The sequence below is a fragment of the Argiope bruennichi genome, chromosome 6 (genome assembly GCF_947563725.1).
Source record: "Argiope bruennichi chromosome 6, qqArgBrue1.1, whole genome shotgun sequence".
Classification (NCBI taxonomy): domain Eukaryota; kingdom Metazoa; phylum Arthropoda; class Arachnida; order Araneae; family Araneidae; genus Argiope; species Argiope bruennichi.
Genome location: NC_079156.1, coordinates 98,057,249 through 98,179,144, shown reverse-complemented (window position 1 = coordinate 98,179,144; position 121,896 = coordinate 98,057,249). Strand labels below are relative to the sequence as shown.

At 28.1% G+C, this 121,896-nt stretch overlaps 4 protein-coding genes across 4 annotated transcripts; 2 read left to right on the top strand and 2 right to left on the bottom strand.

Annotated features, from left to right (window-relative positions):
* The first annotated feature begins 17,211 nt into the window (after positions 1 to 17,211).
* Positions 17,212 to 39,834, top strand: LOC129972836 (T-box transcription factor TBX3-like). Its single transcript, XM_056087127.1, has 6 exons — positions 17,212 to 17,419; positions 30,813 to 31,164; positions 32,982 to 33,249; positions 34,650 to 34,796; positions 35,594 to 35,670; positions 36,826 to 39,834. Exons 2-6 carry the CDS (start codon positions 30,833 to 30,835, stop codon positions 37,460 to 37,462), a joined length of 1,461 nt encoding a protein of 486 aa, XP_055943102.1. The 5' UTR covers positions 17,212 to 17,419; positions 30,813 to 30,832; the 3' UTR covers positions 37,463 to 39,834.
* An 833-nt stretch (positions 39,835 to 40,667) lies between these two features.
* LOC129971346 (BCAS3 microtubule associated cell migration factor-like) lies at positions 40,668 to 75,135 on the bottom strand. The gene is made up of 23 exons (XM_056085019.1): positions 74,973 to 75,135; positions 74,533 to 74,587; positions 73,742 to 73,802; positions 72,824 to 72,924; positions 71,700 to 71,781; positions 71,384 to 71,447; positions 71,044 to 71,151; positions 69,754 to 69,830; positions 69,229 to 69,305; positions 69,025 to 69,108; positions 68,157 to 68,321; positions 67,001 to 67,231; positions 64,899 to 64,992; positions 61,978 to 62,124; positions 60,598 to 60,903; positions 58,792 to 58,945; positions 58,567 to 58,670; positions 57,776 to 57,840; positions 56,567 to 56,763; positions 53,262 to 53,353; positions 52,237 to 52,410; positions 51,005 to 51,172; positions 40,668 to 47,837 (listed from the first exon to the last, which is right to left on the bottom strand). The coding sequence occupies exons 1-22, from the start codon at positions 75,038 to 75,040 to the stop codon at positions 51,024 to 51,026; spliced, it is 2,655 nt and encodes an 884-aa protein (XP_055940994.1). The 5' UTR covers positions 75,041 to 75,135; the 3' UTR covers positions 40,668 to 47,837; positions 51,005 to 51,023.
* A 9,733-nt stretch (positions 75,136 to 84,868) lies between these two features.
* LOC129971867 (uncharacterized) lies at positions 84,869 to 91,122 on the bottom strand. Its single transcript, XM_056085844.1, has 2 exons — positions 91,010 to 91,122; positions 84,869 to 86,413 (listed from the first exon to the last, which is right to left on the bottom strand). Exons 1-2 carry the CDS (start codon positions 91,019 to 91,021, stop codon positions 84,869 to 84,871), a joined length of 1,557 nt encoding a protein of 518 aa, XP_055941819.1. The 5' UTR covers positions 91,022 to 91,122.
* Positions 91,123 to 102,798: 11,676 nt separating this feature from the next.
* On the top strand, positions 102,799 to 106,579 carry LOC129971866 (adult-specific rigid cuticular protein 15.7-like). Its single transcript, XM_056085843.1, has 3 exons — positions 102,799 to 102,825; positions 103,701 to 103,802; positions 106,163 to 106,579. The coding sequence occupies exons 1-3, from the start codon at positions 102,814 to 102,816 to the stop codon at positions 106,577 to 106,579; spliced, it is 531 nt and encodes a 176-aa protein (XP_055941818.1). The 5' UTR covers positions 102,799 to 102,813.
* The last annotated feature ends 15,317 nt before the right edge of the window (positions 106,580 to 121,896 follow it).

Genomic DNA, 121,896 nt, shown 5'->3' with positions numbered 1-121,896 from the left:
AAGAAAAACTACTGTAAGTAGCAAGCAATACTAGTTATGGCGAGTGCAATATTTTTGAAACCAGATTTCTGATTATTTCTTTTAGTTTTATTTAAATGCAAATTATTATGATTATTTAAAAGGCGTTAGGAGTGAAGTATTCAAAATATTAAATGAAGTAGGCTCATATTAAGAATAGAATAGTTACATTAAAATGCCTTTTTAAAGATATATGATATATGTTTTGAAATGAATCTCAAGTTGTCCTCTTCCTTCGACCACAGTATTCATGTTAAGAACGATATTTGAGTCAACCTACATATTCCCAAATTTAATTTCACCAAATTATCTATTCATTTAGCAAATATATGACTGGTCATTTTTTCAACAACTGGAACCAGAACTGGTAGTTAATATAATGAATGTGTCATCATTCATTCATTTGCACTTCAATCTTATATAAATCAAATATCACAACAAATATTTAGAAGTATTGTGACTGAGTGATTTAAGAATGACAGATGCCGGCTAGCTGAAATAAAATTACATTTAAGATCTAATGAGTCACAGTCACAAACACTTAGATACAACAAAATTAACACATAAAACAATTAGCACAAATCCTAATGGCACTGCAATTCCGACAACCAGTGGTTGACGACCTGTTTCTTTCTATCGCCGCTAGAGGGCTATCCTTCTGTTTGTTACAGCATTATTTTCCAAAGTCAATTATTTTGAGATCTTGTGGAAAATTCTCTAATAGTTACACAAAAGAATTCTATAACTAACCTTGTATTCAGCATGTTAAGATTTCAAAATTTGAATTCATAAATCATTTTTCTTCTTCTAATGAATTTAAAGAGCGTTTGTTATCATACACAATATGTCTTTTTATTATTTTTATTTCAACGATTCTAAAAACAGTGGATCGCATCTCCAAGTGGAGTCACGTTGGAAATTTTCATAAAAGCGAAAACCCTCACAGAACCTTATTCTTTCAGTTTTTCGTTTATAAGAATAAATTTAACGATCTCTTAATTTAAAATATTCCATTAAAGCTAATCAAACTACTTTCAATTATATTTTCGTTTATTTATTATTATTAATCTACAAGAGGAGAATTTGTCTAAAATTTTTGCGGTTAAATAACATTTTCTAAAAATAAATGCAAAGGACAGACAGGACAAAAATTAAATCACAATGCAAAGGAATTGTTCAGAGTGGATGCCATGTGAGCAAATATGAATTATTTGCTTAGTTAATGATGATATGATTTCTTCCACGCAGAATCTTTACTATAGTCATTATATGTCAAAGATTATTTGTACTGCAAGATATTTTCTCACCAAATAGGTAGGATTTCTACATTGGGCATAACAGATTGGACATAACATTGGTGACGTAATAGATTTTTATTAAATCAGTTACATGGAGATCAGCGGTCAGTTATATTTGGAAAATTTGTTTTAAACAATATTTATCTTACTAAATGTCTGGTACACTAAGATCAAAGAATGGCTGCGGTAGTAATCAACAACCAACCAAATTTTTCCTGTTAATTAATTAATGTATTATCAGGTAACTATTAAAGAACAACAATGGCCTACAATTACTTCTAATAAATCTATCCTGAAACATAAACCTAAAGAGAGTACATTCCAATGGATTAGTTTAAAACGTTGCATTATTTAACTTTTAAATACACCAGGTTATGATAAGCACTTTAAAAAATACACTTAGTCAAGAGATTATAATGGTTTTTCCCCCATCATTTTTTACCAGAATTACTTACTTTACTCTTTTCTAACTTTTAGTTCAAATCTTTCCTTTTCGGGAATTTTAATTGATTTGCCATTTAATAATGTTGAATTGTAATACTTCTCTTTTTGATTTGCAATTTGGCATTTATAATTACTAGTTTTAAGTAATATATGGGCTTTATTTTATTATTTTTAATTGCAATTGTTAATGTTTTAGAATTTTAACACTTCACTGGCACCTACTTATACATCATCTTATCTTTGGCGCTATCATAGTCATATTTGATTTTTGCGCCAATAAACTCCGATATCCAGTATAATCCAGTTACTTAGCAGCCAAGAACAATGTATTTCCTTTTAGTTATCCTTGCTTTAATATTTTGTTTTATTACTTCCTTCTTCAATATTAAGGAAGCTGCAATATTATTATTTTTTTTGACGGAAATAAAATTGGAGAAAAATTCTATTTTCAAAAATAAAAAATTAAAAACTTAAGAAACGTTGCTGTATTAGAGTATTTTTGAATTATGATTCCTTTAAAAAAAGAGAAATTCAACATTAAATTTATAGTAATGATTTTGAGTACGAAAAAAATTCATTCATATTAGACGTTTCTTTAACAATTAAGAGGATGACTACATATACTTCCTTCTATTCATCATTAAAATTCTGTTGATGAAACCTCTCTGAAATGCGGACCTAACTTAGACCACCTTTCTTACACAACAGGACGCATCATCCAGGCTGACAATTGCCAACCGAACACGAAAGCGTAATGCAAGAAGTCAACAAACCACACCTCTCAACTCCTTATAAACAAGCTCTGGAAAAGGAGGGGAGAAGGCACACACTTTCATATTGGCGCACCTCATCTCATTCACCAGAAAGTCAAACAAAACCCCCTCCGAGCACAAGAAAACTCCCTCCAGGGTTTAGCCTTCCCCTCCTTACTATAACCTAGTCTTTTACAAATTCTGCTGACGACGACTAGAATACTAATCAAAACACATTCGCTCCATGAATGAAAAACTATTTCGAAAGGACCGTCCATCATCTACCAGGCCAGACCTGACGTTTAGGGAATGTCCATCTCTTCAGTCTGCAGTTCGTTCTTTCATTTTTTTTTTATTTCGTTCCATTCCCCCTCCTTTTCCTCCGTTCCATTCTATAAATTGTAGACATCGAATGAAGCAGCACCCTCAAACCTCCATCGACCCATACCCAGTTATTATGATGCCTCCAAATGATGCGTTTGCTGGTCTGTGTGTTATGTCTATGGTGTCAAACTCTGGTCTGACTACTTTTCTTCTTTCGTAACCATCCGTTTGCCTGAGTATGTGTTGATGGATGTGCAAGAACTTCAACGTATTAATGCTTTCTTTTGTTATTTATTTAGTTGTGTGTGCTTAAGTGATTGTTTTCATGACGAGTGTTGGAAAAAGAGGGAGGAGACAGGACTCGAACGAAATCGAACATTTCGGAGAAAATACGAATTGAAAGTTAAAGAGCAGTTAGAAATCGTATCTTTTTTTTCTTCTGCTTTTTCATCCCCTCCCGTCCGTCCCCCTGTCCTTCTGAAACGAGTCATTTTGTCGTGAGGAATTTATAAGATGTGGTCGTTTTCTTATCTTCTTTTCCTCTATCATCCTTGGATACTTTTTATTTTTTATCTTTGTGGTAAACGCACATGAAATTCGTGCAATCACATTTCTAAGGATAGTTCTTTTCCCTTTATCTCAGATTCGTAAAAATGTGCTTATTATTTTCTTCCTAATGTTACACTAAATTATGTAATTTGACTTATAAAATTTACATAATTTCTCTTCAGAAAGAAGAAACGTGGTTAAACAGCAAACAACAATGGCCCTTTTGTAGACCATGGTTGCAGTTGTAACAAATGTAAATAATTATATAATGTATCAGAAAAAAAGTCATAAAATGCCGCAGAATGCGTTCTTGAAATACTCGAATGCAGTCATATCGAATATATTCCTCAGAATGGCTTATGCCTATTCAAGATTTCTTAATTAAGTAATATCAAGTAAAGTCGCTACGTCAACTATTGGGAAAAATGCCATGGAATGTATACTAGCTATCGGTAAAAAAGCTATATAGTTCTGTAGAGTTTATTCTTGAAATACTCGAATATAGACAAACTGAATGCATGTTGCTGTCAAAAAAAATGCCATGCAGTGTCGTGGAGTATATTCTGGGAATACTCGAATGCAGTGATACTAAATGCATGTTGCTACACTAACTGTCAAGAGAAATACTATTGAATATGTTCTTGGAATATTCGAATACCGTCATATCGAATATATCACTGCATTAGTTATCTAGAAAAATGCCATGGAGTGCATTCTTCAAACCCTCGAGGGCACTTACAGTAAACATATACACTCCCTATTTGCACAACATATTGTACTACAATATCATGAAGATATCGCGATATTACTTGTGACATTTTGTGTTATTAGAGCAGTCTTTTGAGAGCAGTATTTATATAAATAATTTTGAAAAAATTGTATTTATTTTAGTGATGATAAACTGGGCAACTGTTCAACAGAAAGATTTGTTGAACCTTCTTCTTCATATAGATAGTAATAATGGCTGGAGTTTATAAAATGATTTTAAAAATGGTGTAGTCGTTTTCATGTCATGCCCAAGTGCTTTTTTTTAATTTTTATTTTTGTGGCTAATAGGGCTAGAATTTCACGTAAATAGCGTTCCTAAAAATAATTTTCGGACTAGCGAAAATATGCATTTCAGTGTTTAATTACTCTTATATTAAGTTTTATAATTCATATTATAAGATTTTAATAATTTTTTATGGCAATGAAGGACATATAATTAAAGAATATTTTGATAAACGTTGAAGTGCCATATGAGGCATTATTGGAGTATTCGGATGCAATTGCAACGAATATATATTGTCGCGCAAGCCATCAGAAGAAATATCTTAACATGATACGGAGTGTGGGTATGTGTGTTCTTTCCATATTCAGATGCAATTGCAGCATATATATACTGCTAATATGCAGCATATATATATATAGTCCATCATGGGAAATCATCACTGATTCTCCGACCCTCCCGAAGGCACAAGGATAAATAATACTGAATAACCGGTCAGCCGCAACAGCAACATAGGCGAGAACTGTGGTTGAGTCCTAAGGGCCAACACCGGCCACGGTACAACCCTTCCCGAAGGAAGTACGTCCCATTATCGATGAGAGGAACCAGATCCCCCACCTTTTTTTTTTGTACCCTCCAGGGCCGCGAGATCTAACCACCATATCGGAAGCATTTCATCCTCATTTCGAAGTGCCCCTCCCCGAGGATCGCGCATCATAGGAAATGAGTGCACAATTAAACCATACTTATCTACTTGATAATAAAGACAACTTTTAGATAGAAACATTAACTAATCTTTCTTCTTCATACAAATTATTTATTAATTATTACAATAATTAATAAATAGCAGTCACAATAAAGTATGCCCAATTTCATAAAGCTATGAAATAAAATGAAACTAGCAGTGTGCTCCTTTCTCCAACGTGCAAAATTAACAGGAAACTCATTATGTTGTAGAGGAATTTTATTATTGCAACAACACACACACAGAGAAAAAAAAAATCTAGGAATAGCAATTAATCTGTTTAAATAAACTCATTAAGCAGAATCAAATGATTCATAAAATTGCTAATAGTTTGTCATTAGCATTAAACCTTGACAATGATATGTAATCTAATATTTCATAACATTTTACGCTTTCTAGCATTCATGATAATATTTTTATTTCTTATCTCCTAGCTTTGGTAATGATGTGCGGGCTAGTATTTCATAACACAGCCTTCTCTTTATATTGTGAATAGCAATATTGTGATATCTTGTCTATCATTTAACTTTGAGATTAATGCATTGACTAAAATTTCGGAATGATTCAAATGAAAGATTTTTTTTTTCTTAAGTAGAAGTTTCATTTACTTTACAAACACGGCATAGTTTTTAAGACTATTTCCAAACATGGATTCAAGTTGTGGTTTTATTTTTATTTATTTTTTTATTTTTTTCCCTTTATGAAAGATAAAGTAATTTTTTTTGTCAGACAAAATTAATTTTTAATATTCTAATATGTATATAAAAAGTTTGAAGAATTCTTTGACATGATTTCCTTTACATCAAAACCTTCATTTTGATTAATTCTTTTGTTCCCCGGTGGTCAGTAAAAACCATTATTTAATTATTTAAGAAAAGAGTATTAATTATATTGATCCGAAAATAATTTAATCACGCTTTAAATCAAGTGAGATTTTTAATTAACATCTAAAATTCGACTGAGATGCTTTCTGACTTTAAAAATTGCAAAATATTTGGGAAAAAAAGTCTTAAAAAGGCTTGGTATAAGCATTCACATTTAATCGTATGAAGGAAATAGGACACTTTTTTTTAAAAGATTCAGTTTAGAGGCTTATCTCAAGAACTCATGTTTTCTTTATAGTATGCTGATGCTTGTAAATTCTTTGTACAGTAGACTCCCGATTATCCGCGGGCGGGTTATCCGCGCCTGCCGCACAAAGTATTTTTGGAAAAGCGTAAAGCAAAGAAAATAAAAATGTTCACAAAACTGAGCGAAACGTTAAATTTGCTAACATCGTGCTTATTTATGGGACGCGGAGTTGGCCGAGAAACTTATGCTACGAAAAATGCAATCTCGGATCAAGAGAAAATGCTTCCAAAGCAAGAAGCAAACACAAATGACTGATTTCTTCAAAAAGGTGTATTTTTACAGTTATGCTTTTGTAATTACATAATACATTACAGTATTAAAACAGTACATATGTATTCATTTTTCTGTGCATCCTTGACGCTTCTCGTAAGTACAAAGCACTTTTCTGTTTTCATTAACAAAATGCTTTTTAGGTTAGTTTTGAGTGATATACTAAAATATTAAGCGTTACTTAGACATTGCCTGCTGTTTATTTTACGTTTTATTGTACATAAAACGATGTTTCAAAGTTGGAACGACTGTTTTCTCTTTTGCTATACCCGTTTTTAGCTTTTTTTCGGATTATCCGCGATTTTTGTTATCCGCCCAATTCCGCGGATAATCGGGAGTGTACTGTAATTTCAAAAATAGAAAGAACATTATATATCTCTAATTTTTTTTTCTTTATATATCTTTTTTAAAGGCTGAAGATAGCTATCTTTATTTCAGTTTTCAACAGAATTAAAAAGAGACATTTTCGAATATTTTATGTTTTTAAATATATCCAATTCTAATGATAGTTATAATTTTTTTTAAAAATTGCAACAGCTGCGAGTGGCAACACAAAGATAATTGGTGCTCCCCTCGTCATATATGACTTTTAAAACCTAAATCAAAGTCACAAACATGTTGCCTTTACTATGCTTCTTAGAACTAAGATATGCATTTTTTACTTATGTTTTCACATGAAATTGTAACTACAGTTTTGTTGCAAACATTACAAGGATATTAATGGCGAATAATATGCCTTTTCCCGCTATCTCGTCATGTTTACTTTTAAAAATATGAATCAAACTCTCAAATATATTGCCTTCGAAATGCTTCTCAGAAATGAAGTATAAATTTTTATAAATAATCTCATACTTAATTAACTTTACAATTTTACTAGTTGCAATTGTTATCATTGTCATTCTTAGAGTAAATGGCGACAGATTGGTAATATCTTTTTCCCCGTTCTAATCTTCATCATATTTAGATTTAATATTGAGAAACAATTAAAAATATCTTATCTTTGCATCATCGATGGTGTTAATAACTGAGAGCATCTATGTCTCCTTTTCACACCGTCAGGATACCACTTTCTGTTATTTACATTTTATTAATATATATATATATATATATATATATATATATAGTGTGTGTGCTGAGAAATGAGTATATTGTATGAAATGTATTTTTTTTTAAAGAAACGTGTTAATACAAGATGATCATAAAGTCTTTTGATGATAAAAGAAGATTATTACAAAATTGCCTATATATATAAAACGGTAACGATTTCACTATGCAATAGTCGTGTTCTAAACTTTTTTAATTTGAGTAAATATAAAGAATTAGTGATTTTTGGATTCAATTATTATCAAAATGGCATCAACGGAAAAAGAAGTTTAATGTACTCTTGAATTCTTGTTGCTGTCGTGTGACTATTTTAAACCAAATTGTTGCTCTGTAGCTTCTGACGGTAAAGATCCCTGAGCACTCGAGGGCAGAAGTCTGACTTCTAGCTCATATGAAGATAGCACACACACACTCGTTTGCACAACCCCTTTTTACAGGGGGGTTCATTCACACACCTCACAGATAGGACACAGGGCAGAGAACAACCATGCTCAAACCAGGACTCGAACCCGAGACGCCTAGATCACGGGGAAGACGAATGCCTTGAATTAAAGACCACAAATGAATGAATCGATCATAATTGTTCAATATCAATTTTGGAATTACACAAAGGACAGAGTATTTTACAATGCCAGTTGAAGATACTGATACACTCAAAGTTAGGATCACATATGCTATGTCTAATGTGACATCCGAAATGCAAGACAATACTTGGCCAAAAAAAAACCAATATCTCTTTGTTATTTTTTGGGCTACCAAGTGTGTTCACATTGAAATTTACTGACGTCAGTGATTTTATTAAAACTCTTATAAACAACTTAACAATATATCTAAACAAGCATATGCCAATTTACAATATTTGGACAATAATATTTTGTAATTAGGGTAAAGATTTGTGATCGATCTGTTTAAAGCATTTAATATCTTATATAATGCTTAATTTGTCGCGTTTAATCTTTATAACTTAAAATACTCTCTAAAAATAAAATTCTTAGCATTTAATTTTTTTTTTCCATCCGAAATAAACTTTTGTTAACTTTAATTTTGTTTTTTCTTTTCAGTCTTTATATAGCATGCGAGAAATGAATATTCAAATTAAGTTTTAAATATATATATATTCATTAATCTTGCTGATTATCAAGGTGTTGACAAGATTAATAAATATTCAAGTTCCTTGTCTTATCACCTAGTCTAGTATCAACTTCCCAAGTGAAATGGATCGATGTTTGTAAGGAAAGAGACAAAGAAAAAAAAAAAACCCTATTTTTTACGCCGGGAAAATTTCTTTGATCATCAGATACATTTCATTTTCATTTGAAAAAGGAGAGTTAGGGAGATATGGAACTCAGTTAGGAAGTTCCATATCTCACACGCCTGATCTTCAACATCCTGATTCTGTGATAAAATGTCTTTTTCACTTAGTATCTATAAAACTTTCCCATTTCTTACAAATTACTGCGTAATGAGGTTGTCTTGGCAGGTTGAAAACAAGTATAACCAATAAATTAGGATGAAAAAAATTTAGTAATCTGATACAACTCCGAATCGTGACAGAATTGTATGCATTATATAAACAGATTGGTATAAAATATCACTGTCGTTTTTTAAATATCAGTAATCAGAATACGATAATATCCGAGCTTTGTCGTCTAGAATCTTCTAGAATAAAAGCAAAATGCGTGTTTTTTAAAAATACAAATTTTGGTCATGCCTTCATACTATAGTGTTGTGACCTTGTACGGTTTAAGTAATGGATTTCTATAAAAAAAGATTAGAAATTTCTTCGTATTCGCCCGTAGATTAGGAAACATATTTTCCCCTCTCATGCATGTAATGTAAAATCTCCCACAATATATAAATTGTCGTTGGTGAGTTTAATATATTGGCTGAGTTTAATTTAAATTAAATATTTTATACGTAACTGTATGCTCATAATTCCTTTCTTTAAAAAGAATGTTGAAGCTTTTAATTGTGGGTTATTTTAATAGATTTATACCTATTATTTTCATTGTGTGCTTGAATCTTCTTAATGGAATCGAGTTCCATGACGTCATCAGAGTCCATAAAATTTAAATGTCTGGGTGATCTGTTTGAAATTGTACATCGTGGTTTGCTGCACTGCATTTTCCTTTCCTTACATAAATTAAGCGAATAAAAAGCAGAATTTTCTTCTTTAATTTTTAACAAAGGGAGTAAATTGATTAAATGTTCGACGAAACAATGAAAATGGTGAGAATTTCTTTGCGACAACAAAATTTATTATTGAAAATTATACAAAAAAAAAAAATAATAAGTCATAATTCGAGAAAATATTACATGGCAATTAATTTATTATCAATAAAATGATAATTTTTTTAAAGTTTAAAATAGTGTAAAAAAATCAGTCATGAATTTCTTAATGAAATCGAGTTCCATGACGTCATCACAACCCTTAAAATTTAAATGTTTGGATAACTTGAGATTGCACATCGTGGTTTGTTGCATCGCATTTTCATTTTCTGGCACCTCATTAAATATCTTACGAAACAATAAAAACGGTTTGAAATTCTTTGTCACAATGAAATATATTACTGAAAATTATGCAAAAATAATATCAAATGCCAAAATCGAGGAAAATATTACATAACATTTTAAATGTTATCAATAAAATAAGGATTTTTTTTAAAAAAAATTTAAAATGGTGTTAAAAATCAGTTTGGGGTAAAAAAAAAATTTAGAAATTATCATGAAAAATCGAAAGATTTCGAGTAATTTTTAATAATCAGCATTCAAATTAAAATTTCAAAAAGATCGCTCTATGGTACGCTTTTCCACCCTTCAAAGTATATAATGCTGAATTTGATAGTTTTGTGTATAACATTGTACCCATTACAGTACTAACACGCAAACTTTCTCCTCTATTATTTGTAGAGACTGAATGGCTTTAATTCGAATCGTTCTGCGTGAAACATTATATCCTATAGCACTGTAACACGCAAAAATTCTCCATTTTTATTTGTAGAGACTTAATGGTCTTAATTCGAAGCGTAGTTTCATGGTTGAGTTCTAATGATCTTGTTAATCAAATACATCTGTCAAAACTTTCCTTTAAATTAGAATTACAGTTGCTTTATTTTGATGGTTAATTAATTTGTTATAATGTTTTCATAAATAATAATAGATTAATCAACTGTTATAATTATACCTACTCGGTAAATATAATCCCCGTTTCATAATGAAATAATCATGTGATCGTAATAATAGATTATAATTTTCATGAATAATAATAGATTAATCTACTGTCATAATTACACTACTAGGTAAATATAATCTTCGTTTCATAGTGGAATAACATGCTATCTAATCAAATATTAAATTCACAGGATAGTTTTATAGTTTGGTATTAATTTTATCCTCCTTGTTAAGGAACACTGCAGTTGCAGAAATGTACAATCTGAGGGCCAGGAAGGGAGAGGGTATGGACGCTCAAGAGTCCAGTCTTAGGGAACGTCAAGGAGACGAAACGTAGCATGCACATGTGATTTTTTTTAAGGATTTGATGAAATGGTGAAAAAATATTATCATGCTTCGGGCACAGTTTACACCGAGAAAGACAGTGATGGTGACTAGGGGCGAAAAATCATATTATATCCCAAGCGTCACTTACCTCTGATTACTTTATAATTGGGGTTGAATATTTAAATTGCCTGCAGGAATGATTTGTATTAGACATTCAAGGTGTTTTGAGAAAAGATAATGATACTTCCAGAAAGATGAAGTACCTCTGCGTTACTGTCATAAGGTCTACTCTACTGTCATAAGGTCTACTCTGATAGAATTCTGATGAACTAATAAGCCGAATATAACGGCACTGAATTCTCCTACACACTCACTCACAATATCTTTGTCTGATGAGTTATTTTTGTGGGAATATAATAATTATTTGTAATTCTAAATTTTTTACAGTAAAATAGTTGAGGGCATTTATTGAAAGAGAATGTGCCAAATGCCATTCTTAGCCTTCTTTTTAATTACAAAGATGAGTTTCATAAATAGCTCTTGGGCAATAACAGTGAATAATTAAGATTTTAACTTTATAACTTATAAAACTTTTATATAAAAGATATTTAATCTGTGTATATTTTTGAAACGCCTTGTAGTGTCGCCACATATGTAATGACTTTCTAGCGAAAGTAGTGGTGGCACCATAGATTATCCAAAAAGGCTAACAAATATTTTTTTTTTTTTACGAATTGATTTGGAAATGGAAGAGAAATGTTTCATTTTCTTTCAAAATGCGTAAATTTCAGATAAGAATGCGAGTATATTTCAGCAAGAATAAGAGTATATTTCAGATTTTGTCTTTTAATGATTTTATAAATATTAAGGGAAACAAAAAAGAATTCGAAAAAAATGATCTGATTTAACAAGCTATTTCATTTTTTTAATAAATTTTAACTAACGTAATTAATAATCTAGCTGCACTAATATAAATATTTATCTACTTTATATTCTTGAAATAGTGAATAAAATTATCTGGGAAAAAATAAAATGTGATTGGTATGTAAAACTTTAAAAACGATGAATTAATATATATTGCATACAAAGACGCTGTTTTTGGAAAGAATTTAAAGCAAAAATTCTTAAAGAGAAAGCATCCAGTTTAATCACAAAAATATCGTTACCAGCCTATGGATATGTACAGATGGCCCCCTCTACTCCCGCACGGACACGCAAGCAAACACAAAATATATCTATTAAAGAATTAATTAAAGGACGTCGAAAAATTAATCTGGTTTAATTACTTAATAAATTTCTATGAAAGGATTAATTTTGTTGAAATTTTGAATTATTAGGACTTCTTATCGTCGATGCTAACAAGAACGATAACATTAGAAATATCATAAGAACATTAGAAACATGAAGACTTCCTTTGGGATTCAGAATCATATAAGGAGCTCTGATCTAAATTACATCATTAACAAGATCTAATAAAAATTTACAATTTCAACATTTAGAAAAGATCAGGCACTGAAATTATTTATTTTATATCAAACGTAAAAAAATAACAATCTTTGTTGTTGGTTGGTTTTTAGGCACACTTATTTTATCCCTGTGGAAAAATCAAGCAATTCGAAAGGTATTTCCTATTGCATTTATCACGAATAATTCATGTTGAAAAGAAAGCTTTAACGCTCTTTAACTCATGATAATAAATAATAATAATGATGTTCAAAGAAAAAAAATAGTTAGAAATATTTTTGTTTTGTTTCATTTCATTCTAATTAATTATTAAAATTTTTCATTCATCATTCATTGTATTGGATTATGCTGCCACCTTCAAATAGGGGATTATCAGTTTAAATGGCGACATCTGTTGATCATTAATAACAGAATTTTCATTAGATACCAAATGAGATTTAGATACCATCCCTGTTATCATCATTAGATACCATCATTAAATACCACCCCTGATGCCATCATTAGATACCATCCCTGATACTATCATTAAATACCACCCCTGATGCCATCATTAGATACCATCCCTGATACTATCATTAAATACCACCCCTGATGCCATCATTAGATACCATCCCTGAACCATCATTAGATATCATCCTACGTGAAAAAAAGATACCGTCCTAGGTACAAACATAAGTAGTATTGATTCGATTTCATGTGTGTTTTACATGTGTGATTCAATGTGTGTTTTACAAGAAAGTTCATGACTTTTAGAAATATCACCAAAAGTCTTTTGCACCCCCACTACCATGTCAACATGTTCCCACGTCAGCTTTCCCTTTTTGAGAGAAATCTCAAAACTACTATTTCGCTGTATATTCTCTCTCTGTATGTGTATGTTGGGGAGGGAGATTTACGACAGAATTGCACAACCATAACTACTGCACCTATTTCGCCAATTTCTATTTCTCACGAAAGCTTATGGTGCTTAAATGTATCATCAGTGATAGCCCACTGCTAATCGGATTCTATTTTCAAGAGAAATCGAAAAGAAAAAAATTATCTCTATATTCTACATCACTATACATCCTCTGGGAAGTGGGTATCACGGCATCCCCCAGCCGCAACTATTGCTCTAATTTTGCCAGTTTTTATATCGTTTGTAAGCTCATGACGTTCAGATACATTATAAATGATCATCTGTCCAACAACCTTCCAATTTTGTGAAATATCGTAAAATAAAACTTTTATACAGTCCCTAACCTGAATAATGGACCGATTCCGCCTTCTAATTTCGCTACTTTGTGTGCATAATTAACAAATAATAATCATAATCATCATGATTTATTGAGCAAACATAATTTTAAATACCACGTACATTTCGAAGAGGGAGGGAGATGTTCGTTAAATTTCCTCTACATTATTAAATTAATACTATTAATATGATTGCTGAATAACAAGTAATCGAAAGCAACTAGTAACCATTTAAAATATCTCGTTTGAATTCATAGTCATCGTTTTGTCATTTGATTATTTGCCATCAGATATCTTATATCAAGGAATAGTTTTATAACTACTTTATATCTCATTTGTTACCACAATCACGTGCCACAATCCCGTGAAGGTTGAAGGGGAGGAAGTTTGATAAAAACTGAGAATTTCTGCGAGAACAGAGTTTTAGGCCAAAATGACATAACCTTAATCTAAGACATAGATAAGGCTTTATGAAATTAGACAATTTCTTTTTGAAATCTGAGTTTTATTATAAAGAATATCCATGAAACATATTTAAAGTGTTAAATAAATGCAAATATATTCACTTTATGGTTCATCCTCTTCCCATCACTGATATCCAGAGAATCTTTATTTCTATTGCTTAACAATCCCTGTTATTCATATTGCTATGCTACTGCTGCAGTTATTTAATGTAGTGCACTATTTCACTTATGTTCCACTTTTGCATTGAATTATGGTATTTTTATGCTTTCAAGCTAAAATATTTTCATAAGCGTTAAAATCTGATATAAAAATAACAATTAATCATTTAACTTTTCCAAAATAAGATGAATCAATATTATAGTACATTCATATGGCGGAAAGCTTGATTTAATCAAAAAAAAAAAAAAGTAAGAAGGTAAATTCTAAAAAGTGTTTGCATTAATTGTGGCTCAAAAATTATTTTTTAGCTCTAAGAATTAGACAAATATTTCTAATAAATAAATTATTTAAATGAAGTAAATAATTGTTTTTATAACGTTTGAGTCAATAAATTTGCCGCTAAAAAACCATTACGGTCCACATTTTTATGAAGGCTCCTGATCTATTAATTATATTTACTAACATATATTTCACATGTTAATATCTTCTTATAAAGCCTTGAATTTCATTATTTTGAACCAATCAACGACCTCCTCGGGCCAAGTACAGTTGGTTAATTGACCTATCTTCCTCATTTGAAACACAGCTATTGAAATGGTTTTAACGCTATGAATCTTGAAAACCCCCGAACGTCTTCAACAAAACTACAGAAGACGCCCAAAACATCAATGTGAAACTTCATTCCGCTTTCTTTAAGTTTAATTGATTAAATATCAGAGCCGCGTAAGTTGTTCGTGAGATGCTTTTCTAAATGGAGTTGAGGACAGACAGATTTCTAAGATTTATTAAAGAATGCCAAAGAAAATATTTTCTTAACCCTTTAAAGGGCCATTTTTTTCTAGTCATATTATATTAAAATATTTTAGGCTTGAAATTAGAATAAGAAAAGGGATTCATTTAGCTTATTAGATAAATTTAATTTGATTAATTAATTAATTTGGTTAATTAATAATGAAGTAACAAATCAAGACGCATCATTTTGTCTGAGATAAAGAACTGAAGCATCTAAATTTCTGACTTACTAAAAAAAATTGTCAGAACTTACGCCAGCCTACATAAATTCATACAAAGATTGATAAATTTGGTGGGAAGCATACTTCCCACGGCCCTAGAAAGGGTTAATATCCATCAGGGGTATTCTGTTTTATATCAACTCCTTAAAAATAGGGGCTGTTATTGCGGGGTTTTTTTTAGAGGAATAGAAATTTTTCTTATCATCGTGAGAAAAAAAAAAAAAAAACTTTTGGTGTCTTAGCATTCTGAATTCTCAGAACAAATATGCTCTTAAGAAAGCGAGAAGGTTAAACGTCCTAAATTAGTAATATTCAAGGTTTTATAACTAGGTCCAGAGACGGATTAAGACATTTGCGTACCTATGTAGTGCACATCATGTGATCCCCCCCCCTTGATAAATTACTTTCGTTCCTTTTTATTTTGTTAACTTTGTGAAAATATTTACTTATCTTTATCTTCTTACTTATCTATTTATTAAGTCAGAAAGGCATTATTCATTTGTACGCAATATTAACTAAACAGAAGCATGGTATTTATAACACTGCGATAACTAAATGAACGTAATAAAAAGATAAGAATATGATCATTTATACTCAATAAAGTATTGATAAATACTATTATTTTAATAAAGTTTGTATTTTTTACAGATTTAGTTATTTATAAACTAAACTAATAATACCTTGATAATGAATCTTTTAGAGACCCCTTTTGAGCGACCTAAGGCAGCTGTCTTATTTGCCTAGTCTGAAATCTGCCTCGGAATGGATGGGTTTCAATCGCAAAAAAGTGGTAATTTTTTATTTAAAATGTCAACGTATCAAGAATATTTCATTAGGTATAATTAATAGGATCATGGAAATTGTTAAAAATTTAGACTTCGTAATTTATGAGAGCATATTTATTAACTCAAACAACATAAAATATAATCCTATACAACATCTAATTTTTCTTATTGGCTGCGCTTGCCTTTCTTTAACTTTTAGGCCACGATTAGAGATCCTATATAGTTAATGTTGTTTAAATGAAATTTTAGAAAACCACTAATCATTTGGTCAATACAGCTGTAGACAAGGTCAAGATAAAAAAGAATATAAATTTGATTTTAATTGTTTTCATGGCTATTCGAATGAAACAGAAGTAATTTAATTCTGTTTCTGTATGCGACGCATCGAAAATTTGTCGTTCTATAGAACAATAAATCATGAAAATTGTATCAAATTACAGGGAAGAGACATGTCGTAGCTTCATAAAAAAGATAATGCCTTTCGATAATTTTAATAGATAAAATATAACCACAACAACAAAAATGGTGAGAATGGATTTTGTGAACCGAACCATTTCATTTCGCAGAGTCACATTCTGAGCATTTGTCATTGTTCCAACAATCATTCCTTATCGTTTGGCCGTTGAACGCGCAGCAATCGTTGAAACAAGATCGCGAAACCGCATTTCATTCATTAATCATTCACGCCTCATTCAGCAGTCGCCAAGAACGCCAAGCACGCACGCCAAGAGACAAACTTTCCAACATTTCACAACAATTCCCACGAAATTTTCCACTCTGCCGACAGATGTCGCTAGCTAACGAAGATAAGTTCCCATAAACTCCTCCTAGCGAGACATCGGCTTCTGATTGGTGGAGAAGCTGCGAAAGAACACGATTGTCGGCGCCAGCTCATCTATGGCTAGGCGCCTTGCGAATGCTGTGAAGGGGTGTATGAAAAGGGGGGGGGGGACGCCTCCCTTTTCATTGTGCTTCGAATCACGAGATCCCTCCCCTGTGGTTTGGCCAAAATCGTCGTTTCCAGTGTTTACAGTCGATGCATCAGCGTCGTTGCTTCTGCATAGTGATATGTCAGCATCATCTGTGACGAAGTCTTTAGACAGCTTGTAAGAGGTGAAAAAAACTCGCGTCGTCTCATAGAACAGATTCGCTGCAGTGCAGTTTACGCTCTAGATTCACGTAAGTAGACAAATCTATCTGTCTTATTTACCTCGGTTTGACTTCGGAGTCAAGAGTAAGCGTTATCGGGCCTTTTGTGTGGAATGTTAGCGTTTTGATAAAGACGCGGGGGGTGGTCATAATATCCAGGATCATGCATTCGAGTTGTTGATTTATATATTTTTGTTATAGATAATGCTTGATTTTACAAATCGTATGACATAAATGTATTTGTTTATTTATTTTTGGAATTGGCGAAGTAACAAGGGTTGCCAAACGGAGCAACAAGGATAATATTTCAGTATGTCTATATTCCTAGTAAACCTATTCGTTTTCTAGATTTATAATGAAGTCTTTATAACTGTATTAAAAGGAATTTTTGTTGTGGATATAAATATGTAAAATAATCTGCATTTTCTTATTTTGTACATTTGTTGATTAATATGGTGTGTAAATAAGTATATTTAAAATATTTTTTTGTTTTATTTGTATAGTTAAGCAATAAATAAGCGAATATGAATCTTAATGAATTCTATTAAATGTTTAAAATTGTTAATATTTCATTTAAGAGTTTTTATTTTTATTAATAGTTGCAATTAATTTCATAAAATAATAAAAGTTTTTAAAAAATGAAAAAAAAAAAACTAGTTATATTTAATAAACTTTTTACAAAAATGGAAGTTTTGTGTGCAAAATAAAAAAAATAACGATATTTATTATAAATATTCTTTTTATCAGAATTAATGAATTAAAATGGCAACACGTATAGTAATTGAAGTATATTCTCAGAAAGCAAAGCATTTTTATATATGTGCTACAAATGAGAATTTTGCGATTGGTAATTTTTATTGTTACATATTATTAATAAGTTTAACTTATAGTAGTAATAGCTTTTATCAATATTTTATTGAAACTATTCCTATATTTCTGATTATAACTTCCAATGCTTTTAATTTAATTTATCTATGTAATTTTTTAATTTATCTATATGATTATTACTGTGGATTGTTTTTATTCATTTCTATATTAAGCTTATAAATGTTATTTTCATGAAGATTATCCTTATTTGTGAATATTAATTGGCTTTTTGATTTCGAACAAATGATATAATAAATATGTAAAATATCATTAATTAATTAATTTAATGATTAGATAATTATACTGATTTATCTGTTTTAATATTTTGTATAATTACAAATTGTGGTAAAATATGAAATGAGAAATTTGTGGTAAAATATGAAAAATGATGGCATTTTTCTCTAAATCTTTTGTTTGTTTCAATAAATGACATTCTGCATATAATATTAGTTTAAATGATAAGGAGAAAAAAAATTATTTAAATTTAAGTAAATGTTTGTGTATGGAAATTTTTTGAATATGAATCTGACTTTGCAATTTTTAAACATTAAAAATAGTTTCAATTTTTTTAAAAAAATTCTTTTATTAAGTTTTTAAAAATTATTTGTTTTGGTAATAGTTTTTAAAGAACTCAATTTTCACCTAACATTATAAGTTACATCTTATCAGTATAAATAACATCTTATCATTATAAATAACAAATGCGATTAATAAAATTAAATGAGTTATTTGTGTATGCATTCAAATTTCCTAATTTTTGGAATCTTATAAGTATTATATGCTTTTTAGACGTTGCATTAATACATCATTTTGTATTAACAAATTATATTTATAAAAATAACAAATCATATTAGTAATGACTTTTGCCTTGCTGCCACAGCATCATGTAGTAGAAATAACGTTGTTAAATTAAGTTAGTATTTTTACAGGAGTAAGAAAACGTGAAAAATTTAGATGTCTTTTTTTTCTTTTATATGAAAGAACTCAACTATGATATATTTTATTTAACAAAATGCGTTCTTTAAAATGTTGAAATAAGAACTTCCTCTTGATTTAGTTAATGTTTTTTCCTCCTTTCCTTATCCTTTCCCCATGTTACTCCATTTCTTCTCTAAACGGTCGGTCCCTCAACGAGCAGACGATACTTAGACCACCGGCGGCGGGGAGCGACAGACCCAAGACAGATAACCCCTCAAGATTTAGAAGTGGCGCCTTATCCCACATATTTTACATGAATCGGCAACAAACCTGCTAACAGGAGGCAGTGCCGGACCTTTAAACCGCGCTCAGAAGTTCTTGCGCTTCTGTACGAGTTTTATTTTTAAAGCATTATAATATAAGATGAACAAAAAATAATTTTAAAATTCTCACTAAAAGTGCAATATTATTTGTGATGTGCGAAAAGCCCAAAATATATGCTAACAAAAATTTAACAATTTTATTACGTTTTTTTAAAATAATTTGGCATTTCGCCATATGGAGGGATATATTTAGTTTTATAAGTAAATAATAGCTTTGGCTTTATAAATATTTATTATCATCAAAAGTATTTATTAGCTTTAGATTTATTAAACTAATTTGTTATTATTTAGGTTCTTAATTTAAATATTTATTATAAGAATTTATTAGCTTTAAGCATAAGTTTTTAATATAAGCATTTGTTAATTTTAACCTTATGACTATATAGTAAAAATATTTATTAGTTTTATAAGTATTTATTTGCTTTATCTTTATGTATATTAGTTATTTTTTATAAATATTTATTATTAGCTAAGTATTTTCGCAAATGCTGTTGAATTACAAATTAACTTAGCGTTCGGGTTCATTTTCAGTAAACTAAGTTCATAGGTCATGTATCGTATCTAGTTGTAAACAGTATCCGCTATTATAAAATTTCTATGAAATAAATTTTTTTTAAAGGATGATTTTGAACAATCCTTTTTCATCACGATTTCAAAAGCTTATGTTAAATAAGTTATTTCAAATTTGGCATTAAAAAAGATTTGTTTTCATATGAAATTTAATACAGGGTACTTATAGTTCGTGCAAAAGCCCATGCTGAACCTAATCTAATTATACAAAATGTATTTTAGAAGAATCCTTTTGTGAAGATCCATATATATATGCAAGCATTAATATAAATAAATATTTTTTTAATTTAAATAACCTGTCCTGCTGTTATATAAAGAAGCACTTTAATTTTTGTTAAATATAAACTGTTTGTTATAATAATTATCAACAAGCAATTAAAAAAAGTGATGCTTCAAATAAAGAAGAGTTGGAAATCAGAAAATTATCAGAACGTTGCTTAGAGGAAAAAGTAACGTTAAAGAAAATCATCCTCATCGAAGTTTTTCCTCTTATAATGCTGAAAGAAAACTGATGATTTAAAAGAAACATCAGTCATTCAGTCGATGGTATCTTTGATTTAATGAACGAAAACGACGCAAATAAAACTCAATAATGATCTGCAATATAATGATTTTTGCTTTGAAAGTGAAGGAAAAAAAGTGCAAAAAATGCAAATGCAATTTTTTTAAAATAAGAAAATATAACTTAAGAAATGTTCAATTTTTTTCTTTTTAACGATTTTTTTTATACTCTACAATGATACAAAATTAAAGGACATTAGTTTTGCTCTTTTTTTTTTTGGTTCGAACAACAACAAAAAACACATAGTAAATATTAAGGATTAAAAAATTCTTTGATTTTTTTTGTTAGCATTAAACATTTAATGAAAAAAGCTGCTTTTATTTGAAGATTTTAACACCTCCAAAAAATCATAAGACATAAACTACGGCTTTTTGTCATATATATTTTATTATATATCCCGTAGAGGCATAGTGGCTTCGTTGATGTCCAATTAGCCTTTCATTTTTTTTCTCAGCCGTTATGTCCCAAGGATTTGTCACAGTGGCTTCAGACAAGACGTCCTCCTTTGTACCGAATGGCAATGTTCGAAAAAATTAATAAATAGTCATTTTCATAACCTTATTGTGTATTTGATTTGATTTAATCAATTTCTACCTGAAATTGCAATTGTCAGTAGTTCTATGTTCTATGCCTCAAAAGGATATATGCCCGAATATATATATACATATATATTTTAGAAGATTATTTATAAGTTTCAGCACAGTTGTCTTATCTAGGTCTTTAACTTTATCTATTGTTTTTAACTTTGCTTTTAATTAAGAAATTGAAAGATTAAATATCTTCTATTAATTTGAATAAATGCATAATTCGCCACCATATCTTTGACGCAATGTAGAGAAAACTATCACTTGCATAAATAAAAAACAAACAACCATACTGGATTTTATTCATTTTCTAGGAAATAATAAAATGAATTCTGAGAAACTAAATGCTAACTAAAATGCTTTAAAAAAAATTAGCTGTCTTCATTGTTAAAAGCTTTGAGGAAGAATTTGATTTACAACGCTTTGTACTTGTAAGCTAGCTACTTACGATATTACTGTGATTATTGGATTAAAAATTCAGAATCCCGTACGCTATTTTCTTCTGTTTTTATATCGATATGCTGAAGGGAAAATGAAAAGAGAATATAAAAGCCGACTAAAAAGTTAAAATAGTTCTTTTTTAATTTTTTTGTCTTATTCAGGAAATTAAATAAAATCAAATTTTTAAAAACTGCTTGAGAAATCAGATAGCTATAAAATTTGTTTTATTCTATTCTTTCATTATTTCAGAGTTCAAAATTTTGATTTAAAAAAAGTTTAATCTCAAATGGATTTATAAGATGATTTGTAATTTTTTTGATATTTTTTTTGGAAAAGAAATTAGATTTAAAACTTGAAAGGAAATGGTTTTTGTAGATATTTTCAAGCTTATGCGAATATCTGGGAGTTTATCAGAACTTATTCCTTTTTTGTAAATAATGAATGAATAATGTTGATATGTCAGCTTAAAATTATGGTTGAAAGTTCTTATATTGAAATTTAAACCATTTATCATCTGACACCATCAACTAAATCATATTAGTTGATCTTATTGGAATAAAGTCAATCTTTGGAAGAGCTTTTGAAGTTTAAATAATCTAACTATTGTTCGTTTACGGATCCTGAGACTAGCACTTTTCGCCGCTCGCACTTCGCTAAGGGGTGGTACGCAGAAAGATAAGCAGTTATTACACCTCCTAAATCCGTGAATAATCTTTCAGCCTATTGCTAAATGTAAACATATCTTCCTTTCATCTTCCCTCTCATCCCCTCTTTCTTTTGACAAAATGAAACCTTCCTAAAGCATGCGCAAAAAGGTGGGGGTGGGGGGGTTACAATCCGTGAATAAACAGTATTCTTTTGATAGAAAAGCGAAAGAAAATAAATAATTTTCAAATTGCCTTGTGATTTTTCTCATTCAGTGTGTTATGACATTTGTATAAAATCAATTGACATCCAATAAATTATAAATAGTACATAAATTAATTATTATCATTATAAATAAATAAATAACATCATAAAATTTCAATTAATTAATGTACTTCAATAATATCAATTAATTTAGCTATAACAATTTCCACTGTTGTGATCTCTAAATTATTTAGTGTTTTTCTTACTAACCAAGATATTTTTTTTATTTTAAATTTGAGATATGATTCAATAATAATAATTAAAAGGTGTATACTATTTTTTTTTTTTTATTTTTTTTTTATTCTTGACGTTTTCATAATGCAAAAATTTTTCTCAACTTCATTTTTGATAGTTATTTATTTTTTAAGGCTTCAAAGTTTTGAATAAAAATTTTTATTTAACAAATTTCCTGAAATATTTTAAATCTATGTGAATTTTTAAAAAATTAGCTTTTTTCTCTAGAATTTTAAAAATAATCCAAAAACTGCACTTTGTATGAGAATTTTTGTCATCCCAAAGATTTTCTTAATGAACCCACTTTTTATGATTCCAGTTCTGTAAGAAACGCTTTATTGGGATTCCAAAATTATAGATTGAAACAATTATATAACAAATGTAGTTAAATTTTCTAGTCAAATTGATTTTCAAATTACCCCTCCCACCCCAACTGTTGTAAAATCTGGTACAATCAAAAAATTCAGTTACTCCAAAGTTTTCTAAATGCACCCACTTTGAATCTTAATCACAGTTTAAAAAGAACTCTGAATTAGGTTAATAAAACCATGACTCTGATTAAAAATACTATCAATCATTAAAATAAAGGAGCTGAAACTGAATAATTATAAATTTTTCAGTAGAAAAATAAACGATTGCCTATTTGTTGCATATCGTTTTAAGAACTTTGAAAACAATTTCTATTTCAAAATTCTTTTTTTCTTTTTTTAAAAAAGTTTTCATGTAAAATAATTGTATTAAATTTGAACTAACTTTGTACGAGAGTTTGGCAACGATTTATTGCCAAACGATTTAGAAAATATTCCCGATGAACATTACTTCACTAACATCTGCCTTTTTGCCAGCAGCAACGACTGCCGGTTGCAGAATTCCATATTTATTCATATTTTTAGCCTGTGGAAATGAAACCTTAGTTTGTTCTGCACATCTTATACATGTTTTGAACTGGAACTTGTTGCTCAACAATTTATTACATAGCTTTGAAAATTTAGATGATGGCATTCAAAAAGCATCGAAGATTAACATTTCCTAACTAGCTAAAGAAATTTTTATTCACAGCATGACTTAAAAAATTCAACATTTATTGCCAAAACCATATCTTTCTAAAAATGCTAAAACATTCTAACTATTTATAGTAAGTGTAGAACAATGTTAAATATCGAGGGAAATTTAGAATGATTAAAGTTTTTGCTTCTGTTTTTAGCAATGTCACATTCATTAGATAGCATTTCGTATTTTTTAACATATTTTGTACTTTTTTTTGCTGACTTTAATTAATTAGCAAAATAGTTATTACAAACAGAAATGAGAGGCAATTTCCATTTTGTGGATTTCGGGTTCACTGCTGAACTGGTCTGTATTTTTATGTAAAATTATATTATTTCTAGAGCCTTCTTCTTTTCTTTTAATACAATAATAAATATTCAAAAGATGAAGAATAAGAATCTATTTTGTTAAATTTTGCAGAAACGACAATATTTTAAAATGGGCATTTTTTAGTTTGTTCCAATTTCACAATTGTGTCCAATTTATCTTAACGAGCTTAATTAACGAATTCTACAAAGAATTTTAAAATCCGAAACGTTGAAATTTAAATTTCAAAAATCGGAACAACTTATTCAACCTATTTCAACTTAATTTAATATAATATTGAATGTTTCAACAAACTATGTAAGCCATTATATCCTCATAGGATGACGGATTAAAAAAGTACATCTTTGTAATATACATTTTCTATCTTTTTTTCCTCTCACTTTAGATATCCAAACAATTTTATTCAATTTTTACATCCTTTTAAATATGAAGAATATTTAAACATCAAAATCGTCGTTTAATTAAAAAAATAAAAGATGACGATTTTTTTTATCGTTTTATTTTGAAAGTTATTTTTTAGAATACCAAAAATGTTTTATTTCTATCATTACTTTTATTAGAAACGAAACTTAAAGTTTGAATACCACTTAGATTCTTAAGCTATGCGGTAAATTAAAATTTTAAGTGTGTTTTTGTATAAAACTATTCTTATTAGTTGATAAATCTAATAACTGCAAAGATAATTTCACTAAATGTTATATTGATGTTGTACGCTTATAATTGACTGATTCTTAAATATTTGTTTTTAATGATCTGCTTTTGTGAACACACACACGTTGTATCGCAAATCAGTGACATAACTTTTCTAAGAATAAAATAAATTAAAATGTATATTTAAACAAATTTTGAATAAGGATGGCAATATAAGTTCTGAAATTCATCTATACTTGGTCATTGCCAACATAATGATAATAATAAGGAATTTTCTGTTATGGTTTTCTAATTTTTGATGAAAAAGAAAATCCATTTCAAATTATGCAATTTAACTAAATAAGTTTGCGTTATACATTTCATTACTATTTAATATTTATTTGGATTTCGTAAAAAGACTGAAAAAGCATTTTGTTTTGTTTGGATTTTTCTGGTACAAGAACCATTGTGTTGATTATGATGCACCAATAATCATACTGATAAAATTATGTTAATGTAAAATAGCCAGTAAAAGGAAATATAAAAATATATTCCAAAATGTTAACAAGATTTAAATGAGCGGATAAAACGTTATGGACTTAAAGAGAAACGTAAAAGTTGAACACGAGGTGTTTTGTTCTCTATTAGCACAAAATACCGAATAATATTGTTACAATATCTTCATGATATTTACCGACATTCAGAATGTTGAACAATATCTTGTAAATAGCGTATAATATCGTGTGCTAATGGAAAAGGAAAGAAGATAATGGAATGTAAAGTTTTTGAACTCTGAACTTTGAAATTTGGATATACATTGGACAGACATTTGACAGTAACATTATGAGCGCAAAGGTATTTGCCCACCCTGCAACAAGGTTAAGGTAAATTAGAAACTGGCTTAGTATATTAAGAAACTGAAACGTTCTGTTAAATTATTAAATGAAAAATAATTAAATAATTGCAAGAACTCTAGTTTTAACTATTTTACTGATTTAGTATATTTCGGTTTTTATTTATTGTCTATTTAAAAGAGAACAATTTTTAATCTCAATCGCTGATTTCGATTAAAAGTCGATTTAATTTTTGTAGATCTAAAAAAGAGACTTCAAGACAAACATAATTTTTAAAAATAACATATTGGCTATTGAAATCCCCCCTATTAAATCTCTACAATTTCCTTTACTTAATGGAGATATTCTTGAAAGTATGTTTTACAGTTGTAAGATGCTAATAAGTATAATGAGCTTAGTAATTCAAATAATTCTTTTGCTTCCTAATAAAAATATTTATAAAGAATTTTAAGTAATGTGCTTTATTTTAAGACTACTTGAATTCTGAAAAATCGATAACTAAAAATTTTGAATTAGAAACTTAAGAAACTCGTATATTTACATAAAATACGAGAAAAAGACTTTCCTATCAGATTCTTTTGTAAATTTACAAATACTTTCTTTTTAAAAAATTAGTATAAAATTAAGAAAGCCCATTTTGTAATTCTACTTCTCTTACATTATGTCTGTAAATTTGGTACATATATCTAGATTTCTATAAATATAAATAAAATAAAAGATGAAAACTATTATTGTTTTATTTTTCATATATTTTTGGAAGTATTGTTTGTAATAGTAATAATTAAATCCTATGTATTTGAAATTAATGCTTTCATACACAACTGTTTCGTACAAAAAAAAAAAAATTCGTATGCAAAAAAATTTACACACACACACACACACACACACACACACACACAATTTTTTTTACGTATTGGTTTTGAATTATAAATTTTTATTGTAATGATATGCTAATTTTTATTTCTGAGCACCCCCTATTTCTTTAAATTGTCGCTTGAAAAAGCATAACTATAATTATGAATTTGACAGGCAGACATTTAAACTGTGTGAAGAATTTCAGATCTCTTCTTTTAAGCTTCAAACTCTCTAATTTGCGTCAAAAATAACAAAAATATTCAAAATATTCAAAAATTTTGAAGAGTCGAGTTCTTAAATATAAATTGAGTATTTTTATATTCAGTCGGTATACTAAATTTGTTCTTAAACTTCAGAACATTAGAGAATTAATCAACTTATCAGTTCATTAAATTGCATTAACATTAATTTAAAAAAAACGACGGGAAATTCTCCCTACGACTTTCTTATAAATTCCCACAATATGGCGCTTCTTTGTGAAGTTTCGTAGCATTAAAAAAAAAAATAAGTGAAATATGGATTTTGCGCTTTTTACTGTTGATTGATTGCGTCCAAAATTTGGTATAATGATTTTACCAAAATTGGTACAATAATTTTAATGACAAAACCAAAATCCGAATTCCATTTATATAGTTTAATGCATTTTTTAATTATCGCATTCACGCATTCATAAACAGATGAACCTAAAGGCAGTCAACATGTTGATAAATTTGGTACGAAATATGAAATTGATGAACAATTCTAACAAATATCAAATTTAATCTGTCTAACTTATTCTGTTTTTGTGTTATCTAATTTATGTATAAATTTATAATTGCACTTTTTTTTTTTTTTTACTCACGAATGTCTAAAACTTGGAGAAATATTAATAATTCATTATTACCAATACAAATGGCATCTTAGCTCAGTTTTGTAGTTAATACTAGAATTTTTTCATCTTCTTTTGGATCACACTAAAATGCTATTTTCTACGATATTCATCAGAATATACTAAATTATCGTAAACTACAAAGTATTGAACTATTTTTAAATTATTTCAATGACTCCATTTCAAATATCATTTGCATCAAACAAGACATTATAATGTTTTGTCCATTGTCGTTGCAAAGACATATTATGCTGATTTCAAACGACTTTGATTCCGATTCAGATAGAGATTAGCTTTGTGAGTTCCGCCAACTGATTTCTTAAAATGCAATGAAATTGTAGGAAATGATCATCGAATGTGCATTATCTTGTTACTATTGTATAAAAGATGTTTTCAAATATAAAATTTGACTTTGTATTCCTTTGCGGTACATTTGAGACTCGTTTAATAAAGTTTGTGCATTTTTATGAATTGGAAATGGGGAGATGAAGAAGAATTTAAAATGGCCTAATATTTTTGAAAGTCCTCCCCCCTCTTTTTTTAAATATGCAAAATGAAAATAAAGGTCTGGAAAATTAATTTTTCCCATTATGAAAAAGAAACTGAATTAAGATAAGAAGTATATTAATATTTTGGGCGTTTAATATTACATTTTAACTTTTTTACAATTAGTAATTTACTTTTTCTTACTACATATAATGCCCCCCCCCTAAAATAAAAGGTTGTCGAAATATATGAATATCGTTGCAAACAGATGTTTGCATTCCATTTTTTTTTTCCCTTTGAAAATATGATTTAATGCTAATAGCAATGAATTGAACCCTTACTATTGCTAATTAAGAATTAAGAAGAGTATTTTACATAAGATATTAAAATATATCAAACCGTTTTTCAAAAAGGCAGAAGAAAGACGCATATTTTTCGATTTTTACAGACTTACTTAATCTTACTTTCCCTGCTTGGATTGTACCAAGTTTTGCTTACGACTTTCATTCACCAGACTTACAGCGCCATCTTTCGGAATATGGTGAAAGATTTTAAAATTTCAATCGGTTATTCGTTGGATGAATTATTTTTCTTATAATACAATGGCAAACTTTTATAAATTTTTGTAAGGTATGGATCACATTCTTGATACGGAACGCTTCAAAAAGTGGGATGAAATATTTATTATTTAGGCAAAAATATTATAAATTTAAAGCTTAAAATGTTATTTTTCATATATATATATATATATTTATTTTAATCGAAATTCTCCATGTTTTTTAAAAACATTTTCTACTCTTTTTATTTTTTTTAAATATTATTTTTTACAAAATTAATTATATTTAAACTGGTGTATTTTTTTATTCGAGCCGATTCAATTGTTGATAATATAATGGTGAGTAAGAAACTTGCAGAAATGTAATCGATATTTTCAAAATCGGGGTTATTATCTTGGTTTATTTCTAAATAAACAAGACGATCTACTGCTGTGATCAACATATCTAATAAACTATGACTAGTTTCCTTTTTTTACATCATAAATTCTGAAAATCGGCACTATAAAGAACAAATTATTCTGACTTTATTCTATTATTCCATATTTCTGTTTAGCTTCTATCAAATTTTCATCGTTGCCATTAAAAAAAACATAAAAATCATAAAAAGATAATAAATATGTTTAAATAATGTTTGAACATTGTTAAGCTTCCATAATATTCTAACATTATTAAATAATTCCAAGCATTTAAATTCATTAGTTTTATCTATTTTTTTAGAAAATAAAATTAGATATTACAATACTCATTTCGAAAGAAATGAATGCAGTTTATTTTCTTTAGAATGTTCTTCAGGAAGTGCGACATTTGAATTTTGGGATATATCTTGGATATTAATATATACTGTTTAAAAATTTATAAATTAATCGATTCAAATAGTCGAGATGGCGCAATTAGAATCAGTTGCTCTAATATGTAAGAAACAATGGTAATATTCTATTCATATCTGAGATATCAACATACTGTCTAAAAATTTATAAATTAATAGTTTCAAATAGTCGATATGCGCCATTAGAATCAGTTGCTCTAATATGTTAGAAATAATGGTAATATTCTATTCATATCTTGGATATCAACATACTGTTTAAAAATTTGTAAATTAATAGTTTCAAATAGTCGAGATGCGCTATTAGAATCAGTTGCTCTAATATATAAGAAACAATGGTAATATTCTATTCATATCTTGGATATCAACATACTGTTTAAAAATTTGTAAATTAATAGTTTCAAATAGTCGAGATGGCGCAATTAGAATCAGTGGCTCTAATATGTTAGAAACAATGGTAATATTCTATTCATATCTTGGATATCAACATACTGTTTAAAAATTTGTAAATTAATAGTTTCAAATAGTCGAGATGCGCCATTAGAATCAGTTGCTCTAATATATAAGAAACAATGGTAATATTCTATTCATATCTTGGATATCAACATACTGTTTAAAAATTTATAAATTAATAGTTTCAAATAGTCGAGATGGCGCATTTAGCATCAGTGCTCAATTATTTAAGAAACAATAATAATATACTATTCATTTATATTTAATTATCCATTAGCATTATTATTTTATTATTCAAATAACTAAATATTGTAAAAGATTAAGCATATCTGTTGGGTTGACTGTCTTAGTTATTCTTTTAAAAGCAAGACTATACTACGAACATACTGAAAAAGGATGCATAGGTTTATTTTGAGACTAGATCTTATTTGTGAAAATCTTATATTTGGCATTTTTAGTTCAACACAGAATTCTGACTTTTTCTATGTTCCCCTTTTGAAATGGAAGGGCTGAGAGGAATGACGATTTTTTCTGAAAATTTTTCTGTGAATTCCGAAGTGGAAAATAAATAAATATATGAAACAAAAATTAATAACTAAAATTGAATTCAATAAAAATATTATAACAGAAAATTTATTGAGTCCTTCAAACTATAAGAATTCTTAAATTTTTTTGTTTAACATCATTAAAAAATCTGTTAAGGAAAAGAATATGAGGAAACTTGACAACTCGGTGGCGATGCGAGGTGTGAGCAAAGATGTAAATGCCTCGTACGCCACTGGTAGGAGAACTCACAGAGGTATTATTTTTATTTTGTTTTCAACGCCAGAAGTCGAAGACATAAATGACAAAAGGTGGCAGAAAATAAATACTAAATACCAGACGCTACAAACCTTACTGCGTCACAGTTGCAATTCTATTATTTTTCTTGTAGCGATCGCAGCTCCTTTTGGGATCGAGATCCACAATTAAAAGAAGTCCTTTGGCTAGATTTTTTTATTGTATTTCATCTCAATATGCCTATTCTCTTTACTTATTGAATAAATTTCATGCAGGTATCCACTATTTGTAGCCGATGACTCTGGATTCTCCTTTCATGACCCCTGGGATGGCTTTTCATCCTCCAATGTATCATTACAACCTGCCACCCACCGACTACCCGTCGGCCCCTTTGATGGACTATCGGACAAATTCTTTTTTGACGCCACCTTCTTACCCCTTTTATGGCTCCTTGCTGTACCAGCACTGTCTGCCGAAGGAGTATGCTACAGGAGGGTACTGTCTACCCACGGAAGTAGAGGAAGACGACGGGGTGACAGATGACCCGGAGGTCAGCTTGGAGTCGAAGGACCTATGGACGAGGTTCCATGCTCTGGGAACAGAGATGGTCATCACTAAGTCGGGGAGGTAAGCTGGTCTGCTTGCTTGCGATAAGAGATAGTGCTTGTTGTTTGGGGAAGATCCGTTTTAGGATTTCTTGCTTCAAAAAGGTTTAGTTAAATTTATTTGGGAAAGCTGTGTTATTTTGATATGCTCTCGATTCTAAGAGGTTGGAGGATCATGTATAGAAATTTGGAATAACGAGTAACAATTCACATCCTGTCGGATACTAAGAAATAATAGAGTTGTCGTAATGGAATTCTGACTGAGATTAGAAATCACATCAATTTCGAGATTAAAGAAGTAAATGCTTTAAGAATTTGTCGCAAAGTTGTTTACAAGCTTTTACATGTGTCTTACTCAAAAAAAAAAAAAAAAAAAAAAAAACTGATATTTTTTTTCTTACTTCGAAATTAATAGAAAAAGTTTGTTTTTAAATGTGAGTAAAGTTCGTTTATTAATATGTTAACCGTGGAGTAAAGTTTTAAAAATGTTTGGTGGAAAGTTAAAATCAGGCATAAAATAAAGGATTTTGGTTTTCGTTGAATTGAAAGGAGGTAAAAAAACAAGAAAGAAAAAAAAAGTTTTTTAATTAATTTTAAAAATAAATGTTGTGATAGCGATTAAGACAGTATTCATAAAAATATTAAGTTTGTGAACTGCATTTTATATAACCAGAATACATTTTAAGTTTTTAAATAATCGTTTGCGTTCTGGTAGGAAAAAAATATTGTAAGTGTTGCCAAACCCAACAGCTAAATAACGCGTTTTGTGGGAGCCGTGTAGGATAATTATTTGTATAGACCTTTCTATACGCTTAAATACAATGAAGAAACATACAAAGCGTTAAAAAGGTTGTTTACATCCGATAAATATCGCATTTTATCAGCCATTTCGGTAAGATTAATTGCAAAATTTGTATCTGGAAATTAATCTTACGAAATATTCTTATTCTGTCAATAAATTGTAAGCAAATCAAATAAAAATCAAACCTAAAGTCAGTTTATAAAAGGAAAACTAAATTAGTTCTGGGCATATTAAAACTATTAACAAAAACATTAGGCCTTCATTATTAAAAAATGGAATGGGAACAAAATTTTTATTTCTTCCTTTTATTTTATTGCTGTTTTATATTTTTAAAGTGAATTGTATTTGCTTTTTCATTCAAAACACAGTTCAATTGTTAGAATGAATTTCTAGTAAGTCTATTATTCATTATTTATCAAATAAAGTTAAAAATTCAAAAACCTAATTGAATGAATTTAATTTAAACATGAACATTATTTGATAAACTTTAAACACATTGAAAGTTGTAAATTTATTTATTTTATAAATAAGTTAAAAGCACTCAATTAATCTTATTAAGAAAATTGATTTTATTTGACAAATGTTAACCTTATTTGATAAGCCATTTCTAAATAACTTATTTAAAAGAGAGCATATAAAATACTCTTATCCTAAGAGGCGATTAATTATCGTTATCTATTTCATCTTCTAATTATTGATAAGTTTACTCCTAATAACTCTCAAATAAGTCCAGTGCCGCGGAAAAAGGAAATGGTTCTAGTGGCATTATATTATTATTATTTATTTTCTTTTCTTCGGTTGATCGCTTTGGTCCTTTGTCGTCACTGGTTTGGTCTTTTCAGAATTGAAATTTTTTTATTTTTAGATGCGCGTAAGAATTTTGCATGAATTAAGAAAAAATGGCGTAAGAATCTTGCCATTTGGCATAGACGAATCCTTTTTAAATAATGAAAAATGTAGTAAACACTTTGAACAAATCTTGACCATCTGCTTCAATAAATGTCTTTTATTAAAGCTTCTCTAATTTTTGTTGACAGGCGCATGTTTCCTGCCTTCAAAGTTCGCGTCAGTGGCTTAGACAAAAAGGCTAAATACATCCTTCTTATGGATATTGTGGCTACAGACGATTGTCGTTATAAATTTCACAATAACAGATGGGTGGTGGCTGGCAAGGCAGACCCAGAAATGCCCAAGAGGATGTATATACATCCTGATTCCCCTTCCACTGGTGAACAGTGGATGCAGAAAGTAGTCTCCTTTCACAAGCTCAAGATCACAAATAACATATCCAACAAACACAGCCATGTAAGTATTATTTCTTTTATACGTGTGATTTCTATTATATTCATTTTAATTTATAAAGAGATTCTAATAGTCGAAAAATAAAGGAACTGATGAGCTTCGATTAATGAAACCACTAATATGTGGTCGTGTCTCAAGGGATCTGATGTAAAGAGTGTCCAAAAATCAACGAAATATTTTAATTTGCCACTATTCATGCAGTAAAGTATTGGAAACCCTATTAAAAAAAAAAAACATTTGACAGCTGATTGTTTAGGGTTAGTAAAAATGGAGCGTTACACCATAGAATAACTTGCATTCATTGTTGAACAATATTTCAAAAATAATGAAAGCCTGGCGGCTATAGTTCAAAAATTTGAGAATTGACCTCCTAGATCGTGTGATTTAACACCATTGGGTATCTTTTCATGGGGTTATTTGAAGTCAAAAGTCTGTGCCAACAAGCACACAAACACGCGTTCATTCAAAGAGGAAATTCAACGCTGCATCAACGAAATTCAGCCACATTTATGTAAAACCGTCATGGAAAATTTCAACTAAATGCGTATGTGCTAGCAAAGCCGTAGAGGGCATTTACCCTATGTGTTATTCCATACATAATTTTATCCTATGCATTTTACGATTCAATAAAAATATAACAATTTAAGGGAAAAAACCCCGTATTTTTTTATTTAATTCAAATTTTGCGCTAACAGGTTGTTCTATTGTGTAACGCTTCATTTTTACTTTCTGAATTATCAGCTGTCAGGTGGTTTTTTAATAGGTTTGCCAACCCTTTACTGCACGAATGGTGACGAATTCAAATCTTGTGTTAATTTTGGGACAACCTTTATTTGTTTAGATTGGTATATGTTATCCTATAGGAGCACAATCCATGCCAAATGGCTTGCAATAGATAAATTTACAGGAATGTACTTATGAGGACATTTATTTATCATTTTCTAATGAGCACTTTGTCCAATTATGCCAGTAGAATGGTTGCTTATGGCCAACACTATTAGAGCTTCGGCGGTCGCCTCTGGAGAGATAAGAATGACTTATGAATTTGTTCTTTGTATCAGTGTCAAATTTCTGTATTCTAGTGTTTAATCAAATTAAATTGTATTAATAGCATTTTAATGAAATGGGCTTTGTTATCTCAAGATAACGTTAAGTCAAATTATAAAGATATACTCAAGTGCATTGTTATCTATTATGAAAAATTTTGAACGTGCGAATCACATGCTATATAGTTTGACGATTGAAATCGCCAAATTGGCGAAATTTTTTATTGGCGCTTTTTGGTCGTCGTTACAACCGACAAGTAACGATTCCTAGTAAATTATTTACTATCAATATTTTGTATTTGTATGATATTTTTTATTTAATTGTTACTATTGTTAAAAATTGGATTTTATTTTCAGACTATTTTAAATTCCATGCACAAATACCAACCGAGATTTCATGTTGTCCGAGCAGATGACATCTCGAAGCTACCTTATAAAAAGTTCCGGACTTTCACTTTTGAAGAAACTCATTTCATTGCAGTTACAGCTTATCAAAATCAAAAGGTAAAAATGGATTTTTCCCTTTTAAATTAATTTCTTTATTAATAGAGACTTATAATTTTGTAGAAAAACTCAGAGTTTTGGGATTTTTAACAACAAAATTAATCTAATTTATATATGCTTTTGATCAATTTTTATTAATATTTTTCAAAAAAAAAATATTTGAATTTAAATTTAAAACTTAATGCACATTCCAACCTTTCTGAAGCTAACCCTGAACATAAGAAAAAGAAGGTTTATCGTTGTATTTATTTAGTATAACAATCTGAAGAGGTTTATGAATTTTTGAAATGAGAAGAGATCCTTATTTCGTTTTCACCTCCAATTCAAAACAAGAAAAATTTCTTTTTTAACAGAAAATACGAAAAGTACTGCATATGAATAGACAAAAAATAAGAACCTCGGCTATTTCGTTTAGATAAAAAATAATTTATCTCATATACAAGGAGTTTTATTTTCTTCAGAATAAAATGAAATAATAAATTGCCAATAATGAAATTTAGAACAATTTATTAGCTATTAAATTTTACTACACATCTTTCAGATTCAGCTTTGAATATATATATATATATATATATATATATATATATATATATATATATATATATATATATATTACATAAATATTAAGATTAAGAAATAATATGAAACTTTTGCTGTGTTTTTGTACATATATCTAAAAAAAATGTATTTTTTTTTACAGCTAATTAGTTTTGTTCAGAATTAGCTTTAAAATTAATTCTGAACAAAATTTTGGATTTTATGTTCAACAAAATTAATAGATGGAATTTTTATTTTAGATTACAAAATTAAAGATTGACAACAATCCATTTGCAAAAGGTTTCAGAGAATCCGGAGGATCCAAACGGCTAAAAAGGTAACTTGACTTCATTCTTTTCGTCAAGAAAATGTATCTATATACTTGATATTAAAAACATGTTTTAGATATAATTTAAAATTTTTTATTAAATTATTTAATAAAAAATAGTATAAAAAAACTATTTCTATAATGATATCAATATAATTCATAAATACCGATTTATTTCATTTTGAATTTTTAAAAAATTTTTAAGTCTATCAACTGAAGGATTTCATTGTTTAATAAAATTTTATAGACCACACTTTATTAAAATTTTGAAGTAATGGATTTAAAATCTCGTTGACCTAGAAGATTTTATTTTGAAAAACAAACAGATGAAGAGGCAAAAAACAAACTGACAGACCAACCGACAAATAAGCAAGCAAACGACTGAAATTTGAGTATTTTTCTAGAATCGGATAAGTTTTGTTAAAGAAAGATCTGCAAAACCATGCAGTTTTCATCAAATACGAATTGTCTCAACAAATTTTAAATAGAATTTCATTTTTTATCTGTATTTAAGGAAAAAAATCAATCCTTAATAACTACCTTAATACAGCCATTTTAAGGTAATCACTTGTTTATTGGACATTTACGTATGAAATTCTTTTAGTCTTTAAAAGTGGTAATATTTTACTTTGAAGTGCCCGATACTTTTATATATCTTAAGAATCTTTCTCCAATTATTAGTCAATGTAATGGTCATTCATTTCTTGATTCAACCAAGGACATTAATGCTTTATTTTTACTCAGAATAGTTTCTAATGGATTATGTAAAACATTGACTAAAATAAAAAATCATGAGTGAATTTTGCTATAATTGAATTAGACGTAGATATTTGTTTGGAAAACAACTGTCATATTGTTGCTTTTGGAATAACCATTTAAAACTGTCCATAAGAATGAATAGTTTATAATGCAAAACTGAACTTAACTTCCCAAATTACTCTACAGACTACTTATGATACATTAATTTATTTCGGAATTCTGCAGCATTTATATTTTTATATGAAAAAGCGCATTATTGAACTAATAGATTTTGAAAGAATCATGTAAATTATGATCCTTTCATGAGAAACAGAATGTAGAATTGGCGCAATATGTGTTAATAGCCCATATCTATTCTCATTTGCACGGATCCCGCAAAACACTGATTGACTTTCATTTTTGTAGGAAATCAGTAGACGAATTTTTCTTCGAGTCAGACGAGGACAAACCTGCCGAAGACAAGACCACTTCACAGAGCGAGAAAGACAGTTCGGAAACCCCCACGGACCGACTGGAAGCACCACCTGCTGCGTTGGAAAAGGTCAGCAAACACTCCGAAGAAACAAAAGAAAGAGATTCGGTGCACTCCCCTCTCGTTTACGAAGCAGAAAGACTCGCGGCTCTCAGGTGCAACAGTAGCTTTTTAGAGCGATGTCTCGGCGATCAACAAGTGCGCGACAGTCAAGAACTGAAACGTTCGAACTTTGATCCTTTTCAAAATGCTTATGCGGCGGCATGCTATAGAGGACAATATGACTATCTGAGAATGCTCGAACAAGAATCCCTAAAATCTTCTGTGGAAATACCGTATTCCATGCCGCCAACAATACACAGTCCAGAACTAAGCAGCTCTCCCATGTTTATTAGCAGCGCAAGAATGCCAATTAAGCCTAGTCCTGTGATTGGAATGCCGCCAACTACATATCCTTTTCTGAATTCTCCACCAGATACATCTGCCTTAATACACACGGAAGAATACAGACGTGCTCTGCTAACTTCAACATTAGCGCAGCATAGGTATTTCCCCTATTTTTGTCGATGATTTTAGCAAATGTATTTGTTAGAAAGAAATACATCGTCCAATTCTGTACCGCTGATACCGGAAAAATGCAGGATCTTTCAGAGGAATATGGTCATACTGTTCAACCAAATTGCTTCATGTCCTTTTACACTAGATACATCTGCTTTAATACACACAGAGGAACATAAATTTGTCTGTTGTCCTCAACATAAATGCAGCATCTGTTGGTGATCTTAGCGAGTGGATTTGTTAAAGAGGAATTCGAAATCCAATTCTGTACCACTGATACAGGGAAAATGCAGGATCTCCTAGAGAAGTATGGCCATTTAATATAGGATTACTTCTCCAGCATTAGTTGCCCCCTCCCTCCTGTAAAATATGTGAATAAAATTCAAATATATTGATTCTAATATTTTTATATCGATTTCTTAAATTAAAGTTATTACTAATTTAATAACTTCAATTTAATAAAATAATTGGAATCTGAAGTTTATTTCATATCGGCAATGAATTAGAAGGCTCAATACTGACAAACAAATTGCTATTTATGAAAAAAAAAAAAAAAAAAAAGCTTTTTAGCATTAAAAGTATGACATATGCTTATTTCTCCATTTATTAAAATCGCTGATGATTTCATATGTACTTGTAAACACTATTTTAAAGCGATTCTCCCCGTCCTCATTCAATTAGTGAGGTTGTATACAATAATTAAGGCATTATACGTAAATATGTTAAGTAAATGGTGCGTGAGAAAAAGAATTTTGTATCCCTTTCGCGTCATAACGGATTTACATAATATCATAATCTCATGACAAACGGGATTGTGCATGTTAACATGTACTAAGAATAAGATGTGAAGTAACATTTTTTCCTGCCGCACAATGAAATCCAAAATTGTCATATGAGCATTGCACTTTATTACATGAATATGAATCGATTAGAATGAGAAATAGGGCTGTTAAAAATCGATTCTATTTCTTACAACTATTTAAAAACAACTAATTAATGAAATGATGGCATTTTTTATTTTGGAAATTATGAACTCAAAAACCACGAGATTCTGATTTATATACATTAGAATAAAACTGTCGAACGTCTTAAAAAATAAATTATATTTAAAAAGTAAAAACAATTCTGATTAAGAAATTTAAATCCGTCTTGCATTCTAATTTTTAATTATTAATTAAATACACATTTGAAACAATTTTCGGAATTTCATATAAAAATTATTTTTTAGAAAAACGTTTTATGTATTTGATAGAATTTTAATTTTAAAATACAAGAAATTCTAATGTATTTTTTTTCGAAAGCTTGTCGTAATGTTAATTGGTTATGTAAATTTATTTTTTTATGTATAATAGAAATCCTTATAGTAAATTTTAAAATATTTTCTAAATAAAGCAATAAACCAGGAACATTTCAAAGACATCGAAACTCGGAAACATCATTTAAAGAGAAAGGCATTCTTCTTAATTTATTAATTAAACATTTTATTTACCAAAAATATTTTAATCTTATTTTATTTGTATATAAATATACATTCAGGAAATAAAATATTAAAGCGAAAATTTCATATTTTGATAATCTTTTAAATAAATTTAAAAATTTCCTATGCCTCATACTTTAAGTCTGACCAATCATTGTTTTCACATGTCAGTTGGATAATGTTTATTATAAATCATACAACAGCAAACATTTTCACAATGATTTTAAGAAATTATAACAACCGTACAACTATTTCTCGGATTTCGAAGCACTAAAAAGAATCCTTAAACTCGCTTATGTATAATAAAGCATCTCATTACTTTTCGAAGAGCAAAGGGTTAAAAACCATAGTGAAATTTTTCTTTTTTTAAGGAAGTAGATATTTACAAGACATCAATATTTCAATTTAACACGTTTGCACACAGTTAACGTATTTGTTCGATTCATCCCTTTGAATAATAGATTATCTTGTTTCATTGCACAAGACAATTTAATTGTTGACCATACCATGTCAATGCATGATGTGCCATCAGTGGAATCGTATTTTGAGACCTTATCACTAGACCATTTCAGTTATGACCAATATACGACCGATTCTCATGCTACATTCTCCACCTTGAGTTCAAAACAAATTCAGGGCAAATTCTTGCTCTTAAAAGTTGGAACTAAAAATTATTTTGCTAAAACTTTTTCGCACATAAATGATTTGTGAAAGCAATTTCTCCAACTTATGAAATTGTAACTCACATTAAGCATTTCAAGTAGAAAATGTTTTCAAAAGGAACATAAAAAATGGAATTTCTATAATGCCATGATTGTTTTTCATATATCTAAGTATATATTATGTTTAATTATATTTGATTTCTTATGTATTTGCATATACAACTTGAAGTTATGCCTCCAAAGAGATATTTTCGTTCTTAAAAAAAATGTAGAAACTTTTATATATTTGCATCATACGATTCTGTAAATTTCATTATTGTAAATAAAAGAATACAGTTACAGGCGTAACATGTTTATGCTTATTTTAATTACACTTTCAAAACTCATTTATTACCTATTTACAAATAACAAGTAATGATATAAATTTAGGGCTAATTATTTTCCATAAGTTTATTATATATGTGTGTATACAATTAGCGGTTCAAATCTCCAGTTTGAAATATTGTAGCATGAAAATGACTTGAAAAATACTCGTCTACTTCCATTTTATTTTTAAAAATTGTTTTTAATTATATAGCAGTGATAGCATATACATAAAATATATTTAATACTGTCGTATAAAAATATATTTAATACTTATATTTGAATTCCACTTAATATCATTTTGAGCTTCGATACCAACTGAAAATGCATTTCATATTGGTTTACAATTCTATAGAACGCCTAGGAATATTAATTGTTTCAAACATTTCCGAACAGCTTTCAGCCTTCTATAAAATGCCAAGGTATTCTAAAGAATGCCAAATTTCTCAGTTTGCCAGTAACATGTGCAATAAATAAAACAAGTGTAAGGCCACTAAAGACGGTTTTATAACTTTATACTTGAAAAATACTTCACCGAGGAAATTATGAACATTAAATTATGCATAAAAGATTTAATATGATTTAATATAATAATTATGCATGATTGATTTAATATAATAATATGATTTATTATAATAAAGATTTAATATCAATATTCTCGGTGAATCAGCTGGTCATCGAATGTGACTATTTAATAAATAAATAGGAAACAATCTAAATTTTTAAACATTATTTATTCAAGATGACTACAAACTGGATGTTTGAATGGACAAAGATATTTTGGCAAATTAAAAAGATTTTTTTTTTCTTTTTTACAGTATTGCCTCGTATAAATATGGACAAATAGCAGGCTATATACAAAATATACACTTGCATCTTAAGTACAAGATAGGATAAGAGGACTGAAAGGATTATATAAAAATTAAATTAATAGTCAATAATTTGGTAAGATAATATAGAAATGTTTGCGTACAAGCACCTTAATAAAATTCAGTAGTGGAAGACAATAGAGAAAAGCAGGTAATAAGCCATTACAATAATAAAATGGTCAAATAAATTACATTTTTCATAAGCAAAGAGGGTGAAAAATTTCAAATATAAAAATTCTAAGAAAGGGTTTGAAAGAGATTTTTTTTCTTTAAAGTTGTGATGCTTTAAGATAGTTTATAAAATGTTTATATTACAAATACTCATGGATTCTTCTAATATTACAAATACTCATGGATTCTTCTTTTTATGAAGATATGTAATTCATTATTTAAAAAAAGTTTTAAATTTGTTAAAAATGTTTGGAATATTCATTATTTATGTCCATTAATAAATGTGCAAATAAAAAAAATCATACATTTCTATAACATACAAATTTCCATTAACTTTAATCCATGAATATATGTCACTGTCATCACATAATAAAAACAATTTAGCACATGAGCATTTTAGCACTTTAGAAAACAAAAGTAAATAATTAATAATAATGACAAACTTTGATAATAAAAAATATAGGTCAGAGTAGGAATAGCTAAAGCATAAAATGTAAATCTAAAGATATAATCTCATATATAATAAGATAAAGCTACTATATTGGATTGTAATTATAAATTTGTTCTATACTTTTTATAGCTATTTACAGCACTAGAAGATGCCAAACCAGGTAGCGTTAGTAAGTTCAAGATACTTCGATGTTTGGTTTTTATCATTTCCAGGTGAAAAAATAGTATTTTCTAAAACAAAATGAGCATAGAAAGAGTGAGAGAAAACGTCTAGTTCTTTGAAAATTGGACCCTTAGGAGAACAAAAGCATTTAAAAATAATAAAGATGTCAAATAATAAAACTGGAAATATTAATTTTATCTTTAGTATACTAACAAATACAAATTAATGCTGAATTTCAAGATAAAGGAAATAATAAATAGTTAATACATGTATAATAATAGATAAAATGTTTACATCTTTAATCAACAAGAATATTTTTGTTTCTAAAAAATGATGAATGAAATTCATCTTATAATGATTTTAATAATAAATATGGTTTATTATTATGGCTCAATGAATAATATGACCATAAATGTTATATAATTAAATATAATCCCAATTATTATTAATAAATAACAGTAATGAAAATAAACTATTTCTAACTTTAGACTTAAATATGTCTAGATTTCAAACTATACTAAATGCATACTTATACATATATTTTTTTTAAGAATAATTTTTATTTACCTCAGCATGATACTTATATCATTACACCTTCAAATCATACTTTAAATAAAAATTATGTTTTGGAACAAAAAGATTGTGAGGATGAAGAAACAAAATTTTGCAATTATTTGAAAGTCATTGTTTAAAAAATATTTTCAATAAACTTTATATTTTAATCAAACTAGAACAATTTAGTTTTTTAGAATGTAATTCATAAGACATCCTTAAATTTTAGATTAAAATCCAAAAAAAGAACAACTTATAGAAAATTAAATTGATATTTTTTTTCTGCTCTACAATTAATTATATCCTTGAAAATAATTGATTTTTCCTTGATTGGAAGCATTTTTAATTGGAAATTATCTGTGATATCAAATGATTAGACATTAGCATTTTGAATAGCACAGTCAAAACAAATTCTACTTATATTTAGAAATAAAATTAAAGCCAAAAGCATATAATTATTGTCATAAAATAAACAAAGTTAATTCGTTGTATCTCCATTTTTGAAAGACAGCTTTAAAGCATTTTTTTTTTCCAATTTATGGCTCAGATATATTTTTTTCCTTATCACAATTATTAAATTAGCAAAGTGTTCTAAAAATTTTTAAAAGAGCATTATACTTAACTATTTTTTTATATAAACCTTTATAAAATAATTAATAGATTATTATAAATGCTCTTTGCAGTCAGAACAAAAAAATTGAAGGAGAGAAGAGAGAGATAACAAAAAGAATTATTAATAAAATTTGAAGTGAAGCATATAGTCATTTAAAATACTATGCATTAAAAGGTAATTATTTAGTAAAAAAATATAAAAAAAGTTCACCAAGCAATTGAACATTCACAGTGCAATTATATTGACATATATTAATGTGAATACACATTCATTTAATCTGCACAATTGCAATAAAAATTGAGTGTGTGTGCATATAGGGGAAGAGCAGACAAAAATGGCAGAAACACCAAAATTTCAATGCTAGCCAATGAATTTTCATAATTTATCAAACTGAAAAGATATTTGCTTATTTTGTAATTACTGTATTGCTTATTTTACTAATGATCTACTATACATTATTCTATTCATTGTTGCATTTACTAAAAAATTATTAATTGACACAACATAATTAAATATGATGAAAATTTAAATATTTCTGAGTCTGTTATGCGATTTAGCATTCCCCAGAATGTTTATCTATGATTTCTGTTTTAAATTTGGGTTAAAGAAAGTTTAATGAAGTCTAGAGGCATTATAATCTGGATTCAAATGATAATTTCAATTAAATAAGTAAATAACTAATCTGCTATAATAAAAAAATTGAAATATATTGCATTTCTTTTTTTACAAATGAATGACAATTTGAGCTTAAAAATAAGACATTTAATTTTCGTACTTGCAATTTATGAAATTTTTTTGCTAGTTTAATGGAAGGAATTTTTATATTTTTAGCTCATGAATCACTTGAAGGAAGCAAAATCAATGAATCAAAATCTTATAATGCAATTTCATGAAAAATACAGTTTAAAACTTAATGCATTAAATGTTTCAAAAGAAAAAAAAATTTCATATTGTTTTAATAAGGCAAAACATTTTATGAAAGTAATTTTGCAGGAAAGTTAACAACACCTAGTTGTACTAGGACACTTTGCATGCCACAGTAATATGGTTTGAAGGGCTACTAAACATCTGTTTTCTACCTTCAAATACATTCATTTTTTTCAAACTGCCAGTCTAACAACAAACTTTGATATTTAAACTACAAAGTGGTTACTGGTAAAAATTACCATACATTTATGAGATAAAACTGACATTTATCTCAAGTTGTCAAATATAGATTAATTCACTTTTAAAACTATAGAATAAGTCAAATGAAATGCCTTGATTTCAAAACTTTAAACTTTAACACTAAGCAAATGAACTTTTTTGATAGATAAATAATTTAAGAGGCAGTACATAAAAATAATTTTAACCAAATATCAAAAATTTTATGTAAGTACTAAAAATTTTATTTTCTGTTTAATATAGCATATATTGCACCTATCATACAGTTCTTGTTTGCACCTATCATTCAGCATGTCTTAAGTGGTATTGAAATTGCTGATCTCCATTTTCAATGAAACAGAACTACAATGATTTGGCAAGAAAAAAAAGTCAACGAAAAAAATAGCAAGATTATAATTAAATCTTCAAATATAATCTGTATTTTCCTTTTATATGTAAATCTTACAACATTTCAAGTTTTCTGCAGTTTATGTCTATTGACTCAGAGAATTAAAGGTAACATCTTTTTTTGCTGTTTGATGCCATTTTTTACTCAATTTCTAAACTTTATTAAATTATCCCGATTTCTGTCAGTAAAAACTGACCTTATCTCCATTTATGTGGAATAATTTGTTTTATTATAATTTTTAAACTACAGAACAATGCATTCGGAACTTTAGAAATTAACTTTTTATATAAGCATCTTTCAAACAAATACAATGACTACCAGTACTGAAGATTTGAAATTAGGGCATTCATCTGTATAGACTATTTGAAAATGCTTCTAAATACACTAAATAATTTTTTCCCCACCTGCTTTTATATGATTTGAAAATCAACAATATAAGAAATAAAACTTGAATTACCATGTCGAATTACAGAATTAGACAGTAAAGAAACTATGAATAAAGTATTTGAAAATTCCTAGTCATGAAAAAGGATACCCATGTACAAATTATTCATAAAACAAAACGTTGGATCTACATTTATATTTGTACTTTGTCGTACATCTATCACAGAATGACACTTGAAAAGGCATGAGCACATGGTACAATTTTTCTTTGTTCAAATTTATGGAAATTTTTTATAATCTTTCAATATAAAATTTGAAATTTTATGAATGGACTAGGTAATGGTAATCAGAATGAATAAAGATTTATACATATCACATAAGAATCCATTATAAAGTGAAGCTTTGAAGATCATAGAAAGTTTCCTTAATGCAATTTACAATATATAAGGTAATATATGAAAAGATTTTCTTTAATGTACTTAAGTTACATTCATTCACAGACAGATAAACATATTAGAATGTCAAGTCAAACTATAATTAAAGATAATAAAAAAAATATTTTGCATAAAATTACACCATTTTTGCTATCACACAAAGCATTTATTATGCTATTAATAAAATAAAGTTTATAATAATAATAATAATAAAAACTAAAACATATTTTACATAAATGTTTTTGATATTGCAAGATAAAGTTTATATAGGGATTGTATGCATCACTTGCAATAAATTAGTAAGAAATTTTCAGAATTACTAATAATAAGTTATATTTAGGCAACCACACTAAAAAACTATAAGATAACCATAGATATATTTAAGTTAAGTTTAATAAAGAATTTACAACTTAATATACAAATTAACTTTCATTCAACTGATAACAGATCAATTCATAACAATTATTTTCACATAAATTAAATGTTTATATGGCCTGTAAATATATGTTATCGGTGGGTTGAACAATAAAAGTCAAATCAATAGCATGCACTGTTTAATCTAGAATGACTAGGCAAGATTGATATATCTTTAAAAGAAACCCACATATTTGTTGTGGTGTTATTAGTTTTCATCATTAAGGATATATGTTTTTAGAAAAAAGAAACAATTCAGATGATGATTTTATTTAAAATACTTTTTACACACAAAAGACTTTAATTCTATTAGTTAATTAGAATCAATGAAATATATTAATCATAAAAATTAATGTTAATTTTAAAATACCACACCTGACAACAAAATAACATAACATTATTATCCCCCCAAAATTGACAATTTTATATACTACACATTCATGTGAAACTAGCTATCAAATTTGCACACATAAATGCAATATTTGTAAACCATAATTCTACTTTATTACTTATAATTTTATTATACTTTTTTTTTTACCAATATCTGCAGAGCATTCGGCTGTTTATTCATACACATGAAATTAAGTACTGCACATTAATGTATGCACATATGAAATATTATGCTGCATTTGAATTATACTGCAAGTTATATCACAGATACATTGGGTGCATCATGCACACTAAACATCAACTATTTCTAATAGAAAAGAATTTTTGTTCTAGGTAATTTAAGCTGAAATCCTAGTCATCAACAGATCTAATTTAATAAATAGCATATATTTTAAGTATTTAATAATACTGGCTGTTTATAAGCATGTTTCAATCAGAATTAAAAAAAAAAAATACAACCTAAAATAAAAATAAGAATCAAAAGAATCTATGAGAGTTGATAAGTAAAATTAACCTATCATAAAGAGATATACGCTATTGTAAAAACTTTTAAAAATTGTTGTTTTTTATAAATATAAAACATTATTAAACACTATAGAAAAAGGCTTAAATTTGCCTTAAAATTTAAATTAAGCATTTCAAAATTTAGCATTAATGATAGGATTGAGTTGCTTACCAGTTTTGCTACATCAGGTACAGGTTGATACCAATTCTGAGATGTAACTGATACTTTGTATCTGATACAATCCATAGCTGATCCCTTTCCAGTTCATATTTATTTAAAACTTTTAATAGATATAAGATTTAAAGTCTTATCTCTCCACACAAATTATTCTTCATCTACAGCTTTAGTTGTTAATTTTAAATCTGTTCTTTTAAAGAATTTTTACAGAGTAAGGAGTTTTATAAAAATTTAAAAGGATAAAATGAAAATTCTTTTATTTTCAGGGAAAATCCCCTTAATTTTCCATGCTTAATAAGCATTGTAAAAAAATGTATAAATAATGTATTAGGAATATCTTTTATTACTTATTTTTCCAACTTATAATAAGAAATAATAATATAGGTAGCATTAAAAAAATAATTACCTCCTAATAAGCATTTTAATAAGGAGGTTGAAGCACAATAGTAGATTTTGTATCAAATCAGTTGGATGAAACTGTACAGATTTGATATAAAAGTATCAGTTTAATACAATAGCCCCAGACTGAAAACAAACAATGTTGTGGAGATTAATCATCAGTATCATTTTTATGTACCTGATATTTTTGCATAGCTGATACAAAGTATCAAGTCAGTATCACGAAACTATATGAAATAAAAGATGACAATTCTTACAAAAACAACAAAAATCATATAAGTAATCAAACTGCACACAAGTACTCAGTCATAAAAAAAACACAATAACAATGATTTAAATTCTGCTTCAAACAAAAACTGAAATGTTTTTCAACAATTTGGACTCAGTCCAAACTGTACTTAATATACATGTAACAATACAAGTGATAAAAAGCTAAAACATTTTGATAAAAAATGCCAGTTTTTGATCACAAGTTCAACAGCATTACAGCAAATACACAGGTGCTATATATACAAAAGATTGAGACATATAAATATTTCACCTTAGAAGAATATAAATTAAAAATATATTTCATTGTGGTTATTTTAGTCTTTACAAGCAGGAGCAAAACCTATTAGTAAAATCAGTGTTCAATGGAAATGCATTAAAAAAGGTACTCATTATCTTTTTTGAGCAAAAATGGTAATATGGACCCCAAATATTGTGTTACGAATTTTTCGCTGGAAGTCCAAAAAGCAGGGTGAAGTACCTCGTTGTTTAGCAGTTTAGTGTTACTTGAGAATAAGCAATCTTCATAGATGGCATATTTGTCTCTATAAAAAAATGTCAAATATGAACATTTAAGAACTCAATAAAATATTTCTTTAAAAAAAAATAGAGCTGCAAGAAGAATAAATATTATTGGAAATTTAAATCTTTTTCATTTCCTTCTCTTCTTAAGACTTAAATATAGCACAAGCTTGGAACAAACAGCAGAAGTGGTCTACCAAAAACAAGTGGTCTCAGAGATTGCCTTGCCTGGCAGTGACATACAACAGTTAAAACCTCTGGTATTAGCCTTTTTTTTTTTTTTTTTCTGAATCTATAGTGTGATCTGTAATGATATTTTTGGTGATTAATCCCTGCAATAAAGTTAATAATATCTAAAAATCAAATTTGTGTTTCGTACTTTCCCCAACCATACAAAACAAAAAGTTTACAAAAAACTACACTTGTAGTTACAAAATCATACACCAAATTTAATTCACTGCATTTTTGAGTTATTTTATCTACATGTTTCTAAAAGTTGTCAACAAATAGTCCAACCTTTGTTAGATTTGGCACAAAATTTATGTACCCACACTATAGATGTTAAATCTTAAATCTGTGTACCAAATTTTGTTCATCTAGCTTTTTTTTTTTTTTTTCATTTTGCAGTTATTGTGTTAACTAATATTCAAAGACTTCTTCATAATGGATTTTGCTCAAAATTTGATAGAAATCTACAAATATGGTGTAAGAATTGTACACCAAATTTCAGTCGTCTATCTCAAAGCCTTTTTGAAATCTTTGTCACAGATCGACAGACGGACATTTTCTAAAAATGTGGTTTTCAAACTCAGGGAAGTTTAAAAATGGAGATTCACCAAAATTTTGAGTTCAAATTATTTGACAGTCACAATACTCTCTCTCTATACTTTGTAAAAGAGAAATTAAAAACGGCAGAATTTCATAAAATAATTCTGTCAAAGATAAACAACGTGAAATAGAGTAAGCATGATAAAGTATAATGAAATGAATAAAATTATACAAAAATTGCGTGAGATATAAAAAAAAACAATGTAAAATTTTAACATAAAAGCAAATTAATCTAATTTGTCTTAGGAAAGAAAAAAATTGATTCAGTAAACAATGAAATCCATTGAAATATGTCATGACTGAAAATACAGCCTGTGGCATCAATTATTCTTTCCTTTTTTTACTATGAAATTGAAATCATAAAATATTCATAAAGCAAAACCTGCATCTATGTCTTAAGATGAGTAAAAAAAATTGTTTTCAATAGCAATAGCAATGACACCATGCTCTGCATTTACTCACATTTAATAAAACAGCAACTACTGCATTCTGAATTAAAAATCAATCAATATCAATTTTAAAATAATTCATTATTCAAAATGATACATATTTTTTCAAAAAATAATTTGCGCCCTTTAAAGTGATTATGTTAATATGATTTTTTTCTTTCTATTTTATTCTACAATAAAAAAAATAAATCCTCATTTTGATATATTTGTCAAATGATCCACAATTAAATTTGAAACATCCAAATGAAATTTTGTGATGTCTGCAATTTCTCCATGCATTTGATTGTACTATTTTGCAGAGGCAAAATGTATAATATTTATGTTCACACTATGAAAAATAGTAAAAATTAATTACTAGTAGAATCATAGTATTCAGATTGATTTATGTCGTGAAATAATTAAATGCAAATTCTAATCAACAATAGTAGTCTTTTTTCTTTCTTCCTTTTGTGTATGACAAAAGAAACTTGTGACTTTTATATGCCAAAACATAAATTAATTTTATGACATCTTTTGAATTGGTAATATTTACTTAATTGAATTTACTTATAGCTTCCAATCTGATTTATTTTATTAAGTATGCAGTAGTATACACAGTTACAAAAATGAGTACAGAAAAATATGTTAATATTGTAGCATATCAAACTGTACTAGCAATTTTCTTTAAAGCGCATCTTAGTATTTTTACAGTATAATTATATATTTATCATGCCACTGCATCGAGAATTGTAGCAATAATAGATTTCTGTGATACTTTTACAGATATGATACAGGATTGAGGGTGGGAGGGTGGGGGGAGAAGCTGAAACTTCATCAAATAATGAACTGCATGAAACATAAACATTGAGGAATAAAATAAAAATGATTAACTGAACTATAAAATGGATAAATTAATTTTAAAAAAGTATGTTTTATTTATACAAAAGATATTATATAAATAGTTCTTGAGATATTAAAAATATTTTAGAATTAATACATAAAAGAAAACTAATCAATCTGAAGAAGATGCCATTCGATTAAGAAAATAAAGAAATCCAGGGAAATATCGTTTTTATTATCGTTCTAATTAAACTAAATTTTTTAAAATCAATATCTTTGTTAGGTAATAGATTTAGATTCTTACAATTCTTTGCTTCTAACATATATTTGTAGCAAAAATGGGATTCTTTGCAAAGGTTACAAAATATACTGATATTTAATTACTAGAGAACATTTCAAACTTTTAATGATTTATACCAGATGCTTATTTAGTTGCAGGGCATAACCATGAATAAGGTAAAAAATTTTGATAGTTACTACATCAGTGAGACTAACAATAATTATAAAATACTAATATGATGGGATAATCCACATTTTTAAAAATAAAATAAATATAAAACACACCATGAATAAAAAACATTACATAAAAATGAAAAAAAAATTACATTAGAATGGTTTAGAAATCATATTAAAATCCACTTTAATTGTGATTAACTATATTTTAGAATAGCAATAATAATAATAAAGTCTACTTCTTTTGAACAGAAATTAATTTTATTAAGTCTGAAAAGCCATCATCAACTGAAAAATTTAAGACATTCTGATTTGAATTTAAGATGCAAAATGGATTTTCATGTAGAACTCAAATAGGAAAAATTTGTATATAGCATATGAAAGATACACAGAAAAAAGCAACAAAATTTATACAAATAAATTCAATGTTTTTCCTATTTTAAGGGTAATTTTTTAAACATGTTCATATAGATTTCAATTAATTAAAGCATAAAAAATACTAAAACCAACTAATAAAAAAGAAAATCATATATATTTTTTTTACAAATACTTCCAACTAATACTTTAAAAAAGATAGCAAATCAGTATGATTATTAGACAAATTTGATGTTGGTTGTACAGATACCTAAACTTATACTCACATGTAGGTGGGGTAAAATATTATGATGAATCTGGTGATCCTCTACTTGAAGGAAAAACTAAAGTATGATCCATGCAACTTTGAGGGCATGCACCAACTTCAAATCCATGACTCACAGATCCTGAGTGGGAACTACTTGAACTGAGCTCCTCATAACTCCCTTGAAAATCTATAACAAAGTATTTTAATTTTCTGAACCCTAATTCAAAAAATAAACATCCATAATTTTTATTTGGAATGGGCTCTCAAAACAAAAATAAAACAACATATTTCAATATATTTTGTAAATTAATTAGCAGAATTCCTTTGGTAATTACAAGATCATTTTATTTGTCACCAAAATTTCACATTAAAATAAGAAGATATGGAAAACTTAAGGTCACAACTTTTTTTTTGTAAAGAAGCCATTAAGTATAAATTTCTATAACCTTTCAAACCATCTTGGTTTCAAGGTCAGTTCCAAAGTAGCTAACTCATATTTTTAAGAATATGATCTTAAAATTCCATTGCAGTGACAAAGCAAAGATATATGGCAGTTGGTATATGATTTTTTTTTCTCCCATTGCCAGCCATATGTTAGTAAGAAAAAATAGTGAAGGTGCTCAAGGTATGGTGTTATTTATATGTTCCTTCATGATATTTCATTTTAAAAAGTTCCATAAGTAACCTTAATGTTTTGTCCCTAATGGATTCCCTTCCCTTGTCCCTGTATTATTGAGAGAACATTTTCCAATTAACAGAGACTCTATTGAAACTTAAAAAGTAAGGTTTATCCACTTTTAAAGCTAAATTCAGAAGAGTTTAAACTTACTATAACAAAATAATCTGCCTATTAATTTGAAATTCAAAATTAATGTTAACTTGAAATTAAAAAAAAGTCCAACTATTTTAGATATTATGAGTCAAAAGAATATAACTTTAGATATTATCTATTTACATTTTTATTTCCTTTTAGGGAAAAAAATTCCTAATTTGAGTAACAAGGCAAGATACAAAAATTAAAAGTACAACAGAAATGTGACTGAGAAGAATGAGAGTCCCAAAGGCTTTTCAGCTATGTTTTTATGCCACTAATGTTAAATATAAAAAGCTGATAATCCTGAAAGAATAATTCTAACATGTTATATAAAGAAGTGGAAATATATATGAATAAATACAAAAAGTGATATATATAAATATATCTTTTATAATACTTTTACAGAAGTTTCAATCCTTAAAAATGAGCAAACTTACTTCTGGTTTCCGAACTTCCTTCACTTCTCAAGGAATCAAAAGGATCTTCTATCATGGCATCAGCTAAGCTCTCTTTGAGTTGTTCTTCTTTGCCTTTGTTCACATTCATGCTTGGGCAATTTTCAGGCCAACTGCCACAAACCTCCAGCATACTAGGTAATTGTTCAAAGCTTCCTGAAATCAAAACATACAATTTAATTTCATCCTAAAAATATTCTAGATGAAAATTTTAAAAAAATTACATCTATTATTTAACACATTCACATCATCATTACTGAGAAGCAAAAAAACTAGTAATAACTGTGTTATAAGATGCAGGAGACTTGCATCAAGAATATTTTATCAGGTAAATTATAAAGACAATAAGTATAGAATTTCATTTCATCATTGTATTTTACAATGATAACTGCATAAATTCTGATGCATTTTTCTTCTGTGTATGTGTAAGCATGAAAAATAGCATCTAACAGGAGAAACTATTATGGTTTAGACAAGAAAGGATGCTTGCTTATTTTTACACATGCTGTGATAAAACTGCTCTCTACCCACACACAAGAAAGTGCAAACCCTGCCAACTTGGATGTTTGGCTACTCGGTATTAACGATCTTGGCATAAATTGTAAACAACCAAGTAAACCCATCATCTTGACATACTCACAAAATTGCTAAATAAACCCAGTAATGCAAATCATCTAGGTAAAATCTTGGAATCTTATATACAATGGAATGCTCTTGACTTAAGCTGAAAAACAACAAATAGATCCATTATTGCATAATCTAAAATTAAGAAGTAAACTGAAACCGTAAAGATAAACAAGTACCCAAGGAAGGCCTGTACTATTTAAAAATGATAACTGGTTATGTTAAATCATTATTTATCAAGAAGACAATACTGAATAGCCACAACTTTGATTCCCATCCACAGCCATACAACTTAAGTGTTTATTCAAAAAAAATATTTCAATTAACTTAAATCTATTGCTTCCAAATGATATTTAAATTCTCTATTTAGCAAAAGTACTCACCAGAGCTAGCTTCTATAAACAGAAGAGAACCTGGAGAGCCAGAAGCTGCTTGATGACTTCCAGGCATTGCAACAGGATTCGATCTTGCAGGTCTACAAAAAACATTAGAAATCTTATTATAAAGAACATACAAACTAGTTCACATCACTGTAGCACAATTTTATAGCAATTTATGCATAATTCATCACCAAATTTATAAAATATATACATTATATCAGTCTAAAAATATGATCTTGTTACCATATAAAAGCAAAATATATAAATAAATAAAATAAATTTTTTTTGTTTAATCATAACTCAAAGCAGGCAAGTGAAGGATTTCATAAAAAAAGTTTGAATTTCAGTAGAATAATGAATAGCATTATTAGCTAACTTGTGCTTGTTTAAAATGTACAAAACTTGTACTTTTTTAAAATGTACAAAAATGGAATTGGTGTTACTTTTTAGATTTTAAGAAAATGTAGGAGGGAAAAAAAAAAAAAAAAAAAAACTCTTAGAAATTTTAGTTATTTTCTAACTAATTTTTATTGGTGTTTAATATATGAAATTTTACAAAAAAGAATGCTATCTTTAAATCTTTGTTAAAATATGAGACAACAACATTTTATGTAAATTACAAGCAGTGATATCGTTTTTATTTAAACAGTTGAAAAAGTTTTTGTCATTTTTTCCTACTCATTTCCAAAGTCACTAAATAATATTAATCACTGACAATGAGAAGTTCTTAATAATTTGTTTGTTCTGTTCTTCAAGTAATGAGATTCTTCAAAGTTATAAAGATATTAACTACAAAAAAGAAAAAAAAATCTTAAGATTATCAGATTAAAAATAGAAAGTTATCAGATTGGCCATTTGAAGAGTTAATCTAATACAGCCTGATGTTTTTAATAATTTTTTTACAGATACATGGATATATGTAGAAATGAGATTGAATGCAAGAAGAATTAATAAAGATGTCTGTTACGGAATTTAAATTTCATTTCCATGGTTTCCACTTTTTCACTTAAAAAAAAAAAAAATGTAGTTAATAGTTATAGCAATCAAAATTCCTCGAAAAAAGCTGGTGCAAAAATGACAGTTATATAAATATGAGTCACTACAAGTTGTTCATTTAAAAGTGTCACATAAAATCATACAGCATTAATATTTCAAAAAAAAAAAAAAAAAAAAAACTTAATGAAACAATGAAAAAATTACAATCCACACAAAAAATATATTGAAAACAGTTGGAAATAATACATAGAAAAAGCACACTTATGATCTAATTAGCTAAAAAACAACTTTTTTATAGAATTTTTATTTAATTCTCAACATTTTTCAATAAACTTTCATTTTACAACAACTTGATTGCAATTATACATTATTTGCATAAACTGATAAGCATAAATTACACATGTACAAACACAATGTTAACAATTTGTAATTTACTCTTCATAATTGCTTTCAAATTCAAAGAAATGCCAACATTTTATATAAGCTAAACAGTGAAACAAGTTATTAAGAAGTATTCTGGGACAAAACTAATCCTAAAATAAAAGAACTAAAAGAAAGAACTAAATCCTGAAAATATAATGTATCTATCAAATAGTGGTCTCTCTTTAGAGGCAAGGAGATGAGTTTTTAATGAAGAGATAGTTAATATGACATAAGTACCCCAAACTTCATTATTCTCTCTCTACTGAAAGTTGGTATCTGTTTTTGATTTTGGATAGATGACAATATTTGTCAAGGGCGGAAAAGCATGAAATTGAGAGTAAATCACAGAGAAATACCAGAATTGTAATAAATATGACAGCATTGATGTCTCTCAAATTATTAAAATAGGTTTGCCTCTTGTAAGCTGCATTCTTATCAGAATCGTGTAATATTAAGCACACTAACAAAATGGAATAATTTTCTTTTCTTTTTTTTTCAAATGATATAATAATCTCTTTTTGTTGTAAGATATTTTGAGCAATGAACAGAATTTTTTTACTGATTGACTTAATATGGGTTTTTATTTCAGTTGTGAGGATCAAATATTAACTTATACAAAGTAGTTTGAAATCCCTACTAATAGCAAAGATGAATATGTGTGGTGATGGCATTCTACAGGAAAGACCATTTGATATACAGTTACCAAATTTGGCACATACATACCTCGGAGGAAAAAAATTTGCATCTAGGAGAAATTTTTTAAAAACTTAATTAGAATTGTAATTAAAAATTAAGTTGATTTTTTTGCAGTAATTGCCTTTTTAATGATACCAATTTATTAGTCAGACATCCCCCCCCCAAATTTTGACAATTAATTTTTTTTTATTTTATTTAATTTCCAATTACAGATTACATTAATGCTCAGAAATCTAAACTATTTTCAATGTATCATAGAATATCGCAAAATTTTCTTCCACTACTGAAAGCTAAATAAAAAGGATTCTGTTTAATATTTGTATAAGTTACAAGATTTTTTAAAATATGTGTAAATAATAAAAAAGTGAAATTACAATACTACAAAATTTAGGAGTTAGATGAATTGCACAAGTATGTTTTTTGTTGAGCTATGATACCTGGGATTCTTCTTCCATTAGATTCAAATACACAGATATGCAAGACAAAAAATCACAGCTTTAATGTCTCACAATTTGATGGAATTATAAGTTTTATTTGAAACTAAGTATACACAATGTTACTGATGAATAAACTAGCAGCTAAAGGTTGTCATCAATATAATTTATATTCAAATTTTGCATCATGCAGAAAAGAGAAGGGGTCCTCTCCTTAAGATTGGACATTTTTTTTTATAGTAAAAATATGTTTCATAGCACTGGTTTGTTATAATGCTCAGATAAATTTTGCACTTTGGTTAAAACAATCAGGAAAATTAAATGCATGCATGTGCCAATAACCTTAAGAATTAAAGAAAGAAGTATGAAAATGAAATTTACAAATTATTAATAATTCCTGATGGTATAAAAAGACGCTTTTAAATTTATCAGTGTATATAAAGTAACTAGAGGTGTCTTAGGTTCATAATGAATTTTATATTTTCACAAATAAACATGTCAGAAAAGAATGTAAAAATGAAAGAAAAGGAGATCAATTGCACAACAGAATATTTATTGACATATTTATAAGAAACTTTCTCACAAATAATCATAATAATGTGTCCAAAAATGAAGCGAAACTCATCTCACTTCACATATTGGAATAAACTAAAATTTATTACAATGAAGACAATTTACAATATCAGCAATCATCAAAATAAAATTACATATAGATAGCATTTTAAAAAAAGGAATCTGATGATATGCAAGAAAAATTACCTCAAACTCTGAACCTCCAATTCTTCTGTAAAAATATCTGTAGAGAGAGCACCGTGGGTTTCAGGACTCTGAGAGAGAAGAGCTGATGAGTTGGATGAAAGAACGGTGGTATTTGATGAATGTTGAAAAGTTTGAAATGAAAACTGCGGACCCATCCAAAGGCGCCTGTGAGGTCCAGCATGAGTAATAATTTCAACCTAAAAGTTAAACAAATTTTATAAATTGAAATAGAATAACTCAACAAAATTACATTATTTATTAATAATATATTCTCTCAGGGTCTAAATATCCAGTGTCAAAGTTTACAATCAGATTAAAGAGAAAAAGGAAGAGTTGTTTGTAAAGTGTTATCAACATAAAATTTACACTTAATTCAAACACTAATTGTACTGACTTTTTAAAATTTTTCTATAGGTTTTCAATTTTTCTTTGTTGACACATCAAATTTGAGTACATAAGAACTATGTAGGATTTTTTTCTAATGAAGAATCTAATTTGTATATCAGATGAAACTTTTAACAGGCTTTCACATCTAGCTGAATGCAGAACAGATTATGTTATAACACGACAATACAAAAGACTACAATGATGTAAAATATGCTAGAACAGTCATTGAAAATACACTTGTTTCTCAAGTCCAAACACTAACCAGTTTTAAATCCAAATTTAACTTGGATTATTCAATGTCATATAAAAAGTGAGAACATCAAATTACAATGTATCAATAAAGACCAAATACTCGCATCTGTTTATGCTAGATCAACTCATTAAAATATTGAAATATTCAATAAATTTTAGATTACACAATAAATCATGGAATGCAGATTTATAGCAGGAATAACTATAAACTATTCTAAGAGGGGAAAAAATCATCGTTTTCATCTAAAAATATGATAACAGAAGTTAATGAATATATTAAGTAACTAAATTAGCTGCCCACATAGCATAAAATAATATTAAAGATTAAATAATGTGTAATATTATATTCTATGTGTGGGTGTTAAATGTTCATTACACTTATATAGTTATATTATACTTTAAAAAAACCATGCTTATGTCACAAAATTAAATACTGAATAGATCTAAAACAATTTAAAAAATAATTACTTCAATCTAAATTTTTACAAATTACTGCATTTGTATTTTTTTTACAAATATAACAATTATTTTAATATAGAAGTAATATTTGATAATTGAAATAAAAATTACTTCAGAAAGCCAGCTTTCCTCTAACTCAGTAACTTTTGTGTCACCTGAAAGTAGTCCACATTCAGCTGTATGATGGGGAAAAAAAAAAAGAAAAAAAGTTATGATTATGCATTATTTTTTCATGAGCCTGATAAAATTTTATTTAATAAAAAATGCTATTAGTAAAATGAAATTGAAAAAATTATGATTTTCTAGATAAAATAATATGAGAGATGAGGTAAGAAATCTAAAAACATATTTAAAAGTTTACAACTTTTTCAAGACAGGTTTTATTTTCTGATACGGTTAGAATGCTGGCGGAACTGGTTTTCATGGCTATTATTTCATTCCAGTTCATAATACTTATATGTTTATTATAAGCAGCCGCAAATTATAAAGCCTCAAATGAACCTTTTTCTGATATACCACTGCAAAATACACACTTTTACTGCTGATGGTACTTCAAGATTAATGAATCAATAAAAGATTGACAAAGAGTAAATTGAATTTTGCACCCCCCACCTCACTTCTTGAGAATTATTATAAAACATGAAGCAAAGCAAATGATAATGGAATATTCTGGTCAATATTGTTTTCATTATGCTAAATTAAACATTTAATCTAGTTAACATTGTACTGATTCTCAGAGGTGCAGGTTCTTCTGATTTATGTTGAACTCTCGATTCTTGGAGAAAAAAACTTTACAAGAGATATTCATTTCTGAAGTTAATTACAATTTAATGAGAAATAAAAAAAGTTATTTCAAGGGAGACTTACAGTGAGGATCAAGAATAAATATTTCATGTACTCACAAGATCTTCGGCCTCTTCCTGCCTCATGGGAAGCAGTATCAGGAGTAAACATCAATGGATTAGTGTTTGGCAAAGGTGGCTGGACTTCTGGAGATGTAGTTGGCCTAGAAAAAAATAATTAAATAAAACATAGTTATTGTTTTAAATTTTTTAAAAAAAAGTCTATAAACCTATTAAGATTATAAATCTTAATTCATTTTTGAAATACAAAGTAAAAGATAATACCTTAAAAGATTCCATTGAGCATGTGCAACTACTTCTAGCTCAATAGGTGAATCATCTGTTTTTGGAGAATTAGTAGAAGGTCTAGGTTCTAAAATATATTCTGTCAAATTTGCATGAAAATCGATGACAAAAAGAGAATCCATTGCTGGCTTATCTATTGAAAAGATAATTTTTATCATCAAAATAAAAAAAGTATTCAACATTTCTATTGAAAACATTTTATGTATGAATAAGAGATAAAGTGCCTGAATATAATTTCATAAATACAGTGCACAAGCTTTCAAAAGAATTCAAGTAAAACTATAAATTTAATAAAATTCTTATATGAAAAAAAAATATATATTTCACCTTAAGTGAAAAAAGAAGTCCTGTCTTTGTTTATGTATATATATATATATTAAAATATAAAATAATATAAATATAAATCAAGTTATATTTAAGGGTCTCTCTATATTTTTTTTTTCTTTTTTCAGGCTCCTCTATAAATCTAATACGAGCCTTATCTTGAATCACTACCACTAAATAGTCATATGAATCAAATCTTGCATCAATTCTTATTATTAAAAATAAACAAAGATATTTCGAATAAGTATAAAAAAAGTAATGATTTTAATTATATAACACATTTAGTAATTCATTGTATTCTATGAAATGTAAAATTATAGTTAGGTGCAATGTTTAGCACACTTTAATATATAAGCTGAACACATTAAAAAAAATATTGATAAATCATACTAAGTTGTATACCAAAAGAAAATTGATTGAAATAAATAAGACATATTATTGTAATAAGATCATTAATATTAATTGTATTAATGTCGATTTCCAGCAGGGTATATATTAAATTTCAAGAACACTGTGGACACATGTAGGAACAAAAGTTAACAAATTGTTTTTAATTTCAGTGCAGTTACCAAATTAATTAACTCAGAAATTGTTTATAAAATTTGTAAAAATTATTAAGCTTTGAGATACTAAAAACTCTTCATTTAATTTATAAATACACTCAAATCATAGAATGAGAATAATATTAGAAAGGATTTGTCACTGTCCCATCTTTTTTTTTTTCCTATACATCTTTAATCTCAGGTAATGTTGATTGATGACACAAATATGTGTCAACAATCATGCAACTTTAGAACAGGATTCTTTTAGAGTACAAATACTTAGTTTAACCCTTATCGTGGCAAGATTGCTTTTTTGAAGAAAAGCAAAAAAAAAAAAAATGTATATAGGTATGTATATATAAAAATGTGTAAGAACAAACATTTAGGCATGTGTATTTTATAATAAACATACATATTTAGGGGTACAAACATAAAAATTAAAAAATTATTTTATAGTGGTAGAATATTTTTATAAAGTTGTATGTCTGGTATACAATACAAAATGAACATAAGGGTTAATTATCAACTTTTCAATGACTTAACTAAATACTTGTCATTTAAGGAAAATATTTAAGATATTCAAAATTATCTTTAATATAACACTTTAAAGAATCATTATTGAGTCCAGACCATAAAGAAGTTCTCTTGCTTTCAATTATGAGAGAGAAAACTTTGTGATTGAAACCTTAAATAAAAATTCATGCCTTTTCTGCATAAAATTCATTGTTATTGCAATATGCAATATTTTCATACTAAAATGAAAACTGATAAAAATCAAAATTTAAGTTCACCAGCATCAGAATTTAGTTCCTTTTCATGACTCCTATAACTAAAATAAGTGACCTTTAGGAATAATAATTGAATTAAAAGAAATATAAAATAAATATAATGTATCATAAAATCATTGAAAAAAAATCACCTCTTTTGTCTCTCGTTAAGCTAGGGCTTCCAACTAACCATGCACGAGCTGGTGCAAATGCAGATGAGATGCATACAATTTCTGATGTTGAAGATTTTCTTTTAGAAAGCCTATCTTTTCCAGGACTCCTAGGTTTAGAAGCTCCAGCTGATAAACCTAATGACAGGGCCTGTTTTAGCTGGGCTAATGGTTGGATAGTAGTAGGATGTGGATAAGGTGGCAATCGCGAGTTTCCCATGCGGCTAAGAAAGCTTGTTTGATAAGCCATGCTTGGATGTGCATCATAAGCCCTAGTTAAATTACTTCCTGAAATGAGAGAATTTAGAATGTTAAAATGAAAGTCATATTTCTCAGGAATATATAAATCAACTAAAATAATTTTTAAATAAATATAGAGAAAATTATATATTCAAATAGTTTTAAAATATATCATATCTTAAATAGATTGTAACATATTAAAATACAGAAAACTTTGTTTTTTTCTTTCTTCCTGATGAACTGTAAAAAAATTACAAGACAAATAAGCATTTTAAGTACTTGACAAAAAACAAGCAAACATATATTATCAATTTAATTTATATATACGTATATATAATGTGATTTAGAATGAATTATGTTATACAGTTCTTCATAAAAGTAAATAGTCATAATCAATTTTATACATAACTCCAAGTAATGGAAAAAAAATTCATAACATACAAAAATGCAATTAAGAATATAGAATGTTAAAAAGAATATAATACTTCTCAAAAGTATATAAATGTCTAAAAATATTTTTACAAATTAAATAGAGAAAATAAACTATTTAAATAATTTTAAAATGTATTAAATACATTGACAACACTATATATTTTATTTGCAATACATCATACAAATAATGCCCATCCCCCTTCTCCTTACAAGAATTCAAAAGCGTAGAGATGGAATATGAGGTGCTCCTGATGCCAGTCTTTGAAAGTGAGATGGAGTCAATATTTTACAGCACTCATACGAATTTTTGGAAAAAATTGATAAATCAATAACACCAACTGAAGAGAAGGAAAAAAACATCATCTGAGTGCAATTTATCTTTGCTAATTATTTTTCTATTTAAATAACAAAACCAAAGTTTCCCTCTCTTCACTCAAATATCATAGCAAACAAATGTTGTTTTACTAAAACAAAATATTAAAGAGAGAAATTGTACATAAAATGTTTTTAATTTATTTTTGGAAAAAATTTGTAATAACTTTATTATTTTAAAATAGATTCCTTTTGTTTCAAAATACCAATTTCTCAAATCCACACATACACAAACATAAATGCACAGAACAATTTGCATCCTTTCCAATTTAAACTGATGTTTATGATTGTTTTATAATAATGAAAGTTTAAACTCACCAGAAGAACTAGGACTGCCTGAGAGAACAGGACTATTTCTACCAGTAGTTGAAGCTTGCTGTATTTCCTCCAAACCAGCACTTCTATGAAACCTGCTCAACCTATTGACAACTCTAGGAGAAGTATGAGTCCTTACACTTATTGGGCCTGGAATGACAAGTCACTAAACTGAGAAATATGGAAACTACTTTGATCAGATTTTTTACTCATATTATATAATCAGAAAACAAATCAAAACAAAAACGAAAAGTATCCAGTTGGTCAAGCCAAAATGTGGAGTCAGATTTAATTTATAGAAAGATAGGACCCTCCTCCTTTCATTTCACAAGCGGGAAAGAATATAACTGACAAGAGCTTTCCTAAGCAATACGGCAGGATTAGATTAAAAATCTGAGGAAGCTAAGGAGTTGAAATCCCTTTTAAGCCCTAACTTCTGCAGTTATCAAAAAAACTTTCAGTACAAAAGTTGTTTATGATGAAAAAAAGAGAGTTCACCTAGTTTAATTTATTTGCAATTGTGAGAGAGTTATGAAGTTGAAAAAAAAAATTAAGACTCCACTATTTCTAATCTATTTGAGCTGGATGGCTTAATAAAGAACTCAACCAAGATTTTCTTCCTTCCTTAAAATATGTTTTCATCCAGGTAAATAAAATAAAATCTTTGCGCTACCTTGATTACAAGTTAAAACGGGCAAAATGTCATGTACATGAATGTAAGAAGTTCTATTTATCTGCATTCATTAAATTAAATTTTCCAACCTATTTAAATTCTAACTTAAAAAAAAATAATTTCATAGTTGGAGAAGATTTTGATTCTTTCCATGCTTCTCAGGATCTTAATTACTGTTACTTGAACTGTCTAATTTTGAATAACTGTATGTAATAGCAACAAGTATAAAGAAATGCCTGATAGTTTTTTTTTCTCAATAAAATCTTGTCTTGAATGCATAAAACAGTTTGAATATTCTCATTCTCACAGCTGAGAAGCAAGCTATTCAAGTTCCAAGACATGGTTTCAACAAAGAACAATAAAAACATTTAAAGATACCAACTTCAGAATAATTATAAAATAAAATAAATAAAGCTGTGGTGGTTTGAAAGGCAACTACCCTCCATCATTTAAAAGCCCACAATGTGGAAGATTTAAGGTTCTAGAGACCAATGACTAATGATCAGTAAGAATTTTTCTCAAAATGATATAATGAGAATTATTTGAATAGGTGACATTTCTTTAAAAAAATCTACCAAAAAGAAAGCAGAAATCTGCTACTGAATGAATGTAGAATAAAAACTTAAGCAAATAATCCCTATTTTTTGGCAAAATTAATAATTTTACAAACAACCATGATGCAAGAGTTACTTTAAAAAAATGGCTGCAGGGTTTCACTTTTAAATAAAGAAAAATTCACATTCATATCAAAATTTAAATCTAAAAATATATTTTCATAAAATACTGCCAATCTCAAATCATAATAATATTCCCTTATAATTTGTTTGGATTAAAATAGATATCTTGTGGTTTTCCAGGATTAAAACACTTATTTCCACATTTTTACTATTTTTTAGAAAAAATCTGACCAACTATTCCATAGCTAAATATCACATTAACCTTTTTAATATATTGCTTTGAAATGCAGTGAGAAAATAAAGAAATACTTTAAACTTAGGTTTTCAAACAATGATCAATGTTTATATTTCTTCTAACTTATGTTTAAATTAAAAAATGCTGAATGCAGGAAAATATAATAATATTTTTAACAACTGCTAAAGAGATCTAAAGACAAAAAAATCTTTAAAGCCATTTTATATTATATAGTTTTACACTAAAACCACTTTTTTTAAAAGTAGTAAGTTTTCTTTTCAACAGAGTAAAGTATAATAATATATTAATATGTAACACAGGGAGTAAAAGTTTTATTTTACACAAGAGAAATATAGTTGAAAAATTTTGAGAGGAAAAATAATTTTGCTTAAATGATTCATAACTGACTAATCTTTTACAAGTAAATAATAAATGATAACATATTTCACTGCAATGTTATAAAACGTTATATCCCTTATGACTTTAAAAAGTTCATATGTAGTGAAAATTTAGAGCAAAACTTTTTATCACATTGAAAAGAAACAGGGGAAAACTATTAACTAACAAAATAATATAAGAAAACAGCTAATATATATTGCTTTTTTTTAAAACTTTCATAACACAACTTAGAGTCTAATACAGAAAAAAGAACAAGAAATTTGTAAAAATCACAATCATTCAATTAATATCATAAAATATAAAAATAGCATATCTCATCATTAACAAGTGTGATACCCATGAATTCTTTTATGAATGATGCAATCTTTTACAAATGATGTAAATAATAAAATAAATAAGATTTAACTATTTTCAAGGTTAACAACATAGAAAAAATGAGTTTGAGATGGGTGGAACATTGTATTAGCATTGAAATATCATCTTTACATTCAATAGTCTTCTGAACAATTAAATGAAAAATAAACATGCAACAATGCATAGAAAGAAAATACTCATACTTATGAAGAAAAGGAATGATCAAGTTAAAACATTTTTTACAGTTTTGAATAGGTATAAGATAAAAAGTCATCAAAAATATTGAATGTAATTATGCAACAAAGAGACAACTATAAAATCATTTTGTGATACATCAATTTCTAAAAATGCTACAAAAAGAATTTATAAATTCTATATCTTTCTAAAACTGAGTATTGTGTCATAACTAGTCTGCTGAGCAGCAAGTCCTAGTTGGTTCAAATTTGGACAATAATTGTATTCATATTTAAGTACAATTTATAATTTTAAAAAAATCAATAAAATAAAATTTTGCTCCTTTTTAAATAAATGAATTCACTTATCAATTTTATCCAAACAAATTTAATAAATTTAAAAATCAACATACCCCCATATGGAGTGATAGGGAAGATGTGAGTAGTTCCCCTCATTGTACTAACAGAAACCCAACGACTGTCCAGTGAAAATGCAACATCTTGAACCTATTCAAATCAAAAAACAGGAATGCATAACATCAGTGAAATGAAGAAAAGAAGAGATTATATTAATTGTAGTAATTTCTTAAATATACAGGTGACATTTTAAGAGTTCTTTTATTTTAAATGACACCCTAAATCATATTATTAAAAATAAGTTCGATAAAAAAATGAGAGAGAATAAAAAAGACATTAAAGAGATTTATTTGAAACAATATTTACAGATATTTGATTACACTAATCACAATTTCTGTCATTCTAATGCTATAATAGCCCTATTCCAAATAAGGTTTAGTTGCAACATTATAAGGAAATTTACAATTAAAAGAACTGAAAATGGCTACCCTCCCCATAAAAAACAGAAAAAGAAAATACCAGTATGCAAAAGAAGGAAGAATATGAAGAGAAAAGCAGTCATGTAACATGTTGATAGAGGAAGGAGAAGTGACATTTTGTTAATTTTTGATTCATGCCTTAATAAAAATTTAATTTTTTTAAATAAAGAAATGGTCAATTGTTGTAATTTCTTAAATATACAGGTGACATTTTAAGAGTTCTTTTATTTTAAATGACACCCTAAATCATATTATTAAAAATAAGAGAAAAAATGAGAGAAAAAAAAAAAGACATTAAAGAGATTTATTTCATTTATTTGAAACAATATTTACAGATATTTGATTATACTAATCACAATTTCTGTCATTCTAATGCTATAATAGCCCTATTCCAAATAAGGTTTAGTTGCAACATTATAAGGAAATTTACAATTAAAAGAACTGAAAATGGCTACCCTCCCCATAAAAAACAGAAAAAGAAAATACCAGTATGCAAAAGAAGGAAGAATATGAAGAGAAAACCAGTCATGTAACATGTTGATAGAGGAAGGAGAAGTGACATTTTGTTAATTTTTGATTCATGCCTTAATAAAAATTTAATTTTTTTAAATAAAGAAATGGTCAATTGTTGTAATTTCTTAAATATACAGGTGACATTTTCAGAGTTACTTTATTTTAAATGATATTATTAAAAATGAGTTGGATTAAAAAAATGAGAGAAAAAAAAAAGATATTTATTTCATTATTTTATTTATATTTATATATTTGATTATTTTAGTTATACAACAACATTTATAATTGCCACATTGGGCAGGAAAAAGGCTATATAATCACAGGCCATGATAAAGAATTGGCAATAAAACTTAATGGAATGAGATTTAAGTTCTAAATAACAAGTAATCACAAAACAAGAATTGTCAATTTTCTAAAAAGACAACAAAATACTCATTTCAATATACACATACAAGGAAAAAAAATCTTTAATTTTGAATTAAGAAAAATGAAATTTAAACTGTTATTGTAATGAATGTTAAGTGATGTAACATTGGTACTCTGAAAGTCTAAGAGGGAACAATGGAGATAAAATCTTAAGTATCTTCAAACTGCTTTTTAAAAACAATTATAATGAAAGGGTGGGGGTGGGATGAGGGAGTGTAGAATATCTTGGCCAATGAAACAAATATATTTTCTAACCTACTAATGAAAAATACAATGGAAAGGTTGAAAATAAATTACAATATGAACTGGACACCACTCACTCTCATTAAAGAATTATAGAAACTATTATTATTATAAGTAACTTCACATGGATGACAAAGCCATCTAAGATATAGATACCGTTGCGCAGATCTAAAATGTACAACTATATGGTTTCAAGCTAACTTAAATTACCATTTTCGTTACACTTGCACTTATGAATAACTTATAAGATGATTTTCAAATAAGCATTTTATTCATTTTTAACCAATGGAAATTTCATAACAGTCAGCTATATATTTCAAATCACTAACTTAATATATCTCCAAAGTTACATTAAAAAAACTTTAATAAGGTGGTACTATTTTCAAATTTATTAATGTTCTATTCAATGAAAATAAAACAAACATACAACAACATAATTTATAAATAAATAAATATATGTACTATACCATTTATCATAGAACAAATTAGAAATTAACCTTTGATGTTGTTTCTCCTCGGTGTAAAGTGTACAAATGATGAACAGCTCCCATTGCAGAGCTTGCTGGATGTGGAAATATACGGAAAATATGGAAGCTATGTCCTAAGCGACAGGAAGTAAAAAGAAGCATTCCACTTGGATCAAATTCCAAAGCAGCGACAGGTTCATTGGCATGGGCAGGGAAGTGAGCTATGATACCTTCTCCATCACTATCATCATCAATATTCACCTAAAAACAACAAACACTCACATAAATAAACGAATTTCATGGAATTATATTAAGTAATAATGACTAAAAAGACAAGTCTGATATAAAATGCGTGCTGGGATATTATGATATGACCCAGCTCTGCTTCTTTTGTTTCTAAATTTTAATTTCTTTGTTTTATTCTGTTTCTAAAGTTTAATTTCTTTGTTTTATTCTGTTTCTTTCGTTTCTAAATTTTGATTTCTTTTGTCACATCACTTCATGTATCAGAATAAATACTAATAAACTCATTATTTTTTTCTACTTTTTATTTCCTTTTGAGTGATTTATCTGTTTCAAGAAAAGTTTTCCAAAAAACCTTAAAGTCTTACTAAGAACTTCCCTGAGAGAGACGATTTTAAACACAGTGAAGAAAAAATAGGAAAGAGCTGCAATGTGCTAAGATTTACATGATTCGGAAAGATGCACACATTTTAAAACTGGGTAAAAGTTTTCTCATTTTCTTTCTTAAACTAGGGAAACAATCTTAATTCATATGTTTTTAGTTTAAAATAAAAAGAAAGCCTTAAAAGAAGCAACAATGTCACAATATGCAGTGAATTGCAATACATAATTAAATTCTAAAATTTATATTAATCATACCATAAAATCTCAAAAATTAGAGGCAAATTCATAAAAGCATTAGGGCTTATTTTAATATATTATACAAACATTAAGATAATAACAATAAAAAAGCTTAGACGATTTAAGTTAGAAATTTCCAAATAAGAGTTTAATAAAAATATTTTCATTTTACAATTTCTAAAACAAAGTTAATAAACTATAAAAAGTTTGATATCATATGGTTACAAATTCAAGATCTCAAAGCTGATTCAAAATTAAAAGTTACTAAATAAGATAAAAACAAAACTTTTTTATTTCAAATACAATTATTGATGTAACTTACCTCACCATTAGTAGCAAGCACATCTAGAATAGTAACTATGCCAGGTTGGCTATCCTCTGTATTTTTAGGGTCACTTTTAGTAGATAATGGCTTGCTTGCAAGTTTTTGACCACTTAAACTATTAGCAACAGTTTCTCCAAATATTGATAAACCTTTGGTTATAGTCTGAAACATTAAATCAATAATGGAACAATGCAATAAATATATCTTAAGTGAAATCTGAAGAAATGTATTCACTTTTTAGCTTTAACATCATTAAAATATCAATTGGCACTCAGGCACAATCTCATTCAGTCACTACTCCAAATTGAAGAATTGTAATAATTGAATTAGAAATATTATATTTTAGGTTTATTTCTAGAAGGTAGGCAAGGCAACCTTTCAAAGTGAGAGATCTAATGAAAGGGGAGAGCATAATGAATGCCTTCTTTGCTCTAAATATTTTTGGCTAGAATCTCATTAAAATAGACCTTTACTTTAGGACAAAAAACCCAACCCTGTTAAGGTTAAAAATATTTTTGGTTCCCAAATAAATGAGATCATAATACATTCTAATAGCATTATAAAAGTCTAGTAATTGCAAAGATGAGAGAATTGACTAATGCATACCACATTAAACCATCAACACCTAACAAATTTAGACAGTTTTTCTAAATAAGCATTAATAATTGGTCAATTATAATGATTAAATGCAAATCAATCTATGAAAAAATATTACATATGAATACAAAAAACAATGAATAAATTGCAAGATTCTACATTTACATCATTTTATTAAGAGTTATGAAAAAAATTATTGTCAATGTAATAACTAGTCTATAAATTTTTAGAATAATTTGTAGAATGAGTAACAAATTAAAGCTTATACTTTTGCTGCATGAATAATGGTAGCGGCATAGGAATGTACTCCATCTCCAGCCATACCTCCTCCACTTTGATGCACTGATACAAGCTATTAAAAAAGTAAATTTAACAAATAAAGTTGAAAAGGATAGTTTTTATTCAAATTATTGTATATTTCATTGCTTATTTATGAAGGCTTGTAATAATATACTTTAAAAGCAGATAATACCTTTTTATTGGCATATGCAAGCCACCTAGTACCAAGAGCAACAGGATTAATAGGAAGTCCTGGAGTGGTATAGCAGCCTAGAAAAAAGCAATTATTCAATTACAAAAAGTCAAGGTACAATTATTATATTCTTTAAATTAGGAGCTAAAATTTAGAATCTAATAATAAAAGTAGTTAAAAAAGAAGTAACATTTTATAGAGCAAGTAATTTGATTTTATAACAGCAATTGGATAAATTTATTATTATGAAATTCTAATACAACAGATAAAACTCTAGTTTTTTCCCCAATAGTAATAATAATAAATTGATGTAGAAATTTAGATAATAATCTAGTTGCATCTTCAATTAAACAGTAATAAAATATTTTTAAAAAATATAAAGAAATATCTTATTTCAAAGTATTTTTTTATTTTTGTATAATTTTAACTTACATTCATCTGTTCATTAAATATGGTTTTTTTAATACATGTAAGCAAATTTGCAAATTTAATATGTTTTAGCAATAACATGATATTGATACTTACTAGTTACAACTAGGATTTCTTTCAAATTACACATATTATGTACAACAATTTTATCTTGGAAAACTACAGCTAGTACCCTGTGAAAGAAAATTTATTAATTTCAAAGAAACAATTGATAAAGAAGAAATGATTAAAAAAACTTGTTACATGTTTGAAAGCAGTACATGAATATCAAAATAAAATATTGTGGTAAATGAAAATTATATTTGATTCTTTTCTTCACTCCAGTCTTTTATACCTTTTTCACTGAATATAATCATTTAAAATTGTATTGTATATTTGATCATATTAAGTAATCTATGTATCTTGCTTTCTGCTGTATTATACTTATTGCATAGCACTTTTTCTTTCTCTGTGCTTTTGATACACATAAAATAATTATTTGTATTTGATTAATAAATGTTAAAGTTGATTGATTTTTTTTTTCAAGTTTGAGAATTGAATTTTAAGAAATTTAATTTAGCTCTTTAACATAAAAAAAAAATCTCTATTCAGTTATTAATAATGATTATCATTTGCATAAACGACATGAATCATAAAGCAAAATATTCTCATCTGCATATGTAGAACAGTGAAATAATCATTTATTTAAAAATGTAATTGGATGCTTTTTTTAAATACATGCAATACATAAGGTAGAAATACTAAAGGATGCATAGAACTGAATTTTTTCTGATCTGATTTCTACCTCTGATTTTTTTTTTTTTTTTAAACTATTCAAGTCTAAACAACCTTGATATTCAAATAAAGATATATATATATATATATATATATATTTCATGGAATTTCACCTAATTAGAAATGAAGAGACCAAAAAACACTTAAGAGTAAACAAATAACAAAGTGAAGATTTTAAAAAACTGTAAGGCAAAATAATTTTAAGGGTTTGGAGAAAATAAAACAGTTTTAAAAAAACCAAATATTACAACTTAAATTAATAATACGAAAGCGCAATATACAAAATACATTATGGAATAAAAATTTTATAATATTTTATTTTGTATGTGCAATAATAAATCTCATCTCTGTAAATGTATAATTTTATTTTCTTGTACGGATGATGTATTTTAGATATAAAAATTAAGGATTATAAAAAAAAGCAATTAATTTTTATAAGAATTCAGTTAACAAATGAAGATTGTGATATCACTTTTTATCTAATTTTAATACAGAATGAAATTGAAATCTTAAAGGGACAATATTTTAAGAAATGTTCTGTTTTCTATGAAAAATAAAGTATTGAATTTATAAAATATATGTTTTTAATCATAAAAAGAAGTTAAAATTTACCTTTTACTACATTTCAGATCAGCAATTTGAGTTGAGAATTTAAGGCATTCTACTGTATCTCCAGTTTTTAGTGATACAAAATTAATAGAGCAAAACTGTTCACCAGCACTGAAAGAGATTGATGAGTAGTTATTAAGAAATAAAACACAAAAATTCATTTGTCATATCACACATGGAATAAAAAATAATCTCATTCATTAAAACCATTATTTTGGAAAACTTTGATGAAAATAGCAGATAATATAAATTCAAAATTTTTATTTTCAAAATAAAATTTCCAGAACAAAGTTCAAATTTAAATGTAAAACTGTAATGGATTAGAAAGAAATTTTATTCATACCTAGTACTATCACAGACTGCAATAAGAGGACGACTGGATGTAAACCTATCTTTGATGTTCTCGACTACAAAACAAACAACACAAATTAATAATGTAAAATACTATAAACATTTTTAAAAAAATCAAAATTTCTTTTTTAAAATAAAAGTGAACACTCCCATTAGTAGGCAACATACCTTAAAACGTCTAATGTCACTCAGCTTTCTTTTTATAAAACTCTAGATTACAGAAAGCATTGAATCATGGCTTATACCAAAACTCAATAAATGCTAGAAGGGAAAAAAGAAAAACATAAATGCAATAAATAGATAATTACTTGGTTCTGGAGTAGGCAAAACTTTCAGAAACTTTACTGGTCCTTCTCGTAAAGAAAGAACTTCTTGAGCTTCACCACTAGCCTAATAAGACAAAAACATTTCTAAAGCATAAATATTCAGAAACTGCTTAGATATAACAAAATAAATTTTACAATCTAATTTTCAGATGAAATTTAGAAATTCCTTAAGACATCTCATAAGGAATCACAAAGACAATAAATAATTTATTATATATGTTTAAATTTTTTAATGAATATTTTACAGAATTATACTACCTTATATATTTTATAGAATTACACCTTGCAATTATTCCATATTTTAAATAAAGAAAAAATTCTGTTATATTCTGCAATTTCAACAGGTTAATCTTCATATATATATATATATATTAACCCATAATCATCCCAAATTTAGATTTTACCCTATGATTAACTGCATTGCAATTTATTTATAAAAGTTTAAAATATGTCAATTTTGAATTTTTATTTAGATCACAGAATAAAGATTCTGTAAAATGGCATATTTCCTAAGGCTATAGTTCAATTGAAAAAGCTTCTTGGGGAATACAAAAAAATCTTTTTTGATGGTTTTAGAGAAATTTTTAAAAATTTACATAGCTATAATTCATAACCAAGTTGATATATATCAATGTAATAAGTATTTTTCCAAATCTACATAAATAATACACTTGAGACAAATATTATGAAAAACTGAGATAAATTTTGCTTTAATATTGTGTTGATTAGTCTTAGAACGTTCTGTTTAAAAAATATAATGTCAGAATTCGCTATTTCTATTTTTCTGCAAATTCAAATAGATCAAAGATTTTAGACCTATTTCATTCTTTTTATATTGCTGGGTGTCATGAAAGTATTTTAAAATGAATATTATAGAAGTGATCAAATATATTTAAAATACTTTAAAAAATATATTTATAAAAAAGAAAGAGATGAATTCTTTTACACTTATATGACAAATACAATAAAAGATGCTTCAAAGACTAATATAAATAAATAAAGATCTTTGCTTATTATTTTGTTCAGATAATAAGTTAATTGAGAAATTACTGGAAAAAAATAGAATTTGTATTTTAAAAACATGATGTAAACTTTTATATACGTACAGGAACACACCAAATTTGTACTCCATTTGTATAGCCTATGATAATCAATAGAGATGGGTGATTTGCATTATGTTCAGCTTCTTCTCGGATTAAACTATAATCTGTAAAAAATGTTAAGTAATTTTCTATAAGAATATTCCAAAAGCAATTATTGATTTTTCATATCTAAAATAAAAAATTTTATAAGATTTTTTAAAATTTTGTGTTTTTTAAGATTATAATAAAAAAAACTAATAGTTTAAAAAAATACCAAAATTAAAGCAATTAAGAAATGGAAAATAAAAATAATTTTTTGTAGCAGTTTAAAAATGGCCAGCAAAAGTCTTGAATTTCTAAGAATACTGATTTAATCCTTTAGTTAATTAAGATTTTTTGATACTTTACATTCAAATCAGGCTCCATTTTAATTCTTTATAATATTGATTAGACTTCAGAAAAAAATTATAAAATTAAAAAAAAAAAAAACCATAAAAATACTTATAGACTAGATTTGTTTATGGTGATGGGAAAGTCGTATCTATGTTTCATCATAAGAAAAAAATTATTGAAACACAATTCTTATAGATAATTTCATGAAAATTCAACACAATTCATGTATTTTATCAAAATTATCGACACAAAATTTCTTATAATTTTCTGAAAATTATAACCTTTTTTTTTGGTCACAAGAACTTTATTTTTCAAATCATCTTCATTGTCCAAAAGTTTTATTTAAAAAAAATTATAGCATACAATTTCAAAAAATTAATTTTTTTCATACCTATTAAGAAAGTATATCACAGAAGTTGCTATTAAAATGAGATGGGGGGGGGGGAATCATTAAAAGATTTTTTTAAAGTATTAACAGCTATCTTAGGTGAATAATAAAATAATAATGAAAATATAATTATGATTTAAAAATATGTTCTTTGTGCTCACCATTTAAATCACAATATTCAAACTTCACCCACAGAACAGTTTCCTTTTCTCCTTGTCTGGCCTTAAAAAGTAAAAATTTGTAGGTATAGGATGCACAAACAAAATATTAAATTATATTATGCTAGGTAAAAACTTGTTAAATGTTTGTTTCAATAATAATAGTATCATTATTTGGAAATGAATGTTATACATTTTGATTCGTTGCACAAAATTAAGTTCATTTATATATTTACACTTGAAAAACTAATCTAAAATTTTGTTAAAAAGGTATGTCAGGCTAACATATTTCTAAATACATTTCATTGCTTAAAAAAAAAAAAAAAACCTAATGGAATATTAATGACATAATTATTGCTTAAAAATTCTTAATTTCACTCAATATTTTCATCAATAAATTGTAATTGTAATCATTATTCCAGAGAATAAGTAGAATCAGAAAGAAAGAAAGTTAATATTATAATTGTAATTATTTTAATATCACAAATGCATATTTAAAACATAACATATATATCAAATTTTCATTATTTTTTTTACTCAAATTCATAAATTTCACCATATTTATTAATAAATGCTTCGTACTAAAAACAATAATTTAATCTTAATTAACTAAATAGAATTCTACCGCCCTTATATCATAATTTTAAAGTTCCATTAATAATTAATGAACATAAAAATATTTTAAGCAGTTTTCAAAATGTTTAAAACCATACGTAATTGTAAATAATAAGAATTTTTTAGAAAACGAGCCGAATGCAAACCACCACCAAAACAATAACGAATACAAGTTTTACCTGAGGAACAACTTCATGAATGAATCCAACGACACTTTCGACATAAGATTTGTCACTAGAAAAAAATAAAAAATAAATTCACAAATTTTATTTACTAATATTTTAGTTTTAATAAACAACAGGAAAAAAGATCCCATCATTTTTATTAGTTTTCAAATTTATTTCTAAATTGCAACTTCTGCATAAACGGGATAAAAAAATTATTAAAAAAAATTTAAATATTATAATAATAAAATTTTTTCACGGAAGAACATCAAATAAATTATAATGTTTACTACTAAAGGAATTAAGAAAAATATAAAGGAATGAAATTTCTTTACATGACAATCCTTTATTGCGCATTAACAGATATAAAAGAGGACAATAACATGACGCAAGCTTAATGTTTACCTGATGTTTGTAAACATTGAGAACAAGGAAGATTTTAAAATCCAACATACCTGACAGCCTGAGGTCTGACAATTAATCCAGTGGATTTTGGTCCTCTTCGACTAGGTTCTGCAGCCATCAGCTTTCCAATATTTTAATATCAAACAACCAGTTACTAATAACATAAAACCCTTCTGTGTGTGGACGCTCTAGCACGAAATTACAATGAAAACAGAAAACAGCTGTAGCTGAATTATCCGTTTCAGACGCTGCCATACAATTTCGATAACTTTCAAAAACTTTTTTGCGTTAAATTTATTATTGTGAATTCTATCAGAAATATCTATAGAAGAATTAATGTCAAAATTTTGAAATATTAATATTCTGATTACGGCAATTCTATCAGAAAGGAAATAGATGAAAAAAAAATCACTAAGACTTTTTACACCAATTTTGTTGCTCTAAACCGACAACTCTGCAATCAGTCATTGATCATGCACTGTACAAAGCAATATTTTATCAATGAATACTTCATTTTAGCTTTACAACGAACGTATTTGATTTTTTAAGTTAGTATATATCTAAAAATGTTCTTACCAATGGGCATAAATGATGTATGAATTAGATTGGATTTAAATACAAATATCTGCTTTATTGTTTAATTAAAGTCATGTTGAGATTTGGAAATGCTCATGGATCGACTTTTTCGAAATTTCTATATAAAACTGTGGCATATGAAGCAGATAAAAAAAAAAAGAAAGAAAAATATCTACATGTTACGCAGTGATATCAATATTCTTCTTATCCTACAAACTTGAAAAATAAATCTCTCCGTTAACGATCTGTAATAGTTATTTTGATTCTGTAATGTTGATAGTGTAGTGAATAGTTTATAAGCTAGTAAACAGCTACACTGTACGGGCTAATTACTTTTGTATTGTGGTCATGTTACTGAGCTGCGAACCACAAAGTCTCAGGTTCTGTCCTCGCTCATCTCAATGGGGTCAATTCGCGGTCACGTGTCAAGTACCAAACAAACCACTTCTGTTCAATTTTCAACCGTTCTACACATGTCGTGATGTCTGCTGATAACGTTGACGAAACCATTGCTTAGTAAATATTACGCTAGCTGATCAATTATTAAAAACTTCTGATTTTTTTTAAAGATATTATTTTAAATTATTTTCTCCAAATTTTCTTAGTTATATAATTTTATTTCTTATATTAAAATTTTAATTGGTATTTTCCATGGAATTATTGTTTTTGCATAATTAATTCACATCGCTTTTTAATTCGTTTGGTGCCGCTTTATTCTTTTCTTTCCCATAACCTCCCCCCATTTTTATCCGAAGGATACATTTTGACAAATGACTATGGCAGTGTTTTTGAAAAAATTACATATGTTCTTTTTTACATATTATTTAAATAGTATTGAATGTTGAATCTTATGAATATAGTTCCCCCAGTTAGTTCTTTATAAAAAAAATTATTACTCTTAGATAAGTTAATATTTTAAAGCTTACTAATAAAATTATTATATTTTTTTTTCTTATGTAATTACTTTTATAAATATTGAGACTTTGATGTTTTCAGTTTGCTCAGAGGAAAGAGCATGAAACTCAAATTAGTATATAGTGAATAAATTATGTTTACAATTTCAAATTATGAAATATAAAAGGTGTGGATACCTTTTTTTAAATCTATGCAACTTATGAATAAATAATTTTCTTTTAATTTGTAGAAATCATTAAAGGAAAACAAACAAAATCACGCTTTCATAATTTTTATTTACTCATTACAAATATATATATATATATAGAGAGAGAGATAAAATATATGTGATAATTATTTGAAAAAATATGATCAAATGTATTTTTCAATATACTCACTAATTCAAAATACTAAAAAAACTATTTACTATTTATCAACATTTATTTTTCTAGACACTTAGAAATAATATAAACACAGTATGACAAGAATGTCAATGTAAATGATGAAATCAATTTTATTAAACAGAAATATACTAGATACTAAAGAACAGTTTTTTTTATCACTAATAAAAACAGAATGCTGAACAATATACTTTTAAAGCAGAACATTTATGAAATTTTTTTTAAATGCTAAAGTTACATTGAATGAATATCATAAAAAAAAAAAAAAACATACAATACAGTAAATGTAATAAACGAGAACAAGATCATGATATATATATATCTTCAAATATAAAGAGGAGTTGAAAGAAACACTTTTATGCTTTCACAGAATTTTATAATTCAAAATTGATATGTTAAAGAAATAGAAAAAAAGTGAAACATGCATATAGCAATGAAGTTGGGAATAAAAATTATATAATAAATGCTGATATGGAAATTGATTTTCAATGAAAAGACCTATATTTATTAAAACAGAAATCACTGAGGTGCACAATGGTATAACATGATATTATGATAACAGTCAATTTCAGTTTAAATACAATAAACTATTCATATTTCATTTTTAACAATAGAAAAGTTGTTTGATATAAATTCACTCTGAATCCATCACAATTCTGCAAATCTAATTAGAAAACTAGTAATATTCACTTCCAACTAAGTTTAGTATTATAGCAGTTGTTATTTTTGCAACAGGAGTTTGTTTACTTACATAAATTAAATTTAGATAAGATTTTGTAGAAAAATGCAATATAATATTCATGTAAACATTTTAAAACCTTCCAAGCATATTCAAAATTATCAAGCATTTAAATTAAATTCGAAATGCACTCACGATTTTGTGTTTGATTGTTTTTGATGGCAAATCGCTTACCGATTTCTTTTTCTTTGAAGAGATTTTCTAACAAATTACTGGAACAGCTATATTTAATAAATGGACACACACTGAATGAATTCTTCAAAATGATCGGAGCATATCACCGACTTCGAAGGCTTGAAAAAATCTATACCAAAGTTATCAACCCACGCCAGGATTGTTGAAAGGAAAATAAGAAAACATTTTATCATGACAGTCACTCTTGTGTTTCACATTAACCCTTAACTGGGGATGTGCGGTCTGTGTGACCGATAGTGATGGAATTTCGGTCATCCCTATTTTATTTTTAGCTCAATTGAATGGATTGACCCTGTAGCTTCCTATTTTGTGACCTTCAATACACGTACACTTTTTCAACCGATTTCACCGGATGTTTTTTAAAATAATTCTGTTATTTCTTTTCGAGCGGTCTCTAAGACCGCACCTCCCTGTTAGTGTCCCAGTGATAAACAAAGCTTAGCAGATGGAGCTAAAACTTGGGCCCCGAAATATCATTCAATTTACTGCTCCTATTACGAAGCAGTACTACAGACACTTTTAAATGAAGCAGAAAGTTATTTTAGTGATAAGGATAATTGTACAGCAAGAGTTTTTCGATGAAAGTTCACATTCAACTGATTCTGATATTATGTTCAAATGCAATTAATATTTCCAGTGATAATGTATTTTGAAAAATTTATAAAATATATTAATATACCAAAATATACATATATACAAAATTTATAGGTTGATTTTTATACTAGTTCTTAATCTGTATGTTTAAAATGCCCAAGAAAACCGTGCTATGAAAGACACACAAGCCGATAAAAAAAAGGCCAATTTTACCATTGTCAATTTTTTTTTTATTTCTCATATAATTGTTGAATTTTACATTATACTGTCTTCTATATACCTTCATATACTGTAAAATTAAATATGATTTAAAAAGTAAAAAGTAATATGTTTTTTCAAGAATTTTATTTATTGTAACATGAAATTTGAGAAGAAAATGTATGTTCCAATGCATTTACTTTTTTCAATGATAATATATTTTGAAAAATTTCTAAAACATATCTATATATCAAGAAAAATGTCTGCAAAATATATTGGCAGTTTATCATACTAATGCATTCATTAGAAAATTTAATTTGAGTATAAATGAAATACGGTCTCGTTGACCGCACCTCCCCAGTTAAGTCCCAAAATTTCATCTCCCTAGTTAAGGGTTAAAGCATGCATCCATCAGCACACCAGTATTTCCTCTGTTAACACATAATAAGAGGAAAGAAAATGACTCAAAAATTATAACTTCAAATGTAAACAAAAATCCGCTTCATACTTAGCGGAGAACGTTAATGGCAGACTGATCGACGAGAGCGGCACGGATTAAGCTTAAATGCCATGCGCAAGAAGTACATGACATGTGACTTTTACGTCACATGAATTGACCCCATTCGCTACAATATTCAGTGACAGTAAATATGAAAATATTATTAGTAGAAAACATTTTAAAAACAGAGATGGTGGCAGAAGTTTATAAATATGACTGGAAGCAGGCACAATTTCTCTAATTTAGCTTCAAAATAATCAATTTTACATTTAATTAAAGTTAATGAAGTATTAAGTAGCAAATTAAAATTCTTCAACCACTTGATTTTCTTTTTAAATTCAAATACTGATCCTAATTTTTCTCTTATATTATTAAGAATATTTGTAAAAAAAGTTTCTTTTACTGATAATAAAAAAAATTTTAATATTGTCTATTTTTAAAAATTCTTGAGATTTTATTCCTGAAAAATATGGTTATATTCCATATATTAGATTTTAGTATATCAATCGAAATGCAGGTTGTAGAGCTAAGTCATCTTTGCTGTAGTTTGGTCATGTAAATATTTAATCGGAATTCAATGAGAAATAAAATTTTTGCTACACAGAATCTGGTTCTGTTTTAAAAAAAATACTTAATATTCTGAACATTTTTTTCTTCTTATCTTCTGGATAAAATATTTCAATTACAACAAAAATGATTTAATCAAACAGGGCTACAATTATTTATGGAGCAACAATTATTATTATTATGCTTAGTAAGATAATGCACATATGAAAAAAGAATTGCATTAGATTCCTATGCACTTATTTATTTGTGTTTATTTAGACATATAAACCAATGCATTTTATTGAAAAACAGTTACATTTTAAATTTGTGACCCTTTTTGTTATTATTATTAAGCATGCATTCTTATCGTTAATTAATTTTCCTTTATACCTAAAGTAAGCTAATATCAACCTCTCCCAAAGTTTTTTTTTTTTTTATTAAATACATGCAGTATTTTTTCTTAATTTGTTATTTTCGACTATTCTATGCATAATTATTTTGATCGTCGTTTTCTTAAGACACTTTTATCCGAAGTTTATTCAAAATTTAGATGCACTTACAATTATACAGTTTTTATCGTGAAGTATAATTGAAAGAAGAATTACAATCACCGATTGCATAATTATATTACTGAATGTACTATATTATATATCTATATCATATATCTACAATATAATATTTATTCTTTTTATATAGCTAAAAAGCTACTACATCACATATATATATATATATATATATATATATATATATATATATATATATTATCATTAACTGCAGACTAATAAATTAGATAGCAAAAAGTAACAAGTATTTTCCTATTAAGTAAGGATAATTTACAAGTTTACAATCTACTTACCCTTTGAATTATAATGAATCCACTTAAATTGTTTACAGCATAGCAACTCTTTTTTAGCACGCATATTACAAAAGAAAAAAAAAAAGCCTATGTCTAATTTAATTTACTTTATTGCTTATATTTTATTTAATTTACTTTACTACTTATATTCTTTTACTTACTTTATACTTTACTGCCCACATTTTATTTTACTTACTTCATACTTTACTGCCTACATTTAATTTTATTTACTTCCTGCCTATATTTTATTTAATTTATTTTTACCACTTACTAGATTTTAGTATCATAATGAAATAAGCATAATAGAATTATCATAATGAAATAAGCATAATAGAGTTTTTTTTAAAATTCGTAAATATGTTATAGAGGAAGTAACAATTGGATGAATAAAATGGCGAATCTTTTCCGAATTATTCAGTAAATTCTGTATCAGGGAAAACAATCCTCTTGCCATATTCATGTATAATACAATGCTTCAGTTTTTCTGATCATTTCACTAGCGGATGATCAAAACAGTCGATGAAAATAAGAATTTCATTTTTCATAAATCATGGTGATATTTTAGCTGAAAGGCAAAAAAGCGTCATCTTATTAATCTATCACCCTGTCGATTATATTGCCAAAGTAATAAAAATTATAATATGAATGAACATTTGAATCACATGTCTGAAACTCTGCTATTCGTCACATTGATTTCTTGTACAACCGACCAAAACGAATAGGCAAAATGACACATTTTATTGACTTTTCATCTTGCCTGCTATTTTGCCATTCTATCGAATTAAAATGTTACTTGCATACTTCGATTCTTTATAATATTTGTTAATCCCAATTCTCCGCAATCGTTTCGAGGCGGTAAAGACTTTTTCTTACGGAACTCTCATTTCTTTAAAGACGGAAGGAGACAAGAGAATGCTAATGATGGGGGAAATCCCCCCCCCCCACTAATGCTGCCACTGATTCAATATTAAAAAAAATGTCTGGTTTATGATGCATTGCTGTACTGTTTGTTTGCAGAATGCGATGTAAGCTCAATAGAAGCACATCCAAGGAAAAAAAAAATAGCAATTTACCTAATTATCACGAAATCTTCAATAAATAGGTTTGTTCTTCACAGTATTTGAGAGTAAAATTCAGTAATTCAGTGTTCAATAATTTGGATTTTTATAGGGAATAAACATTTCAATTCCATTTATAAATAAGGCCCATCAATCAATCATTTAAATAATATTAAATCTTTAAGTATTGCAAAATTATTTAAAAATGTCAAGTCAAGAATTTTATATTAATTAAATGTAAAAAGAAGAAACATGTTTTTGAATGCATGTGTATTTTTAATTTTTAGAAACACTTTTTGCATAATTGCTTATTTTAAGTTGACGATCCTCCCTTTTAGTTATTTAAATAAATTCGTTCACTGAGACGTATTTCAAAATATAGAATAATTTCAACATATAATTTCATATTCTAACGTTAGATTGCTTCAAAAATTTTCGAAAAACACAATTTTCTTCTTTTGAAATAAAAGTATTGTCAAGAAAAGTTTTCTGTCATTTCTGCAATGTGTACAAAGGAAAAAGAAATGTCCTTTTCAGAGTAAAGTAAGAAAATAAACTATTGAAATAACCAGGAGGAATATTTTTCCTTTCAGTCTTCTCGTGTATTTAGCCAATCTAATACTTTCTTTTCTGTTCTTCTTCAACCCTTCTATTCTCTTACATCTTCTGAGAGTATAGCGGAAATGGGATAGTTTTGAACGAGCGATACCAACCAATTAAAGTCACGGCAGTTTGTAAATGTGAGTGGTCTTGCCACCATATTTCGAGTAGAATGACGTAGTATGGCGCTTTTTGTACTACGTAATATGAAGAAGAAAGCAAAGTATGCATTTTGGATTCCTTCCTTTCCATCTTTTAGCTCCAAAATTTGGGACAGAATTTCAACATTAGAAATGAGACTGTATACCAAATATTACTTATTTAAGTCGTTGTATTTTTTCTATTATAGCATTCACATGTTAGCGAATATATAGACCTATAAATGTTAACGCCTTTTGATGGATTTGATTTAAAATTTAATACATATCTTCAATTATTATAATGGCACTAATAGGACGAAATATCCAACAACATTATTTCACGATAATGTGCGGTATTCAAATTGACCACGATATCATAGAAATATCTTATACAGTAGACTCTCGATTATCCGCGGGCGGGTTATCCGCGACTGCCGCACAAAGTTCTTTTTTGCTTCCAAGCAAAGAGAAAATGCTTCCAAAGCAAGAAGCAAACACAAATGACTGATTTCTTCAAAAGGGTGTAGTTTTAGAGTTATGCTTTTGTAATTACATAATGCATTATAGTATTAAAACAGTACATATGCATTAATTTTTCTCTGTATCCTTGACGCCTCTCATAAGTACAAAGTACTTTTCTGTTTTCATTAACAAATACATTTTAGGTTAGTTTTGAGAGATATACTAAAATATTAAGCGTTAATTAAACATTTCCTGCTGTTTATTTCATTTTTTATTGTACATAAAACGATTTTTCAAAGTTGGAATGACTGTTTTCTCTTTTGCTATACCCGTTTTTAGCTTTTCTCGGATTATCCGCGGCGGCCGCGCCACCCAATTCCGCGGATAATCGGGAGTGTACTGTACTGATAGTATAATATCTTGCACTAATAGAGAACTTGTATTAATAGGGAATATTATACTCTTATATAGCATTTTGTACTAATAGGAAAATCTGTATGCCAAATTTCATCCATGTAGCTCTTTACATTTTGAATTATTGTGGTTACATGTATACGAACAGATAGACTGCCTTTTTTCAAATTTTGTTAGAAATCTTGACAAACGATGTTAACATGATAAGTTTTATTGTTCTATCTTAATGCATTTTTTGAGTTGTCGTCTTCACGAACATTTTTTGAGCTGTCTTTTTTTCTGTCTGCAAAACATGCAGACAGAGTCACAAATAGAGAGGCGGAATGATTCCAAAAATGTGTTTTTCGAACTCTGGAAGTTTTGAAACGTGAAGATTTTTCAGAATTTCGAATTAGAATATTCGATAATTACAATACTTTCTCTTTGCATACTTTGTATATGCGAAAATGAATAATAATAATAATAAAAATAAATTAAGTAAAATTTATCTACAAATGATTTTGTTGGATAATGAAGAGTTAATTCTAATTTACTCTAAGTTAAAAAAAAAGATTTGACGGAAATTTAATATACACAAAAGTAAAAAGAAGTTATTTATTATTTCAAAGATAAATCATATAAATTGAGTATTCTTTTGAGAAATAATAATGTTTGACATATGAAATGATTTAATTAATTTGTTTGTCATAAACGCATAATGCAAATTCTATGAAAAGTGCATTTTTAATGGATTTGAACAATTGTAATTTATAACATTTTATCAGTAATGAGAGTTTCTAATATCCAAAGCATATTTTTTTCCATAATTCTCCATTGGAACATTCGGGTTGAGAATCATTCCAAATAGTTTTACAAACATAATTTTTTTTCGAGTTCAATCAATTATCTTTTTTATTATGATTAAAACTTTTTCAAAAACGTTAGGAAAGAAAAGAAGTTAGCAATAACATTGATTACTTCTCTCTTATAAAAGGAATCCATTTTTGAATAAAGATTCAACGATTTATCATTTGAAATAAACGGAAGATCTTAATTTAATGAGATCAAATGATTCTATATAGCTGACGTTATGAAATCAGGAATTAGCGCCCATTTTACAAATTTAGGAATCCTAAAATTACTCCTAAGTGTGTATTTTATTATTTAAAAGAGAACAGTGTGTTTTGCGCTGCAAATTGATTATAATGCAATAATTAATCAGGAATGATTAATTATTGCATTATAATTATTGAATTGTTCTACAATGTTCGAGAAAGCAAATATAACATAAAATATACACTTTGGAGTTGTTTCCTGTTTTAAAAATGTCTGCAATTAAAATCCTGAATATATTTCAAGGCTCATCAAATAAATTTTTTTTGCACCTGTTTTAAACTCTATGTGATATTTAAAGATATTATATTAGTAAACAACTTGAAGTTTTTAGATATTACTGAGTGATGAGTACATTTGGAAAATATAGAATGTTATACAGAGAATTAGAAATTGTTTTCCAGAAATTTGAATAGTTCTAAATACTAGTTGTAATGCCTTTTGATGAATTAGAGACATAATTATTAAATAAGTCACTATTAAATAATTTACAATGTGATATTTCAATATATTTTTGCTCTAAATCACACATAAGAAATCAGTTTCTTGCATATTTCAGTATTATCCCATCCTTAAAATGAGGAATGTAAATAAGATAGCTTGTTTCAAAACTGAAAATAAAATCAATGTGTGGTTGAAATAATTTATTACGCAAAAATTTCACAAATTTCAACTTTTACAGTTATCTCCAAAGGTATTTCGAAAAAATGTTATCTCCAGCTAAGTTTCCAGCTCCAAAACCGTTTATTCCATTGTACGCATTTCCAAATACACTATTGGGGAAACCTAATGGATCAGCAAAAATTCCATTTCCAATGAATCCATTAAAAAGATTATTATTATTTATTCCATTAAATACCGGTGGGTTAGCGGCCTTTGCTGGTGTTGTATGCTGAATGACAGTCTCAAACTTATTAAGTGTATCATCTTTGCTTCTAACGACAGGAGTACTAGTGAGTGCACTTCCTAAATTTCCATTATTAGCAATATTTGAACCAGAAAATAATCCGTTGTATGAAAGCTCTTTTCCATTGAGCCCTAAAATGGAGGCGATTGGTGCACCAAGAAAGCCAGAAGAAAGAATTCCGCTGGGGTTGCTGTTATAAACGTTACCGAGATGTCCAAGAAGATCTGAAGAAGGTGTGGAGAGAATTTTATCAACGGAAGCCTGTGAAGTCATTGTTGTTGGGTTAGAGATAGTTGATTGACCTGCAACAGACCCTGCGAACACTTTCTCTGTAGTTTGATGGACAGGAGGAGCTTCAATTTGAACAGCAGCGATCTTTCTTAAAGAGATAGAATCAGGCATAGGCACTGCAATTGGCTTTTCAACAAGAGCTCCGACTGAAGACAGAAAGCTGCTTTCTGCAGGGCCGACAGAAGATGAAATTTTTACTGGAAGAACAGCAGCTGCAGCAATAGAAGTACTTCCAGGAGCTCCTTGGCCAATGGCAGAATTTATAGACATTGCTTTAGGAATGGAATTTACATCTTTACTAAAAGATTCTCCAGGCTGGCCAGTAGAAAGAATTCCAGCATTTGCATAATTGACAGTTGGTATTTTTACAGGAGAGGATGGGATGCTTCCATCATCAGAACTGGAACTTACAGAAACAGAAATAATCTCCGGCACAGGAATATTTATTTTGTCAAATGGAGCATTAAGAAATCCGACAGACAAAATTTCGTCTTTGTTACTGTTAAATGAGGGGATTCCATTAGGATTGGCAAAAATACTTCCAGAAGACGTATGGTCAATGTGAGAATTCAAAGAAATTACAGAAGGAGTAGAACCAAATGATTTATCAGTTGGAGTACCAAATAATCCTGGAGGAAGGATTCCACTGTTTGCATAATTGGGAGGAAAAATTCCAACTGGATTATTCGAAAAATTTGGAGGAGTTGCTTGAACACTGGTATAACTTGTTGGCTGTATTACAGGATCAGGAACAGCATTTTGTTCAGCGATAGCTTTATTAAGTAAAGTACTAGAGCGAGTTCCGGTTGATTGTTGAGAAGAAGATCCTCCTCTTCCGGAACCAAATCCTGGAGTTACATGTTCTATAAAAGATTTATGATCAATCGTTACAGGTTGTCCAACGGCGACTTTTGTGTCAAAAGAAGGCAGATCCAAAAATTTAGGTGGGACAGCGGAGGCTTGTTGATTGTAGTCTGCTCCATCTGACCCAACTGTTCGAGCAGCAGCCAGCAGTGTGCAGAAAATGAGCTGAAAATATAGAAGTAAAACTTAATTGATAAGGGCATCATCAGTACAAATTAAGAAGCAATTAAGAATATTATTTTCAAAATAATTTGTCCGTAAGAATTCATAAATTTTTTAAATATCTTTTAAATTTACACGACTTTCATTTTGGATTCTTAAAAAAAAAGAATACTGGAAATTTCACTGAAAAAAAATCTAAGGCAATAAAGGTATAAGATTTGCCACATGATTTATTTATTTTTTTTTATCTAAGAGAAATTATCAACTGACAAATTATTATAATATATGTGATTTTTCATTCCGGTTGATTTGTAGTTTATTATGGTTGGATCACATCTTTTTGGAAATTTGTTTTAAATTGTTACTTTGAGTATTTTAATTTAATGTATCTTACATTTCTTTTTATAAGCATTTAATAATAAATATTTTTTTCCATAAAAATATAAACTACATTACACTTAGTAAAATGTCAACATAATGAAATATTCATGAATAGAATTTTACTGAAATTTTAAATGGGGTTGTTTTTGGTAAGAAATATTCGTAAAGTAATATTTTAATTTTCAGAAGATGCTTATAGAAAAAATCTCAATCATTTATAAATTCTTCATTTTATGTAGTTCGTTGGATAAAATTTCCCCATAATATCTAAAATGTAGATTGTTTATCTATATTATGTTCGAATAAATCTTTCTATTTTATTTCATTTTGGAGAATTAACCAGAGGTTTTCTACAACAATATTTGTTAACTTGAATCTTTTGTTAACAGGAATTTTGGACAGAAATTTTCTTAGAGCATTCGTCAGGAAACCTATTTATGATAATATTTCTCTAAAACTCTCTGATTAAAATTATATGTTACAAAGATAATGCTCCTACATTAAAGTGATTATACTTCGAATCCATTTCGAGCTTTTACAATCATATAGCATTGAATTGGAAAAAAATTTCACAGTTTAGTTTTTTTACAAGGTTGAATATTAACTGGTGATTAGATTATCCCTTTTCCTCTCTGTTAATATAATTTATAATCTGCTTTAAAAATTATTTTCTGCTTGATAAGACAGAAAAAAAAAAAAAAGGAGATTTTCAGAAATCTGCAATTTAAATTATCTGAACTATGCAAAAATCTGTTCTCCGTTTTTAATAGATTTTTAATGTGTTGTATGTTATATATTTATTCAGATCAAATTTGAAGCCTGATAAAACTGGTAAGAAACATTGAAAATATCTACTTCATTATGCGTAATGGAAGAAAGGAAAATAATACTTTTGGAAATGCAATAAAATAATCTAAAAAAGGAAACTAAAATTTCAGCAATACAAAGAAAAATATTAAAAATATTCTTTAAAAAGCAGTTTACCTTCAGCATATTTTGGAGTTAATATAATTAATGTTTCAAAAAAGACACTATTTATTAATCATAAAAGTAACAATTTAAAATCAAGTAATATATATATATATATATATATATATATATATATATATATATATATATATATATATATATATATATATATATATATATATATATATATATAATTTTAAGTCAGTTCTTACTTAGGTCAACAATTTTATTTTATTTTAGTTACTTTTTATTAAATAATTATATATATATATATATATATATATATATATATATATATATATATATATATATGACAAAATTACAATATTAAGTGGCAAAATAAAGCTTGGCGACCATTTGACGACATGGCGACGAATTTGGTGACTTTGGCGATCAAGTAGAAATTACTGGACAAATTTATTAATTAATATTTTTAAAAAATACCGTATTAACATCAAGTGTCATCCAATACAAGTTTTAAAAAATGTATTTGAACTTGAGTGGGGGAATAAAAAGTATTTATAAACGACTAGCCGCCTTTGGTGATCAGCCGGTTCGCCAATCTTAATGCTCGTCAAAATTTTAATAATTAATTATTTTATGCAATTCCTACTTTAATAGCTTCTACATAAAAATATTTTAAAACTTCAAATTTTGATAGTCATATAATTGACTCATAATATTTTAAAGGCCTTCAGTCATAACATAATATGTATCTCTCTAATTTTCTGTTAGCTCCCGTATAATTTATGCTTTAAATTAAGATGGAATTAATATAATAATATTTTTTAACTGAAACAAAGCATTTTTTTTATAATATGATTACTGAAAACAGAGTTACTGAGCGTTTAAACCTTATGGGCACTAAAGAATATCTTTCTTAATTTATGTAATATCTCAAGAATTTATCAAAATTTTTTTCTCTGAATCATCATGAACAGATCGATTCATTAACAATGTTTCATTTTAAATGCATCAAACACTAAGAAAATAAACAGAATCGTTTAAAATAATTGGTCAAAAACAGGTTAAAAATAAAACTACTTAAAAAACTATGTACTTAAAACTATAAACATGCACAAAAAATATATAACTTACATAAATACAATTTATTTACAAAAGCATACAACTAACCTAAAAATAATTAAAATCAAGTCTGCATCCGTTGATAATAGTTGTCAACAATCAGAACACAATGCACATGCGTCAATTTTCAACGATTTTCAATTTTCAGTTCAGTTATGGTAACGCAAATGCGTGTATTTTTCTACGCCAGTTGGGGTAACACTATGCGGATTAGAAATTTTTAATTTCCTTTATTCTGTTTTATTTTAATTCAAAAGTACTTCAGAATGAATCTGAAAGATCGGTTAATTAACAATGTTTAAATTTAAGTACATCAAACATTAAAAAAAATAAGCAGAATCATTTGAAATAATCGGTCGAAAAATGTTAAGCCTAACCTCTTTAGAGTGGGAAAAAAGACTGAAGCCTTACTCATTTGGCGGTAGGGAAATGAAGATTTTTTCGGCGGGAAAGTTAGTTTTTAATTAATAATTAAAATTCTAATGAAAAATTCAAAAAAGGGACCCCAGGTATCCCCTCCTTCCAAGGTATACCTGTACCAAATTTCGTAGCTTTAAGTCAAACGGTCTGGCTTGTAGAGCGCCAACACACACACACACACACACATTGAGCTTTATTATAAGTATAGGTTGAAAATTTGAACAAGATACATATAGAGAGAGTGTGTGAGTTAATAGTAGGAATTGAAAAAGACAGTTTCATATCATGTAAAAATACTCTTAAAAATTGTTAAATTGAAAAAAAAAAGTTATATAATAGTTAAATTGTAATCATTATCTCTCTTTCTCTTTCTTTCTTTCTCTCTCTCTCTCTCTCTCTACAAATATATATGTATGTATGTAAGTACGTATATAATTTTAAAACAGTGCAAAAGTCATTTTTTCCTGACAAATTTTTGAAACTTAACTGAGGGAGGGGACTGAATTCTCACTTAATTATTAGTTAATCAAATCTTTAATTAAAATAAAAAAAACAGCTTATAAATTACTTTTCCCCGACAATTTATCTTTAAAAGCACATGCTTGCTAACACACACATATTAAAAAAAATCATCTTATGCTATTAGATAATTTTTCACTAAATATATAACATAATATTCGATTGGTTTTAACTAACAGAACACTTAAAAATAATTATAAATGTTCTGAAAAAACTATTATATATCTATTATATATCTGAACTCTTTCACAAAATTTTTAAAATCACTCATAATTCCTTTTTGTGCAGTAATATTTTCGGAAGTAAAAGAGAGGGGACCCCCCGCAAATCAGATTAATTTTTAAATAATTAAAATTCTATTTAAAAGGTGAAAAAAATTGCATTTTCACCTTCGAAGATATAATACGTTCGAAATTTAGTAGTCATACGTCAAATGGTCTATAGATTCCTAACATATCATATATTGCTGCATTCATATATATATATATATATATATATATATATATATATAAATTCGCACGCACACGTATAGACACCCACATATCTTCCTTATTAGTAGAGAAATAAATGTTTAGCAATTTCAAGGAGAATATTATTATAAATGCATTAGCTGAACCGAATAAATTACAGCACTGACTAAAAAAAAGAAAAAAATTCTATTCTTCTTACACGACTGCGTACATAAATGTAATTACTAAAAATGCATATAAACTCTGAGAGAGAATGAAAAGCTGTGTATATAATTTTTTTACTTAAGGTTTATTTTACTATATAATAGAAAGAGATAGATTATGTATTTTGGTTAGAAACCTTTCCTATTTAACGGATTTGGGCAGGTATTTGATACAGATATACAATTTCAGTTGAAGCACTTCGTGCTAAATTTGAATATTACAGCTTTTGCATTTTTTGATTATAGAATTGTTATACTCAAGGAAAGATGCACAATCATAATTTCAAAAATTATTTTCTGATTCAGAAAGATCTAAGAAGTTAAAAGTTATCGAAATGTTATTGTTTAATTTATAAAGACTACTATAATTTTTCAACTATGGCTTCATATGCAAAAAAGTGAACAAAAATTAAATATCGAAATTTTGTATTCTGTATTTTTAAAATAGTTAAATATTTCCAAATTAATTATAGCATTAATGAAATCAATTCACATGGAATTAAGTGGAGCGAATAGTCTTAAAAATTGCAAATCATATCTGAGAGACTCACCTTTGGCAGCATTTTAATACAACCACTAACAGCAAAGATTTGAATCTGAAAGCAGTTTAATTTTATATTATTTCTGAGGACCTGAATTGATAGTTTAGAATGTTGTATTGCAGGTAAATGAGATTGAAACTGGTACCTGCTTATTTCTTCTCAATACGGTATCACACCCAAACGCTGACAACAGGTGGTTTACACTGAAGGACATCATTTTCTGATTTTGTCCGTTGTAATTACTATGCACACGCTCTAAAATATATCTCAAGGTTACGCATAAGATATAGAAGTGAATAATGAACCAAAGAAGTAGATCTAATAAGAAGAAAACGTTTGGTGCTTATTACTAATGGAGCTATACAGTTTTAAAACAATAACAATGGTGCAAATAATATTCATTGGCAGCAAAAATATGATTAGTTTTTGAAAGTTTCTTTAGAAAATTTAAATGTTTTCAAAATGGCCTATATTGATCTAATTTCGAATTTTTTTTTCACATTATTTAGGAAATATTTAAAGCTGAAGGCAATATACGAATTAGAATCGACATACAATTTTAAAAAGCTTTGCGATTATGCTAGAAAAGGGTGTAGTTGCGTTATGAACTTGTATTTAGAAAATCTTTCGTACCAAATGCCTTATTATTATTTTTTGCTATATAAACAATACAACCACATGTTGATTCACATGCGGCTGTATTGAAAAGGAGTTATGCACCTAGATATTGAAAACAATGGATATTTATCAGCACTATGAATGAGATTTTAAATCTTTTTACATTTTAGAATATTATTATAATTGGAGATAGTATTGTTATCCTAAAAAAAGTTATATATCGAAATTTTGATTATTTCTAGATTTTAAACTTATATGATCTCAAAAATCCGTTTTTTTTTTTAAATAATATTTGTATGTCTGTCTAAGTTTATGCGAAAAATCTGTACTCCAGGAATCCAAAACTGCTCCAAGAAAATCAGAATTTTAATCATATTCATAATATATTCAAGCTCTTAATGCTTATTTAAGAATTTGATTTATTTTGATGGTGACTTAGTGTCAATCTGTATTGTTTTTAATGCTTCATATTTTTCACGATTTATGTTTTAACATACATCCAGATTCTTGATTAAAAAAATATTTTCAAGATGTTTTTGCTGCAATACGAACTCACTTTTGTAAAGTTTTATTTTATTATCTTGTATATGAAAAGGCAAAAGTGCTGTACACGTCAGAAAATCCGAACTTGAGAATTTGACGAATATAAACTTTTCAGACTTCCCTCAGAATGAAACACACATTTTTTGAAACTATGCTTAGTTTTCGCTCTGTCTGCCTGTCTGTGAACTAGAGCCGTGAAATTTGGTATACGTTCTTCATATCAAATTTGTAGATTAAATTTTAAACGAAAGCTTTTACAAGAAGTTTGTCTCTCCGACACTCCGTCTTAGAAGAACACGATAACTACAAAATATAAAGAATTGTACAAAAAAAATGATGCACTGGTTTAGAATGTAGATACTTATTAAATTTGGAACCAAATCAGTTAAGGAGTTGACTGTCTGTCTGCTTGTACTTTTGCATGCATGTGAAAACGATAATTCATAAAGTCAACAGCTCAGACAACATGAAATTTGATTCACAATTTTATCATAGATAGATTATAGAAGTGTCGAATTTTATTAAATTTTGAACCAAATCTGTCAGGGTTGATTGTCTGTCGGTCTGCACTTTCTTATCCATGCAAACACAAAAACTCAAAAAACGCAATGATTTAATGTACAATTTGGATGAAATCTATTTAGATGAAACCTATCTATTTAGGCACATATTCTAGTAACACAGCAGTCGCCGCTTAATGTGACAGTAGTTAATGTTAACATTCACTTTATCAATCAAAATCATCTAATCCCGAACTGACGTATTCAAATACATTCTAAAATTTTCGTTTTGTATAATCACTACAGAGTTTAATATTATCAGTTTGAAGTAGAGAAAACGATCCATCTTTCGTTTTCACACAGCGTCAAAGATTGACTTTTATGAAATTTCTTGCTTCATTGATAAGAGAACATCTGGGAGTCATTTTTCATAAAGATGGGGTTCACATTCTTTTGTCTGGATTAAAGAGATGTGGAATGGCTTAAATGAACAGCTCCAGATTTGGTTTGAAATCTATTGTACTACAATAAACCTCTAGGCCGGGTTAGCCTGGTTGGTAAGGCGGTGGATTCGCGTCCCGTGGGTTGCGAGTTCGAACCCCGCCGCCCGAAGACACTCCGTGTGTGTGGCTGCTGGCGCACGTATAAATCTATCGTGGTCACAAAGTCCTCCATGTTGAGACTTGTTAAAGACTTTATTTATCCCTATGAAATAAACTCCTTACCTGAATTAAGCTCTGATCACAACCCCATTCACTTAAACTTTTTTATCAATTATACTTTACCAAATAGCATAGGAAAGAATAAAACGAACTGGACCCTTTTTAAAAACAATTTAAATAAAATCGAAAATCTAAATTTCATTAGCATTGATTCCGAAATCAAAATTGATAACTCAGTCAACACCCTTGAACAAATCATAAACCAGGCCAAGATCACCGCATCTAAACCCATCACAACATCTAATATTCATTTTGATCCTAAATTAAAACGACTTAACAGAGAACGTAACTATGCTAGAAAGATGTTTCAACAAACCAGAGACCCAACTTTCAAGAAAATATCCAATAAATTAAATAAAGAAATCGCTAAAATAAATAAAACAATTGAACACAATAATTTCATTAATAAAATAGTAAACGCCAACCCTGAAGACAATACAATCTAGGAACTCGTCAAACCATTTAAAAAGAAATTTAAAAACATACCACCGCTCAAACACACACACACACTTGCTCTAACAGATGAGGACAAAGCAGAATGCATAGCAAACAGCTTAGAAAACCAATTTCAAAATAATGACACTATAGACTTTGAAACTGATAAAATCGTAAATGAATCTATTGCCCACTTTAAATTTAATAAAAACACCCTTAAAGAAATTAAAACACCCCCCACCCCCCTCGAAACTAAATCAGCTATTAAAAAATCCCCAGGACATGATGGTATTAACAATAAAATGCTAAAAAATCTCCCGGGTAATATTATTTATGAACTTACAATTTTAATCTATAAAATTCTAATCATTGGGTATTTTCCTAAAAGATGGAAAACAGCAACTGTGGTACCAATACACAAACCCGGCAAAGACCCAACCGACCCAACAAACTATAGACCCATTTCGCTACTACCCTCAATAAGTAAACTAACAGAACAAATAATCCTTAACAGACTTAATTACTTCCTTGAAGAAAATAACATCCTTATCCCAGAACAATTTGGTTCAGAAAAAATCTTTCGACAACTCATCAACTATACCGTGTTACCGAATTCATCGAAGAAGCATTTATTAATAAAGAAAAAGCAGCAGCGGTCTTCTTAGACATCCAAAAAGCCTTCGATAGAGTTTGGCAACACGGCCTAATCTATAAATTAATAAATTACAATATCCCCAACTATTTAATTCAAATAATCTACTCCTACCTATCTAACCGTAAATTCAAAGTAAAAATAAAAAATGCAATTTCCTCGGAAAAAAACATCCAAGCCGGCGTTGCTCAAGGTTCAAAAATTGGCCCAGTGCTGTTTTCCTTATTTATTAATGACATACCCAATCAGTTCAATACCATGCTATGCATTTTTGCAGACGACACAGCGATACTCGCTAAAAACAAAAATCCAAACTACATGCAGCTAGCTCTAAATAGACACCTCCACAAACTTGAAGGTTGGTTCGAAAAATGGAAAATTACCATTAACGTATCTAAAACAGAAGCAATTATCTTCCATAAATCACCTATTAATAAATCCTTCCCCCAACTTAAAATTAATAACAAATTTATCTCGTGGTCTCAGAACTGAAAATATCTCGGTGTAATTTTAGATAGAAAACTAACATGGAAGCCCCACTTATTATATGTTAAAAATAAATTCCGTGATCTCTCGAGAAAATTTTACCCCCTACTATCATGGAATTCAAAAATGAATAGGGAAAATAAATTACTTATTTACACAGCCTATTTGCGTCCAGTACTCACCTATGCCTGCCCAGTGTGGGGGTATGCTGCCAAAAGTAACTTAAAATTAATTATTCAACAACAAAACCAAATTATAAAAAGTATCTGTAAAGCATCTAGATATCTCTCCAACTCTGAAATATATAAAGCTCTCGATTACCCACCTCTCAAAAAATTCATACAAAAAATAGCCACTAACTTCCATAACAATCTTGTAAATATCGATAACGAAGCAATAAAACTAATCCCTAATTACGAACCCAATCCGCGAATAAAAAGACCAAAAAACGTACTCCTCTAACACATCTAACCCTTTCGCTAACTGGTATAACCCTTTCACCTTACCTGCTTAAATAATGTAAACATTAAACGCTCATGGCGCCATCTAGTGCTATTAAACTTAACATGTAACTTTCCCTGCACTGGATTCCTATCGTAAAGACCCGTTACCGCTAGCAGCATACCCACTCACCCACTCCTACAGTAACAACCAATAGCTTCTCGCCATTCCAAAACTCACACAAACCAAGCCAATCACAAACCTAGCTTCACCAAATCCACATATGAACTCTTAACATCAATTTTTTAACAGTACCATGGCATTATATCAAAAGTTATGCTCTAATCAGCCACATCATTAAGGGGATAGTCCTTCTCCAAGGACGGGTACCCCGACAAACCCACCATCGAGATCGAGATCGAGTCTTCCATGTCGAGAGTAATGCCACTGGGGTTACTGGATCAGGGGTGATCGTTCTCTGATTCAAGTCTAAATCACTATCTGTGAATGAAATGCATGAATGAAATTCTCGCCCCATAAAGAGGGTTGTGAAGTGTGTGTTGCTAAGTCGTACTCTGAGCCCTAGATGGCGCTACTGTAAAAAAAGAAAAGTATCTTGGCATAAAATACCGACTTCTAAAGTCAGTGGGCTTGTCTATGACAAGTGCCATTAGAAACAAAAACAATAAACCACTGTTGCCTATCAATGAATTATAAAAGCAAAATAGGTTAACCCTTTAAAGGGTCATTTTTTTCTAGTCATATTACGTTAAAATATTTTTAGGCTTGAAATTAGAATAAGAAAATGGATACACTTTGCTTATTAGATAAATTTAATTTGATTCATTAATTAATTTGGTTAATTATTAATTAAGTAAAAAATCAAGACACATCGTTTTGATTGAGATAAAAAACTGAAGCATTTAAATTTCTGTCTTTCTAAAAAAATTTGTCAGAACTTGTGCCAACCTACAAAATTTCATACAAAGATTGATAAATTTGGTGGGAAGCATACTTCCCACGGCCCTAGAAAGGGTTAAACAAAAACTTCATATTTAACTCTTGAGTGTTAAATATGAAAGTGTAATTCCCAACAGGAATAAATGTTCATTATGTGAATGAGGAACCCTCATATGAATGAGAATGAGAAAATGTCAAGCATTTGCCTACTTGAAACTTGGCATGCAGCATGATTCAACTGGTTTAAAAAACAAGCGATGCAAGTATGAATAAGTGAGATAAGAATAATTGCCGATAAACAACAATGAATGAAGAATTTAAATGCCATTTTTGTAACAAATGTAGGTAATTCTGTTGTTTGTTCTTTTTCCCTGATGTGATAAAAATGATTTGATTTTATTCATTTTGATTATTGTTACCAATCAGTTAATATTATCAAAATTCTTAAATCCAGAAGTAACCACAATAAGTGGCAGCTACTATATAAAATGTAATAATCAAAATAGCACTATAATAAAAGATACGTTAGAAGATATAATTATTTTTCTATTCATTTTGGAGCTTTTTTTTATTTACGAAGATATTCCTTCTAAAGCTTTCAGTGTAATAAATTATTCTATATTAATTGAAGTAAAAAAATAAATATAATGCGAGTGTATTAGTCAGTCAAAATATAAAAATTCTGAAAAGACAATGATACAATTAACCAGTTTAATCGGTTTTAAAATATTAATGAGAGAAAAATTAACACAGAGAATCCTTCCAACTTTCAGTTCAATAAATTATTAAAGCTTTTATGATGGATTAATCACTGATTCAATTGATTTAAGGATACTATCATTTAATAGGTCACTTCAATTCTTCTATAAACTTTAAGTTTATGTTGCATATACAGGGCACATTTTGGTCTGCGCACAAACAAAATCTACCTTCACAACTGACAACTTATGACTGGCAATTTGAGACGATTGGCATCCTTTTTCCAAAACAAAATCCAGGCAGGTTTTTCTGAAGTTTTGAGGGATTATTTTTTATTTATCTATTTTTTTAGTGAATTCTTATATAGGTTCATGCGGAAAAATATTGTATTGCAATCTCCAATTCTAAACAATAACAAAGATAAATTTCGAATCGCACAAGACTATGGAATCTGTCGATTTTCTAGTGTTCCACGGAATTTACTAGTAAGCATATTACTATCTCTTCAAATTGTATGCCACTAAAGCTGCACATATTGAAATGTTCTCAATATTGTCAAGCAAAACTTTAAATCTGTTTTCATTGAATATGAAAAGATCCATTTACTTGCATATATTTGCTTTCTTAAAAATAAAACTTTAAAACCATAAAAATATTTTCCAGATATCTTGCATACTGAATAAGGATGACTAATGCTACTACGCACTATCAAATATGGATACATTTTAAAAAGCAACTGAAAAAATAACTAATGATAAAATTTTGTCATGAGTTAGTTACTTTCTACGAAAGATTTGTTTTCTTTTTCTGAAAATATCAGCAAGACACTCACCAAATATAATACATTATTTTATAATAATTTCCGAAATTATTAATTTTTATTAACAATGGCTCGTTTTAGTGCTTATTTAAACGAAGGCGGTTTAACCCCTTAACTGTTTTATTTTCTTTACTATCTAATAAGATGACACTTTCTGTTTTGGGAATATTTTCTTATTTTGATTCAAATGGAAACCCATTGAATACTTATCTATGTATTAGAAGTAATTTTAATATTGAATTAATTATAATCGTTATGTATGGCTTATTTTTTTGCTTACAACTATCAAAATTCGATAAATCGATGCACGTATGGCACTCGGACAAAACAGTTAAGCGGTAATAAACATTTGAAAAAATAAAAATAAAAAATATTTTTTATATATTAGTTATTTCCAATACTTAATTCGCTTATTTCCTTTTTTTTACCTTGAGAAAAAAAGTCAACCATAAGATTCAGTTTGCTACTTCTAATAATTTCGAAAATAGTTCACTTTAAAAAAAAAAAGTTCATTTTCGTATTTCGAAATCGATTATTATGCCATCATTAGCCTTGATTCAAGAACAAACATGTTTGTAGATAAACAATATTCATATGGCCAGAACTGATTGAAAACTTAACAAAAAATGTCATATTTCAAGATTTAAGTTTCTGTGTGAAGTGTCGGTTTCAACGGTAGAATTGCTATTGCGCAGCAAATTATTGAAATTTTTACCTTATGATTTCTAGAGAATATCAAGTCTATTAATATTTTTACATTACATTGACTGGTCTTATGCACGTCTTTTGTTCTGTATATTGAGCAAATCCAAGAGATCTGGAAATAATATTTATATATTCATACATGAAAAGTGCATGAATATTTGTTCTGTAAGAGGGCATGAATATTTGTTCTGAAGCAGTGATTTGCAAATGGGTCATTCGAATTTCTAATCTAGGAGGAAGAAATAAGCTCTCCCCACTTTTTATTGTATTCTTCAATGCTTGTTAGTAAGAAAATGCTGAAGAAATTTATCTCTACCTGAAGTTTTTGTTTAAAATTTGATGAACAATTATTAAATTTTTTGTATAATATTTTATTAATTATTTCCTTCACTTTTTATTGATTCTTTTAATTTTGACAAGCTATTTTCTATGAGTCTATTAATTCTTTTTTTAAATTGAAATTGTTGCAAAAAATAAAAGGCTTAAAGGCATCCTTCTCTAAGACTCTAAGGTACTAAAATTTTCCCATTTTATATGTGTTCATTTGAAAATAGTAATTTATATCCTCGTCATATTTTAAAATATGTATCAAGATCGAAGAAAAGGCTTATTGCCATCTTGAGATAGAAAAGATGCTAAAAAATGAATTTCATCTTCTTTTTCCAAATGCTTGGAAAATGGGAAAAAAAAAAAAAAGGAGATTCGTGAGTAACTTTTTTAATTCAGAAATTCTTACCCAAACATTCCATAACTTTGTTAAATATAATGAATGTTTTTCAGCTTTTATGGTCGTCGGTTTTAATTTCATTTCTTAATTCAATTCAAATGTTGATAAGTGGTTTTTCTTATTTTATAAAATAAAATCTTTAAAAATACTTCACTCTAGTCTTGGTTCACAATATTGTAGGTTTACAAATATTTGAGACAAAATTTTTAATTAAATCTTTGACTTTTATATAAAAAAAATGTTGAAAAATTATGCCCAAGCGATGTAATTATAGCCCGCTGATTTGATACTGAAAATATCAAATTATGCTATTAAAATCGGAAAATACTCTGCAGCGGTTTTTTATACAGCACATCTTTCAGAAATGTAACAATCAGAGACAAGAAGACCTATATACCGCGTTCTTTTTAGTCTTAAGAATCGCTATGGGGACAAAATATTGATGCGTTTGAGTTACATTTAAAAAGCAAATATGATGAATAGGAGAAGAAATAATACTGTGTATCAAGTACTATTTACTTTTGCTGTCACTAATCAGGGTTAGGGGCGAAATAACAATAACATGATCCAGGCGTCACTTTTTTTTGACTATATCTATTTTATTATTATGAAGAAAAAACTTTCATTTTAAGGAAAAAGGAAGACAGTTAAAAATTTACTATTTCAAGGAAAAGTAAGAAAGTGAATTGCTTTATGCTGTTATATTTTCATTATATATTTATACATTCGTATACCTATGGTTAATAAACAAAATATATAATTTATTTCATTATATACCCTATACGTTTCACTTTCATTATATTTTATTACTTTTTTTAATGAATGATAATACTAATGACAAGAAATGGTAAGTTAATAGATAATATTTATTTTCTCTTTAAGTGGAATATTTTTTTTATCATACTTAATTGTTTACTCTGAAAAGCAATGAAATGCCATGCAAACATGCAAGTTTTAGGTGGTGCCATCTAGTAACAAATAAATAAACTATAATCTATTATTCAATTATTGGTGAATAAATTTAAAAAAAAAGTGCATTGAAGCTTATTTGATTTCCAAAAGCATCACAGTTACAGACCGTTTAAAGAAATAAAGAGAATATGCATAATTTGATTTTCAAAATCTTGTAGAATTTAATTGTGATTCCAGTATAAAAAGATGATTTATGACATTAATTAAATTCATAGATAAACTGTCTGATTGAAAGAAAATTATCAACTAAAAAATTTAATAAAACTAGTTTTTAAACAGTCATTTTTATTACTTACTAGCCGCCTTTGGCGACCAGTCGGTTCGCCAATCTTAATGTTCGTTTAAATTTTAATAATTAAATATTTTACGCAATTCCTACTTTAATAGATTCTTCATCAAAATATTTTAAAACTTCAAATTTTGATAGTCATATAATCCACTCAGAATATTATAAAGGCCTTCAGTCATAACGTTATATGTATCTCTCTAATTTTCTGTCAGCTCCCGTAGAATTTATGCTTTAAATTAAAGTGGAAAGAATTAATCTGCAATTAATACAATAATATTTTTTACTGAAACAAAGCATTTTTTAATAATATGATTACTGATAACAGAGTCACTGAGCATTTAAACTTTATGGGCACTAAAGAATATCTTTCTTAATTTATGTAATATCTCAAGAAAGTATTTATGTAATATATCAAAAAAAGGGACCCCAGGTGCACATTCCCGACCTCTAAGGTAAACATGTACCAAATTTGGTATCTGTAGGTCAAATGGTCTTTTCTGTAGAGCGCCAACACACACACACACACACACACACACACACACATACACGCACGCACATATTGAGCTTTATATATAAGTATAGATAAAGTACATGAGTGCGAATGTGCTATTTTAAATGTTTTTTTTCTTCTCTTTAATTTATAAACAGTTACTTTGAATGCTATGGAATTCTGCTTTCAATTTTTTTCTTAAAATTATTACTGGATGGCACATTTCAAATGAAAACAAAATTTCACCAAAATACTCAAATAATAATCAAAGTCTAAAATTATCAAAATAATGGACTATCACACAAATATGCAGAAATTTCAAAACTCAAGAATATTGGGAAGTGAGTTAAATATCGAATACAAACTTGCATGCTACAAATCAAATTAAATAACTGTGAATAAAAACAATTAGTAAAGCTAAAGTTTTAATTTTTGTTATTGAATATAACAAATTTTATGGCTTAATTGCCAAAAAATTATAGTTTTGGTAAATCTTCAAATTTTGTAGAATGCTGGGAAATTAAAACTTTCTTGAATTTGATTTTATCATCGAAATTAAGAATCTGTGTAAAATTTAAGCTAATGTATCTACTAGTTGATTATCTATTAGATTGAAAACATCATGGGATTATGTAACTCAAAAACATATCTAGAGCTTAATAAATGAATTTTAGCAAATGGATTTTACTCCAAATCTTAATGGAGTAAAATCCATTGGATCCATAAAATCCAAATGGATTTTACTACATCTTAAATTCATATGCTATTTTTGCATTCATATTAAATTAAATACAAATCTTATTCGTATTCATTTTGGATTCAATTCATATGTTAGTTTGTTCAGCTGTCGGTGCTTACATGAACATAGTAATTCAAAACCATAACACACAAGATTAATGAAATTTCGTGCATTAAATGAACATCAAAATTGTAGATGTTTATGAACTTTTTAATCCAATCGTTTAAATAATATATGTAAAGAATGTATACCTGATTTTTTGCTTTATGAGATGAAGAAGATGATGTAGGTTTATCTATAAAAGAAAGAGACGATAGCTGAATTTTTTTTCAATGGAAATTAGTCTTTTTTCGAATTTTTGATATATACGTCACCAAAATTTGATTTGATTATGACAGTAGCGTTTCTTTCTCTATAACGTTCTAAACAGGGATATTTTGATTCTAAACAATCTGTTCACTCTTAAGTTGTAGCTTGATATAGATCAACAACAAAGGTTTGAGAAGGTCATCATGTTTCTGTGAACTATGGAAAACCCGCTATTGAAACATTGAACATACCAAAGTTCAGTTTGTTTTCCTGTCCATACCAAGCACAGAAGGTCATTTACCCTAACTTTACAATCGGAAGAAAGTATTGAAGAGATTGAAACTAAATAATGTTGTCTTTAACAGATCGAAGTTTCGAGAACTAATATCGCCTTTCTTTGCTTGGAAGTAGGACTGTAAAATGAAAACAGGAAGTCACGTATGTGTGCTTTCTAATTAACCTTGTGAAACTAATACCATTGTCGCCTTTCTCGAGCTTGTAAAAAAAGTGTCGCTTTTAAAAATAAAGAGAATTTCACTTAAATGAGGTGAAATATGAAATACTAGAACTTTTTTACAAGAAAAGGGTGAAAGCCAAAATACAGGTCTACTCGTTTTTTTTTTTTACCTAAAATCGTGGATTATAAAAGCTGGAATATTTTGTCTATCCGACAGAACAGTTCAAACCAACTTTGAGAATTATTACCATGATCGCTAAGGTAATGGAAGTATAATTTTATGTTTTTTTCGTAGTTTATTATGTTTCCGTTTTATGAAAGTGTGCTTTCATATCTGAATATGCACAATTTTTGCAATTTTAAATTGATTCATTAATTGTTTCATGAAAAAATTTGCTTACTAGAGCTCTGGAAAGTCTGCTTATTTTTAAATGCCTTTATTTAACTTGACTTTTTTCATGTTTGCGCAAATACAATTTTGTGATTGTTTTTTCTCTTGCTTTCAGTTATGCTAGGGTTTTAAAACTCTATATAATTATGGATTGATGAGAATAGAATATTTTAACATCTTTTGGCTTTAGTTATCAATTAATTGATTAACCCAATTAATTTTAGTTTCCATGCACGTGGCGCCATTTGTTTCAAAGATTTCAAGAAACATTCCTTTATATTATTCCATTATAACATTCCTTTATATTAAAACATTCCTTTATATTAACATTCCTTTATATTATAATGTGAGATTTTAATCATAAATAAAAATATTGAAAAATAATAGTAAATTCTACTATATGAGTAAAATTCCTGTTTATAGTATAGTAAAAAAAAATCCTGTTTATTCGGTTTATCATTAAACAGACTTTTTTATTAATTTTATTCAGATAATTTTCAACGATATAATAATTATTTTAGAAAGTTATTTGCTTATTATATTCTTCGCTTGAAGAAGAAAAATCTCCTTACTTTTTTTTTATAGTAAGAAGAATTATTTTTCTCTACGATGTTCTGCAAAAATATCTATATCTAAAATTATTCATTGTTATTCGATTTATTCTACCTGAATACATAACTGTGTCCAGTAAAATTTTGAATGTCATAAATGTACTCTTTATTGAATTTAAATTTATTTCTTTTAGGTCGCCATTTTCTGCGCTGCTTTTGCAGCAGTCCAAGCCGGTGTCTTGATGAAATCTCACCTCGTCAGCACTGGAGTGAGCACTTCATCTAGACAACAGGATGTAAGTTTTAAAAATATTATTCCAAATTTTTATTTTCTTGCATAGGAAGTTTACAAAGATAAAGCGTTGTAACTGTTAAAAAATTCAACCTCGAAATTTTGATGAATTTCCACGTATTAGAATCTATTAATCGGTAAAAACATTTTTTGTAATTATATTTGTTTATTATCTCTATAGCTCAAAAACGCAAAGTTATAGAATGAAATTTGAGGTAACTCAAAAACATGTTGTTATTTCTAATGGCATTTGTCATAGACGAGCCCACTGATTTTAGAAGTCAGTCATTTTAAGTCAAGGGTGCGTCTCTTGTTTTTCAGTAGCGCCATCAAGGGCCAAGCTGCACACACGTCACAAGCCTTTTTACGGGGCGGACTTCATTCATTCATCTCATTCACTCACCCACAGATCGTAATTTAGATCTGAATTAGAGAACGATCACCCCTAATTCAGTACCCCCAGGGTTAATACTCTTGATATGGAGGACTTTGGGACCACGGCAGATTTATTCGTGCGCCAGCCCCACGTACACAAGGAGAGTCTTCGGCCGGTGGAGTTCGAACTCGCAAACCACGTGACACGAATCCAACGCCCTACCAACCAGGCTATTCCCGCCCCTGCTCAGAAAATTAACAACATATATAAATTAAATATAGTCAGTGATCAAAATTGTGAATAAAATGCCAAATTCATATGAAATTTTGGATCCGTTTGGTCGGAAAATAAGCTTTCACAGATTTGCTCTGTTTTCTTCATTATATTACGAAGTACAAAACGTACCATATTGAAAGAGAACGCTTCCAGGTTTTGGCATTCCCTTAGTTAAATATTCTAAAGTGATATAGATTATTATAAGGAGACATGGACAGAACATGTACTATTGTGTTTGTATAAGAAAATATGATTGAAAATTCAACGATGGGTTACTTACCATCGTTGATTCCTACTTCCACTCGTTTAAACAATTCATTAATTAGCACATCCGTTTCTACTATTCACACCTTATATTCGGGTCAACTATCTGATCAGATGACTCTGTTTTGCTTAATTATAACAAAGAAGGGATAATCTAATTAGAAAGATGGTTTAATACAAGACAAGAAGATAGCAGGTATAAATCGCAGGCGAATTACGAGATAGTCAAAATGTTAATAAATGAGAATGATAAATTTTTCATAGAATATCTATTTTTCAAATATATATATTTATTAAATACATCATTTTTCATGCTAGAAATGACATTGTTGCACATTCAAAAAAACATGATGTTTTTCGTCTTTATATTAAAAATTATATAAATATATGAATGCTGAGTTTATTCGGCCATGAATTTTTTTTTATTAATCTTAACTTGAAACAAATCACGATATAGATATTATAGTATTTTTCACCAAGAATATATATGAGGCAGAATAATTCAATAAAATTAAGTAAATTTCTTTTATTTGAAAATTTTGGGCATCATTTTTTTTAATATCTTCAACACTCTAAACTAAGAGGAGTGCTTTTTTGTTGAATCATCTAATCCGCATTAGATGGAACAGTCGGCCGGATTTTATTCGCCCTTGAAAAGTTACGGGTCAATCTTTGCCTCTTATTATGACGGTTTTATTAACTGCCAAAAATTGAATTAAATATTAACATGATGTAAATTTAAAAAAATTAGAGTCTGTAAAAATCCTCTTTCCAAACGTTTACTGTAAATAGAAAATGGTCATACAGTTTGACTGTATAATGTCAGTTCAGTATAGTGACTTTTGAAAAAAAATTACAAGAATTATATGAAGTGTAGGCCTGTGTTATTATTCATGTCAATATAAGGTGAGATATTTCCTGAATCAAATCAGTATATCAGAATTTTGTATCTGTTTCGACTTGATTCCTCTTTCTTTCTCTCCATTATCTGGTATTCTTAGTTGGAGTTTAGAATGATCATTTTAAAATAGCTTAAATTAATAATTCTGAAAAGCTGAAACAGTAATCTAAAAGTAATTTCATAAAATTCAAATTTAAGACATATTTTATTTGAAACTATTATTGTGGAAACTATTATATTTACGTGAAATGGTCAATACGAATTAGATAGTAGCCGTAAATCTGAAACTAATACGGGGCACAATTTTTTTTATGAAATTGAACAATAGAATTTTACTGAAAAAAAAATCTTTTTTTATATCCAATTACACCTATAAAGCGCTTCCATGGTGGGTATTTGATAAAACCCACCATTAAAAGCTGTAAAACATATTCTGCAGAATATCATTTTGTACTAGCTTTTTAAAACATAGCATAAGATAAAACAGATTTTTCAACATTTAGAAAAACAAAGTCAGATTTGAAAACAAAAATTTCTTTTATCTTAGGCATATGGCAGCTATGCTTTCGGCTATGACATCAAGGACGGACTCGGTGCCACCAACTCCCGATCCGAAGTAGGCGATGCCCACGGAAACATGAAGGGAACCTACACCCTTGCCGACATCGACGGAAGGGCCAGACGAGTGGACTACGTCGCTGATGGACACGGATTCCGAGCCGTTGTCAAGACCAACGAACCCGGAACCGCTGCCAGCGCCCCAGCAGCTGCCCTGATCAACAGCCCATATGCCGAACCCGTCGCCCCAGTTGTCAACCATGTAGCCCCTGCACCTGCCGTTGTTGGACATGTTGCAGCTCCATTGGCTGTAGCTGCTCCTGTAGCTTATGGTGGTGTGTTGGAACACGGACATGCTGTTGGACTAGGATATGGAACTGGTCATGGGCATGGCATGATTCACTAAAAATTTTTTGAAATAGGCCGTTTTCTTCCTGAACCAAAGGTTGCTTAGTTTATTTTGGGATTTGCTTAATCAATTTCTTGCACTGGGCTTAGAAATTGCTTTATTTATTTTGGGAAATGATATATTCGCTGTTCAATTTGCATGTGAAATAAAATTTGGCACTTCAAGATGATCTCCCATACTGTTTTCTTATTCGATAAAAAAGTATTCCGTTAGAATGAAATTTTGCAATTTAAACAGAATAATATTTGAACAGATAGCATTTATAGACTTCCATACAGGGAATGCATACTTACCCTAAGAATTTCAACCTGGGTGATGACAAAATATTTCCTTATTCCTTTTTAACGTTTGAACTAAGAGCTTCCAAATTTCGCAAATTAATTTTTCTGCAGGAGATTCTAAATAAAGAAGGGTTTCCTTTTCTTAAATATTTTAATCATATTTTTAATTAAAATGAATCAAAATTTTTCTTCAATAACTTAGAAGCATGTTATTGCACCGTTTTCACACAGCTTTAAAATTCAAAAATTAAACTCTTTAGTGATATCAATTTTATTTCTTTGAATTTTTCTCTTATTTTAATAAATTTTAAAAGCATTCTAAGTATATATTTTATAAACCTTTCATCACTTTAGTAACTTAATTTATACCCATACGGGATGAGATTATAATGGTTCTTTTTGTACATGCGTATTATCACTTTAAAAAAATATTTTGGAATAAATATTAAAAATAAAAAAAGCAGAGGAGTTAAGTTTGAATATTATCATGTTAAGTTACTTCAGACTAAACGTAGGAATTTTCTTTGAAAAATTTATTCTGTCATCATATAATCAGAGGAGTAAATATTTCCACTTTTTGAAATTTGTATAAAATTATAATAAAATTGTTCTATTGTTATATTTTGTGAATAGAAAACTCTTTTATTTAGCCTATATTCTTTTTATAATTATTTAATGAACATGTGTTTTTTTAATAAAATTTTATTTATTTAAGTAATTGGAAAAATTTAAATGTTAAAATTATCTTAAGCGTTCTAGTATCAAAATTTAAATAAATTTACCAATACTATTTTTTTAAAACTTTTAACTTTATCTTCTATCATAAGATATTAAGTCAATTAAACATGTTATTTCCATCAGAAATCTGGCAGAAAAATTTATTGAGATATGAAGAGTTTGACTTGTTTAATATGAACGTACTCAATACTTTGAGTCACAATAAATATATATAATTTTTTATAGCATAGCATTTTATATAATTTTTTATAGCATAGCATTTTATATAATTTTTTATAGCATAAATTAATATTGCCGCATTGAAAAGAGGCAGTTGACTCTCCATGGCCGAATGGTCATAGCACTGGTCTCTTAATCAAGAGATCGTAAGTTCGAGTCCCGCTAGAGACAATGCGATTCATAGTCTGTGTAAATATTTAATTCTTTGATTTTATGTTTTCCTTTATTTCATGTTCCAGAAGATTCTGGACCTTTCTTTAGTTTACCAGATAAGTGTTCTGGACTTTTCTTACTGTCTCCAGAAAAGTATTCTGGAACTTTCCCTGCTAGTATAAAAGCAGAAGATCTGTCAGTCACTGTGTTCTGAGTTTAGAGTTGAGTTAATAAATTGGTTTATCACTACTTATAGTGTGTGTCATTGAGTTCCACACTAGAGTACCTACGTGACAATATGTTCACTTCATACTTTGTGAATGAAAGAATCATATCGTTACAATATGAATAGCTAACTTATAATCATTGACATTTTAAATCGTTATAAGTAATTAAATACAAGTGACCATATGAACATTTAGAGCATAGTCTATGCTTTCAGTTGGATTAGGGCTCTAGAAAGAGTTCCATAAAGTTATACAGTTTTCATTTTACAACGCGTGTCAAAAGTTTAAGAGAAATAATATTCATAAACTGAAATTTTGAATATCATCTTTTTTATTTTCTCGTATACGAAATATGAAGAAAGTATTGTAATCGTCAAAAACATTCGAATTAGAGGCTTTGACATTTTCAGACTTCTGAGACCGAAAAACGCCATTTTGCATTATGTCTGACAGTCAAACCGTCTGTCTGTTCGTCTATAGCCCAAAAAAAGATTTCAGAAAGACGACTGAAATTCGATATATAAAACTGCGACCAAATTTGTAGATTTCTGTCATATTTTGAACGAAATGCATTCACATAAAGTCTATCTGTCTGGTTATTTGAGTTCAAGTGTCTGTAACATTTTGAATGAAAAGCATTCACATAAAGTCTATCTGTCTGGTTATTTGAGTTCAAGTGTCTGTCATATTTTGAACGAAATGCATTCACATAAAGTCTATCTGTCTGGTTATTTGAGTTCGTCATATTTTGAACGAAATGCATTCACATAAAGTCTATCTGTCTGGTTATTTGAGTTCGTCATATTTTGAACGAAATGCATTGACATAAAGTCTATCTGGTCATTTGAGTACAAGTGAGTTCAATAATTAGATAACACAAACAGCTATGCAAAAAAATTTTGAGTTTTAGAATCTAAAATATAGATGCTCATCTAATTTGGACTAAATATATCAAAGGATTGATCATCTGTCAGTCTGTACTTTAATATGCAATTAATTCATAAGCATGAAGACTTAAACCAATGAAATTTGGTATGTTATCTTGTGACTAAAATTGTAATTCCGTGTCAAAGCTTGGTGACAATCAGCACTCTAAGTGTTCCAATATATTCCACTGAAAGAACTGCAGTTCTTGATTTACAGAATGAGATACTCTATAGTTTTGAATTCAAATAGTCAATAGACTCTCTATTGATATTTCTGCTAATGCATGCAGTGTAAGAGGGTAAAAAAGTATTATTTAATTTCCCCGAACCTGTTTTCAATGAGATCTCCAAACTATCATATTTAACTGAATATCAGACTTTTATTGCTAAAAATTGATCCGTATGTTAAAAATGCAACATTTTTCTGCTAAAATTATCTCCAAATTTATAAAAAATGACTTAAGCTTTCTACTGAAATGTAAAATATATGTTAAGAGCATCTAAAAATATGGGTTATATTTAAGTTGATTTCGAAATAATATTTTCTTTTTTTTAAATAAGCTGTGATACATTTAAAAGTTTTCTCTTTGAAAATATCTTTCATTAAATTCATTTTCTCTGCTCTATCCACAAGTTATTTGAGTATTATTTGCAACGGCTCAAAAATTATATCATTTCAAAGTTATCATATAAAATATTTACTGTATCCTTCCTCTCCCATAAAGAAACGCGCACTGTAAAGGATACGAAAATTAATCCAATATCCAGATCTAGATATTATTCGTAACTTACAGACTCAGCTTTCCTTCTAAGCGATCATCAGGGTGCCCATAATATATTTTCTAATTATTCTTCTTCTATTTTTTTTTCTTATTGATAAAGGAAGTGACCTCTAATTCAATTTTTAAATAGTCTTACTTTTAGATGACGTTTCATGACATTATGTCTCTTCTCTGTTCCATTCAACAGTTTATTCTATTCCATCATGGTAAAAGAACTGGCTTAAAATCGTTCAAAATAGTAATATCTAAAGCGTTATAATTCAATAAATTTGAGAGCAAAAGAGAGAAATTGCCATTGTTAAAAATGGGAAGGTACCAAGAATATTTTATCATAGTTATCATGGCTAAAAAGAGCAGAGAAAACGTAAAAAAATATAGATTTCATAATTTTTTCAAAAATAAGTATATTGATTCAAACTACATAATTTTCTGTATTTTCTAGAATTTTTCCTTTTGGAATAGTAAACCTAATTCTAATGATTTAGAACTTAGTTACAGACCACAGCTATAATGGGCCACTATATATAGGTTTATATGCATTTACATTTCCTAAACATTCTTAAGAAAAGTTACCTATATTATACTATAGTATTATTTCTAAACAAAGAAAAGTCATTTCAGAAAACTAGTCTCATGAAATTTAACCAAGATTTCAAGAAATCAGGGATATTAAACAAAGAAATAAATAAATATAATAACTTCAGATTTTAAACTAGACTTAAACTAGAAAAATGAAACTAAGGCTTGCTTTAATGAAGCTTTTAACAAAAGTTGTGACAAAAGCTGCACAAGCAAACTTGACATAGAACATACAGTAAATAAGTTATTGAGGAGGTGGAATCACAACAGATATTCCAAAGTGTAAAATAATGACAGCTCATTTTCTAGGAATATTATGGTTGATGACTAGCACTTCACAAGATAGATTTTCCAAACCCAAGTGCAACTGGAGAACCATGAATGCTGCTACCAATGGACAAGGGTAAAGCAGAAATTCCATGCCCGGCGAATCCAAGGGGAGCTCCAGCGACAAGACTATTGCCAACAATTCCATGTCCACCAATGAGTCCATTGTTGAGGATTCCATTGTGACCTAGAGCAAGAGGGGCTGCAGCAACGGCAACACGAGCTGCAGGGGCTACATGGCTGATGATTGATTTCTGAGATGATACTGCGGTTCCATGACCGAGAGCGACGGGGGCACCGAGAAGGCCATGACCAGCGGCAAGAGGAGCAGCAGCAATTCCATGTCCACCTACGATTCCATTGGCAAGAAAACCATTTCCATAGATTCCATCACTAGCAAGAGCGACTGGAGCAGCTGGAGCTACATGGCTGATGACGGATTTCTGAGATGAAACAGTGTTTCCATGGCCGAGAGCGAAGGGAGCACCAAGAAGGCCATGACCAGCGGCAAGAGGAGCAGCGGCAATTCCATGTCCACCTACGATTCCATTGGCAAGAAGACCATTTCCATAGATTCCATCACTAGCAAGAGCGACTGGAGCAGCTGGAGCTACATGGCTGATGACGGATTTCTGAGATGAAACAGTGTTTCCATGGCCGAGAGCGAAGGGAGCACCAAGAAGGCCATGACCAGCGGCAAGAGGAGCAGCGGCAATTCCATGTCCACCTACGATTCCATTGGCAAGAAGACTATTTCCATAGATTCCATGACTAGCAAGAGCGACAGGAGCAGCTGCAACAGCAACGGGAGCAGCTGGGGCTGCATGGTTGATGACGGATTTCTGAGATGATACAATTTTTCCATGACCGAGTGCGACGGGAGCACCGAGAAGGCCATGACCAGTGGAAAGAGGAGCAGCAGCAATTCCATGTCCACCTACGATGCCGTTCGCAAGGAGGCCATTTCCATAGATTCCATGACTGGCATGTGAAAAAGGAGCAGCTACAACAGCAACGGGGCAGCTGGCGCTACATGGTTGATAACGGATTTCTGGGACGACACAACGGCTCCATGTCCATGACCAAGGTTTCCAACTCCAACAGCAAAGGGAAGTCCATAAATTCCTGCACCAACAGCCAGAGGAGCAGCAGCAATTCCATGGCTGCCAACAAGTCCATTAGCTAGGATTCCATGACTGGTAACGCCAATAGGAGCTGGAGCAACGGCAACGGATGCGGCAGGTGCTACATGGTTGATGACTGATTTCTGGGACGATACTGTTGCCACTGCAGGTGTCGTGATCAAACCTTTTCCGATTCCTAAAGGACCAGCAGCAATAACTGGAGTACCATATCCTACAGGTGCAATAAGAGAAGTATGGGCTGTTGCCAAAGCAACGCAGAAGATAATGACCTAAATTAAAATATAATCATTAGTGTTCAATATTTACATAATAGCCACATACAAGCACAGAGGTTAAAAGAGTATTTGTTCTGAATACGTTCATTTAAGACATTATTTTCTTTCCACGTATTATAAAAATTGAATTTTTTAAAGTTTTAAAATAAGTTGCAATTGTTTTTGACATGCTAGTTTGTGTAAATTATGCTGTTTGTCTAGAACTCTGCATTAAACATTAATTTTAATTACATGTATTGAATATTACATTAGTTGAACGTTAATTTTAATAGTATGTAGAGTTTGGCATACTTAAAGTAATTCTGAAACTCATTCCAAGAAATGGTAGCTTCATCTGTTGAATTTAGAGGATTTAACTCATGAGCAACTTTCATATGCAAAATAATTTAAATCTAAATGAAAAAAAAAACCTCACTTTTGAATTTAAAAGTGAAAACACTGATTTTTGTTCTATCGTGATATGGAAAACGTTTTTGATATTTCTTTATTTTCTTTTATGGAAACGTTTTTGATATTTCTTTATTTTCTTTTATGGAAACGTTTTTGATATTTCTTTATTTTCTTTTATGGAAACGTTTTTGATATTTCTTTATTTTTGATATTTCTTTATGAAAATAAGAGTGGAAGGTGAAAAAATTTCACAGATTCCATAGCTATTTAGAAATAATGTTGAACCGAGATATAATTTGTAAAACTTCATATTAAATATTTGCGAAATTCATTGGTTTCTAAATATCGTTATTATTGCATGACGTCCTTTGTTTACTTGTAGCACAAAATTGAATTTAAAAGTAATTACTATTATTAATTTAACTCAAACATGACCGTGAACTGTAAACTGTATATTGTAACTATTCAAAATGATATAAATATATGGCTTGAAAAATAACGTTATTTCAAAATTTATGCAAAGTAAATTAACAGAGAATGTAATACAAATATTTAAAATTCCTTTTATTGTCAAGAATGTGGTTTATCAAAAAATTAATAAACATTTAATATTTATTTGCTAAATTATAACTATGGATGCATACTGTTTCCATACTTACGAAATGCCAGAAAATTTGATTTAAATTTGGAATATCATAACAGAATCTACAATTAGATACAAAGATTATAAACTGAATCAATTAATTGCTCATTTAAATAGAGTTTTGCTTATTGAATTAAAGCATATATGTTTGCGATTGCAATTACTCTTTGCAAAAATACAATTTTTTTAAACTTGTGTTTTATTTTATAGTTTCAAGTATTGGAAGTAACTATTTGTCTCTGATAATGATAAAACTGAGTTTCCCAACAATGAAATTTAATAAGTATTTTAAACTTTTGTGCGAACAGTTTAAGAAATACTTCAATTTACATTCATATATTGATTCACAAACTTGATTTAATTAAAAAAAACAGAAAATTTCTATCTGCTTTTAAATTATGAAGATAACGATATATTTTGAAATGATTTTTGTGAAGCTGCTTGTAATTGGAATAGACAAATTTGATGGTATTTTTTAAAAATAAATATTGATCCTTTCTTAAATACAGCGAAATTAATTTGGAATTCTTCTATATTTTTGCTTTTATTAACAATTCGTTCATTCTATTCCAACGGTAGAATATTCAAATACATTAAAACATTCCTTTTTCAATAGAAATTTAGAGCCAGTTTTAATATTTTTTCCCTTGTAATTTGATATTTATTCCATTATGCGTAATATATATAATTTTTTGTTGCTCAATTAGGCAGTTAATTTATATTATAAAACCTTATTTATTACTTATTGTTAGAAAGAGAAGTTAAATGATGCATAGATAGAGGAACTATTTCTTCATTACGATTATTATTAATTTAATTAAACTGCAATATTTGTATTAAAAGTATTTGGATTTTAGTCATTTCAGAGTTTATTTAAGAATATCAACAAGAAAAAAAACTTGTTAATTAAAAAAAATTCCGAAATACAAATTAAATCAAAATCATAAAGGATTTTCAAAGCAAATGGAGTTTATTTACATTTTAGTTCTTTAGAATTTACTCTAGAATATCAACAACAGAAGAAGAAAAAAATTATTTTCGAACATAAAGATCAACAATCCCGAATGGAGTTAATTAAATGTCATTTCAGAATTTATTTCAGAATATCATTAAGAAAATATCATATAGAACATGCAAAACGTAAATTTTTTACAGTAAAAAGCTTGAAAGATATTCCAAACAAATGGAATTAATTTGTATCTCAGTCTTTTTAGAATTTACTCTAGAATATCATCAACAGAAGAAGAAAAATTTATTATCGAGCATAAGAATGGAGTAAACTTATATAAGTGCTATTTCAGAATTTACTTTAGAATATCATTAAGAGTATATCATAAAGAATATCCGAAACCTAACTTTTTTTACCGTAAAAAGCATAAATGATATTAGAAACAAATGGAGTCAATTTGTTTCGAATTTCTTTCTGAATAGTTTATATACGTATAGTTTTAGAATTTACTCTAGAATATCATCAACAGAAGAAGAAAACATTTACTTTCGAGCTTAAAGAATAACAATCACGAATGGAGTTAACTTATATAAATGCCAAGTTAGAATCTCCTTTAGAATATTATCAAAAGTGTATCCTAAAGAATATCTAAAACCTAAATTTTTTACAGTAAAAAGCACAAAGGATATTCCAAGCAAATGGAGTTAATTTCTATTTCAATCTTTTTAGAGTTTATTCTAGAATATCATCAACAGAAGAAAAAAAAATATTTTCGAGCATACAGAATAACAAGCATGAATGGAGTTAACTTATAAAAATGCCGTTTCAGAATTTACTTCAGAGTACCATTAAGAATTTATCATAAAGAATATCCAAAACTTAATTTTTTTTAACGTAAAAACCATAAGGAATATTCAAAACAAATGGAGTTACTTTGTATTTTAGTCTTTTTAGAATTTACTCTAGAATATCATCAACAGAAGAAAAAAAAAAAACATATGTTTGAGCAGAAAGAATAACCACCAAGAATGGAGCTAATTTCTATAAATTCTATCTCAGAATTTTCTTTAGAATATTATTAAAAGTATATCATAAAAAATATCCAAAGTCTTAATTTTCTTTTACAGTAAAAAGAATATTTCCATTACAACACAAAAGTACATGCTTACCTTAGCGAGCATTTTCACTAGTTTGCTATTTGTAACTTGAGATGTGAATACGTTCATTTCTGAAAGCGAATCTTTTTTATACTAATTATACAAGGTGAAAAGAAACGAGTTATTTCCTGTAAAGACACGGAAAAATAATTTTATATGCACAAAATGTTTCAAACGGTATTGATTGGTGATTACGTTGAATACAAGACAAATGACATTGATAATTTGACATTCTACCGATATCTCTTGATACGCTTTTCACTATTATCGGTTGCTTTAAGCAAAATCATTATTCCGCCTCAGATTCATTAAGAAGGTTATTTAATGGCTTTATGATGTAAATAATATTATAATGAATAACGACCTTCTGAAGGAGAAATATTGCTACCTTGTCTGATTCATATAAGATATGAATAGAGAAAAATTCCCATTACAATACAGCGTTATATTAAATCACAGAAATAGTCTTAACAATTATATACTTTTAATTACTAACTGAAGCAAAATATAATTCCTAATACCGGATAGTAAATATACGAAATATGGTATTTCTTCGTCTCTTCTTGTATTTAGGAAATTACTTTTATCATTTTGAAGTTGAAAAACAAATTGATTGCATCTTCTAGAATTGCATTTGCAAACTAATGAATAATTTAATGAAAAATTCTTATAACTTGTAAAAAAAAGAATTAAAGTATTATGCATTTGCTTTATATAATTGTTTAGTTTTTTCTTAGTTAATTCTTAGTTTTGAAAATGATAAATAAGATTCTCACTCAATCTGTGTATTGTTGTTTTTCAAATAAAAATGTTGTTGGCAGACATTTTATCTCCTTATTAAAAATAATTAAGATTTCGAATTAACTAAAAGTGTTCCAGCTTCTACATTATTTGTGTAATCTTTTCCATTTGTAGGTGTTTGTGTGAAATGGCTGCACACATGGTTGATATATATATATATATATTATTTGTATATAGATATATAAATTCTGCAAACTTGTTTAAATTATTACTTGTTATATGGATTAGTTATTTACTATCGTAAGTAGCAACTTTTGAATGTCCCAAAACCTGAATATCAGAAAATTTCTAAAATTCATGCCCTCTATCACCACAAAATTTTGTTACTAATTCACGACATATTCAGTAACTCGAATTTATGTGTTGTAAATACAAAATTAATTAAAATTATATACTGTTGCTTTTCGATAATCTTTATAATATGAGTTATCTATTAAAATTTAATTATTAAAGAGATAATTATTATTAGAGTGATTAAAACTTTTTTTTATTATAAAGTAATATATAGATAGACAAGTTAAATGTCAAAAACTTTAATATGTTGACTGTCATCATTTCTAAATAGCATACCGACTATATTTTACGAGACTTTAGGGGACCGTGGTGTTTTAGTGTTAAGGCATTGGCTTCGGTGTCGGAATGTTCAAAATATGAATCTCGATTCCACTAAATGATTAGCCGGTATCTGGGCCTGATGTACATTAAATGTGATACCTTTTCCCAAGCGTTATCGCTTTGGTGTGGAGTGGAAGAAGGAATGCCAAGAAAGTACCTTATCTTCTGCCCACGGTTCAAAATTCCTTGAGAGTCCATTCCGAAATAACCATTACTTTGATATTAAAACGGGGCTTTTATGTAATTAAACTGAACTAAATTAAGTTCATTAGGTTTTAGTGCATGCTGACTAAGAATAGAGGACGATTATTATATGCCAAGGACACTAAAGGGCATGCCTTCGAAATATCCTGCGTGATATTTTGTCGAAAATGCCCAATTAAGTATAGAATTGTTTAATGTTGTGTATAATTGATCAGTTAATAATCATGGCACAAACACTCTTTGCTTTTTAAGTAAAGGAAATAATGTAATGCAAGTAACTTTTTATAATATATTTTCAGTTTTTTTTCATATTTTATGAACCTTTATAACATTTTCGAAAAATTTCCTTAAAATTTTTTATTTCTCATATCATTGTTGGTTTTATATTTTTTTCCCCCAATGAATAATTAATACACACAGAAAGTAAATTATGTTGAAATATCTCAACTTCAATAATTTTACTTATTACAAATTTTTTTAGCACATAAAATGAAAAGCCATCGAAATGGTATCATCATTCGCATAAGCTGTCGTTTAAAACATTTAATTAAATAATTATTCAATAGCAAAGCAAAAACCGCAGAAATTTATTCATCGAAAATAAATTCTCAAAACAGACTACGTAATCAAATAAAATACTGATGCTGAAAAGAAAATTCATGGTCAAAAATAGTGGAAGTAACTTACGATTTGTGTCTAGTTTACGTTTTTAGACTCAAGGTTAACATTGTAACTGAGAGCAGAAACGTGTTTCAGTATCGCTCTCGTTTTTCATATCGTTTTTGGGTACATTCAATTACTTATTTACATGCTATTAGGAAGAAAATACGAAAGGTTACAGGGAAGGTTTAATTTACTAGAATTGTCGAGAATAAATTTAAATTAGCCTTCATTTGGAAAATCATAATGAATGTAATTAGCAATTATCAATTAAAATATATTCTGTGCTATTCATTCCAAAATTATAAAAATTAATATTTTATTTGTCGAGGAATAATTTTTGATAAATAAACAATTTAATTCCAAAATTTATCTCCAAGAGAATTGAAATGAATCATCTGAATTATTGAAAAATACTGAAGGAAATTGTACATAAAGTGAATTTTTATTAGTGAATAAAAATTATATATAACTTTTTAATCGAAAACATGGATATTAAAAGAAATTTTGTAAGCTTGAGATGCAAAATCAATACTATAAAGAAACCAAGATCAATACTATAAACACATTACACGAGAATTTCTATATCACGGTTAAAAATTAAGATGTATTTATTTAATGCTATAATACTTTTATAAATAATGATATGTGTTATTTTTTTAAAATTAGACTAGGTGTTCTATAAATGGCTGATGGATTTTGAAGATCAAGAATTATATATATATATATATATATATATAAAGACAGTGAGAAAAGACAAGCAATGGCATAGAAAAATGCTGTTTGCGGCCTAAAGTTTAAGAAACCAAGGAATTTTATGTATCTAAATTGTAAATCTAGTTAACATTATTCATTTACAAGTGGCGCTGTAAAGTACAAAAAATAAAAGACGGTCCAAAAATGCTGCAAGGACTGTAGCTAAAAATTAAACAACGATATTTTCACTATAATCTCCATTTGCAGCAACAACGTAGCGTAGTCTGAGGCAAAAATTTCTAAAACATCCGTACAAATATGTCATTTGAAATTGTCTCACATGCAGTGCAGCGCTACCTCCGGTGGAAAAGTTAACTACCTTTGCAATTTTGTGGAATAAAATCCCCAGAATACTAAAGAGCAAGGTCGCAAACAATGCATTTTAAAACCATTCAATAATTCGTTTTCTAATTGATTTCCGAAATCCATGAGTCATTCTTCTGATAGTATCATTCTAAATGTTTTTATAGAAAAAATATTTCATAATATATAACTGCATCTTCTTGATTTGACTCTTGGCATACCCATAAATGTTTGGCACATGTTTTGAAATTTTGTACTTTTTTCGGATTTTGGCGACATTCTCATCTGTGAAGATCATTATTTTGTATATGCTTTCTAATTCTACAGGTTTATGAAGTGCTCTTTGTAAAAATTCACATTGAAGTTAGCCCAAATATTTTTTATTCTTTATATCTTCATAGCATTTCTCAGAATAAAAGATTTTCGAATCGAATTTTTCAAATCTGATTGTCGCTTTGTTTCCGAGATAGATAAATTAGATAAATCCTTTAGCAAATTGGTGCTTTTGAACTAACATGTTCATGCCCAAGAAAGAGATATCCTGCTCAGCACCTTGCGAATGACTTCGCTTTCATTGCGAAATATAAAATTAGAGAACTGCCTAATACAAAATGTCAAACATATTATTTTTGCGTTACTATAAATTAATTTTATTCTCTCCATTCAGTTGATTTATACAGTGCCCGAAAAAATTATAAGGACACGCGAAAAATCGCCAAATCTAGAAGCCTTGTTTACAGAATCGTATGCAAATTTTTGCAGCAAAAATAGAATTAATACTAAAATATTTTATGCGTAAAGTAATTAAAATTTTCAATTTTAAATCTCCTAAAATTTAAATTTTGATTTTTAAACCTAAATAAAAACGGAAAAAAGTATAAGGACATTGCTTTTTCTCCAGTAATTATTTAAAAATTTGCATATTCGAAAGCATAAAATTCCGAGTTAAAAGATTCATTTGCGAAAAGAATTTCCCACTCGGTGACTTTCAGTGTGAATTTTTAAACGATGCCCAAAGGAACTCAACTTTCTGACTCTGAAAAAGGAAAAATTGTTGCTTTTCGAGAATGTGGATTAAATGGATAGGAAATTTCAAAAAGAATCAAGAGATCTAAAACGGGGGTTTATAATTTTCTAAAAAATCCTGGGATGTATGGTATGAAAAAGCGAACTGGGAGACCAAAAATTCTCACTCGTCGACAAAAAAGAATGATTGTAAGGAGAATTTGCGAAAAAAGAGAAACCGCGAATGAAGTTAGACAAAATTTGAGTTTACCATGCTCAACAAGGACTGTTCAAAATGTTTTGAGTAAATATCCTCAAGTTTCTTATGGGAAATTAGTGTCACGCCCCCCTTTTACAAATCATCATAAGAAAAGAAGAGTTTCTTTGCCAAAAAATGCATTTCTCTTGGTCAAAAGTGGGCTGATGTAATTTTTTCGGGCAAAAAAAAGTTCATTCTTGATGGAACTGATGGTTTTCATTATTTTTGGTATGATCTGCGAAAGATCAAGGAAGTGTTTCCCAGGCGTCAATATGGTGGTGGCTCGGTTATGGTAAGGTTTGCGGCAAATGGAACCACTCCAATTGTATTTATCAACCGTAAAATGAATTCGGACATGTATGTTGATATGTTAGGAGAAAGTTTGTTACCTGAAGCGCCACTAATTACTTCAGGGGACTATATTTTTCAGCAGGATAATGCTTCGATACACGTTTGTACGAGTGCAAAATTCTGGTTTGAAGCTAATTCTGTAAATTTACTTGATTGGCCGGCGAGAAGTCTCGATCTTAATCCAATCGAAAACTTATGGGGACTTCTAGCCCGAGAAGTTTATAAAAACGGCACACAGTATCAATGTACACAAGATCTTGTCGTCGCTATCAAAGACGCTTGGAAAAAAATATCTGTGGACATTTTAAAAGATCTTTCAGGATCTATGACCTCTCGGCTTATTCAAGTGATTGAAGAAAAAGGTAGTTTTTTTCATTATTGAAACATTTTTTAAGTATTTTATAACATGTCCTTATAATTTTTTCCGTAATTCCTTTAATGTTAAATTTTTTAAAATCAATATTTTGAAACTAAATTATGTTTTTTATGTTATATAGCTGAAAAACTGTTATGGTTAACTGTTAACTGATTAACTGTTATCACAAAATTATGCTGCAGAAGTAAGAAATATAAAAAGTTCATTTAGGTGAAATGGAAATAAAGCATATTTTCACGCAATTACACGTTGTCCTTATACTTTTTTCGCGCACTGTAGAAGTTGTTGAAATCCGATTTTTGAAATTAAATCAAATATCCATTACATTTCAGAATGTTATTCTTGAATATTTTAATTTTTTTCTTCAAATTCTTAAATAAATGTGGTCCAGTTTGCTTTTCAGTTGGTTGATTGAAACTCAAGTTAATATAGGCAAATTTTGTATTCTAGTATTTAATTTGTGTTAAACAATTCTGCAATTTATTATATTATTAAAAAATATATTATTTGAGCTTTGTTAGTTAAAAGCGGTCTATATAGAAAGTAAATTAAAATCAGTAAAAATATTTGGTTTTAGAAGTCCATGGAAAGAACAAGCGGGAGAATTCTTCTTGCACCAGATTTAATAATTTTTCTTTAAAAAAAACTATTTCCAATTTTTTTTTTGCTTTCATAGAAAAACAATGCGTTTGTATTAATTTAAATGAGCAAATAACAATTCTAGTTAATCAGTTTGGATTTTATATATTTAAATAAAATATTATGAATGACCATTACGATAACATTATATTTATTTGCAAATAAAAAAGGTATTTCTTGAAATACAATTTAGTCTATGGAAAATAGAGATAATTATAAAAAAAATAAATCTTCATTTCATTTAATATTAAATTCAGCTACGATTATTTAAATCGTTTCATGCAAGTTAATAATATATTTTTATTTTTTTCTAATATTATGTTTGCATATTTCATTTGTTAAATTTTTGTAAAGGTATTTCGAATGCTTCTTTTATTAACATTATATAGCAAAAAAACTAAAAATAAAGAAAGCCAGAAAAAAAAACTGATAAACAAGTATGTAAAGAAATTTTCATTTATTTTTTGTAACAGATAAAATGAGATGCATGAACATTAAAACAACGAATATGATTCTCATTAAAAATTCAATACAAATATTGATTTTTTTTAAAT

Coding starts and splice junctions, on each gene's coding strand:
- LOC129971866 (XM_056085843.1), top strand. Junction 103,803..106,162: donor CTTCATCTAGACAACAGGAT/GTAAGTTTTAAA, acceptor CTTTTATCTTAG/GCATATGGCAGCTATGCTTT.
- LOC129972836 (XM_056087127.1), top strand. CDS start 30,833: ATGACTCTGGATTCTCCTTTCATGACCCCTGGGATGGCTTTTCATCCT. Junction 33,250..34,649: donor TATCCAACAAACACAGCCAT/GTAAGTATTATT, acceptor TTTTATTTTCAG/ACTATTTTAAATTCCATGCA. Junction 34,797..35,593: donor CAGCTTATCAAAATCAAAAG/GTAAAAATGGAT, acceptor TTTTTATTTTAG/ATTACAAAATTAAAGATTGA.
- LOC129971346 (XM_056085019.1), bottom strand. CDS start 75,040: ATGGCTGCAGAACCTAGTCGAAGAGGACCAAAATCCACTGGATTAATT. Junction 69,306..69,753: donor AGAAATCCTAGTTGTAACTA/GTAAGTATCAAT, acceptor GCTTTTTTCTAG/GCTGCTATACCACTCCAGGA. Junction 58,671..58,791: donor GCTCAATGGAATCTTTTAAG/GTATTATCTTTT, acceptor ATTTTTTTCTAG/GCCAACTACATCTCCAGAAG.